Raw genomic sequence first — 144,179 nt, forward strand, 5'->3', positions numbered from 1 at the left:
TTTTTTTATTGGATTATTTGTTTTTGAGGTATTGAGTTGTATAAGTTCTTTATATATCATGGATACAAATCCTTTATTTGATATGACATTTGCAAATATCCTCTCCCACTCCGTAAGTTGCCTTTTGGTTTTCTTGATTGTTTTCTTCACTGTGCAGAAGCTTATTTTTATGTAATCCCTTTTGTGTCCCTTTGCCTCAGAAGGCAAGAGAAATGTTACTACAGCTGATGTCAAAGAGGCTACTGCCTTTATTCTCTAGGATTTTTATGGTTTCAGGTCTTACATTTAGGTCTTAAATCCATTTTGAATTTATTTTTGCATATGGTAGAAGAAAGTGGTCCAGTTTCCTTCTTTACCATGTTGCTGTCCAGTTTTCCCAACACCATTTGTTGAGGAGACTGTCTTTTTCTCACTGGATATTCTTGCCTGCTTTGTGGCAGATTAATTGAGTGTATAATAGGGGATTTATTCATGGGCTTTCTATTCTGTTCTACTGATACGTGTGTCTATTTTTGTTCTAGCAGCATACTGTTTTGATTACTACAGCATTGTAAAATAACTCAAAATCCAGAATTGTGATACCTCTGGCTTTGCTCCACTTTTCAAGATAGCTTAGGCTAATTGGGATCTTTTGTGGCTCCATACACATTTGAGGATTTTTTTGTTCTAGTTCTGTGAAAAATGCTCTTGGTATTTTGATAGAGATTGCATTAAATGTGTAGATTGTTTTGGGTAGCATAGACATTTTAACAATGTTTGTACTTCCAGTCCATGAGCATGGAATGACTTTTTTTAAAAAATTTATTTATTTATTAATGAGACACAGAGAGAAAGAGAGGCAGGCACATAGGCAGAGGGAGAAGCAGGCTCCGTGCAGGGAGCCCAATGTGGGACTTGATCCCAGGACCCTAGGATCGTGACCTGAGCTGAAGGCAGATGCTCAATCACTGAGCCATACAGGTGCCCCAGTGTCTTTCTATTTCTTTGTGTCATCTTCAATTTCTTTCATCAGCATTTTATAGTTTTCAGAGTACAGGTCTTTCACCTCTTTGCTTAGGTTTATTCCTAGGTATCTTATTGTTTGTGTGCAGTTGTAAACGGGATTATTTTCTAAATTGCCTTTCTGCTGTTTCACTATTAGTATATAAGAATGCAAGAGATTCCTGTACTCTCATTTTTATTCTGTGACTTAACTGAGTTCATGTATCAGTTCTACCATTTATTTGGTAGAGTCTTTCCGGTTTGTTTGTTTGTTTGTTTGTTTGCTTTGTTTTGTTTGTTTTTAAAGATTTCATTTATTTATTCAAGAGAGACAGAGAGAGGCAGAGACATAGGCAGAGGGAGAAGCAGGCTTCACGCAGGGAGACCAATGCAGGACTCAATCCCAGGGCCCCGAGATCATGACCTGAGCTGAAGGCACTCAACCACTGAGCCACCCAGGTTTTCTGTATATAGTATCACAAAAGTTGAACTTCTTCCTTGCCAATTTGGATGCCTTTTATTTCTTTTTGTTGTCTGCTTACTATGGCTAGGACTTCTAGTACTATATTGAATAAAAGTGGTGAGAGCAGACATCCTTATCTTTTTTTTCTGAACTTAAAGGAAAAGTTATCAGTTTTTCTCCATTAAAAAATGTTAGAAAAAAAAAATGATGTTAGTGGGGCAGCCCTGGTGGCTCAGCACTTTAGCGCTTCCTTAAGCCCAGGGTGTGATCCTGGAGACCCGGGTTCGAGTCCCACGTCGGCTCCCTCCATGGAGCCTGCTTCTCCCTCTGTCTCTGCCTCTCTCTCTCTCTCTCTCTCTCTCTCTCTCTCTCTCGTCTCTCATGAGTAAGTAAATAAAATCTTTTTAAAAAAATGATGTTAGTGGGACACCTGGGTGGCTCAGTGGTTGAGTGTCTGCCGTCAGCTCAGGACGTGACCCCGGGATCCAGGATCGAGTCCCACATTGGGATCCTCGCAGGGAGCCTGCTTCTCCTTCTGCCTATGTCTCTGCCTCTCTGTGACTCTCATGAATAAATAAAAAAGATCTTAAAAAAAAATTGTTAGCTGTGGGTTTTTCATATATTGCCATTATTATGTTACAGTGTGTTCCCTCTAAACCTATTTTGTTGAGGGTTTTTAATCATGAATGGATATTGTAGTTTGTTAAATGCTTTTCCTGTATCTATTGAAATGATCATATAGTTGTTACCCTTTCTCTTGTTGATGTGATGTACCACATTGATTTCCAAATGTTGAAATACTCTTGCAACACAGGAATAAATCTTACACCATCACAGGGAATGATTTTTTTAATGTATTGTTGGATTTGTTTTGCTAGTATTTTGTTTGTTTTGTTTTGCTAGTATTTTATTGAGTTCTGCTTCTATATTCATCAGGGATATTGACCAGAAGTTCTCTTTTTTAGTGGTGTCTTTATTTGGTTTTGGTATCAGGGTAATGCTGGCCTCATAGAATGAATTTGGAAGTTTTCCTTCTTCTTCATTGAATAATCTGAGAATAGTAATACCTATTCTTCATATAATTCACCTGGGAAGCCATGTGGCCCTGGGCTTTTGTTTGTTGGGAGTGTTTTGATTACTGATTCAATGTATTTTCTGGCTATTAGTCTGTTCAAATTTTCTATTTCTTCCTGTTTCAGTTTTGATAGTTTATATGTTTCCAGGAATTTGTCCATTTCTTCCAGGTTGTCCAATTTGTTGACATACAATCTTTCATAATATTCTCTTATCATTGTTTATATCTCTGTGGTGTTGGTTGTTAATTATCCTCTCTTGTTTGTGATTTTATTTGAGTCCTTTCTCTTTTTTTCCTGATTAGTCTGGCTAGACATTTATCAATTATACTGATTTTTTTTTTCAAAGAATCAGCTCCTGATTTCATTGACCTATTCTATTGATTTTTTTTTTTTTTTTAGTTTCTGTATCATTCACTTCTGCTCTAATCTTTATTATTTCTATTCTTGTGCTGGTACTAAGTTTTGTTTATTGTTTTCTTTCTAGCACCTTTAGGTTTAAGCTTAGGTTGTTTATTTGAGGTTTTTCTTGCTTTTTGAGCTAGGCCTAATATAGTTATATACTTCCCTCATATAGTGTGTCTTAAAGGTTTTGGACAGTCGTGTTTTCATTTTCATTTTTTTGATGTAGATTTTTTTATGTCTTCTTTTATTTTCCTGGTTGACCCATTCATTGTTTAGTAAGATGTTCTTTAACCATGTGTTTTGTGGTCTTTTTAGATTTTGTCTTGTGGTTGACTTCTAGTTTCATAGCATTGTGGTCAGAAAAGATGGATGGTATGACTAATCTTTTTTAATTTGTTGAGACTTGTTTTGTGGCCTAGTATGTGATCTAGTCTGGAGAATATTCCATGTGCCCTTGAGAAGAATTGTATTCTGCTGTTTTAGGGTGGAATGTTCTGCATATATCTAGTAAATCCATATGGTCCAGTGTGTCATTCAAAGCCATTGTTTCCTTGTTGATTTTCTATTTGGACGATTAGTCCATTTATGTAAGTGGGGTGTTAAAGTCCTCTACAATTATTGTATTATTACTGATTAGTTCCCTTATGTTTGTTATTGATTGTTTTATGTATTTGGGTTCCTATATTGGGTACATAAATATTTATAATTGTCATATCTTCTTATTGGATTATCCCCTTTATTTACATTGTGTCCTTGTTTGTCTCTTGTAATGGTCTTTGTTTTTTGTTTTGTTTTGTTTTTTACTATTTTATTTATTTATTCATGAGAGACACAGAGAGAGAGGCAGAGGCACAGGCAGAGGGAGAAGCAGGCCCCACGCAGGGAGCCTGACGTGGGACTCGATCCCGGGTCTCCAGGATCAGGCCCTGGGCTAAAGACGGCGCCAAACCGCTGCGCCACCCGGGCTGCCCTGATGTTTTAATGTCTAGCGTTTCCAATATAAGTATTGCTACTCTGGCTTCCTTTTAACATCCATTTGCATGATAGATGTTTCTCCATCCCCTCACTTTCAATCTGAAGATGTCCTTAGGTCCTGATGTTTTAATGTCTAGCGTTTCCAATATAAGTATTGCTACTCTGGCTTCCTTTTGACATCCATTTGCATGATAGATGTTTCTCCATCCCCTCACTTTCAATCTGAAGATGTCCTTAGGTCAAAAATGAGTCTCCTGTAAGCAGCATATAGATGGGTCTTGTTTTTTTTACCCATTCTGTCACCCTATGTCTTTTGATTGGAGCATTTAGTCCATTTACATTCAAAGTAATTATTGATAGACATGTATTTATTGTCATGTTATTGTTTGTTTTGTGGTTGTTTCTGAAGATTTTCTCTGATTTTTTTTGGTTTTCTCTCATTCATGGTTTGCTGGTTCTTTTTACTGATATATTTGGATTTCTTTATTCTTATTCTTTGCATATTTATTAATATGGTTACCAGTAGGTCTATGTATAATCTTTTCTGCATACAGTAGTCTGTGTTGATTGTGGTTTAAGTTTGAATTAATTCTTTATTCGTCTCCTCCCAACACATTAGGTATATGTTATATTTTATATCATTTTGTGAGTCCTTAATTTTTTACAGAAATATTCAAATTTACGGCTTTTGTGTTTTGTACCTTCATACTGTCTCTTTTGTTCTCTCCTTTCCACTTAAAGTGTCCCCTCTAATATTTCTTGCAGGGCTGGGTTAGTGGTCATAAACTCCTTTAGTTCTTGTTTGCCTGGGAAACTATTTATATCTACTTCTATTCTGAGTGATACCTTGCTGGATAGAGGATTCTTGGCTGAAGATTTTACCCATTCACTATTTTGAATATTTATAATGCCACTCCCTTTTGGCTTGGAAAGTTTCTACTAAAAGATATCCCCTGCTAGCCTTGTGGGTTTTCTCTTCTAAGTTAAAGGTCTTTTTTTGTCTTGATGTTTTCAGATCTTTTTCTTTATCCCTGTATTTTACCAATATAATTATATCTTTTTTAAAAAGTTTATTTATGCATTCATGAGACACACGGAGAGAATGGCAGAGACATAGGCAGAGGGAAAAGCAGGCTCCCCACAGGGAGCCTGACATGGGACTAGATCCCAGATCCTGGGATCATGACCTGAGCCAAAGGCAGATGCTCAACCGCTGAGCCACCAGGCATCCCATATAATTATATCTTGATTTGGGTCTACTTTTGTTGATTTTATTGGGGGTTCTCTGTACCTCCTGGATCTGGATATGTGTTTTCTTCTACAGATTTTGAAAGTTTTCAGCTATTATTTCTTCAAATAAAATTTTTGCCCCCTTTTTTCTCTTCTTCTGGGACTCCTATAATATGTATGTTATTATAACATTTGGTGGAGTCACTGAGTTCCCTAAATCTATTCTCATTTTGTATAATTCTTTTTTCTCTCTTTTGTTCAGCTTGATGACCTTCCATTACTCAGTCCTCTAGGCCATTAATTCATTCCTCTGATTCTTCTAGCCTGTTGTTCATTCCATTAAGTGTGTTTCTCATTTCATTTATTCAGCCCTTTGCCTCTGTTATGCTATTCTTTATTTCTGTGTTAAAGGTCTCATTCATGTCTTCCACCCTTTTCTCAAGTCCAATGAGTATATTTATGATCATTACTTTCAATATGCCATCAGGCATGTTACTTGTATCTCTTTCACTTAGATCTCTGGCTGTGGTCTTGTCCTATTCTTTCATTTGGGATAAATTTCTGTCTTCTAATTTTGTCTAAGTCTCTATACCTATTTCTGCATGTTAGCAAATTTAGCTACATCTCCTAGGTAACGGTCTTATGAAGAAGAGATCCTATAGTGCCCTGCCATGTAGTGTCCACTGCTCCCCAGGGCCAGGTGTTTCTGGGGTTGTCTCCAATGTGTGCTGTGTGTGCTCTTTTGTCCTGGTCCCTTTATCCTATGGGCCAGTTGTCTACAGAGGCTTTCTTTGCCTTTTGTGGGCAGTGTTTGGTTTCTGGCCTGAATGTGGTGCATTTTAACTAGGTGTGCTTTTGTCTGCTTATGAAATGAGACCTGTCACCATTGCCACTAGAACAGAGGCTTTGCAAAACTCCCAGGTTGGGAGATATGCTATGAGCAGGGGTTTGGGCTGGTCTTCTAGAGGGGGGAGCATGTAGCACTGGGACAGAGCCAAGAAAGACTGGGAAGGGCAGTTCCATCAGAGTGCAGGGAGGTAGGGCTTGGTGCAATCAAGTTAGGTAGTGACTGAATGCTGTGTTGGTTCCCATGGGTGGACCTGGGTTTATGCTGAAGAGTTGGGGAGGAAAATGATGCTCGCCAGTTCCTTTGTTACTGGAAGGGTCTTTCTATGAATGCTGCCTCTCTGGGACATGCTCCAAAATGAGCAAATAACCTCTCCAGTGGGTACCCTATGACTCTTAAGATCCTTATTTCCATGCTGTACGTCCATAGGTTGTTTGCCTGCCTTTTCTCCAAGAGTAGTGAAGTGCCCTCTGGGTTCTATCCCAGCCAAGCTTGCTGACCATTTAAACCAGGCTTGGAGCACCTGGGTGTCTCAGTCAGTTAAACATCTGCTTTCAGCTTTGGTCATGATCCCCAGATTCTGGGACTGAGCCCCGCACTGGGGTCCCAGCTCAGTGGAGAGAGGTTGCTTCTCCCTCTCTCTCTGCCCCCGCCCCACTTGTGTGCTCTCTCTCTCTCTCTTTCTCTCTGTATAGCTTGATCTCTGAAATAAATAAAATCTTAAAAAATAAAAACCCAGGCTTCAAGCCCCACTGGTTGCTAGAAGTCCTAAAATGTGGCCTTGCCTGCTTTCCAAGCCAGTTGCTATGGGGATTCATTTTTTCCATGCTCCCCTGTATGTTAGTCTGCCTCTCATCCTTCTCCATGAACACAGCTTCTCACTACCACAGTGATCATGATCCATTTCTCTCCCAAATCATGTCTCCACACTTCCTACCTTCTTCCATTTGGCCTCTTCTCTACCTTTAGTTGTGGAGTTGTTCTCAGTCTTTAGGTCAATTTCTGGGGTATTGAGGCAAATGGCAAATTTCATACAGTGTTGAGATTGCACATTGTGATAGAATATTTAAAGTTCATTTTGGAAAATACATATTTTACTAGAGGGGAGGTGGGTAGGGCAATGTGTGCAATAGGTGACAGGGATCAAGAGTACACTCATCTTGGGACGCCTGGGTGGCTCAGCGGTTGAGCGTCTGCCTTTGGCTTGGGGAGTGATCCTGGAGTCCTGGATGGAGTCCTGCATCAGGCTCCCTGTGTAGAGCCTGCTTATCCCTCTGCCTGTGTCTCTGCCTCTCCTGAGAGGAAGGAGAAGTTTACAAACAGACACAGAAGGAATGGCCATGTGAACATGGAGCAGAGAAAGACGTGTCCACAAGACAAGGAATGCTAAGAGCCACCAGAAACTATAGGAGGCAAGAAAGAAATTGTCTCCTAGAGCCTCCAGGGGGAGCATGGCCCTGCCAACACCTTGATTTTGGACTTTTGGCCTTTAAAATTGACATAAAAGACTTTGTTTTTAGAAGCCATCCTGCTGGGCAGCCAAGTGGCTCAGCAGTTTAGTGTTGCCTTCAGCACAGGGCGTGATCCTGGAGACCTGGGATAGAGTCCCACGTCAGGCTTCCTGCATGGAGCCTGCTTCTCCCTCTGCCTGTGTCTCTGCCTCTCTCTCTCTGTGTGTCTCTCATGAATAAATAAAAAAATATTAAAAAGAAGCTATCCTGTTTGTAGGTATTTATTATGGCTGCCTTAGGAAATTAATGCATTTATCCTTAGACCACTTTATTAATTCTCCTTTCCTTCCTTTCTTTTTTTTAAAATTTATTTATTCATGAGAGACACAGAGAGAGAGAGAGGCAGAGACACAGGCAGAGGGAGAAGCAGGCTCCATGCAGGGAGCCTGATGTGGGACTCTATCCCGGGTCTCCAGGATCACGCCCTGGGCTGAAGGCAGCACTAAACTGCTGAGCCACCTGGGCTGCCCTCTCCTTTCCTTTCTATATGAATTTTATATCTCTATGGAGATAGAGTTTCCAACTGAGATACTGTCTGATGGAGAAATATAAGATGATGAGCTCAGGAGGGATATCAAGAGTCAGTAGTCTTATTCTCTAACCTTATATTAATACCCACAGGTATGCAGTTTTCATTCATTGTTAACCAGAAGATGCTCAAGAACATTCTGCAGTCAAAGTTTTCCCTTTGATGAATTGATTCTTACAAAGGAGAGTCAAGTCATGCAGTTCAAGAATTAATGCATGGGGGACACCTGGGTGTCTCAGCGGTTGGGTGTGTGCCTTTGGCTCAGGGCATGATCCTGCGGTCCCAGAATCGAGTCCCACATCGGGCTCCCTGCGTGGAGCCTGCTTCTCCCTCTGCCTATATCTCTGCCTCTCTCTCTCTCTCTCTCTCTCTCTCTCATGAATGAATAAAAAAAATCTTTTTAAAAAAGAATTAATACTTGCATACTTTTATTTCTGCTTTATTCCATAAGAGACAGCAAGTGGTGATTTTGGAGAAGGAGGTCCTCCCACAAAGGTGATAGTGGTGGTGATGGTTTACCACTTATTCTAGGTAAAGAAGTTGGAGAAGGAGGAGCAACTCCTCTGAGTAGAGAGGGCGTGGGTAGAGATGGTGGTGGGCATGGCCCTCCATCTGCCTGTGAATGCGGTGAAAGAGCTCCTGAAATTTAAGGGCAACCTGTGGGCTCATGTTCCTGTAATATAAAGAATCCAGTGTTTAAATGCTGGCAATATTAAATGTAGCAAATAATTCATAACAGTAGATATTTATATTTTCTTATACATTCAAGGTGATTAAAGCATTTTATCATGTTTTTTGGTATTTACCACCACTCAAGGATTTAGTATATGTACAAGACTTTACAGATATTTGATCAGCATTTTAAGCTCTGCACAATGACTGCTTCTGCTAACACTAATACTAGAAGATTTGGCACTCTCATCAAAAGCTCTATGAAGCAGTACTCCCAAATAACGCAAACTTAGATTTCATGATGAATGAATATACAGAAGAATTAACCTACACAGCCTGGGCCTGTTAGACTAGTTGGTTCAAATATGGATTATTAGGGGCACCTGGGTGGCTCAGTAGTTGAGCGTCTGCCTTTGGCTTAGGTGGAGATCCTGGGGTCCTGGGATCGAGTTCTGCATCAGGTTTCCTATAGGGAGCCTGCCTCTCCCTCTGTATCTCTTATGAATAAATAAATATAATCTTTTAAAAATATATGGATAATTAATATAGGGTCTCAAAATATAGGTGATTCGTATAAGGTCATGGTTTGATCCCCTTGGGAGCCAATTAGCTTCAAACAGTCTGTCTCACAGTGCCAATGACCTAGCTGTCTTCTTTTTTTTTTTTAAGATTTTATTTATTTATTCATGAGAGACACACACACAGAGAGAGAGAGAGAGAGAGAGAGAGAGAGAGAGAGGCAGAGACACAGGCAGAGGGAGAAGCAGGCTCCATGCAGGGAGCCTGACGGTGGGACTGGATCCAGGATCTTGCCCTGGGCTAAAGGCAGCACTAAACTGCTGAGCCACCCGGGCTACCCTAGCTGTCTTCTAATAATGCAAGTAATATCCATTTGCATACTACTGTGCTTATCAAACTTTTTACATCGATTATCCCTCTTGATCCTCATTATAACTTTGTACCGTAGGTAGGACAAGTTTCCTCTCACTTCTTCTGGATGCAGAAACTGAGACTCCCAAGATTTAAGTGACTGAACAATGTTCATGCTGTTACTATGACACATGATTAGGACTTGAGTGCAGGTTTTCACACACCTAATTTAGCTCTCTTTCTTTTTTTTTTAAACGTTTATTTACCAGGACCCTGGGTGACTCAGCGGTTGAGCGTCTGCCTTAGGCTCAGGTCATAATCCTGGGATCCTGGGATCGAGTCCTGCATTAGGCTCCCCATAGGGAGCTGGCTTCTCCCTCTGCCTATTTCTCTGCCTCTCTCTGTCTCTCATGAATAAATAAATAAAATCTTTATAAAAATAAAGATTTAATTTTATAAAAAATAAAGATTTTATTTATCTGAGAGAGAGAATGGAGGGGGAGGGGCAGAGAGGGAGAGGATCTCAAGCAAACTCCCCACTGAGGTGCAGAGCCTGACCCAGGCTCCATCTCATGACCCATGAGATTACTACCTGAGCCCAAAGCAAGATTTGAAGGCTTAACTGACTGAGCAACCTAGGTGCCTGTCAGCTCCCTTCCTAGTACAGTAGCAGATTATCTCCTAAGAATGCATGTCATTTGTCAGGAGCTGAGGACAGAACCCTGGGGAACAGCCCCCTCGGGGTGAAAAAAGAGAGTAACTGACTTCTCAGAGATGTGAAAAAGGAAGAAGAGGGATAGGAAAAATAAATGTAGTGGAGAATTATAAAATATTACAATGAAGCAGAATAGAGCTGGGAAAAGGCCACTAGATTGGGTCATTTGGAGTTCGTTGGCAACTTTTGACATAAATTTTAGTAGAATGGTAACAAGAGACAAATTTAAAAAACAAACACCTAGTGAGCTTAGGAGTTTAGACACTCTTAGGAAGATGTTAAGTATACATAGAAGCTTTTGTCAAGGTGGGTAGATAAGTCCATGGGTTATTAATAAATGATGATCAAAAGGTCTAAAGAGGGCTTGGGTACTCATTAAATTGAGGATTTTCCTTTTGCAGGGAGTTCTTGTAGACCCAGTTATTCAAGTCATCATGAAAATTTCCTCCCGAAAGCAGTTTTGCTTGTGTAATATATTGTCACAAAACATTTAGTGTGGTTTAAGAAACTGATACCTGAGTCTTTTCCACACATGAACATGGTTCTTAGAAAATCAAACCTGTATAGTTATATAAATGAAAATGTTAATTCACCAGAAAGTCTGCTTCTGGTCACATGTTCCTTTCACCTAACAAAATAATCGCCTGCCATAGAACTCACTGACATGACACAATATTATCTACTTTTATTACCCAAGTTTACTGCTGCCAGAATTCTGTTCCAAGCTCTTTGATTTTTTTTTCCTTTTTTTGCATCTTGTCTTAAACTTGGGTTTAGGCTCTGAATTCTTCATTTACCTGGAATGATACCCAGCATAAATGTCCACTTGATAATATAGTTTCAAATAATATTATGTGTGAAATACAGCATTACATTTCAGATCGTTAGTCGTGATTATTTTCACGACATTAAGGACCAATATGGAAAAAAAAAAAAAGGACCAATATGGGGATGTGGTTAGTGCTGCTGCTCCTGGTGCCTGTAGTGGAAGTGATAAAGAAATAGGTCTCCGGGATCCCTGGGTGGCGCAGCGGTTTGGCGCCTGCCTTTGGCTCAGGGCGCGATCCTGGAGACCCAGGATCGAATCCCACGTCAGGCTCCCGGTGCACGGAGCCTGCTTCTCCCTCTGCCTATGTCTCTGCCTCTCTCTCTCTCTCTCTCTGACTATCATAAATAAATAAATTAAAAAAATGTCTAAAAAAAAAAAGAAATAGGTCTCCAAGAAAAGGCAAACAAACTCATTTTCACTTCTGGAAAAGAAAAGGAGTTTTGCATGATTTATCATGGATATCTTTACTGTTTTAATTGTATTATTCATCCCTACCTGACTCCTGGAAAATGTCCCACACTGGCTAATTCAAAACTTTTCTAGTCTATTTAAATTTCAAATCCACCCAAAGGCCTTCATGGACAGGAAATGAACTTCTCAGAAGGTGGAGGACTTCCAGTAGGATTTCTCTGAAAATCAGAGAGGGTGACAAAACATGAGAGACTCCTAACTCTGGGAAATGAACAAGGGGTAGTGGAAAGGGAGGTGGGCGGGGGGATGGGGTAACTGGGTGATGGGCACGGAGGGGGGCACTTGACAGGATGAGCACTGGGTGTTATGCAACATGTTGGCAAGTCGAACCCCAATAAAAAAATCTACAAAAAAAATAAGATTTCTCTGAATCCACACTCTCATCTCCCCTCAGAAGTTATCTTCTCCCCACCCTGTGTTTCTTTACCCCGCTAGCTGGGTGCCTATACACACACACACTGTCCACAAAATTTCCTTTTTTATGTAAATGATTCATTTGTACATTTTCGGAAAGGCACTGAATCTTTCTGCTTATAACTTATTATTACTATTATTTTAAAGATTTTATTTATTTATTCATGAGAGATGCATAGAGAGAGGCAGAGATAGACACAGGCAGAGGGAGAAAGAGGCTCCTCACAGGGAATCTGATATGGAACTTGATCACGGGACCAGGATCAGCCCTGAGCGGAAAGCAGATGCTCAACTGCTGAGCAACCAGGTGTCCTGTAATTTATTACTTTTTATTTTTTTAATTATTATTTTTTAAAACTAGTCTTTTTTTTAAGACTTATTTGTTTATTAATGAGAGAGAGAGAGAGAGAGAGGCAGAGACACAGGCAGAGGGAGAAGCAGGCTCCATGCAGGGAGCCCAATGTGGGACTAGATCCTGGGTCTCCAGGAGCAGGCCCTGGGCTGAAGGTGGCGCTAAACCGCTGAGCCACCCGGGCTGCCCAATTTATTATTTTTTAAGATTAATTAATTTATTTGAGAGAGAGAGAGAGAGAGCACAGCTGGGGCAGGGGCAGAAGGAGAGGAAGAAGCAGGGTCCCCACTGAGTGGAGAGGCTAATGGCTGGATCCTAGGACCCCCAGATCATGACCCTAGTGGAAGGCAGCCTTTTAACCAACTGAACCACTCAGGTGCCCCTCTGCTGGTAATGTAAATTGGCCAAACAATCTGGAACCACATAAAATTGGAATCCCGGGCAGCCCTGGTGGTGCAGCGGTTTAGTGCCGCCTGCAGCCTGGGGTGTGATCCTGGAGACCTGGGATCGAGTCCCACATGGGGCTTCCTGCATGGAGCCTGCTTCTCCCTCTGCCTGTGTCTCTGCCTCTCTGCCTGCCTCTCTCTCTCTCTGCCTCTGAATAAATTAAAAAAAAAAAAAAAGGAATCCCATAGATTTGAAATATATGAACTGGAAGAGGCCTTATTAGAGTTCACTAATCTTATCCTCTCCTGTTAATGATGACAAAACAAAAATCTGAGGAGTATAAGTGACTTACTTGAAGCCACAGCCAATGAATAACAAAGCTGAGACTTCTTATGACTTCTTGCAATTACTTTATATTGCCCACTTTAAATGACTCAGAACAAGCAGGAAGCCACTGGAAGAATATATATACTTTCATTTTAAATGTTGGTGATGAGAATAAATCATTGAATACTGACATCTCTTTTTCTAAAAATTATTTTTCAGTGCTGTTTTTCTGAAAATGTGTTTTTAAAAGCTATGACAGCTAGGGGCTCCTGGCTAGCTCAGTCCGTGGAGTGTGCAACTCTGTCTCATGGTTCTGAATCTGACCCCACTTTGGATGTAAAGATTACTTAAAAAAATAAAATCTTATTAAAAAGCTGTGCCAGGTAAATAATCATCATTTGCTTCATTCTTGTGGTACTTGGTGACAACGCCAGCTCAAAATTAAGTTGATTCTAAGATTCTCAAAAGGAATTTTGAATGTGCTTCTTCAAATAATAACATTAGATGCATAAAGTTCTTTTTTTAAGATTTTATTTATTTATTCATGAGAGACATAAAAAGAGAGAGGCAGAGACACTGGCAGAGGGAGGAGCAGGCTCAATGCAGGAGCCCAACGTGGGACTCCAGGATCACGCTCTGGGCCGAAGACAGGCGCTAAACCACTGAGCCACCCAGGTGTCCCAGATGCTAAAGTTCTAATAAAAAATCTAATTTCTTTCACCAATAGAACTTACAAATTCACTTTTTATACTCAAGCTCTTCAAATCTAGTCTTCCAGCAGAAAAGCAAAGAAATCTGGAAGTAACTTCAATGATACTTTAATTCCTGTTGATAGAAAACTTGATTACCTCCAAGGTAAGCCAAACTCTCAAAAGAGAGACCATCTAAGCCCTTTATGTTGCTATTAGAGGCTGAAAACTACAAACCTTTTATACCTTCCTCCTTTCTTACACCAACAAGAGAGAAATACTATACTGAAGTTTCATAGGATCTAGGAGAAAAAGAAATGAAATCTTTTTTGCCTGAAGATTTTATTTATTTATTTATTTATTTATTTATTTATTTATTTATTTATTTATTTATTTATTTATTTAAGAGAAAGCACGAGCAGGGGAAAAGGCAGAAGCTGACTCCCTGCTGAGCAGAGAGGACACAGGATGGATCCTAGGACCCCAAGATCATGACCTGAGCCAAAGGCAGACTCTTAATCAACTGAAAATCAAGATGTTTAATTTTATTTATTTGGGAGACAGAGTACAAGGGGAGTGGCAGGCAGAGGGAAAGGGAGAAGCAGGCTCCTGGGTGAGCAGAGAGCCTGACATGGGGCTCAATCCCAGGATTCTGGGATCATGACCTAAGCCGAAGGCAGATGCTTAACTGACTGAGCCACCCAGGCACTCCTAAAAAAGAGTTTTTTTAAAAAAAGATTTTATTTAGTTATTAATGTAAAGAGAGAGAATGTGAGCAAGGGGAGGAGGAGAAGAGAGGGAGAATGTCAAGTGTGGAGCCAGACACAGGGCTTGATCTCAGGACCCCAACATCATGACGTGAGCCAAAATCAAGAGTCAGTTGCTTAACCAATGGAGCCACCCAGATTCCCTAAATATACTTTTTAAGATTTTATTTATTTATTCATGAGAGACAGAGAGAGAGAGAGAGAGAGAGAGAGAGAGAGGCAGAGACACAGGCAGAGGGAGAAGCAGGCTCCCTGCAAGGAGCCCAATGCGGGACTCAATCCTGGATCCCGAATTGCACCCTGAGTCAAAGGCAGATGCCCAACTGCTGAGCCACCCAGGGGTTCCTAAAATTTTTTAATTAAATACTTCAAGAAAACCAAGTAAGGTCACTCCAAACACAGAGACAAAGGAGGAGAGATTATATTATTTTGTTGCTATCAAGAAGAGTGACATTAGAAACCATGGCAGACAGAACTAGATTACTATCTTATAGTTCTTTTTTTTTTTTTTAAGATTTTATTTGAGCAGCCCAGGTGGCTCAGCGATTTAGCACCACCTGCAGCCGGGGGTGTGATCCTGGAGACCCAGGATCGAGTCCCATGTCGGGCTCCCTGCATGGAGCCTACTTCTCCCTCTGCCTGTGTCTCTGCCTCTCTCTCTCTTTCTCTCTCATGAATAAATAGGTAAAATCTTAAAAAAAAAAAAAGATTGTATTTATTCATGAGAGACACACAGAGAGAAGCAGAGACAGGCCGAGGGAGAAGCAGGATCCATGCCAGGAGCTAGATGTGGGACTCCATCCCAGATCCCAGGATCACACCCTGGGCCAAAGGCAGATGCTCAACCACTGAGCCACCCAGGCATCCCATACTATCTTATAGTTCTATAAAGAACCACCTATTGAAAGGAAGTGAAACCTGCAGGAATGCAATGCAGTTTAGCCTCAACAGCAAGGCACACATAACACACATAGGTGACACCCCTGGAGTGCCCTTCTTCTGGTGAACAAGGGACATTGCACTATAAGGTATTACAGGACCTCTACTTCACAAGGCCATTACTTTCAAGATCAGGAGATGTAGCTGATTTTCCTCATACATAGAAACAGACAAAATGAGGAGACAGATGAGTATGTTCCAAATGAAAGAAAAGGACAGAATCATAGTAAAAGAGCTAAATGGAATGAGAAATTCAGATAAATAAAAGCTGATGGGAATTCACTACCACTAAATCTGCCCTGCAAGAAATACAAAAAGAAATCCTTTAGGCTGAAATAAAAGGATTCTAGACTGTAACTCAAACACACAAGATCTAAAAGTTCTCCCATACGGCTTTTCAGAAACTCTAAATTCTGGAAACAATTTGAATGTCCAGCAACAGGGGAATAAATAAAATATATCCATATGATGAAATAATGATAAAAATGAATGAATTCATTGATGAGAATACACCATGGATGAATCTGGAAAGCGTTGTGCTATGTGAAAGAAGACAGAAACAAAAGGATTATTGCTCTATGGTTCCATGTATATGACTTTAAAAGAAGACAGAACTATATGGACAGAAATTAGATCAGTAGTTGCCAAGGACTGGAAGTAAAATGATATCACAGATTACAGAGGAACCTGAGAAAACTTTCTGGAGTCATAGAAGGATTTCATATCTTGATTGTGATAGTGGGTACACGGTTATATACCTCTGTCAAAACTTGTACAATTTTGTACACTTTGAAAGTGAATTTTACAATAGATAAATTATGCCTCAATAGAAACAAAGGCATATGAAATGAAAGTTCACACAGAGACCTACATACATAGGTACCTAACTTTATTTATAATGGTCAAAAGCTGGGATCCCTGGGTGGCGCAGCGGTTTGGCGCCTGCCTTTGGCCCAGGGCGCGATCCTGGAGACCCAGGATCAAATCCCACGTCGGGCTCCCGGTGCATGGAGCCTGCTTCTCCCTCTGCCTGTGTCTCTGCCTCTCTCTCTCTCTCTCTCTCTCTCTCTCTCTCTCTCTGACTATCATAAATAAATAAAAAAAATATAATGGTCAAAAGCTGGAAACACTCCAAATGACCATCAACAGATGAATGGACATACTATGGCATATCCATACAATGGAACCCCCTGCAATTCAGCAACAAAAAGAATGAACCATTGATACAAAGAGTATGGATGAATTTCACAACAACTATTCTGAGTTTAAAAGGCCAAGAAAAGAAAAAAAGAGTATATACTCCATGATTTCATTTCTATAAAACTCCAGAAAATGTAAAATTTTGTATGGTGATATACAGCAGATCAATGACTTTTAGGAGATGGTAGGGACAGAGGTGTGTGAGGGAAAGATGACAAAGGGGAAAAGGTAATTTCAGAGGATAGTGACTATGTTCCTTATGTTGCTTTGGTCATGTTATCACAGATATGCATATACATCAAAATTCATTAAAGTATATATGTCATTTTCATGATTTATTAATATTTATAATTTCTAATTATAAAGCTATGTACAAATAACTTCATACTTCATGGTTGAGAAAATTGAATCATATATTTCTTTAATCACTTGTCAGTTGACAGGTATTTTACTTATTTACAGTGCTTCACTATCATGCTACCAAAAAAAAAAAATCAGTATCTGTGGTTGTGTTTGGGTGTTTTTTAAAGATTTAATCTATTCATTTGGGAGTGAGAGCACAAGCAGGGGGAGGGACAAGCAGACTCCCCGCTGAGCAGGGAGCCAGACTGGATCCCAGGACTCCAAGATCATGACCTGGGCTGAAGGCAGACACTTAAAGGACTGAGCCACGCAGGCGCACCCCACCACCACCACCACCTGGAGTTGTTTTAAATCCAGAAATCTTAAGCACTGTATGACTACAATAACATTTTAAAAGTGTCAGGGGATCCCTGGGTGGCTCAGCAGTTTACAGCCTGCCTTCGGCCTGGGGCGCGATCATGGAAACCAGGGATTGAGTCCCATGTTGGGCTCCCTGCATGGAGCCTGCTTCTCCCTCTGCCTGTGTCTCTGCCTCTCTGTGTGTGTGTGTCTCATGAATAAATAAATAATAAAATCTTTAAAAAAGACATTCTATTTTTTCTTTATTTATTTATGATAGTCACAGAGAGAGAGAGAGAGAGAGAGGCAGAGACATAGGCAGAGGGAGAAGCAGGCTCCATGCACCAGGAGCCCGACGTGGGATTTGATCCTGGGTCTCCAGGATCGCGCCCTGGGCCAAAGGCAGGCGCCAAACTGCTGCGCCACCCAGGGATCCCTAAAAAAGGCATTCTAAAACTGTCACAAAACAGAAAAGAGAGTATATGTAATATAGTTAAATTATTAAGTAAAACAATGATATCAAATATTTAGTAAGCCTTACCTTTTTGAAAATTTCCCCTGCTGTTGCTGATCACTTTCTTCAACTTTTGCCTAGTCCACAAAGAATCTATTAAGGTTAAACATAAGCTATTAGAAATTGTTGTATCAGAGCCCTTAGGCAAAAAGTGGCTGTCAGTGTATAGTTCTATTCAGACTGTCATTTATATGTCAATTGTCATTAAAGAGAAATTAACCTATACCATACATAACACAAAGCTACCACATACTGTTTCCTTAGCTAACTTACTGGGTTCAATACTAGGCTTCTCGAGGACCCTAACCAAGAATCCATGAACATAATTTGACCCCATTCTCACCATTTTTAAGGAATTCCAAATATTTTTAACTTTTATGAGTATAGAATTCTATAAACTTTCATAATTTCTTATAGTTGGAACTGTGCCAAAGACTCCATATTTACAATGATTAAGTCTCAAAATACCCTTAAACCAAAAGCAGTGATAGGACATACAATAACGCTCATTAATTCAGGATTCCTATGACAGATTTTACTTAAGTGGCATTTAATCTGGGAAGAAAGTATCAAATACATAAGAAATTTCTCAGGTACAAATACACCAGGTGCATATTTTAAAAATATATATTTAATTGCGTTAATGATAAATTATCACTAGTAAAGCAAGAAATAAGTATCTAAATAACCTCTTTAGAGCAACAACATAGTTCTCATTACTCTATGTTCCAAAGGATGATGAAACATGATGTAATGGATGTGTTCATTATTTTGATTGTGGTGATCATTTCTCAGGTATGACATATACTGATTTTATAAATTGTACACTTTAAGTGGGGAAGTTTGTGTTCTCAGTTATATTTCTATTGATAAAGCTTTTGAGAAAAACAAACCAAGGGACACCTGGGTGGCTCAGTGGATGAGCATCTATCTGCCTTTGGCTCAGGTCATGATTCTGGGGTCCTGGGATCAAGTCCTGCATGGAGCTCCCCACGGGGAACCTGCTTCTCCTTCTGCTTATGTCTCTGCCTCTCTGTGTCTCTCATGAATAGATAAAATCTTTTTTTTTTTTTTTTAAAGTTGTGTGTTTGGGCAAAGCAACCAAGGAAAAATGTGGTTAAATAATCAGGGCAAAGAGTGGGCCAATCCAGTGTTTTGCTGGCCATGCTTGGGAATTATTTTTATACTGATTCCTTTTATAAAAAAGATTTTATTTAGTTATTCATGAGAGACACAGAGAGAGCGGCAGAGACACAGGCAGAGGGAGAAGCAGGCTGCTTGTGGGGAGCCCGATGTGGGACTTGATCCCTGGACCCGGATCAGGCCCTGAGCCAAGGCTCAACCGCTGAGCCACCCAAGCATCCCTATGCTGATTCTAGTGGCAATTCATTTGAGAGTTTCAGGCAGGAGCCTATCTGATTTGAGTGATGGAAGCCACTAGAATCACAGATGAATGAAATTGGAAGAGCCATGGAGCTCCCTAAGTCCAGGTGCTCTTAAGAATGTCAAAGGTTGCACAGCCCGGGGTGGCTCAGCGGTTTAGCGCTGCCTTCAGCCCAGGGCCTGATCCTGGAGACCCAGGATCGAGTCCCACGTAGGGGGACTTGCATGGAGCCTGCTTCTCCCTCTGCCTGTGTCTCTGCCTCTCTCTCTGTGTCTCTCGTGAATAAATATATAAAATCTTTAAAAAAATAATGTCAAAGGTTTCCTTAAAGTTCCTGAAATATCTGCTAATTTGCTTTTTTTCTTTTAAAGATTTTATTTATTTGACACAGAGAGAGAGAGAATGAGCAGGGGGAGCAGCAGGCAGAGGGAGAGTGAGAAGCAGATTTCCCACTGAGCAGGGAGCCTGACAGGGGCTGGATCCTAGGACCCTGAGATCATGACCTGAGCAGAAGGCAGATGCTTAATAGACTGGGCCACCCAGGTGCCCCAACTAATTTGTGTATGTAAATGTACATGTGTATTTTAATTTTTTATTAAAGTATAATTGACATGATGTTATATTAGTTTCTGGTGTACAATATATTGATTGGACAATTCTATACGTTACTCAGTGCTTGTGATGATTAGTTACTGTCACTATACAACATTAATACAATATTATTTTTTAAAAGATTATTTATTCATGAGAGACACAGACAGAGAGAGAGGCAGAGACACAAGCAGAGGGAGAAGCAGGTCCCACGCAGGGAACCCAATGTGGGACTCGATCCCGGATCCTGGGATCATGACCTGAGCCGAAGGCAGGCGCCCAACTGCCAAGCCACCCAGGCATCCCTTAATATGATATTATTGACTACACTTTCTATGCTGTACTTTTTATCACTGTGCCTTATTTATTTAGTAACTGGAAGTCTGCAGCTTTTCATCCCCTTCTATTTTGCCTATCCCGTCAACCACCTCCCCTCTGGCAACCACCAGTTTATTGTCTCTGTATGTAAGTCTATCTTTTTGTTTATTCATTTTTTCCCTGGATTCCACATATAAGTAAAATCATACGGTATTTATCTTTCCCCACTAATTTCACTTAGCACAATACCTTTTAGGTCCGTCCAAGTTGTTGCAAATGGCAAGATCTCATTATTTTTTAAGAGTAATATTCCAGTGTTTGTGTGTGTACACACACAGACACCACATATTCTTTATCCATTCATCTATTGATGGATAATTGGGTTGCTTCCAAATCCTGGTTGTTGTAAATAAGGCTGAAATAAACATAGGGGTGCATATATCTTTTTTTTAAGATTTTATTTATTTATTCATGAGAGACACACACACACACAGAGAGAGAGAGAGAGAGAAGCAGAAACACAGGCAGAGGGAGAAGCAGGCTCCATGCAGGGAGCCCGATGTGGGACTCGATCCTGGGTCTCCAGGATCAGGCCCTGGGCCGAAGGCGGCACTAAACCACTGAGCCACCCAGGGATCCCCATATATCTTTTTTGAATTAGGGTTTCCATTTTTGGGGGTAAATACCCAGTAGTGGAGTGATTGGATCATATGGTATTTCTATTTTTAAGTTTTTGAGGAACCTCTATACTGTTTTCCATAGTTTTTATCAATTTATGATCCAACCAACAGTACAAGGGGTCCCTTTTCTCTACATCCTTGCTTACACTTGTTATTTGTTGTCTCTTTAGTCATTCTGACAGGCATGAGGCCATATCTCATTGCAGTTTTGATTTGCATTTCTCTCATGATTAGCACTGCTACATCAAAATAAAAAGCTATTGCACAGTAAAAGAACCCATCAACAAAACAAAAAAGCAACCTACTGAGCGAGAGAAGACATTTATAAATAAAATAGCCAATAAGGGCTTTATATCCAAAATATATAAAGAACTTATACAACTAAACACAGAAAAATGAATAATCTTGATCCCTGGGATCAAGCACTGCATCAGGTTCCTCACTCGGTGGGGAGTCTATTTCTCCCTATTCTTCTCCCCCTACTCAGGCTTTCTCTTTCTCTCAAATAAATAAATAAAAGAGAGAGGCAGAGACCTAGGCAGAGGGAGAGGCAGGCTCCCTCTGGGGAGCCTGATGTGGGACCTGAGCCAAAGGCAGGCGCTCAACCACTGAGCCACCCAGGTGCCCCGAATTAATAAAATCTTATTTTTTCTTAAATCACAAAAGAATAGATCATCAAAATAAGCTATTCGTCTTTCACTATTATTCTAAGCCTGCCCTGTGCCACAGACCAAAAGAATAACGTAGAATTGGCATTTGACAAGTGTAGTTTTCGTCTTACAAAGAAATGACAAGGGATCCCTGGGTGGCTCAGTGGTTTGGCGCCTGCCTTTGGCCCAGGGCACGATCCTGGAGACCTGGGATCGAATCCCACGTTGGGCTCCCGGTGCATGGAGCCTGTTTCTCCCTCTGCCTGTGTCTCTGCCTCTCTCTCTCTCTCTCTGTGACTATCATAAATAAATAAAAATTTATAAAAAAAAAAAAAAAGAAATGACAAGCAACTTCTTGCTTGATCCTCCCCAACAGAGATTCTGATTATGTATAAACAAAACAGCTAAGTAGAAGGCCCTCTAGCAGACTACATTTCACAAGGGAAGTTTCAGCATTATCCTTTAGATCCAACATACGGTAACAAGTTCTGTTCCTCAGCAGTCTAGGGAGACCAACAGGATCACCTCAAATCTTTCCTAGTTCTCAGGTTAATCAAACGATCAGGCTACTCTGACGGCTTTAAAAGGTCTCAAGTTACTGAAATAATACTGCCTTTCTTTGCTCAATCTTGAGCACTAATAACCTAGCTATACTATTACTGGAAGTCTAATGTACACGTGATTTCTAGAAAACCTCCACGGCACCAGTATAAACTGGATTAAAACATTGCAGAAAGTCATGCGTGTAAATATCAAGGGGATAAAACACAAGGTGCAACTTACATCGCACACCTACCAGACGCACGAAATCAACTCTAGTCAAATCATGGCCTTTTCTGGGCTTTGAGTTTGAAATTACCAGAAGGGATCATACTATTTCCAATCCCCGAGGCGGAGCTCTCATGATCATCATGATGAACCATTAGGGAGACCGAGCATACATGGCCACAGTGCTAACCAGATATATACAGAGGAAGTTCAGGGAGAGGCCTACTTTGAAAAAGGAGCCTATGGACAGAAGAGGGTAGCACAGAATCCAAGTACAACTGAGCTAACTTACCTATCAGAAGTATGAAATCAATGCCTGCCCTTTGTCTGTGCTTGAACTCTGCTTCTATGGTGCTTGGATGGAACCATCGCTCGTTCCCCGCCCCCGGCCGCCTGGAGCCAGCCCTCTGCCATCCCCATGCGGCGCTCTCGGACCGCTCCAGCGCCGCCGCGCAGCCGCCGCCCTGATGACCGCGTCCCCCTCGCAGGTGCGCCCCAACTACCACCAGGACTCAGAGGCCGCCATCCACCACCAGATCAACCCGGAGCTCTATTCGTCCTACGTCTACTTGTCCATGTATTATTACTTTGATCACAATGATGTGGCTTTGAAGAACTTTGCCAAGTATTTTCTTCACCAATCTCATGAGGAGAGGGAACATGCTGAGAAACTGATGAAGCTGCAGAACCAACGAGGTGGTTAAATCATCCTTCAGGATATTAAGAAACCAGGCCATGACGATTGGGCAAACGGGCTGAATGCAATGGAGTGTGCGTTACATTTGGAAAAGAGCGTGAATCAGTCACTACTGAAACTGCACAAACCGGCCACTGATAAAAATGACCCCCACTTGTGTGACTTCATTGAGACTTTTTACCTGAACGAGCAGGTGAAATCCATCAAAGCGTTGGGTGACCATGTAACCAACCTGCGCAAGATGGAGGCTCCCGAATCTGGAATGGCAGAGATCTCTTTGACAAGCACACCCTGGGAAACAGTGATAGTGAGAGCCAAGCCTTAGGCTGTCTTCACATAGCCACAAGGGGGACTTCCCTGGTCACCGAGGCAGTGGATGCATGTTGGGGTTACCTTTACCTTTTCTATAAGTTGTACCAAAACATCTACTTCTTTCATTTGTATCATTCCTTCAAATAAAGTAATTTGGTACTCAAAAAGAGAGAGAGAGAAAAAAAACTACATGTTTTACTAGCTCTGTAACAGAAATCCTTTCTGCCACCACACACCGTTAAGAGAAATAAGCCTAGGCCTAAAGATGGTCTGGGCTTTATATGCTGCAAACCCATTGTGATGTAATCAACTGTGACCATTTAGTGACTTTACACTAATTTGGTAGGATTCAGGCTTATGGACAAACATACTGATCAACCATTTCTGCTTACTTAAACTACTGTCCCTGCATTGAATTGAATCACTTACTAGCCGTATATCAATTAATGTAGAAATGTTTTCCCACTTGTAGCTTAATAATTCTAATGAGAGATGAGTATCCTAGCACTACGTGGCAAGGGACACTTTGGATTTTGTACAAGCACTGTGACTCAGGTAACACCTTACAAAAGTGGACTGAGCCTCTTAAGATGGTAAGCAAGGTTGGAGGACACCTGGCTGGCTCAGTCAGTAGAGCATGTGACTCAATATCAGGGTCGTGAGTTCAATACCTGCATTGCTCCTAGAACTTACTTAAAAAAAAAAAAGCCACAGATGTTAAGAAAGGAACAATTTTTATATGTATTCCAAAGTGATCCATTTTATAGAAGCATACACACTTAGCGTCTCTCACTAAAGCCTCAAATTATTAAAAGTGGAAAAGGTTTTCAACCATATCCTAATGATGTAAACCATCAGGGTAATCAATCCTGGCCCTAAACCTGACCACTTGCATCCTACCAAAGTATAACATAGCACCTGTTGCATCAAAAATGGAGGGAAAATGACTGTTGGTCAGTGGCTAAAAGATCTGACAGAATAACAGCAGGAAGAGGTACAGGATATTCCCTCTTGTTGCAGCTTTCATCCCCAGATCTCCACGGGGCTCTCCCCCTACTTCCTTCAGGTATTATGTCACCTTGTCAGTGAGGCCTTCACTGTACAACCTACCGAAAGTGCAGGTCCCCCAGCCTCCCTGTGGCTGACTCCTGTCCCCTGCCTTTGTGTGCTGCATAGGACAGATCATTATCCATTATGGTATATACCTGTCTCATCAATCTTATTTTTTTCAATTTCCCCCACCAGAATGTGAGCCCCATGTGAGCAGAGATAAATTTGTATCTTTAAAGGCTGTGTTTCCATTATTAAGAACAGTGTCGGGCAGCCCCGGTGGCTTAGCAGTTTAGCACCTTCAGCCCGGGATGTGATCCTGGAGACCCGGGATCGAGTCCCACATCAGGCTCCCTGCATGGAGCCTGCTTCTCCCTCTGCCTCTCTCTCTCTCTCTAATAAATAAATAAATCTTAAAAAAAAAAAAAGAACAGTGTCTGGCACACATTAGATTAGCAAATAATGATTCACTTATGACCAGGAGTCCTAAACTTCCTGCCATTCCCAGAGTTGACCCTGTTAATTGTGTAGTCTACGCCTTTCAGGATATCCTACTCTGTATTTGCAATCTCCTACAAAAAGTCCATTAAATATAGATACATTCACTTTAAGATTTTCAATATTTCTTGGGTGACTGGGTGGCTCAGTCAGTTAAGCATCTGCCTTAGGCTCAGGTCATGATCCCACAGTTCTGAGATCAGGCTCCCTGCTGAGCAGGGAGTCTGCTTCTCCCTCTGCCCCTCTCCCTGCTCATTCATTCTCTCTCTCTCTCTCTCTCTCTCTTTCTCTCTCTCTCACACACACACGCACACACACACGCTCTCTCTCAAATAAAGTCTTAAAAAAGATTCTGAATGTCTTCAACATGTTATACAAATAATTACCTGCTTCCAGTTCTAGCAACTACAGAACAACTACAGCTCTATAAATCTAACTATAATCAACTCTTGGTTATTGTATTTTCTCCCATATTTCTCAGATACTCAAACGTGATTTCTTTGGTCAGTTTTGGTTGGGAATCTCGATCAAGATGGTAGAGTAGGAAGATCCTGCACTTACTTCTTCCTGTGGATACACCACCAAGGCTACAACTACATATAGGGCATCTCTCTGAAAACAACCTGAATACTAGCAGAACTATTCAGACCTAAACATACATAGAAGAAGCCACATCAAGAAGGGTGGGAGAGGTGAAATGCAGTCTTTTCAGGACCTACGCTCCTTATCACTGAGTGGGAAATAACTGATGCACATGACCTTCCCTGAGGAACAAGGGTATTAAGGTCCACATCAGGCATGCCCCCAACCCTGGGGACCTGCACCAAAAAGATGAAACCCCATAGTGTCTGTATTTGAAATCAGCTGTGCGTAAGTCCAGGCATGGGACTTCACTCTGGGAGAGCCAGGGGGCGATGGGAAACCAAGAGTCTGCTTTTAAAAGGCAGATGCACAAACTCACTTGCTCTGAGACCCCAGCACTTTGAAAAGTGCCTGGGTCATATGTGAAGATTTTTTTAATATTTATTTTTATTTATTTATGATAGACATAGAGAGAGGCAGAGACAGGCAGAGGGAGAAGCAAGCTCCATGCTGGGAGCCCGACACAGGACTCGATCCCGGGACTCCAGGACCGCACCCTCGGCCAAAGGCAGGCACGAAACCGCTGAGCCACCCAGGGATCCCCCATATGTGATTTATTACATAATGTTAGGGTATATACAGAAGGGGTAGGGATCTATAGGAACTTTCTCCAGTAATGGGAGCATTGGTGGGTGCTATTTTTCTTGCCCCCCTGCCTAGCTGGCCTGACATGAGGGAACATCAGTTATGTCACTCTCCATCTACCTTGTTAAAACCACTCACTCTACCTAAAGCAGCCCTTCCAAGCAGCTCCTGCTCCATCAAACTTATCATTAGCCATGTCTGGGAGAAGCAGCCCCCTCAATGCAGCTGCCACTCCGACACATCTGGCGGGCAGCCTTAGCTAGGACTGGTAGCCCTCCAAAACACCTCCTATCTTTATAAGTCTGGCTAAAGGTCTATCAATTTTTTTTATCTTTTCAGAAGGTATCCGGGGGTTTTTATGAGATTTTCTGTGTTGACCTGAAATGGGAAAATTTCAATAGTCTGACCAGGAAAAACCTCTTAGGGTCCTAGTTGGCTTTCCCTGCTGCCCCAGAAATTCCCACCCAACTGTGCTCAAACAAGGGAATGGGTATAAAAAAGGGCTGTGAATCAGGACTAAAGGCAAGGCTGGGAGTAGCCCAATGTCACTGGTCAGGGTGGGGGTGCTGACCTGTACAGGTCCTCTGGAAGAGTGGTATGGAGGTAGGAGATTCAGGGATATTAGAAGTGGCCAAAAGGGCAGTTGTGTTGCCATGGGGTTGATGCCATCTGTGCATTCCTTTTTCTTTTAAATTGAAGTTTAATTAACATACCTCTTATTAGTTTTAGGTATACAATATATAATGATTCAGCAACTTTATACATTACTCAGTGATCATCAAGATAAATGTACTCTTAATCCCTTTTTTTTAGTTTTTAGGTTTCAGGTGTATAATACTATGATTCAACAATTCCATACAACACCCCATGTTCATCACAACAAATGCACTCCTTAATCAGCATCACCTATATATTTTTAAGATTTTATTTACTTATTCATGAGAGACACACAGAGAGAGGCAGAGACACAGGCAGAGGGAGAAGAAGGCTCCACGCAGGGAGTCCAACATGGGACACGATCCCGGGTCTCCAGGGTCACGCCCTGGGCTCAAGGCAGCGCTAAACCGCTGAGCCACCTGGGCAGCCCATCGCCTATTTCACCCAACCACTACCCACCTCCCCTCTGTTAACCATTAGTTTGTTCTCTACAGTTAAGTCTTTTGGGGCACCTGGGTGACTCAGCGGTTAAGCGTCTGCCTTTGGCTCAGGTCATGATCCTGGTCCTGGGATGGAGCCCTGGCATCTGGCTCCCTGTGGGGGGCCTGCTTCTCCCTCTGCCTGTGTCTCTGCCTCTCTCTGTGTCTCTCATGAATAAGTAAACTCTAAAAAAAAAAGGGGGGAATCCCTGGGTGGCGCGGTTTGGCGCCTGCCTTTGGCCCAGGGCGCGATCCTGGAGACCCGGGATCGAATCCCATGTCGGGCTCCTGGTGCATGGAGCCTGCTTCTCCCTCTGCCTGTGTCTCTGCCCCTCTCTCTCTCTCTGTGTGACTATCATAAATAAATTTTTTTTAAAAAGTGTGTTTCTTGGTTTCCCTTTCTTTTTTCCCCATCGCTCACTTGTTCTTTTTTTTTTTTTAAGATTTTATTTATTCATGAGACAGAGAGAAAGAGACACAGGCAGAGGGAGAAGCAGGCTCCATGCAGGGAGCCCGATGTGGGACTCCATTGAGGGACTCCAAGATCATGCCCTGGGTCAAAGGCAGGCATTAAACCACTGAGCAACCCAGGGAACCCCCAGCTCATTTGTTTTCTTAAATTATGTGAGTAAAATCATGTGGTATTTGTCTTTCTCTGTTTATTTCATTTAGCATAACACTCTCTAGCTCCATCCATGTCAATGCAAATGGAAAGATTTCATTAGTTTTCATGGCTGAGTAATATTCCATGATGTATATATACCACTTATTCTTTATTCACTCATCAGTCAGTGGACACTTGGGCTGTTTCCATAATTTGGCTCTTGTAGGTAATGCTGCTATAAATATTAGAATGTGTGTATACCTTTGAATTAGTATTTTTGTATTCGTTGGGTAAATACCTAGTAGTGCAACTGCTGGATCATAGGGTATTTCTATTTTTAACTTTTTGAGGAACCTCCATACTGTTTTCCAGAGTGGCTGCACCAGTTTGCAATCCTACCAACAGTGCAAGAGGGATCCCCTTTCTCCATATCCTTGCCAAAACCTGTTTTTTTTTAAGATTTTATTTATTCATGAGAGAGAGAGAGAGAGAGAGAGAGAGAGAGAGAGAGACAAAGAGAGAGAGAGGCAGAGACATAGGCAGAGGGAGAAGCAGGTTCCATGCAGGGAGCCTGATGCAGGATTCGATCCCAGGTCTCCAGGATCGTGCCCTGGGCTGAAGGCAATGCTAAACCGCTGAGCCACCCAGGCTGCCCGGTATTAACTCTTCTTTAAATGTTTCGTAGAATTTGCCTGTGAAGCTATCTGGCTCAGGACCTTTGTTTGTGGGGAGATTTTGATTACTAATTCAATTTCTTTGCTGGTTCTCAGTCTGTTTACATTTTCTACGTCTTCCTGTTTCAGTTTTGGTGATTTATGTATTTCTAGACATTTATCCATTTCTTTTAGGTGGTCCAATTTGTTGTCATACAGCTTTTCATAATATTCTTAGAATTTTGTATTTGTTTTCATTTTATTTTTCAAAATTTTATTAATTTTTTCAAAGAACCAGCTCCTGGTTTCATTGATCTGTTCCTATTGTTTTTTTTTTTCCGTATCATTTATTTCTGCTCTAATCTTTATTGTACATCCTTCCTTCTAGAGGCTTTAGGCTTCATTTGTTCTTTTTCTAGGTGTACAAACAGGTTGTTTGAGATTTTTCTTGCTTCTTGATGGAAGGCTTGTATTGCCATATACTCTCCTCTTAGGACGGCTTTTCCTGCATCTCCATAGTTTTGGTCCATTATGTTTTCATTTTCACTTATTTCTGTGTTTCATCATTTTTTTTCTTTGATTTCCTGGTTGACCAATTCATTGTTTAGTAGCATGTTGTTTAACCTGCATGTATTTTTGGTCTTTCCAGATTTTTTGTGGTTTATTTCTAGTTTTCATAGTGTTGTGGTCAGAAAAGGTGCATGGAATGATTTCAGTCTGTTTGTATTTGTTGAGACCTGTTTTGTGACCTAATATGTGATCTATTCTAGTGAATGTTCCATGTACACTTAAAAAGAATGTGTATTCTGAGGTTTTAGGATTTAATGGTCTAAATATATGTTAAGTCCATCTGATCCAGTGTGTTACTCAAAGGCATTGTTTCCTTGTAGATTTTCTGCTTAGATATGTCCATTGATGTAAGTGGGGTAGTAAGGTCCTCTATTATTATGGTATTATCACTGAGTTCTAAGTTCCTTTATGTTTATTATTGTTTTATATGTTTACAATTGTTGTATCTTCTAGGTGGACTGCCCCCCTTATTATATAATGCCCTTCCTGGTCTCTTGCTACAGTCTTTGTTTTAAAGTCTAGTTTATCCCATGTAAGCATTGCTACTCTGGATTTTTTTTTTTTTTGACATTTATTTGCATGACTCATGTTTCTCCATCCATCCCCTTTCAATCTACAGGTGTCTTTAGTTCTAAAATTAGTCTCTTGTAGGCAGCATATACATGGGTCTTGTTTATCTATTCTGACACCCATTGTCTTTTCACCCATTGTCTTTGATTGGAGTGTTTAATCCATTTACATTCAATATTATTGATATATATGTATTTATTGCCATTTTATTACTAGTTGTTTCTCAATATTTTCTGATCCTTTTTTGTGTTTTCTCTTTTGCTGATCTTCTGTAGTAATCTATTTTGATTTTTTTCTCTATTCTTTGCATGTCTTTTGGTAGTATTTGGTATATGGTTAACTTTAGGTTTGTATATAACCTTTTCTGCATATGGTAATCTATTAAGTTGATGATGGTTTAAGTTTGAACCCATTCTTTTCTCCTCTTCCCCATGTTTTAGGTATAAGTTATATTTTATATCCTTTTTTTTGTGGGTTCCTTGTCTTGATTTTTAACAGAAATGTTCATTTTTTACTGCATTTGTATTTCTTACATTTATACTGTCCTATTTGGTCTCCTTTCCACTCAAAGATTACCCTTTAAAATTTCTTGCAGGGCTAGCTTAGTGATCACAAACTCCTTTAGTTTGTATTTATCTGGGAAACTCTTTATCTGTCCCTTTATTCTCAATGATAGCTTTGTTGAGGTAGTATTCTTAGCTGCAGATTTTTCCCATTCAGCACTTTGAATATGTCATGGCACTGCTTTGTGGCTTGCAAAATTTGTTTTAAAAATCTCCTAATTGGGAACCGTCTTGCACTGTTGGTGGGAATGTGAACTGGTACAGCCACTCTGGAAAACTGTGTGGAGGTTCCTCAAAGAGTTAAAAATAGAACTACCCTATAACCCAGCAATCGCACTACTGGGGATTTACCCCAAAGATATAGATGCAGTGAAAAACCAAAATACCTGCACTCCAATGTTTATAGCAGCAATGCGCACAATAGCCAAACTGTGGAAGGAGCCTCGGTGCCCATCGAAAGACGAATGGATAAAGATGTGGTCTATATATACAATGGAATATTACTCAGCCTTTAGAAACGATGAATACCCACCAGTGGCTTCAACATGGATAGAACTGGAAGGGTATTAAGCTGAGTGAGGTAAGTCAATCAAAGAAGGCCAAACATTATATGGCTTGATCCATTTGGGGAATATAAAAAATTAGTGAAAGGGATTAAAGGGGAAAGGAGAGAAAAGGAGTGGGAAAAATCGGAGAGTTTGACAGAACATGAGAGACTCCACTGGGGAACGAATAAGGGGTAGTGGAAGGAGAGGTGCGCAGGGGGACGGGGTGACAGGGTGACTGGGTGACGGGCACTGAGGTGGCCACTTGACAGGATGAGCACTGGGTATTACACTATCTGTTGGCAAATTGAACTCCAATAAAAAAATGTACAAAAAGGGATCCCTGGGTGGCGCAGCGGTTTGGCGCCTGCCTTTGGCTCAGGGCGCGATCCTGGAGACCCAGGATCGAATCCCATATCGGGCTCCCGGTGCATGGAGCCTGCTTCTCCCTCTGCCTGTGTCTCTGTCTCTCTCTCTCTCTGTGTGTGTGTGAATATCATAAATAAATAAATAAATTTTAAAAAAAATGTACAAAAAAAAACAAAAACAAAATCTGCTAGCCTTATGGGTTTTCCCTTGTAAGTTATGGACTTATTTCATCTTCCTACTTTAATTTTTTTTTATTAAAAAAAGATTTTTTTTCTGTATCATTATATTTTGTGATTTAGTTACAATGTCTTGCTGTGGGCTTGCTCTTGTGGATTTTGATGGGAATTCTCTGTGCCTCCTGGATCTGAGTATCTGTTTCCTTCTCCAGGTTAGGGAAGTTTTCAGCTATTATTTCTTCAAATAAATTTTCTCCCTTCTTTTCTCTCTTCTGGGACTCCTACAGTACAAATGTTTTTATGTTTGATGGAGTCCCTGAGTTCCCTAAGTCTATTCTCATTTTGCATAATGCTTTTTTTCCCTCTTTTGTCCAGCTTCATTGCTTTCCCTTACATTGTCTTCTAGGTCATTGACCTGTTCATTGCATCAAGCCTGTTTCTTTTTTTTAATATAAATTTATTTTTTATTGGCGTTCAATTTTCCAACATATAGAATAACACCCAGTGCTCATCCCATCAAGTGCCCTCCTCAGTGCCTGTCACCCAGTCACCCCCACCCCCCGCCCACCTCCCCTTTCACCATCCCTAGTTCATTTCCCAGTTAGGAGTCTCTCATTTTGTCTCCCTTTCTGATATTTTCCACTCATCTTTTCTCCTTTCCCCTTTATTCCCTTTCACTATCCTTTATATTCCCCAAATGAATGAGACCATACAATGTTTGTCCTTCTCTTATTGACTTATTTCACTCAGCATAATACCCTCCAGTTCCATCCACGTTGAAGCAAATGGTGGGTATTTGTCATTTCCAAGCCTGTTTCTAATCTTGTTTACTGCACTCTTCATCTGTGACTGATTCTTAACTCCTTTGTCTATGGTAATGTCTTCCATTCTTTTCTCAAGTTCCTTATGATCATTGTTTTAAATTTTCCATGAGGGATCCCTGGGTGGCACAGCGGTTTGGCGCCTGCCTTTGGCCCAGGGCGCGATCCTGGAGACCCGGGATCGAATCCCACATCGGGCTCCCTGCATGGAGCCTGCTTCTCCCTCTGCCTGTGTCTCTGCCTCTCTCTCTCTCTCTGTGACTGTCGTAAATAAAAATTTAAAAAATAATAATAATAAATTCTCCATGAGGCATGTTACTTATATCTGTTTTGCTCAGATCTCTGGCCATGGCCTTATCTTGTTCTTTCATTGGGATAAATCCTTCTCTCTCTCTCTCTCTCTCTGCTTCCTTCTCTGTGTTAGAAAAGCCAGTCATGTCTTCTGCTTCTGAAAATAATGGCCTTATAAAGAAGAGGTCATGTAGTGCCTGGGGCCTGGTGCTTCAGGTAGTGTTTCCAGTATGTTTTGCATGTGCTCTGCTCTTGTGTTTTTTTTTTTTTAAGATTCTATTTATTTATTCATGAGAGACACAGAGAGAGGCAGAGACACAGGCAGAGGGAGAAGTAGGCTCCCTACAAGGAACCCACAAAAAAAGGATATAAAATATAACTTATACCTAAAACATGGGGAAGAGGAGAAAAGAATGGGTTCAAACTTAAACCATCATCAACTTAATAGATTACCATATGCAGAAAAGGTTATATACAAACCTAAAGTTAACCATATACCAAATACTACCAAAAGACATGCAAAGAATAGAGAAAAAAAATCAAAATAGATTACTACAGAAGATCAGCAAAAGAGAAAACACAAAAAAGTTGAGAAACAACTAGTAATAAATAAATGAGGCCTGCCTCTTCTCTGAGTGTGTCCCTGATAGTGTTCACAAAGACACCTCTCCTGGAACAAAGAAGCTGGCTGGTGCCATTTCCTTCCTCTGTATCTCAGCATAAACACAGAGCCTCAAGTGGGAAGCAGTGCAACAGGGACAGTGGCTGCCTAACAGGCTTACACTAAGCTCTACCTTCCTGCAGTCTGGCAGGACTGTCCCTCTCAGACATGTTTACCCAGCACGGCAGGCTCTTCCCACAAAAAATCTGGAAAGACCAAAAATACATGCAGGTTAAACAACATGCTACTAAACAATGAATTGGTCAACCAGGAAATGTTTTCATTTTCACTTATTTCTGTGTTTCATGGATTTATCTCTGGGCTCTCTATTCTGTTCCACTGATCAATTTTTATGCCAGTACCATAAATAAAATAAGAGCTTTGTATCATAGCTTCAAATATGGGACTGTGATACCTCCAGCTTTGTTTTCAATAATTCTTTCCTTCTTAGCTATGGATTACTTTGGAAAGAATATCTTTATTTTTTAAAAATAAAAAATTTATGTATTTATTTGAGAGAGAGAGAGAGCACAGGCAGGGTGAGGAGCAGAAGGAGAAGCAGACCCCTCACTGAGCGGGGAGCCCAATGTGGGCTCAGCGGTTTAGCATTGCCTTCAGCCCAGGGCACGATCCTGGAGACCTGGGATCGAATCCTGCATCAGGCTCCCTGCATGGAACCTGCTTCTCCCTCTGCCTATGTCTCTGCCTCTCTCTCTCTTTATCCAATTCTTTTAGAGGGTCCAATTTGTTGTCATACATTTCAGTCTTTTTGTATTTGTTGAGACCTGTTTTGTGACCTATGAAATCTTTCCATTTGCATTGACATGGATGGAGCTAGAGAGTGTTATGCTAAATGAAATAAATCAACAGAGAAAGATCCCCTTTCTCCATATCCTTGCCAAAACCTGCTTAGATATGTCCATTGATGTAAGTGGGGTAGTAAGGTCCTCTATTATTATTATGGTATTATCACTGAGTTCTAAGTTCCTTTAGAAAGGAGGTTATTTCATTGCACTGTTGGTAGGATTGCAAACTGGTGCAGCCACTCTGGAAAACAGTATGGCAGGAGACTGATGAGTGAATAAAGAATAAGTGGTATATATACATCATGGAATATTACTCAGCCATGAAAACTAGGTGTACAAACAGATTTTTTTTCTTGCTTCTTGATGGAAGGCTTGTATTGCCATATACTCTCCTCTCCATAGTTTTGGTCCATTATGTGTGCCACTGCCACACAATGTCTTTCAACCAGAGAGTTCTGCAGGGCCTCAGTTCTGGTGGGGGTAGTGCTTATATAGTCCATTAGCCTATGACCACGGAGGCAAGAATATACAGTGGCTAAAGCAGGCATCCTTGTCTTGTTCCTCATCTTAGGAGGAAAGCTTTTTGATCTATTCTAGTGAATGTTCCATGTACACTTAAAAAGAATGTGTATTCTGAGGTTTTAGGATTTAATGTTAAGTCCATCTGATCCAGTGTGTTACTCAAAGGTCATGTAGGTAATGCTGCTATAAATATTAGAATGTGTGTATACCTTTGAATTAGTATTTTTGTATTCGTTGGGTAAATACCTAGTAGTGCAACTGCTGGATCATAGGGTATTTCTTTTTTCTTTTTTTTTATAAATTAATTTTTATTGGTGTTCAATTTACCAACATACAGAATAACACCCAGTGCTCATCCCGTCAAGTGTACCCCTCAGTGCCCGTCACCCATTCACCCCCACCCCCCGCCCTCCTCCCCCTCCACCACCCCTAGTTCATTTCCCAGAGTTAGAAGTCTTTATGTTCTGTCTCCCTTTCTGATATTTCTCACACATTTCTTCTCCCTTCCCTTATATTCCCTTTCACTATTATTCATATTCCCCAAATGAATGAGAACATACACTGTTTGTCCTTCTCCGGTTACTGTGGCCAAGTTCAAAAAGGGTGTTGCCTGAGTTCTCCTCTGGGATTTTGATGGAATCTTGTCTCACATTTAGATCTTTCATCTATTTTGAGTTTATCTTTGTGTATGGTGCAAGAGAGTGGTCCAGTTTCATTCTTCTGCATGTGGATGTCCAATTTTCCCAGCACCATTTATTGAAGAGACTGTCTTTCTTCCAGTGGATCGTCTTTCCTCCTTTATCGTATATTAGTTGACCATAAAGTTCAGGGTCCACTTCTGGGTTCTCTGTTCTGTTCCATTGATCTATATGTCTGTTTTTGTGCCAGTACCACACTGTCTTGATGAACACAGCTTTGTAGTACAACCTGAAATCTGGCATTGTGATGCCCCCAGATATGGTTTTCTTTTTTAAAATTCCCCTGGCTGTTTGGGGTCTTTTCTGATTCCACACAAATCTTAAAATAATTTGTTCTAAGTCTCTGAAGAAAGTCCATGGTATTTTGATAGGGATTGCATTATACGTGTAAATTGCCCTGGGTAACATTGACATTTTCACAATATTAATTCTGCCAATCCATGAGCATGGAATATTTTTCCATCTCTTTGTGTCTTCCTCAATTTCTTTCAGAAGTGTTCTATAGTTTTTAGGGTATATTTTGAGAACCATTTGAATGGTAAATGGTTCTCCAACCTTTTATTTTCAGGTTGTAGGTGTCCTTCTGTCTAAAATGAGTCTCTTGTAGACAGCAAATAGATGGGTCCTGCTTTTTTATCCAGTCTGAAACCCTGCGCCTTTTGATGGGGTCATTAAGCCCATTCACGTTCAGAGTTACTATTGACAGATATGAGTTTAGTGTCATCATGATATCTATTTAGTCCTTGTTTTTGTGGATTGTTCCACTGAACTTCTTCTTAAAGGGGAGTTTTAAGAGTCCCCCTTAAAATTTCTTGCAGAGCTGGTTTGGAGGTCACATATTCTTTCAGTTCCTGCCTGTCTTGGAAGCTCTTTATCTCTCCTTCCATTTTGAATGAGAGCCTTGCTGGATAAAGTATTCTTGGTTGCATGTTCTTCTCATTTAGGACCCTGAATATATCCTGCCAGCCCTTTCTGGCCTGCCAGGTCTCTGTGGAGAGGTCTGCTGTTACCCTAATATTCCTCCCCATGAAAGTCAGGGACTTCTTGTCTCTTGCTGCTTTAAGGATCTTCTCTTTATCTTTGGAATTTGCAAGCTTCACTATTAGATGTCGAGGTGTTGAACGGTTTTTATTGATTTTAGGGGGGGATCTCTCTATTTCCTGGATCTGAATGCCTGTTTCCCTTCCCAGATTGGGAAAGTTTTCAGCTAGGATTTGTTCAAATACATATTCTGGCCCTCTGTCCCTTTCGGCGCCCTCGGGAACCCCAATTAAACGTAGGTTTTTCTTCCTTAGACTGTCATTTATTTGCCTTAATCTGTCTTCATGGTCCCTTAATTGATTGTCTCTTTTTTCCTCAGTTTCCCTCTTTGCCATTAACTTGTCTTCTATGTCACTCACTCGTTCTTCCACCTCGTTAACCCTCGTCGTTAGGACTTCTAGTTTGGATTGCATCTCATTCAATTGATTTTTAATTTCTGCCTGATTGGATCTAAATTCTGCAGTCATGAAGTCTCGTGAGTCCTTAATGCTTTTTTCTAGAGCCACCAGTAGCTGTAGAATAGTGCTTCTGAATTGGCTTTCTGACATTGAAGTGTAATCCAGATTTTGTAACTCTGTGGGAGAGAGGGCTGTTTCTGATTCTTTCTTTTGAGGTGAGGTTTTCCTTCTAGTCATTTTGCTCAGTGCAGAGTGGCCAAAAACAAGTTGTATTGGAACACGGGGGAGTATCACTGGTCCGTCCAGCTGGTCTTCTGGGGGAGGGGCCTGCTGTGCTGATTTTCAGGTGTTAGCACTTGGGGGAGCTGCTCTGCCCCTGCCTGCTGCCGGGCTCAGCGGGGGTTGTTTACCCCGTGGGGCCCCAGGAGGAACAGCCGCAGTTGCTATGGCAACTCTGGAAGCCTGGATTCAGCCTCCGCAGGAACTACGGGGCTCGGGGCTCTCGGTCTCTCCGTCCGCAGGGCCTGGAGGCTCCGGGGCGGGGCCGCTGATCTGCTCAGCTCGGGGCAGGAGCGTCCTCGCTGTCCTGGGCCCTCCCGGCCTCTGCCTGTCCCGGGGGAGGCCGGATCCTGGGCTGTGTCCCGGCGCCCTGTGCTCCGGGGCCTGCGCTGTTGGATTCGCGCTCCCGCCCCGCAGCCCCCTCCGCTGGAGCCGCCGCCCGAGCCCCTCCGAGCTGCTCCGGTCGGTCCCGCCGTGCGCGCTGCAGCCCTTAGGGAGCTCGGCGCACTCTCCTGGCTCGCAGGTGTCTGTTAGTGTCCCCGGGAGCCCGAGGGCATCCCCGCCCTCCTGGGTCCTGCTCCAACTCCCTGCGAGCCCCTTTCCCGCCCGGGAAGGTTGGTGCAGCTCCTGCTCCTCCGGGACGGGGCTCTCCTGTCCTGGGGACACTCGCCCCGGCCTCAGCCCGGCTCCTCGCGGGGCCCCTCCCCCTCGGAGGCCTTTTGTTCCTTTATTTCTTTTTCCCCGTCTTCCTACCTTGATAGAAGCGCGGACTCTTCTCACTGTAGCGTTCCAGCTGGTCTCTCTTTACATCTCAGGCCGAATTCGTAAATTTTCAGGATGGTTTGAAGGTTATCTAGGTAATTTGGTGGGGACAGGTGATTTGGGGACCCTGCTCTTCCGCCATCTTGCCCCTCCTCCGGATTCGGGTATTTCTAGAAATACATAAATCACCAAAACTGAAACAGGAAGACGTAGAAAATGTAAACAGACTGAGAACCAGCAAAGAAATTGAATTAGTAATCAAAATCTCCCCACAAACAAAGGTCCTGAGCCAGATAGCTTCACAGGCAAATTCTACGAAACATTTAAAGAAGAGTTAATACCGGGCAGCCTATTGTATTTTGTATTTGTTTTCATTTTATTTTTCATCTATGGAGATGCAGGAAAAGCCGTCTGTTCTGGTTTAATCCATTTACATTCAATATTAATGTGGGACACCAGGATCATGACCCGAGCCAAAGGCAGATGCTTAACCCAGGCACCTGAAAGAGCTGGTTCTTTGAAAAAATTAATAAAATTTCCTATGGATTCCTTTTAAAGAGTTTATTTTAGGGACACCAGCGTGGCTCAGCAGTTAAGCATCTGCCTTCAGCTCAGGGTGTGATCCTGGAGACCCGGGATCGAGTCCCACATCAAGCTCCCTGCATGGAGCCTGCTTCTTCCTCTGCCTGTGTCTCTGACTCTCTCTCTGTCTCTCATGAATAAATAAATAAAATCTGTAAAAAAAAATAAGTTTATTTTAAGGATAATTACACTGGGAGTGGATATGGCAGGGGTTACTTTAGTTTTCCCTTGAAACATTTCAGTATTTGTGAGGATTTGTTTTTCTTAAAAATAATGAAGTAAGGATTACACTTATCAATAGAATTAAAGAGGCAACAAACCTATCTTCACAGTCAATTGTTTAGTTACAATAGCTGGAAGTTACCCATGAACCTAGGAAGCTCCTTAAGCTATTGTTTTCATTTTTTAATTTTTAAAAAGATTTATTTATTTGAGAGAGAAAGAAACAAAGAGTGAGGAGGAGGGGCAGAGAAAGACAGAATCAAAGCAAACTCCTTATGTAGGGCTCTATCTCACGACCGGGAGATCACCAGGTAAACTGAAACCAAGGGTCAGGATGCTTACTGATCTGCACTATATCACCCAGGTACCCGAAGACTGTTGTTTTGAAAGGATCTTATCTGCATCTCTTTTAGGGAACAAAATGCATGAAGAATACATAACCTAAATTAACACTCTTCATCTCTGAGTGATAGAATAAGTGGTTGTCTTCCTTTCCTCTCTACACTACATTGCCTGTTTATGCACACCTTACTTTATAAAAACATGTTCTTTTTTTTCCTAATAAAGAAATATTTTAAATAAATTCACTGTGACTCAGCACATCCCTACTCACCTAGGCATTATGGATGCCACTTGCAGCAGCCCCAGGAAAGCCCTGGAAGAAGCACTGGTCCCGGAGCAGGTCCTTAGCAAAGTGCACAAGGAGATATGGTTCAAGAAGTGCCTGTTCTTGGAAACCTCTGTTCTCTCATCTGGGAAGGGAGCAACTAAGGCTATCATAACTTCACGCTTATGAATGATGCACACTTAATATTTTTGACACTATTTGTTTAAACAATTCATTCAATTGTAAAAAGTTTTGTAAATTGTCAATATTAAATTTCCCACTTTATTGTTCCATAACAGCCATTATTTGCCCACTATAAGGAAGGAAAATAATTTTCTTCTCACTGTTCTAAGTTCTTGCAAGGGCCACTGTACAAAAGACTGATTTTTATAAAAGATTTTATTTATTTATTCATGACACAGAGAGAGAGGCAGAGACACAGGCAGAGGGAAAAGCAGGCTCCCAAGGTGGAGCCCGATTCGGGACTTGATCCCGGGTCTCCAGGATCACACCCTGGGCTGAAGGCAGTGCTAAACCGCTGGGCCACTGGGACTGCCCACAAAAGACTGATTAACAGGAGTAAACAGAAGTTAACCTGTGTATCCTCGCTATGACACAGTAAGCAACACAAAAATTTGGTTTCAACTTTAGTTTATGTAGTATTTTAGCAGCGGAACAGTAAACTTTTAGAATAACTACATGACAAAAGAAAAACACCTGGAGTCTCCAGGGCAATAAATTGTGAGGAGGCAAATATATGGGAAACTAGTGGTAGATTCGGGTTAGCTAGTAAAATCTGTTATGTAGATCTCTCTAGTACCCTCTTCCAGGTTAGGGGACTAATGTTTTCTCCAGGGAATACCTTTTTCTCCTGATACAGATAGAGGACATCTTTTAAAATTTATGTCCTGCTTTTAGGCTGGGAGCTTTGCTTGTATAGGCTTCTATTTAATTGCATTCAACTCAATAGTCTTTATGCCAAACTGGCACATTTTGCGGCTGCATGTTCTGATGCCCTTGACTACAAATCCATTCTGTGTATATTTGGTTCTGTATGAGAAATCCCATGTTAACTTCAAACCCTGAACAAATCTGAAGAAAATACAGGTTACATCATTACATTTGTATGAATAAACAAAGGACAAAAGTCTACTATATATGCATATATTTCTTTCATACATGTATACCTGATACCTGTGTTCTGTTGTTCATTTACACATGATTTTTAAAAAAGCTTAAATGAGAGACTGCATTATGAATACTGTTGGACAATGGGATTTTGAGGAAGCTCTTGCAATCATCTCTGTATTAGAATACTTTGCTTTGGTAGACGGAGAATTTCAAACATGACTTTTTTTTTTAAGATTTATTTATTTATTTATTTATTTATGATAGACACACAGAGAGAGAGAGAGAGAGAGAGAGAGAGAGAGAGGCAGAGACAAAGGAGGAGGGAGAAGCAGGCTCCATGCCGGGAGCCTGACGTGGGACTCGATCCCGGGACTCCAGGACCACGCCCCGGGCCAAAGGCAGGCGCTAAACCGCTGAGCCACCCAGGGATCCCCCAAACATGACTTTTAAATGTAGTATTGTTTCAAAAGATTGATGGTTGCCTAATACCGTATAGCATAGAAATGAATATTTGATTAAAAATAATTATAGGGGCACCTAGGTGGCTCAGTGGTTGAGTGTCCCCCTTTGGCTCAGGTCCTGGATCCAATTCTGCATCAGGCCCCCTGCAGGGAACTTGCTTCCCCCTCTGCCTTGTCTCTGCATCTCTCTGTGTCTCTCATGAATAAATAAATAAAATCTTTTTTAAAAAAAGAAAAAGAAAAAAAATATTATAGCGAGGTACCTGTGTGGCTCAGTGGATTAAGCATCAGACTTCAGCTCAGGTCATGATCCTGGGGTCCTGGAATCAAGCACCACATTGGGTTCCCTGCTCAGTGGAAACCCTGCTTCTCCCTCTGCTCCTCCCCTGTTGTGCTCTCAAATAAATAAATAAAAATCTTTTAAAAATAAAATAATACTAATACTACTAATAATAATAATAGCTTCCTTCCCATGTGTAGCAACAACATATGAAAACCTTGGAGGGATCCCTGGGTGGCGCAGCGGTTTTGCGTCTGCCTTTGGCCCAGGGCGCGATCCTGGAGACCCGGGATCGAATCCCACATCGGGCTCCCGGTGCATGGAGCCTGCTTCTCCCTCTGCCTCTCTTTCTCTCTCTCTCTCTCTCTCTCTCTCTCTCTCTCTCTCTCTCTCTCTCTCTGACTATCGTAAATAAATAAAAAAATTTTTTTTAAAAAGAAAACCTTGGAATTCTCTGGGTCTTTCCACAAATAACGACAATAATAGTGGTTTATGTTTTCATCTTTTTACAGCTCTATGAAATAGGAGGATCTGAAATGAGGATGCCCTTTATAAATTAATGAAACAGTGAAGCTTGCTAAAGAAATTAAACGTTAAGCTAGGGTAGCCCTGGTGGCGCAGCGGTTTAGTGCCGCCTGCAGCCTGGGGTGTGATCCTGGAGACCCAGGATCGAGTCCCACATCAGGCTTCCTGCATGGAGCCTGCTTCTCCCTCTGCCTGTGTCTCTGCCTCTCTCTCGCTCTCTCTGAATGAATAAATAAATAAATAAATCTTAAAAAAAAACATTTAAACGTTAAGCTAAAGAAAGAATCTCTGAAGGAAATTATGAAGAGAATTCTATGTACAATACAATGAAAATGAATAAAACACTGATGAATAAACCTAACCAAGGAAGTGAAAACGCATAAACCAAAAACTAGAAAATATTGATGAAAACCAGGAAAGAATATACAGATGTATAGAAAGACATACCATGGTAAGATGTCAGCAGTACCCAAAGCTATCTTCAGGTTCAGTGCAAACCCTATTAAAATACCAATGATGTTTCTTGCAGAAGTAGAAAACATCATCCTAAAACTCAAAGGAATTTCAAAGTCCACCAAAAACTAAGAACAATCTGCAAAACAAAAAAAAGTGGAGAACTCACACCCTGATTTCAAAATTTGCTAGAAAATTGCTGTACACTCATCAGAACAGCATGGCATCAACATGAAGACAGATACATATACCAGTGGAGAAGACTAGAGAGCCAGAAACAAATCATCATGTATATGATGATCAAGTTATTTTCAACAAGGATGTCAATACCTCCCAATGGTGAAACATAGTCTCTTCAACAAATAGTGTTTGGCCAACTGGATATCCACATACAAAAGGAAGAAGTTGGACAGTTATATTACACCATATACAAAAATTAACACAAATTATGTTTAAGATCTAGATGAAAAATGCAAAACTATAAAATAGCTAGAAGAAAACATGGTTAAAATATTTTTGACACTGGATTTGGCAGTGATTTCTTGGATATGACATGAAAAACAAAAGGCAAAAAAACAAAAATAGACAAGTGAGACTACAATCTAAAAACCGTTTTGAGTAAAGAATATAAACAAGAGTGAAGATACAATGTACAGAATGGCAGAAAATACTTGCAGAACAAATACTTGATAAGGTGATAATACCTAAAATATGTAAAGAACTCCTACATTAAAACAAAAAAAACCCTGATGAACAAATGAGTAAAATTTTCAAAGTACATTTCTCTCAAGATGACATACAAATGGCCAACCAAAATATAAAAAGATGGTTAACATTACTAAACTTTTAGAGAATAAATTAAGGAATGGGACACCCTGGTGGCTCAGAGGTTGAGCATCTGCCTTTGGGTCACGGTGTGATCCTGGAGTCCCAGGATCCAGTCCCACATCAGGCTCCCTGCATCAGGGGCCTGCTTCTCCCTCTGCCTTTGTCTCTGCCTCTATCTGTGTGTCTCATGAATAAATAAATAACATCTTTAAAAAAAGAGAATAAATCAAAACCAAACTCAGATACTACCTTATACACATTAACATAGTTATTCTTAAAAATAAACAAAAAAATCATGCTGATTTCATATGTATATGGCAAATTAAAGTGGTTAACTTCACACACACACACAAAAAAAACAAAGCAGAATGGCAAATGGACATGGGAGAGGACAGAAAAGAGAGACATGTTGTAGGTAAACTAATGAGAATTCAGAAAAAGAGGGGCAGCCCCGGTGGCGCAGCGGTTTAGCGCCGCCTGCAGCCCAGGGCATGATACTGGAGCAGCTCAGGGCATGATCCCGGAGACTCTGGATCGAGTCCCACATCAGGTTCTCTGCATGGAGCCTGCTTCTCCCTCTGCCTGTGTCTCTGCCTCTCTCTCTCTCTCTGCATCTCTATAAATAAATAAATAAAATCTTAAAAAAAAAGAATTCAGAAAAAGAAACTCCAGAGATAAAAAAAAAACAATAATGATACTTAATGACAAGATTAAGGTTGTGTGGGTACAAGAATAATCCTTCTTTGAATTCACTAATGAAAAGTTTCATTTTTTCCCTAAAATTTAAAATTCAACTATCATTTTCTGTAGTGAAGATTTGATGGCATGTTCACCCAATGAAGTTATGAGTCTTATGAATTCTAAGGAAGCAAAACCAGCTATACTTACAGTATAATAGAAACCATTTTAGGGTGCCGAAGTGGCCCATACTTGGGGCAGGAAGCAAGAATAAATGATGAAGACTGAGTCTGGAGACCATCAAAGTAGGGAAGACATGTAGGCTACTAAACTGTACCAAATACAAGCCTGTGTTAAGAATGCATGGGACCAGGAGAGAAGATGAGTGGGAAATATCAGAGAGGATGACAGAACATGAGAGACACCTAATTCTGGGAAACGAACTAGGGGTGGTGGAAGGGGAGGTGGGCGGGGGGTTGGGGTGACTGGGTGATGGGCACTGAGGGGGGCACTTGACAGAATGAGCACTGGGTGATATGCTATATGCTGGCAAATCGAACTCCAATTAAAAAAATAAAAAAAATTTAAAAAAAGAATGGATGGGACCCTGGGGAAGAGTGATTGCACATGGCTCACCAGACTCTCCTGATGCTGACAGACTACCCTGAACCAAGCTGTGTGCATTACTTCATAGCCACCACAGAAGACTGGCCTGAATGAGGTGCACCCCCAGACATGAACCCCAGAAACTTTTACTACTTTTGTGACCGCATGGTTCACCTGTTACACAAACTGAGTGTTGAAGCAGCTACTGGCCTGAAGAACATTTGAAGGAAATTAAAAATCAAGAGTGAGATAACATCCCATTTCGATTAATAAAAATTAACCCTTCTTTTTCATTCCCAAAGATGTGTGAAAATTGGTAACCAGAAATGACCCTATTGTTTTTGTGATACGACCACATGACAAAGACAACGCGGACAATTCACAAAAGATGGTGTCCATGATCCATGAATAACCAATATTTCCCATTATGTTTGAGAGCTGACAAGACCATTTAAACTATAGATGGTAATTTAACACCAGAACCTTGTTCTGAAACACACACTATTCACATGGCACAACTTCAATTGCTTGACAAATCACTACTGGAAAATGGCATTACTTCAATAAGACTATCAGGTATTCAGGAAGAAATGCAGGAAATATCCTATTTCCTAATCCTATAAATGATGTCACAACAACACAAAATTTTGGAACTTTAAAGACCAAAAATATAAAAACCTTAGTTTTTTTAAAATGGATTAGTATACGCGTCCAAGCTACAAAAACCTGTTCAAAAAAACTACCCACACGCTGCACCCCACCCATACACTAGACCCAGAGACACGAGGCGGCCAGCGAAGCCCTCCTGTTCCTCGGCCTCGGGGCCAGGGTGACCCGGTTCCAACCCTCTGGGCAGGCACCAGAGACGGCAAGCGGGGCTGTCCACGGTACCGGGGGCCCGAAGGGCACGAGGACACCGCCTGGCTCTCGGGAAACGGGTGAGGGGACAAAGAGATCCGGGTGGTCAACACCTCAGTGACAAGGGCGAGGCGGGGGGGGGGGTGTTGGCCAAGAAGAAAGTGAGGGAGCTCAGGCGTCTTGCTCCACGACCCACGGACCCACCAACCCAGCACACCACCAGCCCAGGCTCCTCCCCAACGGGATCACAGGATCCCCACAGAGCTTTCTGGAGGCTGACTTGATGTGAGGACAAGGGGCAACTGGGTACCTTCAGCACTGGGATGGGGGCGTGGGTAGCGGTGTGTGCAGGGGTGGCAGAGGAGGGGAGGGGGGTGGAAATGAGGGACGGGAGCCTGGACGCTCGGGCACACGCGTGGAGGGGAAGGCTCAACCCAACCAGGACCTTCTTCCACCTGGGTGTGGGCTACAGAAACAGCCGGGGCCTCCACACTAAGGCGGGTCCCGGTGAGCCAGAACCTGAGCCTCCTTCGGGGCATCGGCACACGGACACCTGACTACTGGTGCATGGGGTCCAAGGGCGCTGGCCACGGGTCCAAGGGCGCTGGCCACGCTGCCGAGGGGCCACAACATATCAGGTGCCTGACCCTTCTGGCAGACTCTCCACACTAGTCTGTTGATGACCAGCTCCAAAGCAGCCGAGGCATTGGGACCCAGAGCCAAGAGCCATTCATTGACATTGCCCTGAACACACTGTTGGGATGTTAGAGAAGGTGCCCCAGAAAGTCAAGTGTGCAAACACAGAGGCCGCAGTGGAGGGACCACTCTGCCTACTAGACTTGTGTGGGGGAGTACTGGGGCCACGTGTCTGCCAGAAAGGGGGAAGCCCCCGTGAGATTGCACCCCGATACCATTGCCTGCACTGTTTTGTGGCAGGCCACCGATTCTTAGGCTGGTCCATGGTTGTGATGCTGGTAATAGGGTGGGGGGTGAGGGTGAGCAGCCTGGGGAGCTCGGAAGCAGCAGGAGCAGGAGGAGGAGGCAGAGGTGGCTGCTGCTACTGATGCTTCCACTATGGCTCGAACCAGGAGGGCACTGTCCCTTCTGGACTCGGCTCTGCACGCAGAAACGAGCCCCGCCGGCCCACCTTGCCCCTCCCCTCCTCCCCGACCACCTCAGGGCCACCTAGCCGAGTGGCCAAGGAGCGCACGGGACACAGGAACAACATTGGGGTCCCCCATCACACCCACAACTAAGGCAGCAGCTGGACCTCCGTGTGCCTCAGTCCCGACCCGCGCCGGTCTTAATCTGGGCTTCAGGACCGGGCCTGAGGTCAGCCCAGGCCTCCCATGCTTCTCTAGCTCCTACAGGAAGGAGCCCCAGGCCAAACGCCCAAGGGCCAACACCACGAGGCCTTCCAGAGCTCTAGTCCCGCCCAGACATGGTGGCCGACAGGGTGCGAGCCTGGGCTTCCCAAACCGAGCTGCAGGGCACCTGAGCGTCCCACTTAGTCCCACTAGCGGTTTCCGGAGGCTCCCACACCTACCCTGAGGGAGCGCCGCTCCTAAGGGAACTTGAGGGGGTCCGACTGCACTCCACTTGGTCTCCCACGGCCTACTCCCAGGGACAGCAAGCGCTAGGCTCAGGGGATCGCCAACGCATTCCGCTTGATGGCAGTGTTGCACCAGCAATGCCAACCGGCCCTTCCCCCAGGGCCTCTCCCTCCGCCCTTTGCCGAAGAAAAAAGGCCAAGCGCTGGCCACCCGGGCTCCAACATGGCGGCTCCCGTGTCTGGGCCGCTTTCGCTTTAGGGGAGCGCGCCGGCTTCTGAGGCTTCTGAGGCTTCTGAGGCTTCTGAGGCTCCTGAGGCTCCTGAGGCATCTGAGGCCCCCTGGAGCGGAGCCCAGCGGAGCCTCGGTGCCCTCGGCCTCCCCTCGGCCGGCTTTGGGGATCGCAACGGTCGGGCGGGGCCCGGCTGGGCCCGCCGTGGGCCTCCCTCGGCGGCGGCCCCGGGACCCTGCGAGGCGCCAGGCGCCCTCAGGACCCCCGCAGGCCCTCGGGCGCCCTCGGGAGACACACCGGTCTGGTGGTGGGGCCAGAGCCCTGCCCCCGGCCCGGCCTGGCCCCGGCTCAGCGGGCGCCCGATCCCGGGATCAGGACTCCCCCGAGAGGCCAGCCTCACCCCTCAGGCCTCCAGCGGCCGGACGAAAAGGTCGGCTCTGGCCGTGGGGTCGACAGTGAGGTCCACGTCCCGCGGCCAGGGGACGGAGGGGTCCCGAGGACTCGGCCCTTCGCCCATGATGCCCCCCCCCCCCCAGCCGCCACGGGAATTGAGGCGTGGATCCAGGCCCACTCGGGTCACTGTGGAGGGCAGCCCGGAGCCGCAGCACAGACGCCAAAGCGGCCCCGTGCCCGGTGCAGGCGCCCCCTCTGGACAGCTCCCAAGGGACGGGAGGAAGCCCAGCGAGGGGGGAACACACCCACGCGTGTGCCCGGGCTCCCGGGGACCCGTGCCCGTCACGGCCTAGCGGGCTCAGGCCAGCACACGCCGGACGCTGCTGCTCTTTGCCCCTTCTTGCCCATCAATCGGCCCAGATCCTACGGAGAACACCTCAGGGCCCTATCACGGGCGCACCCTGACAACCCGCCTCTTGTGCCAGGGCCCCAGTAGAAGCCAGAAGAACCACATACGCCCCCGCCACCCCCCCACCCTCCCCCACACACGGTCACACGGTCTCTCACTCACGGCCGCTCACGCTCATTCACGTGAACACACATATTCCAGGCAGATACACTCACTCTCCCCGCACCACCACCCCCCCAAAACCCAAACACTGGGAGACCACACTTGGAGGTCACCCTTCTCAAAACCTCAGGAGGTGGCCCACACACCCCACAGCAAGCACCCGAATGGGTGGATGACAGGTGTCCGTTTCGACCCCGATTCCGTCCCCAAGGGTGTAACGGTGCTCCCGTCACGCACGGGGAACCCTCTCCACGCTCCCGAATGGCTCGAGGCTCCTCCAACGTCAACCCTCGGGGAACAGGTGTGCTTTCTGCCCTCTGGCAAACGGGAGAGGCCGCTTCTCCCAAGAGGCCCACGACCTCATGCTTCCTAGGGCAGGGAGGGATGTCCCGGTCCCATCTGTGGCATGCAACTCCACCCCCACCCCCCAACACCTCCAGAGGGTCCCTCTGGTGGCGCTTCCCACGTTTCAGTTCTACGAAGCCTGGCTGAACGACGCCCCACTGGACACAAATCCCATTCACGACCCGAGAGCTGGGGCCGGCGGCAGACCAGACTGAGCAAGAAGACGCTGGGGGGTGGGTGGGAGTGGGGGTGGGGGGGTGGGGGGCGGGGGGCGTGATCTTTAAACCTGGAGCCAAGAGGCCCCGCAAAGGGACACGTTTCCCCCAAGACAGGCCCGCACGGGCAAAGTCCGAAGCACGGGTCCAGGCAACTCTTGTCGGGCCGTCCGCCTCCCGGGCCCACGGGAAGGGAGCTAGAAGCGGCGGGTGGTCGGCCTGAGGGTGAGGGTGACTTGCCTCCACTGCCGGTCTCGGGTCGCCTTCGCGCCGCCCCCCCCCCCCCCCCCCCCCCCCCGCCGCCTTCACTTAGCCTCTCCTGACCCCTGCAAGGAAGGCCCGGGCCTGACTCAGCTCCAAAGGGCCATCGCGGACGCCCTCGACTGCCCGGGCCTCCAAGCCACCCCCCCCACCCCCCCACCGAGTGTCCGTTCCCCGAGGCCTACCGGCCTCCCTGGGGCTTCCCTTCTGACCACGAAGCCCAGGTCCGAACACCCTCCACAAGCAGGCGGTCCTCCACCGAGGACCCCGAAGGGGGCGCGCGCCGCCCTGGCAAGGAAGGGTCCGGCTCCCACACAAGTCGACCGCCCCGACGGTCGATGGCGGGGCACGGGGCCGCGCCAAGGGAGGGTCACGCGGGCGTCCCCTAGCTCGGTGGTGCCGGGCTGGGCTTCGCGCCCGGCTCGCCAATCAGAGTCCGGGCACGGGCCCCACGGCACCCCAGGGCGGGACCGGTGACAGAGGCTGCGGGGGTACCCTGCCCGGGGACCGCTCGGCCCTGCAGGACCTCTCATCCCGCAGAGTCAGCGCAACGCCGCCCACCTTGCCCACCCCGCTTGTCAAGCAAGACTAGGCCAGCGAAGTCCTCCCTGCTCCTCGGTCTCGGTCTCGGGGCCAGGGAGACCCGGTTCCTCGCCCCTGGGCAGGTGCCCGAGCTCCGCGGGTGCCGCTGAGGGCGCCGGGACCCAAAGGGCGCCTGGACACCGCCTGGATCTCAGGCGTGGGGGGGGGGGGGGGATCGGAGGGAGACCGGGGACAGGAGATGCAGCCCGCCTCCTCGGTGCCCCGGGGCCAGGTTTGACCAAGGAAGGGGACAGCGTGCACAGCCCCTCGTGCCACCCCCGTCCCCCACAAACTAAGGGGCCTTCCGGGAAGCTGACGTGTGTGAGGGGAAGGGGCAACACGCTCACGCTGCCTTTGGCACGCGGCGGCGGCGCGGGGAGTCACCCGCGGACGCTCGGGGGCTGCTCGTGGACGCGTGTGGACGGGAAGGCACGACCCATCCCGGACCTTCTTCCACCCGTGTGTGGGCCACCGGGACAGCCGGGGCCTCCACGGAGGTCGGTCCGCGTGATCCAGAGCCAGAGCGGGAGCCTCCTTCGGGGCACTGGACTGGCAGATGCGTGCCTGACTATTGACTGGCCCACGGGGGCAAACGGAGCTGGGCCCCCCAGCCCAGGGGACGGGGCTCCGATCCCGGGAGCCTCAGAAGCGGGGGTGCTTGCTTGCTCGCCCGCGGGCCCGTTGGCCCGCGGCCGAACCCGCCACCCGCCACCCGCCACCCCTCCACCCTCACCCCGAGGGGCCCGGCCCTTGACACGAGCGCCGCCATGTTGGGGCGAGGGACAGCGGACACTGGCTTGGCTGCCGAGTTCTCTGGCGTGGCCTTTTTTTCTTCTGGCAGAGGGCGGAGGGAGAGGCCCTGGGGGAAGGGCCGGCTGGCATTCGCGGTGCAATACTGCCATCAAGCGGAAACTTCTCGAGGGGATCCGGGAGCCCGGCGCCGTGCTCTCTGTCCCGCGTGGAGGGGCCCCGGGAGTGACGTGGAGGGAGTCCAGTCCGGGGGCCTGGGGGCCTGGCCGGTCGGGCCCGGGAAGCCCCAAGCCACGTCTGGGCGGGACTGGAGCGGGGTGACTCAGACACCCGGGCCGGGCCAGGGGGTGCCGGGCCTGTGGCCGCGTGCCCCCTGCAGCCCCGCCAGGACGCGCACGGGAACCTGGAGGACTGCCGCCACTGCTGGTGCGGACGGAGGCGGGGACCCTGATGTCCCCGTGTCCGGATCCCGGGAAGGGGAACGGGTGTGGAGCCGGGCCACCCGGTGTCAAGGGGGGGGGGGGGGGCCTTGAGCCTGAGGCGCGGTCTTGGGAGGCGGCGGCGGAGGGGTAGGGGCGGGGGAGGAGGTGGTGGCGGAGCTCCCCAGGAGGAGCAGAGAGTCCGGGACGGACGGGCCCCGATGGGAGCCGGAGCAGCAGCAGCACCAGCGGGCGGCCGCCTCCTCCTCCTCCTCCTCCTCCTCCTCCTCCTCCTCCTCCTCCTCCTCCTCCTCCTCCTCAGCCGCCACCGCCGCCGCCGCCTGCCCCCGCGCCCCCCGCCCAAAACCCGGCCTGGGCCCACCAAGAGGCTGTTGCCTGACACGGGTACCGGGAAGCGGCACTGCCACGTCCCGCGGCTTTCCCTTCTCTGGCGGAGGCCTGGTCCCAGTGCCCCCATTTCCCTCAGCCAAGTCCAGGCCAAGCTGCCGCCGCTCCCGCCCGCTCCCGCCGGCTCCCGCCACCATCGCCACCACCACCACCACCACCGCCACCCCCGCCACGTCCCGTCCCGGGCCGGGCCAGGCCTCTGAGCTCGCCCCGTTTCCCTTTCTGGGCCACCTTCTCCAACGTCCCACCACAGCCCTCAGGGCAACGACAGTCAAGGAACGGCTGCCTGACTCCTGCCTCTGCGTCCCAATGCCAACGCTCGCTCCAGAGCTGGTCGTCAACGGACCAGCGTGGAGCGCCTGCCAAAAGGGCCAGGCGCCTGGCGATCGCCAACGGCCCCTTCTGACTTCACCCAGGGCCCAGTCGTCCCCCGGAAGCCACCGGGCGGCGGCTCAGGGGATCGCCAACGCATTCCGCTTGATGGCAGTGTTGCACCAGCAATGCCAACCGGCCCTTCCCCCAGGGCCTCTCCCTCCGCCCTTTGCCGAAGAAAAAAGGCCAAGCGCTGGCCACCCGGGCTCCAACATGGCGGCTCCCGTGTCTGGGCCGCTTTCGCTTTAGGGGAGCGCGCCGGCTTCTGAGGCTTCTGAGGCTTCTGAGGCTTCTGAGGCTTCTGAGGCTCCTGAGGCTCCTGAGGCATCTGAGGCCCCCTGGAGCGGAGCCCAGCGGAGCCTCGGTGCCCTCGGCCTCCCCTCGGCCGGCTTTGGGGATCGCAACGGTCGGGCGGGGCCCGGCTGGGCCCGCCGTGGGCCTCCCTCGGCGGCGGCCCCGGGACCCTGCGAGGCGCCAGGCGCCCTCAGGACCCCCGCAGGCCCTCGGGCGCCCTCGGGAGACACACCGGTCTGGTGGTGGGGCCAGAGCCCTGCCCCCGGCCCGGCCTGGCCCCGGCTCAGCGGGCGCCCGATCCCGCGATCAGGACTCCCCCGAGAGGCCAGCCTCACCCCTCAGGCCTCCAGCGGCCGGACGAAAAGGTCGGCTCTGGCCGTGGGGTCGACAGTGAGGTCCACGTCCCGCGGCCAGGGGACGGAGGGGTCCCGAGGACTCGGCCCTTCGCCCATGATGCCCCCCCCCCCCCAGCCGCCACGGGAATTGAGGCGTGGATCCAGGCCCACTCGGGTCACTGTGGAGGGCAGCCCGGAGCCGCAGCACAGACGCCAAAGCGGCCCCGTGCCCGGTGCAGGCGCCCCCTCTGGACAGCTCCCAAGGGACGGGAGGAAGCCCAGCGAGGGGGGAACACACCCACGCGTGTGCCCGGGCTCCCGGGGACCCGTGCCCGTCACGGCCTAGCGGGCTCAGGCCAGCACACGCCGGACGCTGCTGCTCTTTGCCCCTTCTTGCCCATCAATCGGCCCAGATCCTACGGAGAACACCTCAGGGCCCTATCACGGGCGCACCCTGACAACCCGCCTCTTGTGCCAGGGCCCCAGTAGAAGCCAGAAGAACCACATACGCCCCCGCCACCCCCCCACCCTCCCCCACACACGGTCACACGGTCTCTCACTCACGGCCGCTCACGCTCATTCACGTGAACACACATATTCCAGGCAGATACACTCACTCTCCCCGCACCACCACCCCCCCAAAACCCAAACACTGGGAGACCACACTTGGAGGTCACCCTTCTCAAAACCTCAGGAGGTGGCCCACACACCCCACAGCAAGCACCCGAATGGGTGGATGACAGGTGTCCGTTTCGACCCCGATTCCGTCCCCAAGGGTGTAACGGTGCTCCCGTCACGCACGGGGAACCCTCTCCACGCTCCCGAATGGCTCGAGGCTCCTCCAACGTCAACCCTCGGGGAACAGGTGTGCTTTCTGCCCTCTGGCAAACGGGAGAGGCCGCTTCTCCCAAGAGGCCCACGACCTCATGCTTCCTAGGGCAGGGAGGGATGTCCCGGTCCCATCTGTGGCATGCAACTCCACCCCCACCCCCCAACACCTCCAGAGGGTCCCTCTGGTGGCGCTTCCCACGTTTCAGTTCTACGAAGCCTGGCTGAACGACGCCCCACTGGACACAAATCCCATTCACGACCCGAGAGCTGGGGCCGGCGGCAGACCAGACTGAGCAAGAAGACGCTGGGGGGTGGGTGGGAGTGGGGGTGGGGGGGTGGGGGGCGGGGGGCGTGATCTTTAAACCTGGAGCCAAGAGGCCCCGCAAAGGGACACGTTTCCCCCAAGACAGGCCCGCACGGGCAAAGTCCGAAGCACGGGTCCAGGCAACTCTTGTCGGGCCGTCCGCCTCCCGGGCCCACGGGAAGGGAGCTAGAAGCGGCGGGTGGTCGGCCTGAGGGTGAGGGTGACTTGCCTCCACTGCCGGTCTCGGGTCGCCTTCGCGCCGCCCCCCCCCCCCCCCCCCCCCCCCGCCGCCTTCACTTAGCCTCTCCTGACCCCTGCAAGGAAGGCCCGGGCCTGACTCAGCTCCAAAGGGCCATCGCGGACGCCCTCGACTGCCCGGGCCTCCAAGCCACCCCCCCCACCCCCCCACCGAGTGTCCGTTCCCCGAGGCCTACCGGCCTCCCTGGGGCTTCCCTTCTGACCACGAAGCCCAGGTCCGAACACCCTCCACAAGCAGGCGGTCCTCCACCGAGGACCCCGAAGGGGGCGCGCGCCGCCCTGGCAAGGAAGGGTCCGGCTCCCACACAAGTCGACCGCCCCGACGGTCGATGGCGGGGCACGGGGCCGCGCCAAGGGAGGGTCACGCGGGCGTCCCCTAGCTCGGTGGTGCCGGGCTGGGCTTCGCGCCCGGCTCGCCAATCAGAGTCCGGGCACGGGCCCCACGGCACCCCAGGGCGGGACCGGTGACAGAGGCTGCGGGGGTACCCTGCCCGGGGACCGCTCGGCCCTGCAGGACCTCTCATCCCGCAGAGTCAGCGCAACGCCGCCCACCTTGCCCACCCCGCTTGTCAAGCAAGACTAGGCCAGCGAAGTCCTCCCTGCTCCTCGGTCTCGGTCTCGGGGCCAGGGAGACCCGGTTCCTCGCCCCTGGGCAGGTGCCCGAGCTCCGCGGGTGCCGCTGAGGGCGCCGGGACCCAAAGGGCGCCTGGACACCGCCTGGATCTCAGGCGTGGGGGGGGGGGGGGGATCGGAGGGAGACCGGGGACAGGAGATGCAGCCCGCCTCCTCGGTGCCCCGGGGCCAGGTTTGACCAAGGAAGGGGACAGCGTGCACAGCCCCTCGTGCCACCCCCGTCCCCCACAAACTAAGGGGCCTTCCGGGAAGCTGACGTGTGTGAGGGGAAGGGGCAACACGCTCACGCTGCCTTTGGCACGCGGCGGCGGCGCGGGGAGTCACCCGCGGACGCTCGGGGGCTGCTCGTGGACGCGTGTGGACGGGAAGGCACGACCCATCCCGGACCTTCTTCCACCCGTGTGTGGGCCACCGGGACAGCCGGGGCCTCCACGGAGGTCGGTCCGCGTGATCCAGAGCCAGAGCGGGAGCCTCCTTCGGGGCACTGGACTGGCAGATGCGTGCCTGACTATTGACTGGCCCACGGGGGCAAACGGAGCTGGGCCCCCCAGCCCAGGGGACGGGGCTCCGATCCCGGGAGCCTCAGAAGCGGGGGTGCTTGCTTGCTCGCCCGCGGGCCCGTTGGCCCGCGGCCGAACCCGCCACCCGCCACCCGCCACCCCTCCACCCTCACCCCGAGGGGCCCGGCCCTTGACACGAGCGCCGCCATGTTGGGGCGAGGGACAGCGGACACTGGCTTGGCTGCCGAGTTCTCTGGCGTGGCCTTTTTTTCTTCTGGCAGAGGGCGGAGGGAGAGGCCCTGGGGGAAGGGCCGGCTGGCATTCGCGGTGCAATACTGCCATCAAGCGGAAACTTCTCGAGGGGATCCGGGAGCCCGGCGCCGTGCTCTCTGTCCCGCGTGGAGGGGCCCCGGGAGTGACGTGGAGGGAGTCCAGTCCGGGGGCCTGGGGGCCTGGCCGGTCGGGCCCGGGAAGCCCCAAGCCACGTCTGGGCGGGACTGGAGCGGGGTGACTCAGACACCCGGGCCGGGCCAGGGGGTGCCGGGCCTGTGGCCGCGTGCCCCCTGCAGCCCCGCCAGGACGCGCACGGGAACCTGGAGGACTGCCGCCACTGCTGGTGCGGACGGAGGCGGGGACCCTGATGTCCCCGTGTCCGGATCCCGGGAAGGGGAACGGGTGTGGAGCCGGGCCACCCGGTGTCAAGGGGGGGGGGGGGGGGCCTTGAGCCTGAGGCGCGGTCTTGGGAGGCGGCGGCGGAGGGGTAGGGGCGGGGGAGGAGGTGGTGGCGGAGCTCCCCAGGAGGAGCAGAGAGTCCGGGACGGACGGGCCCCGATGGGAGCCGGAGCAGCAGCAGCACCAGCGGGCGGCCGCCTCCTCCTCCTCCTCCTCCTCCTCCTCCTCCTCCTCCTCCTCCTCCTCCTCCTCCTCCTCCTCAGCCGCCACCGCCGCCGCCGCCTGCCCCCGCGCCCCCCGCCCAAAACCCGGCCTGGGCCCACCAAGAGGCTGTTGCCTGACACGGGTACCGGGAAGCGGCACTGCCACGTCCCGCGGCTTTCCCTTCTCTGGCGGAGGCCTGGTCCCAGTGCCCCCATTTCCCTCAGCCAAGTCCAGGCCAAGCTGCCGCCGCTCCCGCCCGCTCCCGCCGGCTCCCGCCACCATCGCCACCACCACCACCACCACCGCCACCCCCGCCACGTCCCGTCCCGGGCCGGGCCAGGCCTCTGAGCTCGCCCCGTTTCCCTTTCTGGGCCACCTTCTCCAACGTCCCACCACAGCCCTCAGGGCAACGACAGTCAAGGAACGGCTGCCTGACTCCTGCCTCTGCGTCCCAATGCCAACGCTCGCTCCAGAGCTGGTCGTCAACGGACCAGCGTGGAGCGCCTGCCAAAAGGGCCAGGCGCCTGGCGATCGCCAACGGCCCCTTCTGACTTCACCCAGGGCCCAGTCGTCCCCCGGAAGCCACCGGGCGGCGGCTCAGGGGATCGCCAACGCATTCCGCTTGATGGCAGTGTTGCACCAGCAATGCCAACCGGCCCTTCCCCCAGGGCCTCTCCCTCCGCCCTTTGCCGAAGAAAAAAGGCCAAGCGCTGGCCACCCGGGCTCCAACATGGCGGCTCCCGTGTCTGGGCCGCTTTCGCTTTAGGGGAGCGCGCCGGCTTCTGAGGCTTCTGAGGCTTCTGAGGCTTCTGAGGCTTCTGAGGCTCCTGAGGCTCCTGAGGCATCTGAGGCCCCCTGGAGCGGAGCCCAGCGGAGCCTCGGTGCCCTCGGCCTCCCCTCGGCCGGCTTTGGGGATCGCAACGGTCGGGCGGGGCCCGGCTGGGCCCGCCGTGGGCCTCCCTCGGCGGCGGCCCCGGGACCCTGCGAGGCGCCAGGCGCCCTCAGGACCCCCGCAGGCCCTCGGGCGCCCTCGGGAGACACACCGGTCTGGTGGTGGGGCCAGAGCCCTGCCCCCGGCCCGGCCTGGCCCCGGCTCAGCGGGCGCCCGATCCCGCGATCAGGACTCCCCCGAGAGGCCAGCCTCACCCCTCAGGCCTCCAGCGGCCGGACGAAAAGGTCGGCTCTGGCCGTGGGGTCGACAGTGAGGTCCACGTCCCGCGGCCAGGGGACGGAGGGGTCCCGAGGACTCGGCCCTTCGCCCATGATGCCCCCCCCCCCCCAGCCGCCACGGGAATTGAGGCGTGGATCCAGGCCCACTCGGGTCACTGTGGAGGGCAGCCCGGAGCCGCAGCACAGACGCCAAAGCGGCCCCGTGCCCGGTGCAGGCGCCCCCTCTGGACAGCTCCCAAGGGACGGGAGGAAGCCCAGCGAGGGGGGAACACACCCACGCGTGTGCCCGGGCTCCCGGGGACCCGTGCCCGTCACGGCCTAGCGGGCTCAGGCCAGCACACGCCGGACGCTGCTGCTCTTTGCCCCTTCTTGCCCATCAATCGGCCCAGATCCTACGGAGAACACCTCAGGGCCCTATCACGGGCGCACCCTGACAACCCGCCTCTTGTGCCAGGGCCCCAGTAGAAGCCAGAAGAACCACATACGCCCCCGCCACCCCCCCACCCTCCCCCACACACGGTCACACGGTCTCTCACTCACGGCCGCTCACGCTCATTCACGTGAACACACATATTCCAGGCAGATACACTCACTCTCCCCGCACCACCACCCCCCCAAAACCCAAACACTGGGAGACCACACTTGGAGGTCACCCTTCTCAAAACCTCAGGAGGTGGCCCACACACCCCACAGCAAGCACCCGAATGGGTGGATGACAGGTGTCCGTTTCGACCCCGATTCCGTCCCCAAGGGTGTAACGGTGCTCCCGTCACGCACGGGGAACCCTCTCCACGCTCCCGAATGGCTCGAGGCTCCTCCAACGTCAACCCTCGGGGAACAGGTGTGCTTTCTGCCCTCTGGCAAACGGGAGAGGCCGCTTCTCCCAAGAGGCCCACGACCTCATGCTTCCTAGGGCAGGGAGGGATGTCCCGGTCCCATCTGTGGCATGCAACTCCACCCCCACCCCCCAACACCTCCAGAGGGTCCCTCTGGTGGCGCTTCCCACGTTTCAGTTCTACGAAGCCTGGCTGAACGACGCCCCACTGGACACAAATCCCATTCACGACCCGAGAGCTGGGGCCGGCGGCAGACCAGACTGAGCAAGAAGACGCTGGGGGGTGGGTGGGAGTGGGGGTGGGGGGGTGGGGGGCGGGGGGCGTGATCTTTAAACCTGGAGCCAAGAGGCCCCGCAAAGGGACACGTTTCCCCCAAGACAGGCCCGCACGGGCAAAGTCCGAAGCACGGGTCCAGGCAACTCTTGTCGGGCCGTCCGCCTCCCGGGCCCACGGGAAGGGAGCTAGAAGCGGCGGGTGGTCGGCCTGAGGGTGAGGGTGACTTGCCTCCACTGCCGGTCTCGGGTCGCCTTCGCGCCGCCCCCCCCCCCCCCCCCCCCCCCCCGCCGCCTTCACTTAGCCTCTCCTGACCCCTGCAAGGAAGGCCCGGGCCTGACTCAGCTCCAAAGGGCCATCGCGGACGCCCTCGACTGCCCGGGCCTCCAAGCCACCCCCCCCACCCCCCCACCGAGTGTCCGTTCCCCGAGGCCTACCGGCCTCCCTGGGGCTTCCCTTCTGACCACGAAGCCCAGGTCCGAACACCCTCCACAAGCAGGCGGTCCTCCACCGAGGACCCCGAAGGGGGCGCGCGCCGCCCTGGCAAGGAAGGGTCCGGCTCCCACACAAGTCGACCGCCCCGACGGTCGATGGCGGGGCACGGGGCCGCGCCAAGGGAGGGTCACGCGGGCGTCCCCTAGCTCGGTGGTGCCGGGCTGGGCTTCGCGCCCGGCTCGCCAATCAGAGTCCGGGCACGGGCCCCACGGCACCCCAGGGCGGGACCGGTGACAGAGGCTGCGGGGGTACCCTGCCCGGGGACCGCTCGGCCCTGCAGGACCTCTCATCCCGCAGAGTCAGCGCAACGCCGCCCACCTTGCCCACCCCGCTTGTCAAGCAAGACTAGGCCAGCGAAGTCCTCCCTGCTCCTCGGTCTCGGTCTCGGGGCCAGGGAGACCCGGTTCCTCGCCCCTGGGCAGGTGCCCGAGCTCCGCGGGTGCCGCTGAGGGCGCCGGGACCCAAAGGGCGCCTGGACACCGCCTGGATCTCAGGCGTGGGGGGGGGGGGGGGATCGGAGGGAGACCGGGGACAGGAGATGCAGCCCGCCTCCTCGGTGCCCCGGGGCCAGGTTTGACCAAGGAAGGGGACAGCGTGCACAGCCCCTCGTGCCACCCCCGTCCCCCACAAACTAAGGGGCCTTCCGGGAAGCTGACGTGTGTGAGGGGAAGGGGCAACACGCTCACGCTGCCTTTGGCACGCGGCGGCGGCGCGGGGAGTCACCCGCGGACGCTCGGGGGCTGCTCGTGGACGCGTGTGGACGGGAAGGCACGACCCATCCCGGACCTTCTTCCACCCGTGTGTGGGCCACCGGGACAGCCGGGGCCTCCACGGAGGTCGGTCCGCGTGATCCAGAGCCAGAGCGGGAGCCTCCTTCGGGGCACTGGACTGGCAGATGCGTGCCTGACTATTGACTGGCCCACGGGGGCAAACGGAGCTGGGCCCCCCAGCCCAGGGGACGGGGCTCCGATCCCGGGAGCCTCAGAAGCGGGGGTGCTTGCTTGCTCGCCCGCGGGCCCGTTGGCCCGCGGCCGAACCCGCCACCCGCCACCCGCCACCCCTCCACCCTCACCCCGAGGGGCCCGGCCCTTGACACGAGCGCCGCCATGTTGGGGCGAGGGACAGCGGACACTGGCTTGGCTGCCGAGTTCTCTGGCGTGGCCTTTTTTTCTTCTGGCAGAGGGCGGAGGGAGAGGCCCTGGGGGAAGGGCCGGCTGGCATTCGCGGTGCAATACTGCCATCAAGCGGAAACTTCTCGAGGGGATCCGGGAGCCCGGCGCCGTGCTCTCTGTCCCGCGTGGAGGGGCCCCGGGAGTGACGTGGAGGGAGTCCAGTCCGGGGGCCTGGGGGCCTGGCCGGTCGGGCCCGGGAAGCCCCAAGCCACGTCTGGGCGGGACTGGAGCGGGGTGACTCAGACACCCGGGCCGGGCCAGGGGGTGCCGGGCCTGTGGCCGCGTGCCCCCTGCAGCCCCGCCAGGACGCGCACGGGAACCTGGAGGACTGCCGCCACTGCTGGTGCGGACGGAGGCGGGGACCCTGATGTCCCCGTGTCCGGATCCCGGGAAGGGGAACGGGTGTGGAGCCGGGCCACCCGGTGTCAAGGGGGGGGGGGGGGGGCCTTGAGCCTGAGGCGCGGTCTTGGGAGGCGGCGGCGGAGGGGTAGGGGCGGGGGAGGAGGTGGTGGCGGAGCTCCCCAGGAGGAGCAGAGAGTCCGGGACGGACGGGCCCCGATGGGAGCCGGAGCAGCAGCAGCACCAGCGGGCGGCCGCCTCCTCCTCCTCCTCCTCCTCCTCCTCCTCCTCCTCCTCCTCCTCCTCCTCCTCCTCCTCCTCAGCCGCCACCGCCGCCGCCGCCTGCCCCCGCGCCCCCCGCCCAAAACCCGGCCTGGGCCCACCAAGAGGCTGTTGCCTGACACGGGTACCGGGAAGCGGCACTGCCACGTCCCGCGGCTTTCCCTTCTCTGGCGGAGGCCTGGTCCCAGTGCCCCCATTTCCCTCAGCCAAGTCCAGGCCAAGCTGCCGCCGCTCCCGCCCGCTCCCGCCGGCTCCCGCCACCATCGCCACCACCACCACCACCACCGCCACCCCCGCCACGTCCCGTCCCGGGCCGGGCCAGGCCTCTGAGCTCGCCCCGTTTCCCTTTCTGGGCCACCTTCTCCAACGTCCCACCACAGCCCTCAGGGCAACGACAGTCAAGGAACGGCTGCCTGACTCCTGCCTCTGCGTCCCAATGCCAACGCTCGCTCCAGAGCTGGTCGTCAACGGACCAGCGTGGAGCGCCTGCCAAAAGGGCCAGGCGCCTGGCGATCGCCAACGGCCCCTTCTGACTTCACCCAGGGCCCAGTCGTCCCCCGGAAGCCACCGGGCGGCGGCTCAGGGGATCGCCAACGCATTCCGCTTGATGGCAGTGTTGCACCAGCAATGCCAACCGGCCCTTCCCCCAGGGCCTCTCCCTCCGCCCTTTGCCGAAGAAAAAAGGCCAAGCGCTGGCCACCCGGGCTCCAACATGGCGGCTCCCGTGTCTGGGCCGCTTTCGCTTTAGGGGAGCGCGCCGGCTTCTGAGGCTTCTGAGGCTTCTGAGGCTTCTGAGGCTTCTGAGGCTCCTGAGGCTCCTGAGGCATCTGAGGCCCCCTGGAGCGGAGCCCAGCGGAGCCTCGGTGCCCTCGGCCTCCCCTCGGCCGGCTTTGGGGATCGCAACGGTCGGGCGGGGCCCGGCTGGGCCCGCCGTGGGCCTCCCTCGGCGGCGGCCCCGGGACCCTGCGAGGCGCCAGGCGCCCTCAGGACCCCCGCAGGCCCTCGGGCGCCCTCGGGAGACACACCGGTCTGGTGGTGGGGCCAGAGCCCTGCCCCCGGCCCGGCCTGGCCCCGGCTCAGCGGGCGCCCGATCCCGCGATCAGGACTCCCCCGAGAGGCCAGCCTCACCCCTCAGGCCTCCAGCGGCCGGACGAAAAGGTCGGCTCTGGCCGTGGGGTCGACAGTGAGGTCCACGTCCCGCGGCCAGGGGACGGAGGGGTCCCGAGGACTCGGCCCTTCGCCCATGATGCCCCCCCCCCCCCAGCCGCCACGGGAATTGAGGCGTGGATCCAGGCCCACTCGGGTCACTGTGGAGGGCAGCCCGGAGCCGCAGCACAGACGCCAAAGCGGCCCCGTGCCCGGTGCAGGCGCCCCCTCTGGACAGCTCCCAAGGGACGGGAGGAAGCCCAGCGAGGGGGGAACACACCCACGCGTGTGCCCGGGCTCCCGGGGACCCGTGCCCGTCACGGCCTAGCGGGCTCAGGCCAGCACACGCCGGACGCTGCTGCTCTTTGCCCCTTCTTGCCCATCAATCGGCCCAGATCCTACGGAGAACACCTCAGGGCCCTATCACGGGCGCACCCTGACAACCCGCCTCTTGTGCCAGGGCCCCAGTAGAAGCCAGAAGAACCACATACGCCCCCGCCACCCCCCCACCCTCCCCCACACACGGTCACACGGTCTCTCACTCACGGCCGCTCACGCTCATTCACGTGAACACACATATTCCAGGCAGATACACTCACTCTCCCCGCACCACCACCCCCCCAAAACCCAAACACTGGGAGACCACACTTGGAGGTCACCCTTCTCAAAACCTCAGGAGGTGGCCCACACACCCCACAGCAAGCACCCGAATGGGTGGATGACAGGTGTCCGTTTCGACCCCGATTCCGTCCCCAAGGGTGTAACGGTGCTCCCGTCACGCACGGGGAACCCTCTCCACGCTCCCGAATGGCTCGAGGCTCCTCCAACGTCAACCCTCGGGGAACAGGTGTGCTTTCTGCCCTCTGGCAAACGGGAGAGGCCGCTTCTCCCAAGAGGCCCACGACCTCATGCTTCCTAGGGCAGGGAGGGATGTCCCGGTCCCATCTGTGGCATGCAACTCCACCCCCACCCCCCAACACCTCCAGAGGGTCCCTCTGGTGGCGCTTCCCACGTTTCAGTTCTACGAAGCCTGGCTGAACGACGCCCCACTGGACACAAATCCCATTCACGACCCGAGAGCTGGGGCCGGCGGCAGACCAGACTGAGCAAGAAGACGCTGGGGGGTGGGTGGGAGTGGGGGTGGGGGGGTGGGGGGCGGGGGGCGTGATCTTTAAACCTGGAGCCAAGAGGCCCCGCAAAGGGACACGTTTCCCCCAAGACAGGCCCGCACGGGCAAAGTCCGAAGCACGGGTCCAGGCAACTCTTGTCGGGCCGTCCGCCTCCCGGGCCCACGGGAAGGGAGCTAGAAGCGGCGGGTGGTCGGCCTGAGGGTGAGGGTGACTTGCCTCCACTGCCGGTCTCGGGTCGCCTTCGCGCCGCCCCCCCCCCCCCCCCCCCCCCCCCGCCGCCTTCACTTAGCCTCTCCTGACCCCTGCAAGGAAGGCCCGGGCCTGACTCAGCTCCAAAGGGCCATCGCGGACGCCCTCGACTGCCCGGGCCTCCAAGCCACCCCCCCCACCCCCCCACCGAGTGTCCGTTCCCCGAGGCCTACCGGCCTCCCTGGGGCTTCCCTTCTGACCACGAAGCCCAGGTCCGAACACCCTCCACAAGCAGGCGGTCCTCCACCGAGGACCCCGAAGGGGGCGCGCGCCGCCCTGGCAAGGAAGGGTCCGGCTCCCACACAAGTCGACCGCCCCGACGGTCGATGGCGGGGCACGGGGCCGCGCCAAGGGAGGGTCACGCGGGCGTCCCCTAGCTCGGTGGTGCCGGGCTGGGCTTCGCGCCCGGCTCGCCAATCAGAGTCCGGGCACGGGCCCCACGGCACCCCAGGGCGGGACCGGTGACAGAGGCTGCGGGGGTACCCTGCCCGGGGACCGCTCGGCCCTGCAGGACCTCTCATCCCGCAGAGTCAGCGCAACGCCGCCCACCTTGCCCACCCCGCTTGTCAAGCAAGACTAGGCCAGCGAAGTCCTCCCTGCTCCTCGGTCTCGGTCTCGGGGCCAGGGAGACCCGGTTCCTCGCCCCTGGGCAGGTGCCCGAGCTCCGCGGGTGCCGCTGAGGGCGCCGGGACCCAAAGGGCGCCTGGACACCGCCTGGATCTCAGGCGTGGGGGGGGGGGGGGGATCGGAGGGAGACCGGGGACAGGAGATGCAGCCCGCCTCCTCGGTGCCCCGGGGCCAGGTTTGACCAAGGAAGGGGACAGCGTGCACAGCCCCTCGTGCCACCCCCGTCCCCCACAAACTAAGGGGCCTTCCGGGAAGCTGACGTGTGTGAGGGGAAGGGGCAACACGCTCACGCTGCCTTTGGCACGCGGCGGCGGCGCGGGGAGTCACCCGCGGACGCTCGGGGGCTGCTCGTGGACGCGTGTGGACGGGAAGGCACGACCCATCCCGGACCTTCTTCCACCCGTGTGTGGGCCACCGGGACAGCCGGGGCCTCCACGGAGGTCGGTCCGCGTGATCCAGAGCCAGAGCGGGAGCCTCCTTCGGGGCACTGGACTGGCAGATGCGTGCCTGACTATTGACTGGCCCACGGGGGCAAACGGAGCTGGGCCCCCCAGCCCAGGGGACGGGGCTCCGATCCCGGGAGCCTCAGAAGCGGGGGTGCTTGCTTGCTCGCCCGCGGGCCCGTTGGCCCGCGGCCGAACCCGCCACCCGCCACCCGCCACCCCTCCACCCTCACCCCGAGGGGCCCGGCCCTTGACACGAGCGCCGCCATGTTGGGGCGAGGGACAGCGGACACTGGCTTGGCTGCCGAGTTCTCTGGCGTGGCCTTTTTTTCTTCTGGCAGAGGGCGGAGGGAGAGGCCCTGGGGGAAGGGCCGGCTGGCATTCGCGGTGCAATACTGCCATCAAGCGGAAACTTCTCGAGGGGATCCGGGAGCCCGGCGCCGTGCTCTCTGTCCCGCGTGGAGGGGCCCCGGGAGTGACGTGGAGGGAGTCCAGTCCGGGGGCCTGGGGGCCTGGCCGGTCGGGCCCGGGAAGCCCCAAGCCACGTCTGGGCGGGACTGGAGCGGGGTGACTCAGACACCCGGGCCGGGCCAGGGGGTGCCGGGCCTGTGGCCGCGTGCCCCCTGCAGCCCCGCCAGGACGCGCACGGGAACCTGGAGGACTGCCGCCACTGCTGGTGCGGACGGAGGCGGGGACCCTGATGTCCCCGTGTCCGGATCCCGGGAAGGGGAACGGGTGTGGAGCCGGGCCACCCGGTGTCAAGGGGGGGGGGGGGGGGCCTTGAGCCTGAGGCGCGGTCTTGGGAGGCGGCGGCGGAGGGGTAGGGGCGGGGGAGGAGGTGGTGGCGGAGCTCCCCAGGAGGAGCAGAGAGTCCGGGACGGACGGGCCCCGATGGGAGCCGGAGCAGCAGCAGCACCAGCGGGCGGCCGCCTCCTCCTCCTCCTCCTCCTCCTCCTCCTCCTCCTCCTCCTCCTCCTCCTCCTCCTCCTCAGCCGCCACCGCCGCCGCCGCCTGCCCCCGCGCCCCCCGCCCAAAACCCGGCCTGGGCCCACCAAGAGGCTGTTGCCTGACACGGGTACCGGGAAGCGGCACTGCCACGTCCCGCGGCTTTCCCTTCTCTGGCGGAGGCCTGGTCCCAGTGCCCCCATTTCCCTCAGCCAAGTCCAGGCCAAGCTGCCGCCGCTCCCGCCCGCTCCCGCCGGCTCCCGCCACCATCGCCACCACCACCACCACCACCGCCACCCCCGCCACGTCCCGTCCCGGGCCGGGCCAGGCCTCTGAGCTCGCCCCGTTTCCCTTTCTGGGCCACCTTCTCCAACGTCCCACCACAGCCCTCAGGGCAACGACAGTCAAGGAACGGCTGCCTGACTCCTGCCTCTGCGTCCCAATGCCAACGCTCGCTCCAGAGCTGGTCGTCAACGGACCAGCGTGGAGCGCCTGCCAAAAGGGCCAGGCGCCTGGCGATCGCCAACGGCCCCTTCTGACTTCACCCAGGGCCCAGTCGTCCCCCGGAAGCCACCGGGCGGCGGCTCAGGGGATCGCCAACGCATTCCGCTTGATGGCAGTGTTGCACCAGCAATGCCAACCGGCCCTTCCCCCAGGGCCTCTCCCTCCGCCCTTTGCCGAAGAAAAAAGGCCAAGCGCTGGCCACCCGGGCTCCAACATGGCGGCTCCCGTGTCTGGGCCGCTTTCGCTTTAGGGGAGCGCGCCGGCTTCTGAGGCTTCTGAGGCTTCTGAGGCTTCTGAGGCTTCTGAGGCTCCTGAGGCTCCTGAGGCATCTGAGGCCCCCTGGAGCGGAGCCCAGCGGAGCCTCGGTGCCCTCGGCCTCCCCTCGGCCGGCTTTGGGGATCGCAACGGTCGGGCGGGGCCCGGCTGGGCCCGCCGTGGGCCTCCCTCGGCGGCGGCCCCGGGACCCTGCGAGGCGCCAGGCGCCCTCAGGACCCCCGCAGGCCCTCGGGCGCCCTCGGGAGACACACCGGTCTGGTGGTGGGGCCAGAGCCCTGCCCCCGGCCCGGCCTGGCCCCGGCTCAGCGGGCGCCCGATCCCGGGATCAGGACTCCCCCGAGAGGCCAGCCTCACCCCTCAGGCCTCCAGCGGCCGGACGAAAAGGTCGGCTCTGGCCGTGGGGTCGACAGTGAGGTCCACGTCCCGCGGCCAGGGGACGGAGGGGTCCCGAGGACTCGGCCCTTCGCCCATGATGCCCCCCCCCCCCCCAGCCGCCACGGGAATTGAGGCGTGGATCCAGGCCCACTCGGGTCACTGTGGAGGGCAGCCCGGAGCCGCAGCACAGACGCCAAAGCGGCCCCGTGCCCGGTGCAGGCGCCCCCTCTGGACAGCTCCCAAGGGACGGGAGGAAGCCCAGCGAGGGGGGAACACACCCACGCGTGTGCCCGGGCTCCCGGGGACCCGTGCCCGTCACGGCCTAGCGGGCTCAGGCCAGCACACGCCGGACGCTGCTGCTCTTTGCCCCTTCTTGCCCATCAATCGGCCCAGATCCTACGGAGAACACCTCAGGGCCCTATCACGGGCGCACCCTGACAACCCGCCTCTTGTGCCAGGGCCCCAGTAGAAGCCAGAAGAACCACATACGCCCCCGCCACCCCCCCACCCTCCCCCACACACGGTCACACGGTCTCTCACTCACGGCCGCTCACGCTCATTCACGTGAACACACATATTCCAGGCAGATACACTCACTCTCCCCGCACCACCACCCCCCCAAAACCCAAACACTGGGAGACCACACTTGGAGGTCACCCTTCTCAAAACCTCAGGAGGTGGCCCACACACCCCACAGCAAGCACCCGAATGGGTGGATGACAGGTGTCCGTTTCGACCCCGATTCCGTCCCCAAGGGTGTAACGGTGCTCCCGTCACGCACGGGGAACCCTCTCCACGCTCCCGAATGGCTCGAGGCTCCTCCAACGTCAACCCTCGGGGAACAGGTGTGCTTTCTGCCCTCTGGCAAACGGGAGAGGCCGCTTCTCCCAAGAGGCCCACGACCTCATGCTTCCTAGGGCAGGGAGGGATGTCCCGGTCCCATCTGTGGCATGCAACTCCACCCCCACCCCCCAACACCTCCAGAGGGTCCCTCTGGTGGCGCTTCCCACGTTTCAGTTCTACGAAGCCTGGCTGAACGACGCCCCACTGGACACAAATCCCATTCACGACCCGAGAGCTGGGGCCGGCGGCAGACCAGACTGAGCAAGAAGACGCTGGGGGGTGGGTGGGAGTGGGGGTGGGGGGGTGGGGGGCGGGGGGCGTGATCTTTAAACCTGGAGCCAAGAGGCCCCGCAAAGGGACACGTTTCCCCCAAGACAGGCCCGCACGGGCAAAGTCCGAAGCACGGGTCCAGGCAACTCTTGTCGGGCCGTCCGCCTCCCGGGCCCACGGGAAGGGAGCTAGAAGCGGCGGGTGGTCGGCCTGAGGGTGAGGGTGACTTGCCTCCACTGCCGGTCTCGGGTCGCCTTCGCGCCGCCCCCCCCCCCCCCCCCCCCCCCCGCCGCCTTCACTTAGCCTCTCCTGACCCCTGCAAGGAAGGCCCGGGCCTGACTCAGCTCCAAAGGGCCATCGCGGACGCCCTCGACTGCCCGGGCCTCCAAGCCACCCCCCCCACCCCCCCACCGAGTGTCCGTTCCCCGAGGCCTACCGGCCTCCCTGGGGCTTCCCTTCTGACCACGAAGCCCAGGTCCGAACACCCTCCACAAGCAGGCGGTCCTCCACCGAGGACCCCGAAGGGGGCGCGCGCCGCCCTGGCAAGGAAGGGTCCGGCTCCCACACAAGTCGACCGCCCCGACGGTCGATGGCGGGGCACGGGGCCGCGCCAAGGGAGGGTCACGCGGGCGTCCCCTAGCTCGGTGGTGCCGGGCTGGGCTTCGCGCCCGGCTCGCCAATCAGAGTCCGGGCACGGGCCCCACGGCACCCCAGGGCGGGACCGGTGACAGAGGCTGCGGGGGTACCCTGCCCGGGGACCGCTCGGCCCTGCAGGACCTCTCATCCCGCAGAGTCAGCGCAACGCCGCCCACCTTGCCCACCCCGCTTGTCAAGCAAGACTAGGCCAGCGAAGTCCTCCCTGCTCCTCGGTCTCGGTCTCGGGGCCAGGGAGACCCGGTTCCTCGCCCCTGGGCAGGTGCCCGAGCTCCGCGGGTGCCGCTGAGGGCGCCGGGACCCAAAGGGCGCCTGGACACCGCCTGGATCTCAGGCGTGGGGGGGGGGGGGGGATCGGAGGGAGACCGGGGACAGGAGATGCAGCCCGCCTCCTCGGTGCCCCGGGGCCAGGTTTGACCAAGGAAGGGGACAGCGTGCACAGCCCCTCGTGCCACCCCCGTCCCCCACAAACTAAGGGGCCTTCCGGGAAGCTGACGTGTGTGAGGGGAAGGGGCAACACGCTCACGCTGCCTTTGGCACGCGGCGGCGGCGCGGGGAGTCACCCGCGGACGCTCGGGGGCTGCTCGTGGACGCGTGTGGACGGGAAGGCACGACCCATCCCGGACCTTCTTCCACCCGTGTGTGGGCCACCGGGACAGCCGGGGCCTCCACGGAGGTCGGTCCGCGTGATCCAGAGCCAGAGCGGGAGCCTCCTTCGGGGCACTGGACTGGCAGATGCGTGCCTGACTATTGACTGGCCCACGGGGGCAAACGGAGCTGGGCCCCCCAGCCCAGGGGACGGGGCTCCGATCCCGGGAGCCTCAGAAGCGGGGGTGCTTGCTTGCTCGCCCGCGGGCCCGTTGGCCCGCGGCCGAACCCGCCACCCGCCACCCGCCACCCCTCCACCCTCACCCCGAGGGGCCCGGCCCTTGACACGAGCGCCGCCATGTTGGGGCGAGGGACAGCGGACACTGGCTTGGCTGCCGAGTTCTCTGGCGTGGCCTTTTTTTCTTCTGGCAGAGGGCGGAGGGAGAGGCCCTGGGGGAAGGGCCGGCTGGCATTCGCGGTGCAATACTGCCATCAAGCGGAAACTTCTCGAGGGGATCCGGGAGCCCGGCGCCGTGCTCTCTGTCCCGCGTGGAGGGGCCCCGGGAGTGACGTGGAGGGAGTCCAGTCCGGGGGCCTGGGGGCCTGGCCGGTCGGGCCCGGGAAGCCCCAAGCCACGTCTGGGCGGGACTGGAGCGGGGTGACTCAGACACCCGGGCCGGGCCAGGGGGTGCCGGGCCTGTGGCCGCGTGCCCCCTGCAGCCCCGCCAGGACGCGCACGGGAACCTGGAGGACTGCCGCCACTGCTGGTGCGGACGGAGGCGGGGACCCTGATGTCCCCGTGTCCGGATCCCGGGAAGGGGAACGGGTGTGGAGCCGGGCCACCCGGTGTCAAGGGGGGGGGGGGGGGGCCTTGAGCCTGAGGCGCGGTCTTGGGAGGCGGCGGCGGAGGGGTAGGGGCGGGGGAGGAGGTGGTGGCGGAGCTCCCCAGGAGGAGCAGAGAGTCCGGGACGGACGGGCCCCGATGGGAGCCGGAGCAGCAGCAGCACCAGCGGGCGGCCTCCTCCTCCTCCTCCTCCTCCTCCTCCTCCTCCTCCTCCTCCTCCTCCTCCTCCTCCTCCTCAGCCGCCACCGCCGCCGCCGCCTGCCCCCGCGCCCCCCGCCCAAAACCCGGCCTGGGCCCACCAAGAGGCTGTTGCCTGACACGGGTACCGGGAAGCGGCACTGCCACGTCCCGCGGCTTTCCCTTCTCTGGCGGAGGCCTGGTCCCAGTGCCCCCATTTCCCTCAGCCAAGTCCAGGCCAAGCTGCCGCCGCTCCCGCCCGCTCCCGCCGGCTCCCGCCACCATCGCCACCACCACCACCACCACCGCCACCCCCGCCACGTCCCGTCCCGGGCCGGGCCAGGCCTCTGAGCTCGCCCCGTTTCCCTTTCTGGGCCACCTTCTCCAACGTCCCACCACAGCCCTCAGGGCAACGACAGTCAAGGAACGGCTGCCTGACTCCTGCCTCTGCGTCCCAATGCCAACGCTCGCTCCAGAGCTGGTCGTCAACGGACCAGCGTGGAGCGCCTGCCAAAAGGGCCAGGCGCCTGGCGATCGCCAACGGCCCCTTCTGACTTCACCCAGGGCCCAGTCGTCCCCCGGAAGCCACCGGGCGGCGGCTCAGGGGATCGCCAACGCATTCCGCTTGATGGCAGTGTTGCACCAGCAATGCCAACCGGCCCTTCCCCCAGGGCCTCTCCCTCCGCCCTTTGCCGAAGAAAAAAGGCCAAGCGCTGGCCACCCGGGCTCCAACATGGCGGCTCCCGTGTCTGGGCCGCTTTCGCTTTAGGGGAGCGCGCCGGCTTCTGAGGCTTCTGAGGCTTCTGAGGCTTCTGAGGCTTCTGAGGCTCCTGAGGCTCCTGAGGCATCTGAGGCCCCCTGGAGCGGAGCCCAGCGGAGCCTCGGTGCCCTCGGCCTCCCCTCGGCCGGCTTTGGGGATCGCAACGGTCGGGCGGGGCCCGGCTGGGCCCGCCGTGGGCCTCCCTCGGCGGCGGCCCCGGGACCCTGCGAGGCGCCAGGCGCCCTCAGGACCCCCGCAGGCCCTCGGGCGCCCTCGGGAGACACACCGGTCTGGTGGTGGGGCCAGAGCCCTGCCCCCGGCCCGGCCTGGCCCCGGCTCAGCGGGCGCCCGATCCCGGGATCAGGACTCCCCCGAGAGGCCAGCCTCACCCCTCAGGCCTCCAGCGGCCGGACGAAAAGGTCGGCTCTGGCCGTGGGGTCGACAGTGAGGTCCACGTCCCGCGGCCAGGGGACGGAGGGGTCCCGAGGACTCGGCCCTTCGCCCATGATGCCCCCCCCCCCCCAGCCGCCACGGGAATTGAGGCGTGGATCCAGGCCCACTCGGGTCACTGTGGAGGGCAGCCCGGAGCCGCAGCACAGACGCCAAAGCGGCCCCGTGCCCGGTGCAGGCGCCCCCTCTGGACAGCTCCCAAGGGACGGGAGGAAGCCCAGCGAGGGGGGAACACACCCACGCGTGTGCCCGGGCTCCCGGGGACCCGTGCCCGTCACGGCCTAGCGGGCTCAGGCCAGCACACGCCGGACGCTGCTGCTCTTTGCCCCTTCTTGCCCATCAATCGGCCCAGATCCTACGGAGAACACCTCAGGGCCCTATCACGGGCGCACCCTGACAACCCGCCTCTTGTGCCAGGGCCCCAGTAGAAGCCAGAAGAACCACATACGCCCCCGCCACCCCCCCACCCTCCCCCACACACGGTCACACGGTCTCTCACTCACGGCCGCTCACGCTCATTCACGTGAACACACATATTCCAGGCAGATACACTCACTCTCCCCGCACCACCACCCCCCCAAAACCCAAACACTGGGAGACCACACTTGGAGGTCACCCTTCTCAAAACCTCAGGAGGTGGCCCACACACCCCACAGCAAGCACCCGAATGGGTGGATGACAGGTGTCCGTTTCGACCCCGATTCCGTCCCCAAGGGTGTAACGGTGCTCCCGTCACGCACGGGGAACCCTCTCCACGCTCCCGAATGGCTCGAGGCTCCTCCAACGTCAACCCTCGGGGAACAGGTGTGCTTTCTGCCCTCTGGCAAACGGGAGAGGCCGCTTCTCCCAAGAGGCCCACGACCTCATGCTTCCTAGGGCAGGGAGGGATGTCCCGGTCCCATCTGTGGCATGCAACTCCACCCCCACCCCCCAACACCTCCAGAGGGTCCCTCTGGTGGCGCTTCCCACGTTTCAGTTCTACGAAGCCTGGCTGAACGACGCCCCACTGGACACAAATCCCATTCACGACCCGAGAGCTGGGGCCGGCGGCAGACCAGACTGAGCAAGAAGACGCTGGGGGGTGGGTGGGAGTGGGGGTGGGGGGGTGGGGGGCGGGGGGCGTGATCTTTAAACCTGGAGCCAAGAGGCCCCGCAAAGGGACACGTTTCCCCCAAGACAGGCCCGCACGGGCAAAGTCCGAAGCACGGGTCCAGGCAACTCTTGTCGGGCCGTCCGCCTCCCGGGCCCACGGGAAGGGAGCTAGAAGCGGCGGGTGGTCGGCCTGAGGGTGAGGGTGACTTGCCTCCACTGCCGGTCTCGGGTCGCCTTCGCGCCGCCCCCCCCCCCCCCCCCCCCCGCCGCCTTCACTTAGCCTCTCCTGACCCCTGCAAGGAAGGCCCGGGCCTGACTCAGCTCCAAAGGGCCATCGCGGACGCCCTCGACTGCCCGGGCCTCCAAGCCACCCCCCCCACCCCCCCACCGAGTGTCCGTTCCCCGAGGCCTACCGGCCTCCCTGGGGCTTCCCTTCTGACCACGAAGCCCAGGTCCGAACACCCTCCACAAGCAGGCGGTCCTCCACCGAGGACCCCGAAGGGGGCGCGCGCCGCCCTGGCAAGGAAGGGTCCGGCTCCCACACAAGTCGACCGCCCCGACGGTCGATGGCGGGGCACGGGGCCGCGCCAAGGGAGGGTCACGCGGGCGTCCCCTAGCTCGGTGGTGCCGGGCTGGGCTTCGCGCCCGGCTCGCCAATCAGAGTCCGGGCACGGGCCCCACGGCACCCCAGGGCGGGACCGGTGACAGAGGCTGCGGGGGTACCCTGCCCGGGGACCGCTCGGCCCTGCAGGACCTCTCATCCCGCAGAGTCAGCGCAACGCCGCCCACCTTGCCCACCCCGCTTGTCAAGCAAGACTAGGCCAGCGAAGTCCTCCCTGCTCCTCGGTCTCGGTCTCGGGGCCAGGGAGACCCGGTTCCTCGCCCCTGGGCAGGTGCCCGAGCTCCGCGGGTGCCGCTGAGGGCGCCGGGACCCAAAGGGCGCCTGGACACCGCCTGGATCTCAGGCGTGGGGGGGGGGGGGGATCGGAGGGAGACCGGGGACAGGAGATGCAGCCCGCCTCCTCGGTGCCCCGGGGCCAGGTTTGACCAAGGAAGGGGACAGCGTGCACAGCCCCTCGTGCCACCCCCGTCCCCCACAAACTAAGGGGCCTTCCGGGAAGCTGACGTGTGTGAGGGGAAGGGGCAACACGCTCACGCTGCCTTTGGCACGCGGCGGCGGCGCGGGGAGTCACCCGCGGACGCTCGGGGGCTGCTCGTGGACGCGTGTGGACGGGAAGGCACGACCCATCCCGGACCTTCTTCCACCCGTGTGTGGGCCACCGGGACAGCCGGGGCCTCCACGGAGGTCGGTCCGCGTGATCCAGAGCCAGAGCGGGAGCCTCCTTCGGGGCACTGGACTGGCAGATGCGTGCCTGACTATTGACTGGCCCACGGGGGCAAACGGAGCTGGGCCCCCCAGCCCAGGGGACGGGGCTCCGATCCCGGGAGCCTCAGAAGCGGGGGTGCTTGCTTGCTCGCCCGCGGGCCCGTTGGCCCGCGGCCGAACCCGCCACCCGCCACCCGCCACCCCTCCACCCTCACCCCGAGGGGCCCGGCCCTTGACACGAGCGCCGCCATGTTGGGGCGAGGGACAGCGGACACTGGCTTGGCTGCCGAGTTCTCTGGCGTGGCCTTTTTTTCTTCTGGCAGAGGGCGGAGGGAGAGGCCCTGGGGGAAGGGCCGGCTGGCATTCGCGGTGCAATACTGCCATCAAGCGGAAACTTCTCGAGGGGATCCGGGAGCCCGGCGCCGTGCTCTCTGTCCCGCGTGGAGGGGCCCCGGGAGTGACGTGGAGGGAGTCCAGTCCGGGGGCCTGGGGGCCTGGCCGGTCGGGCCCGGGAAGCCCCAAGCCACGTCTGGGCGGGACTGGAGCGGGGTGACTCAGACACCCGGGCCGGGCCAGGGGGTGCCGGGCCTGTGGCCGCGTGCCCCCTGCAGCCCCGCCAGGACGCGCACGGGAACCTGGAGGACTGCCGCCACTGCTGGTGCGGACGGAGGCGGGGACCCTGATGTCCCCGTGTCCGGATCCCGGGAAGGGGAACGGGTGTGGAGCCGGGCCACCCGGTGTCAAGGGGGGGGGGGGGGGGCCTTGAGCCTGAGGCGCGGTCTTGGGAGGCGGCGGCGGAGGGGTAGGGGCGGGGGAGGAGGTGGTGGCGGAGCTCCCCAGGAGGAGCAGAGAGTCCGGGACGGACGGGCCCCGATGGGAGCCGGAGCAGCAGCAGCACCAGCGGGCGGCCTCCTCCTCCTCCTCCTCCTCCTCCTCCTCCTCCTCCTCCTCCTCCTCCTCCTCCTCCTCCTCCTCAGCCGCCACCGCCGCCGCCGCCTGCCCCCGCGCCCCCCGCCCAAAACCCGGCCTGGGCCCACCAAGAGGCTGTTGCCTGACACGGGTACCGGGAAGCGGCACTGCCACGTCCCGCGGCTTTCCCTTCTCTGGCGGAGGCCTGGTCCCAGTGCCCCCATTTCCCTCAGCCAAGTCCAGGCCAAGCTGCCGCCGCTCCCGCCCGCTCCCGCCGGCTCCCGCCACCATCGCCACCACCACCACCACCACCGCCACCCCCGCCACGTCCCGTCCCGGGCCGGGCCAGGCCTCTGAGCTCGCCCCGTTTCCCTTTCTGGGCCACCTTCTCCAACGTCCCACCACAGCCCTCAGGGCAACGACAGTCAAGGAACGGCTGCCTGACTCCTGCCTCTGCGTCCCAATGCCAACGCTCGCTCCAGAGCTGGTCGTCAACGGACCAGCGTGGAGCGCCTGCCAAAAGGGCCAGGCGCCTGGCGATCGCCAACGGCCCCTTCTGACTTCACCCAGGGCCCAGTCGTCCCCCGGAAGCCACCGGGCGGCGGCTCAGGGGATCGCCAACGCATTCCGCTTGATGGCAGTGTTGCACCAGCAATGCCAACCGGCCCTTCCCCCAGGGCCTCTCCCTCCGCCCTTTGCCGAAGAAAAAAGGCCAAGCGCTGGCCACCCGGGCTCCAACATGGCGGGCTCCAACATGGCGGCTCCCGAGTCTGGGCTGCTTTCGCTTTAGGGGTACACTTGTCTACTATTAGCAGAGTTGAGCTGTTCCTCCTTCCCTCTTGTAACTGTGAGCCTACTTCGCATTTGGAGTGTATGGTATGTTGTGGAATAACATGGAAGCTTATTAACCTGCTCTGTTTGGTTAATACTGACTGATGGTTATAGGACACATCAGGAGATATACTGGTGTGATCTTGAGCTTTGAGCCACAGTTACCCCAAGCTGATAATTTACCTTTCAGGCACATTCCACTAGGGCTCCCTAATTCAGGTGCCTTTGACCAGGGTGGTTACATGGTGACTTGTGGAAAAGAGATCGTTTTCTGCAAATCCATGGGCTGTGTTTATTTGTCAATCATAAGTTGCGCATATGTCACTAGCGGATGGAAGGTTTCAAAGTTTATGTGTCTGTGTCCCAGGTATTTCTCTAGGATTCAGGAGTCAATGGTGGCACGTATATTTTAGCATGGATCCCTCCGTATGCTGCTTGTGAGATGGCAATCCACCTCATCCTTGCCCTACGTTAATCTTTGATTGTCTGTAGATTCGCATGCAAGCATCTCCTTTTTTCCTGTTCCACAATCATGAACTGCTTTGAGAGCCTTTTCTACCACAGGTGAAATTCTGGTACAGTACACAAGAGTCCTGGTGTTAGGAATCTGCCTAGGGATTCTTTCCTTCTTGAACTTTGCTGAAATAATACCACAATCTGTGTTCTTCCTACAGTAAAATAAACTCTCTTGTTAAAGGAAAAAGAAGAAAATAAAGAGCACTCACTCACCCAGAACATCAGCACTGGCCTCTTCATTTTCACTTCTTTCTTTCCTTTCATTCTGTCTCCCCTGCAGTGAGAGAGAGAGAGCTTGGTATGGGACCATCATAGTGCTGCATAAGAGGGTTTTGTATGCATCCCACTTAGGCCACCTTGAGTGTTTCAGGTCAGTATTCCTTTTTTTTTTTTTTAGTTTATTTTTTTTAACAAATTTATTTTTTTATTGGTGTTCAATGAACCAACATACAAAATAACACCCAGTGCTCATCCCATCAAGTGCCCCACTCAGTGCCCGTCACCCATTCACCCCCACCCCCGCCCTCCTCCCCTTCCACCACCCCTAGTTCAGGTCAGTATTCCTAACACCTCTGGGGTCAACCAAAACTTCTGAATACAGCATGATGTGCACATCAACTTCACTCATCCTTCAAAAATTCCAAGGATTTTCATTCAGGGGTTTCAGAAAGCAGCTCATGTAGAATGTACCAGGTGAAACCTGAAGATATCTCCCATGATCTCTTTTCTGAGCCACAGCCATCACCTTGGCATTTATACTCATAGCTTTCCCCCTCAGTTCTGGCCCTGAATGACCATGGAAGGATATCAATAGGTATCTTGTCAGGCCTGCAACCTTCTCTGGAATTGAGCGACAGACCCTCTACTAAGAAGCAGCTCATCTGACTCAAGGAGGTACCAGGTATCTCCTCTCTGGCTGCACTGAGATATTCACCACATTTACTTTCCTGGGATGTGGACATTTTCTTTTTCTTTTTTTTTTTTTTGACATTTTCTTTTAAAGATGTGGCAAGTTATGATTTACCAGCCTCTTTCTTCTGCATAGACACTGACACAAAAGTATGTATCCTGGTCACACGCACCCATATTTCAGTAACCATGACTCAGTATGCTGGTTGAAGACGGAAGTAGAGAGGAAGAAAAGAGAAACCCACTGTCTGAAGAGAAGGGACAAGTAAAATGACCTATGTTCTAAGCCCCTTGGCAGAGATGAAGGTACCCTACACTGGGTAGCTATGAGAAAAGAAATGGAGAGGATCAAGCAGGTCAGGACATTTACTCTGCACAGATGTGCCAAAACCAGGATACTTATATATGCTGGGAGTAGCCAAATGTGAAAGAGTGTATGGAGTATTATGCAGGATGTGTGGGGTCAGAGAACGGAATGTAGCATGCCCTCTGTGTCTGTTAGTTTTCATTTGCATGCAATCCCTGCAGCATACATGAGGAAAAATTTCATGTGGTTGCCACCGCAGGTAGGGAGTTCAAAGGCAGAGACACCCCTTGGGAGCCGTCACCATGCAATGCTAAGGGTTTTTCTCTGATTGGGCAAAATTTCTATCCAATGTGGCATCTCCAAAGCAGTTATGGGGGGGAAAAAAGAGGGGAAATTTATATATATATATATATATATATATATATATATATACACACATATGTGACACATAAACATATCTGTGTGTCTATTATTAATGAAAAAGTGAATGCTGAATGATTGAGTGGGTCTTTTAAGGACAGACTATAAAGACACTCTCAAAGACAACTTCCCAGGAGGGGCTGCTGAACAATGGTCCTCACTCAGGTCATCTGACTGTGTGGATGAAGCCACTGGGCTCTCCATCTGTCCTACGGACTCCACCACTCTTACCCCCAATCCCCACAACTCACCTGGGGCACTCTGTGGTAGAGTGACTGAGGCTCCCGGAGGTGAGCATGGGCAATCTACCTCCCTGTCTTCTTACATAACAGAGCCCCTGTCACTTCCTCCACAATGGCCTACTCTTGAGCCCTTAAGCTAGATGAAGTAGCTGGGTAAATGCAAAAAGGAGCCAATAACTCAAGGAGAAGACATGAAATCCAGGTCCTGGTGTCAGCTATTGTTATGGAATCAATGTCCTCAGAAAGCAAGGATTCTGCCCTAGAACCATATGGGTATCCATACAAAAGTGTGCCAAGAAAAGAGGGTCCCAGTTGCCAGGATATCCACATTTAAAACTCTTAAGAGAGATGTGGGATGAATCCACAGATGTATGTATTATTTCAGATGTTACTATAGGTATATTCTCATTGCCATCAAGAAGTCCAAATATATGAGATACCACTTCCCACAACACCACAGGACAGTCAACCCCATTTGGGGGCTTCAGTGTCCTCAGGCACCTTTTTTGATCCTCAAAGGGCAGAGGCAGAAACCTCACAAACAAGCAGGGATGGCATTTCTGGAGCAACAGTTCCATCAAGCAGATACTTTTTAAGCAAAGCCTGCAGCACCTTCGGGTCTTCTGAGGAAGGTTTGTGAGGGGATGAAGGGTGGGAGTGGGGCACCCACAAGATTCTCTGGGCCAGACCCAAAACACACCCAGGATCAGTGGAGAATTAACACAGGGTGGATAGAGACAGACTCAGCCATCAAGTAGGGGATGCAGGCCTCCCCAGGCAGTGGGGGCGTGGCCTTGGCTGCTGCCTTGTTAAAAAACAAAGAGCTGAAGTTCCAATTCCAGGGAATCTGGCCTGTGGATCCTTGCCCTTGGTGCAATAACAAGCTCAGCCAGTGAGGCCCCTAGGGTTTCAGGGCCCTGGGGAACCCAGGACCAGAAGCTCCAGGGTCAACTGCCATCCCTCAATGGGGGTAGCATCTTGCAGACAGGATGGAAAATTTCCTGATTATTTGGTACTAGACCCAGACAAGGAAGAGTAAGGCAGGTACACTGCAGGTTTGAGTTAGAGCTGTGTTTTGATTACTTTGGCTCCCTCTACAAAGAGAATCTGGGTCTTAGGCCCCAAAGTATCCCAGAAAGCCCTCCTTGTCCCATATGAGAAAGGTTGTAGGTATGGGATAGAACAGAACAGGATCAGTATACTGAAAGGAACATCGTCCTCCAGAATGAAGGGATCCAGGTCTGTTTTCTGCACTACTTGTTGAAAACGTCACAGCTCAAATGCAACCTATTCCTCAACCTCCCTTTCAGTGTATGGGCATATGACCTGAGTCCTCTTGTTTGGGGACTCTCCTGGGATTTCTTGTAAGGGTCCATGTTCTATACATGGCCAGAGGGGTGCACTGAGACCATCCTGGTCTAGGAACCAGTCAAACCATGTCAGTCAGAACCCGGCACTGGGAACTAAGCAAAAGATTGTTCAACACCAATAGGCTATGCTTATATAAGGCCAGAAGTATAAAATGAAGGGGCAGGGAGTGGGTTTCCACACTCTTCCAGGAGGGGTGAAATCAAGGAGCGTGTGTGGAGGGAAGAGTTGAACATGGAAACCTGCTCGTAAAAGCTAGGCAAAGAGCATGAGCTACCCCAGAGGTTCTTCTGGAAGCAGACTATCACAACAGCTGAAGTCTAAAATGAATTGCTGTGTTCCCAGCAGTATGTGCCTTGTTCCTATCTTAGAGAGACATGCTTGATCTGTGGAGGATATGGGTGGAGGGCGGTGTCTCTCAACCCAAGAGCTATGTGGTATTCTAAAGACACCTGTCCTTGTATCTGGCCTATATTCATTTTGGCTAGGGTATATCCAGCCAAATCATGTTTCCTTTTTTTTTGGGGGGGGGGGTTCTCTTGGTCTACAAATTAATGTATTGCTCCAGAGGCCTGATGCGACTGAAGGCTGTTAGAAATCTTTTAAATCAATTGAGAAAATCAAGCAAAATTTTAAAGAGCCTCTACTGCATGCCATAGACCCCCAAAGAAAGGCAAGTCACAATCTTAGGTTATCCTTTTCATCCTCAAAACACTGTCCCATGCAGGATAGCAAACAACGGTTTAGGTGGAAGGTAAGATGTCTATTTTTATGTCAATCTACACGTGCACTGACATAGAGGTTTACCCGTCTCCACCCAGGTATTTTGTTCTGGTTTTATATTAAAGGAGACTCACCAAACTTTGACCCTGCAGGAACCTTTCTGCTTTTCTCCCCTCAAGAGAGAACACACTTCTCCCAAGTGTTCAGGTCCACAAGGACCACATTCTCATTCTTTTTATGGTAGGCAGTGTATATTCCCTCTCATGGCTGAATAACAGGACATCCCACTCTACCTCCAGAGGGTCCTTTTGGTCCCTTTCTACTTCTCAATTCTACAAATCCTGGGTGAAAGACACTCTCTTGGATGCACTCCTCTGCTCATTTATATGTGAATGTAATTCTCCCCTATTTTCAGAGAAGCAACAGAATGAACCAAAATTCTCATATACTTTCATTTTTTGATCAATGTTGCCAAATGGTTTTCCAAGAGGAGTACCTAAAATGCATCCTGCCCAGTATTAGATGTTCCAATTCCAACAGAACTGACTAGTCGTCTTCACTGAGGTCAATATAAAAGGTAAGAGGGATCCCTGGGTGGCGCAGCGGTTTAGCGCCTGCCTTTGGCCCAGGGCACGATCCTGGAGACCCGGGATCGAATCCCACGTCGGGCTCCCGGTGCATGGAGCCTGCTTCTCCCTCTGCCTGTGTCTCTGCCTCTCTCTCTCTCTCTCTCTCTCTCTCTCTCTGTGTGTGTGTGACTATCATAAATAAATAAAAATTAAAAAAAATTTAAAAAAAATATAAAAGGTAAGAGGTATATCCTGATGAATATGCAAATACCTGCCTCCACTCCATGTGTTTCCTTCTATCTCCTTGACTAAAGTAGGTTTACACTGATATGGAGTCTAAGGCTTCATGGACGCTTGGGCATCAACCAGTTTTGGAAAGCCCCCTTTCATGCCATGCTTTGAACTAGATTCTCCAATTTTCAGATATTTTACTTTGGCTCTCATCAGCAAATAAGGGCCTACGTACATTCAAAGCACAAATAGGAACAATGGAAGATCCTAAAGAACATGACTAAGCATTGTGTATTCCCTATGTTTGAAGGGAACCACTGTATGCCATATTTAACTAGGCCTTGAAAAGAAAAGCAATGCAATATTTAGAACTGTTTTATTCTGATCCTCTTAAATTCTGGTTTATGGGGGTACCTGGGTGGTTCAGTGGGTTAAGCACCTGCCTTTGGCTCAGGTCATGATCTGGGATGGAGCCCTGCATCTGGGCTGTTCAGTGGGGAGTCTGCTTCTCTCTCTCCCTCTGCCCCTTCCCCTGCTCATTCTCTCTCTCTCTCTCATTCTCTTATTATAAACAAACAAACAAATAAATAAATTCTTTTTAAAAACCTGATTTATAGGCTCCACAGTACTCTAAACTTAGCCTATCTTGTTAGGTACACTAGGGTGTCAATACCCTTTTCAAATTAATCAATTGAGAGCTATATCATCTTCTGGAATCACTGGATTAATGTCTGTTGCCCATGCTTCTTATCTGCAATGGTCTAGCCAGGCTGTGCTCCTTGGCTTCCAGTAAGATTACCAAGATCCTCTTGTTTGGAAATATACTTGAGACCTCAAGTAAGAGGTTCACTCTATCTTCAAGTCAGCATGAACCCTTGTCAAAAGGGTACACTGAGATCACCATGCTCACAGTACTGGGGTAGAGACCACATGAGACTGTTTGTTTGGGTCTTGGCCTGTGCTCAGCAAATAAGGTCTCAGTCAGCATCTTCCCCACATAACATTAACTTCCAAAATCTTTGGATTTTCAGCAAATGTGTTAAAGGAGAAATCCAAAGGTTTTAGCACCTTCCAATGAGATACTAAAAAAAAGCAGTAACATTTGAATTCTGTTTGCAACACTACACTTAAGAGAGAAAACAAAATATTTCAGAGAATTGATTTGTAACTTTTCACACAACTTTTACCCCCCCCCCAGTGCTGGAAAAACCAAAACTCAGAAGCTATGCTTTAAATTTTTTTCACCTTTCCTAGAGATGGTAAGAACAAATATGGAAAATATTTATAACCTTCACTGAGGTTAACAAAATTCTTAACAATCAAGGACCTTACCAATTTTTTTTCAGCCTGATTCCATGGACAAATATTCCATTACTAAAGAGATTTATATTACCAACAATTAAAGATCATATACCTAGGAATAATCTAACAAAAATATGAAAAACTTACATGAGATAAACTTTAAAGTGTCCTGAAAGACAGAAAAACACACTTAAGAGTAAAAATGTATTATATTCTTGAATAAAAAGATTCAACCTCTTAAGTATGTTCATCATCAGTTAATTTTTTTTTTTAATTTTTTTTTTAACTTTTTTATTTATTTATGATAGTCACAGAGAGAGAGAGAGAGAGAGAGAGGCAGAGACACAGGCAGAGGGAGAAGCAGGCTCCATGCACCGGGAGCCCGACGTGGGATTCGATCCCGGGTCTCCAGGATCGCGCCCTGGGCCAAAGGCAGGCGCCAAACCGCTGCGCCACCCAGGGATCCCCATCATCAGTTAATTAATCTATTCTAATCCCAAGAAAAATCCAAAAGGCTTTAGAAGGTCCTGTTGTTTTCCATTATTCATAAGGGACAACAAAATAAACAGGCAGGAATATCAGGAGAGTTCTGATAATGAATAGCCATGTGGTGGGATGACTAGCTCTACCATATATAGAACAAAAAGGCCAAGAATAGACACCAAAATGGGCTACTTTCTTACACCATACACAAAAATAAACTCAAAATGGATTAAAGACCTAAATGTAAGAACTGAAACCAAAACTCCTAAAACACACATACACAGAGGCAGTAAACTCTTAAGTCATCAGCCCAGGCAATATTTTTCTGGATATGTATCCCAAGGCAAGGGCAACAAAAGCAAAAATAAACAATTGGCAGAATGGCAAACTAAAAAACTTTTGCACAGCAAAGGAGACCATCAAAAAAATGAGAAAGCACCCTACTGAACGGGAGAAGATATTTGCTAATCATATATTCAATAACAGGTTAATACTCAAAATATATTAAAAAAACTCCTACAACTCAGTAACAAAAAATAATCCCATTAAAAAATGGCCAGAGGACCCAAACAACTATTTTTCCAAAGACATACAGACGGCCAACAGACGTATGAAAAGATAACTGACATCACCTAACATCAGAGAAATGCAAATTAAAACTACAGTGAGATATATCACCTCACACCAGTTGGACTGGCCAGTATCAAAAAGACAAGAAATAACAAGTGTTTGTGAGGATGTGGAAAAAGGGGAACTCGTGCACTACTGACGGGAATGTAAACTGGTGCAGCCACTATGGAAAACAAGGAGATACCTCCAAAAATTGTAAGTAGAAATACCATACAATCCAATAATTCTACTATTGAGTACCTGAAGAAAACAAAAACACTAATTCAGAAAAAAACATATGCACCCTATGTTTACTGCAGCTTTACCTACAATATCCAAGATATGGAAGCATCCATATGGAAATGCCACTGATAGATCAACGGATAAAAATGTGGTACATATGTACACGATGGAGTATTACTCAGCCATTAAAAATGAAATCTTGCCGTTTGCAGCAACATGAATGGACTTAGACAGTATTAACTAAGTGAAGTCAGAGGAAGATGAATACCATGATTTCACTTACATGTGGAATCTAAAAAAACAAAGCAAACAAGACAAAAAACAGAAATATTCTCAGAAATACAGATAACAAACATATTGCTGCCAGAATGGAGGAGGGTGAGGTGATGGGTAAAATAGGTGAAGAGAATTAACAAGTACAAATTTATAGTTATAAAATAAGTAAGTTATGAGAATGAAAAGTAGAGCATAGGGTATATAGTCAATAATACTGTAGTACAGATGGCAACTACACTTATTGTGGTGAGCATGTCATAATGTTATGTAATTGAATCACTATGTTACACAGCTGAAGCTATTTTTTTAAAGATAATTTATTTTTAGTAATTTCTACACCCAGTGTAGGGCTCAACTCACAACTCCAAGATCAAGAGTCACATGCTCTTCTGACTGAGCCAACCAAGGTATTCCCACCTGAAACTAACTTAATACTGTATGTCAAAGACACTTCAATTAAAAAAAAAAAAAAGAATAGACCCAAAGGCATAAAAGAATTTAGCATAGGGGGTGCCTGGGTGGCTCAGCTAGTTAAGCATTTGACTTCAGCTTAAGGTCATGATCTCAGGGCCTAGGATCAAGCCTGCATTGGACTCCACACTAGGCTGGGAGGCTGCTGCTTGTCCCTTTCCAACCACCCCCCTCCCGCCCCCACACTTGTGCCCTCTCTCTCTCAAATAAATAAAACCTTGGGAAAAAAGGGGATTTAGCATACAAAAGCCTCCTAGATCAGTGGAAGTAAAGACAGATTTGGGGCCAAAGAGTACCTACCTAGAAAAGGTTCTTGGGGGACGCCTGGGAGGCTCAGCCGTTTCAGCATCTGCCTTTGGTTCAGGGTGTGATCCCGTGGTCCCAGGATTGAATCCCACGTCGGGCTCCCTGCATGGAGCCTGCTTCTTCTCCCTCTGCCTATGTGTCTTTGCTTCTCTCTGTGTCAGTCATGAATAAATAAACAAAATCTTTAAAAAAAAAAAAAGGTTCTTGGTTCTACACACAATAAGCCAGGATAAACTCTACATGGATCCAAGAATTGAATGTGCAATGAAGAGAATCATATAACTATTAAAAGAAAGCATGGGCTGATTCTGTTGTAACTGTACAGTAGGAAAAACCTTTCTACCTTTCACTCAAAACCCATCAAACAGGATACATATGAACAGATAAAATTCACCATATTAAAACAAAAACTCATAAAGTCAGAAGAGCAATGATAAATAGGAAAAAATACTTCCAACTCACAGTAGGCTTACTAAAACAGAGGAAGCTTTAGAAATAATTTCAGTACCACCCAGAGTAAAATATTAACAGTCCACAGAGAAACACAAAACTACCCTAAATATACAAAAAGGTTCCTTACCAACTCAAGGAAAATCCAAACAAAAATTGCACTGTTAGACAATTTCTTACACATCAAGAGTTTCTACTCGTGACCTGCCCCTCTGAGGGGCTTGTATTACCAGTTTATTGTATTAACTTTTTATGTATTAACTATATTCTTGACCCTGTGTTGAATCTGGCTCATCTTTTTTTTTTTTTTAAAGATTTATTTAGGGGTGCCTGCGTGGCTCGGTTAAGCATCTGCCTTTGGCTCACGTCATGATCTCAAGGTCCTGGAATCAAGCCTGCTACACTGGGCTCCCTGCTCAGTGGAGACCCTACTTCTCCCTCTCCCTCTGCTGCTCCCCCTGGCTTGTACTTGCTTGCTCTCTCTCTTAAATATATAAATATTTAAAAATAAAGTAATTGAAATAAATTTCAAAAGACTTATTTGAGAACACAAGCAGGAGGGGGAGAGGGAAAGAGAAGCTCAAGCAGACTCTGCACTGAGCATGGAGCCCAACATGGGGTTCAATCTGACCACAAGATCATGACCTCAGCTGAAACCAAGGGTTGGATGCTTAACTGATTGTGCGACTCAGGGGCTCCAAATCTGGCTCATCTTACATGGTCTCAAGTCATCACTTGTTATTTTCTTGCAAGGATTTGTCCTACACGTGCAGAGAGTCAAATGCCTTCTCACAGGATGATGTTTTTACACAAAGTGTGGAGCCAATCTCTTTGAATACTTAAAATGCGTGCCATCCCTTATGTGAAAGTCCCTAACTCTTAAATTTCAATTGCTATTTCATGCCATCAAATCTTCTTTGCAGAACTTATGTGAGGTGTTAAATTTTGGAAATAAGACCAAACATTTGCCTCAATATCAGTAATAAGAAACACAAGCACACACTATCATCCAGAAATATCCAACATAAATGTGTTTTCTTTCCTTCTAAACTTTTCTGTCTATATCTAATTGGTTCACTTCATACGTATTTTTTTTTTTTCCCCCGGGTGTCCCCTGCTTCTCAAAAGTTTGGGTTACACCATTTCACTTTTATGAAAGACCAACATCAGTACGGTAACAGCTTTCTTTGCAAAAGTAACAAATCTTGGATTTTCTTCAATTAGCAAAACCAGGTACTACTATTGTTCTTAAAAGGGATGTGGCCTAACAGTAACTGTCAAACTTTTGAAAGTGTGGGACCCTCTTAGCTTTATGCCATTTCAGCTTAAGATAGGTTTCACAGGAATTTCTTTAATTTCTGATAGGAAAAACCTGTATTGCCATTAGTCTTCATTACCTTTGATAACCTGAAATTGCTTAAGAAGCTTGTTTCTTTCAGATCCTCCTATTGCACAGAAAACTGTAAAAAGATGAAAATGTAAACCACCAGTAATCGTATTGCTTGAGGAAAGCCCCTGAAAATTTGGGGGCCTAGTTAAATGCATTTGTGGAAATAGCTATTATTTTAGGTCAAAAATTCATTACTAACATCTGTGCTGTTTGATAATCATCAACTTTTCCAAAAAATAGTGTTTAAAAATCATAACTTAGGGATGCCTGGGTGGCTCAGGGGTTGAGCATCTGCCTTTGGCTGAAGTCGTTGATCCCGGGGTCCTGGGATCGAGTCCCACATCCGGTTCACTGCAGGGAGCCTGCTTCTCCCTCTGCCTAGGTCTCTGCCTGCCTCTCTGTCTCATGAATAAATAAAATCCTTAAAAAAAGACATAACTTAAATTTCTATTTTGTCTTTAAAAAGAATAGAGATATGGTTAGAAAATGGTCTGAAAGAGCCTCCTCAAAATTCTACTCCCTTGGAGAAAACACAATCAACAGCATGGCTCTTCCACCTGCTTTATTTTTGTTCATGAATGGCCAATGAGATACGTGTATCTGGATAGGTATGTGACACATAAACACATGTGTATAAAGCAAACTTTGTCCTTAGTTCATTTCTATAAATATAATTATGTAACCTTTTTGTTTTTCAGATTTCACCAGGGTCTGAATAAGGTGTGACATCTGTCATAAATAAACATGGACAGAATGGATTTGTGGGAGTTCTGATACTACAGAGTAGGAATCATTTAATGAATGAAATACAGTAAGGTCATAGAACTAACAGAAAGCTATTAAAAGTTTTAAATATACAGGAATATAAGAGGCTGGATTCCGCTCAAAAATTACTAGAACTGATACAGGAATTCAGCAAGTCGCAGGATATAAAAATCAATGCACGGAAGTCAGTTGCATTTCTATACACTAACAATGAGGCAGAAGAAAGAGAAATCAAGGAATCTATCCCATTTACAATTGCACCAAAAACCAGAAGATACCTAGGAATAAACCTAACCAAAGACGTTAAAGATCTGTACTCTGAAAACTATAGCATACTTATGAAAGAAATCGGAGAAGACATAGAGAAATGGAAAAATATTCTATGCTCATGGATTCAAAGAACAAATATTGTTAAAATGTCTATGCTACCCAAAGCAACCTACACATTCAATGCAATCCTTATCAAAATACCATCAATGTTTTTCACAGAGCTGGAACAATCCTATAATCTATATGGAACCACAAAAGACCCCGAATAGCCAAAGGAATCTTAAGAAAGAAAATCATCAAGCTATATTACAAAGCTGTGATCATCAAGACAGTATGGTACTGGCCCCAAATCAGACACATTGATCAATGGAACAGAATAGAGAATCCAGAAATGGACCCTCAACTCTCTGGTCAACTAATCTGACAAAGCAGTAAAGACTATCCAATGGAAAAAGGACAATCCCTTCAACAACTGGTGTTGGAAAAATTGGACAGTCACATTCAGAAGAATGAAACTGGGCCAATTTCTTATGCCATACACAAAAATAAATTCAAAATGGATGAAAGACCTAAATGTGAGACAGGAATCCATCGAAATCCTGGAAGAGAACACAGGCAGAAACTTCTTTGACCTTGGCCTCAGCAACTTCTCACTAGACTCATTTTCTTTTTTTTTTTTTTTTATAAATTAATTTTTATTGGTGTTCAATTTACCAACATACAGAATAACACCCAGTGCTCATCCCGTCAAGTGTCCCCCTCCGTGCCCGTCACCCATTCACCCCCACCCCCCGCCCTCCTCCCCTTCCACCACCCCTAGTTCATTTCCCAGAGTTAGAAGTCTTTATGTTCTGTCTCCCTTTCTGATATTTCTCACACATTTCTTCTCCCTTCCCTTATATTCCCCTTCACTATTATTCATATTCCCCAAATGAATGAGAACATACACTGTTTGTCCTTCTCCGATTGACTTACTTCACTCAGCATAATACCTTCCAGTTCCATCCACGTTGAAGCAAATGGTGGGTATTTGTCGTTTCTAATGGCTGAGTAATATTCCATTGTATACATAAACCACATCTTCTTTATCCATTCATCTTTCGATGGGCACTGAGGCTCCTTCCACAGTTTGGCTATTGTGGACATGGCTGCTAGAAACATCGGGGTGCAGGTGCCCCGGCGTTTCATTGCATCTGAATCTTCGGGGTAAATCCCTAACAGTGCAATTGCTGGGTCGTAGGGCAGGTCTATTTTTAATTCTTTGAGGAACCTCCACACAGTTTTCCAGAGTGGCTGCACCAGTTCACATTCCCACCAACAGTGTAAGGCAAGGGAAACCAAAGCAAAAATGAACTACGGGGACTTCACCAAAATAAAAGCTTCCGCTCAGTGAAGAAATCAACAAAACTAAAAAGCAAACTACAGAATGGGAGAAGATATTTACAAATGTCTTATTAGATAAAGGGTTAGTATCCAAAATCTATAAAGAACTTATCAAACGCAACACTCCAAAACAAATAATCTAGTTAAGAAATGGGCAGAAAACACGAATAGACATTTTTCCAAAGAAAACATCCAGATTGTTAACAGACACATGAGAAGATGTTCAACATCATTCATCATCCAGAAATTACAAATCAGGTGCCTGGGTGGCTCAGATTAAGCATCTGCCTTTGGCTCAAGTCATGATCCCAGGGTCCTGGGATAGAGTGCTGCACAGGGCTCCCTGCTCAGCGGGGAGCCTGCTTCGCCCCCTGGGGCTCCCCCTGCTTGTGTTCTCTCGATCTCTGTCAAATAAATAAATAATTTTTTTTTATAAAAAAGGAAAATACAAAACAAAACTACAATGATACCACCTCCCATCTGTCAGAATGGCTAAAATTAACAAGACAGGGAACAACATATGTTGGAGAGGATGCAGAGAAAGGGGAACCTTCTTTAACTGTTGGTGGGAATGCAAACTGGTGCAGCCACTCTGGAAAACAGTATGGAGGTTCCCCAAGAAGTTAAAAATAGTGCTACCCTACAACCCAACAATTGCACTACCAGGTATTTACCCAAAGGATACAAACATAGTGATTCGAAGGGGCCCCTCACCCTAATGTTTATAGCAGCAATGCCCACAATAGGCAAACTGTGGAAAGAGCTCAGATGTCTTTTGACAGATGAATAAAGAAAATGGAATATTGCTCAGCCATCAAAAGGGATGAAATCTTGCCATCTGCAACATGGATGGGACTAGAGGGTACACTTAATAAATCAGAGGAGGACAAATACCATATAATTTCACTCATGTGGAATTTAAGAAACAAAACATATAAACATAGGGGAAGGGAAGGAAAAATAAAAGAAGACAAAAATAGGGAGACAAACCATAAGAGGATCTTAACTATAGTAAACTAAGGGTTGCTTGGAGGGGAGGTGAGTGGGGATCTAGGGTAACTGGGTGATGGGCATTAGGAGGGCATGAGATTGAATGAGTACTGGATGTTATATAGAACTCAAGAATCACTAAAATCACCTCTGAAACTAATAATACACTATGTCAGTGAAATTGAATTTAAATTAAAAGAGACTAGATTCTTTCACTTAGGTCATTTTACCTCTTCAAATTTAGCCCCCCTGCTAAGTTATACATCAGGAGGAGCACAAACTACTTGTGAAAATTAACCCTGGTCTCACCAAGTCCCATCATGGATGACATCTCCTCATATTCTCTTGCGACCTATTATGTGAACCTAATGGTTTTACTTAAACTATTTACTTTTTTTAATTTAAATTCAATTAACACACAGTATATTTTTAGTTTCAAAAGTAGAGGTCAGTGATTCATCAGTACCACGTAATACCCAGTGCTTGTTACCTCACCCAATTATCCCATCCCCCTTCGCTCCAGCAACCCTCAGTTTGTTTCCTATGACTATACTATATGTTGGCAAATCGAACTCCAATAAAAAAATTTAAAAAAAAACAAGAGTCTCTTATAGTTTGTCTCCCTCCCTGATTTAAACAACTTACAGGACGCAATAGTTTCCCAGGCCAGTCACTGGCACCGGGTTTCTCGCAAGATTTTCAGGAAAGTTTGTCAGAAATGAGTAGAGAGGATTGAGTCCAACACGGCCAACAAGGACATCTATTCGTCTCTCATTCCCTAGAAGCAGCATGTTTCTTAATACGATTTTTATGTTTTTTTTTTTTTTAATCAGAGTTCGACTTGCCAACATAGAGTATAACACGAGAAGTTACTTCTCTCAAGATACGTTCCGAGGAGCCCTCCATCCAAACCGACCAAGCCGAACCTCCCGCGGCCACGCAAATGGAGAGGAAGGACAGGGGAGAGAGAAGGGATCCAGGGGACCCCCCCGCAGCCACAGGGAATCGCTCCCGGGCCCTCGGCCGGCCGGGGGGGGGGGGCGTCCGTCCGGGAGAGCTGCTACCGGGCTCTCCCGCGGCCGCGCCAGGGCGCACAACTTAGAACTTAGGCGGCGGTCCGTTCCCGGCGCCCACACCCGACCGGCCTCGCCGAAATGCCAGTCCCCGCGGCCGCCAGCACCGGCCGAGGTCGCGCGCCGGGCACAGGCTGCCAGCACGCTGGGGGACCGGGAAGGCCCCCGGGCTCGGAAGGGCCGCCCAAGCCCGGCCCCCAGCCCCGGGGCCCCTCGCGGCCGAGGAAGGGAAAGGAAAGGCAGCGGGACAGAGGCCGAAGGACCCACCTGGCAGAGGCCGCGCGCCGGAGGGACAGAGCCCGGGAGTTGGGACGCTCGCGCGGGGTCGCACGGTCTGATTGGGCCCCGGGCCACCTCTGCCGCAAAGCAGCGCCCTGGTCGCTCGGGCAGGCCACAGCCCCCCCCCCAGCGCCAGCGGCTCCCACTCCCCGGAGCGGGTAGGGGATGAAGGTCCGGGGGGAGGGGTAAGAATCCGGGTTCCTCGGCGTTGGCCCCGCCCAAGGGAGTGGAGGGGCAGGCTTAGGAAGGTTCCCGGGCGCTTGGAAGGGGCGGAGAGAGGTGGGCGTGGGAAGGTAAGAGCCAAAAGCCGTTTTTTGCATTTGCTCTGGAAAATCAATTTGTCCTTCTTGTAGGGTCCGTGCCGGCAAAATGATGAATGTGCTGAAACAAAATTTACCGTTCAACGGTCCCAAAACCATTTAGAGGGAAAAGAAGTTTAAACAAATACACTTCCAAACGTTGTTACAAGTTTGCATCATTCATATGCATGAAGTTATCAAAACTTTTATTGCTTCCTCCCCAGATGAGTGTTGGGATCCGAAAAAATGCAGGCACTCCTTCCTCCCCATCGCCTCCCTCCCGCTCTTTGCCGAGGACCTGCTAGGGAGTCGGCGCTCTTGCATAACTACTGCACACTGCCTAGGTGGATAGGGATGTCCTGGGTCCGAAGGAATCACAGCGACTGGCAGGTTTCTCCTGCCTGGCCGGTATATTTATCGATTTCTTCCTAACTGTTGAAAGAGGAACATGTTGGTCTGGCAAAATAATGCTCCCATAATGGAGACGCGTGTAGATTATGAGAGGAAAAGGAACCTAACAGGTGACGCTGCCACTCGAGATGAGGGGTATTAATTAGTCCTGTATCCTCCCAGCAAGTTCTAATCTAAGGAGAGAGAGAAATGCAAATAAAAACAACTGTCTAGTGGCATCTGCGTGGCACGATGGGTTAAGCATCTGCCTTGGGCTCAGGTCTTGATGCCAGAGTTCTGAGATCAAGACCCCCTAGGGCTCCCTGCTCAGTTGGGAGCCTGCTTCTCCTCTCCTTTTTTGCTCCCCCCCCCCCTTGAGCACACGTGCTCTCTCTCTCTCAAATAACATCTTAAAATAAGAAAAACCCAACAATTGTCTTAGGAGCTCCCTAGGCCTATGGGTAACCACCAGCTATTTGGTTACTCAACAGTTGACTGAAGATATTTTTGTTAACTCTTCTTATTTCCATTGACAAATGCAGCCTTTTCTTATTATTTTTTTTAAATCTTCACAAATACAGGAATACAGACATACTTTAAGGGAGAGCTGAAGTCACCCCTGCCCACACCTGTATTGTCCCTTCAAAGATCACCTGCTGTCCTGCTACTCCCAGCCTGGCTCAGGCTCTGACTCCCAGACCCTTTTTCTCACCCATTTCCCAGTTGTTGGGGCAGAAGTGGTGGGAATTTCTAAGGCAGAAGGAAGGAAGACAATGAAGACCCTGAGGGTCTTTGTCCTGGTGGGGCAGCTGCCTTTTTGCATTTCAGGTCAACAGGAAATCTCATAAAACCCAGCTGCCTTCCACTCCCAGGGGGTGCAGGGAGGAGTTAATTCCCTGCCACTCCTTCCCACCAGGTAGAGTGGAAGGTGAAAGAGCTTCCACTTCCTCCCCCGGTGGAATTACCTGACCTACCCCTGGGCTCTGGATCTCAGCTGCAGCTCCGGATTCCTCCCTGTGTTTCTTGTCCTTCACTTTAGGGAGTGGTGGCCATTTCCTCACTCAGATGCACAAGTCAAAGCGTTTTCTTCTCTCCCCATTCCCTGGACAGACACAGATTCAGTAACTATTACCTACTCATTGTACCAGGGAACCGAGGTCTAAATGGCTTTGCCATTGTGAACCAGTGTTGCAGAGGATGTATTCACACACGGGGCTCTCATGCTGCATATCTATTGGTCCCTCCATGCTAATGGCCAAATAAGCACAAGAAAAGATGTCCAATATCATTTAGTCATTAGGGAAATAAAACTGAAAACCACACGGTGATACCACTTCCTACTTACCAAGACGGCTATATTAAAGACGAAATGGAGGGGATCCCTGGGTGGCTCAGCGATTTAGCGCCTGCCTTCAGCCCAGGGCATGATCCTGTTGACCCGGGATCAAGTCCCACATCCGGCTCCCTGCATGGAGCCTGCTCCTCCCTCTGCCTGGGTCTCTGCCTCTCTCTCTCTCTCTCTCTCTCCCTCCCTCCCTCTCTGTCTCTATGAATAAATAAAATATTTAAAAATAAATAAATAAAGATAAAAATAAACACCTTCTTGGCTTTGTTTTGCTCATGCTATAAAATGTTGTAAAACCTTGAATAAAGCTGGCACTGCTTGGACATCATCTACTGTGTCCCTCCTGTTCCCATCTCTTTACTTTTATTTTCCTCATCCCCTTATCCTCAGGACCCTGATCGTGTTGCCGCAGCCCATGCAACAATAAACAAAATATTGTAAAAACTGTAAAAAAAAAAAAAAAAGAGAGAAACGTTTATTGGAGATCCCTGGGTGGCTCAGCGGTTTAGCGCCCACCTTCGGCCCAGGGCGTGATCCTGGAGTCCAGGTATTGGGTTCCACGTAGGGCTCCCTGCATGGAGCCTGCTTCTCCCTCTTTTAAATATTTAAATAAAATATTTAAAAAAGAAACGTTTATTTACTATGTGGGAGCTTTTAGATGAAGAGGCTCCCTAAAGAATTTGAGATAAGGGTTTATATGCCAACTTCACAAGGGAGGGGTGCACTTCAAAAGATGGAAAATTCTTTTTTTTTTTAATTTATTTATGATAGTCACAGAGAGAGAGAGAGAGAGAGGCAGAGACACAGGCAGAGGGAGAAGCAGGCTCCACGCACCGGGAGCCCGACGTGGGATTCGATCCCGGGTCTCCAGGATCGCGCCCTGGGCCAAAGGCAGGCGCCAAACCGCTGCGCCACCCAGGGATCCAAGATGGAAAATTCTTATGAGGTTTGCTTATGCAATCTTTTGGAAGGTTCTAATGCTCCAGATCAGGCCTCCCTAATTAGAGAACCCCATGAATGGGGGAGGGGAGGTTGTGGCAGCTATCCCTTATAAAACTCTGCTTTAGCCAGATAAGATGAATTTATTTATTTATTCAGATAAGAGGAATTTTTTAAGACTTTATTTATGCACAAGAGACATAGAGACAGAGACAGGCAGAGAGAGAAGCAGGCTCCATGCAGGGAGCCCGATGTGGGACTTGATCCCCTGGTCTCCAGGGTCAGGCCCTAGGCTGAAGGCGGCACTAAACCGCTGAGCCACCCAGATATGAGGAATTATATAAGGCTTCTGCAACTCTTGTATCTCAGGTGTTTTCACTTTGAAGCTATCTTTATACCATTCAGGTGGGTTATCAGTCCCATCAAGAGAATGAGGAATGACTGCTACTAAGTATGGACTTTCCTTTTGGGGTGATGAAAATGTCCTAAAATTTATTATGATGATTGCTGCACAATTTTCTGTGTATTCTAAAAAACAGTGACTGGTACACTTTAATGTGGCAAATTACATGTTATGCAAATGGCATATCAATAAAAAAAATGTAAACCAGGGGATCCCTGGGTGGCTCAGCGGTTGAGCATCTGCCTTTGGCCCAGGGTGTGATCCTGGAGTTTCAGGATCCAGTCCCACATCGGGCTCGCTGCATGGAGCCTGCTTCTCCCTCTGCCTGAGTCTCTGCCTCTCTCTGTGTGTCTCTCATGAATAAATAAATAAAATCTTTTTAAAAAATGTAAACCAGCACATAAACTCAATAAGATATAGGTGAAAGATTGGTGGAAAATTTTACAGTGTGGGTGAATTAAGATAAGAATACTGCAATCCTGAACTTTATGGTCAACTAATATTCGACAAAGGAGGAAAGACTATCCACTGGAAGAAAGACAGTCTCTTCAATAAATGGTGCTGGGAAAATTGGTCATCCACATGCAGAAGAATGAAACTAGACCACTCTCTTGCACCATACACAAAGATAAACTCAAAATGGATGAAAGATTTAAATGTGAGACAAGACACCATCAAAATCCTAGAGGAGAACACAGGCAACACCCTTTTTGAACTTGGCCACAGTAACTTCTTGCAAGATACATCCACGAAGGCAAAAGAAACAAAAGCAAAAATGAACTATTGGGACTTCATCAAGATAAGAAGCTTTTGCACAGCAAAGGATACAGTCAACAAAACTCAAAGACAACCTACAGAATGGGAGAAGATATTTGCAAATAACATATCAGATAAAGGGCTAGTTTCCAAAATCTATAAAGAACTTATTAAACTCAACACCAAAGAAACAAACAATCCAATCATGAAATGGGCAAAAGACATGAAGAGAAATCTCACAGAGGAAGACATAGACATGGCCAACATGCACATGAGAAAATGCTCTGCATCACTTGCCATCAGGGAAATACAAATCAAAACCACAATGAGATACCACCTCACACCAGTGAGAATGGGGAAAATTAACAAGGCAGGAAACAACAAATGTTGGAGAGGATGCGGAGAAAAGGGAACCCTCTTACACTGTTGGTGGGAATGTGAACTGGTGCAGCCACTCTGGAAAACTGTGTGGAGGTTCCTCAAAGAATTAAAAATAGACCTGCCCTACGACCCAGCAATTGCACTGTTAGGGATTTACCCCGAAGATTCAGATGCAATGAAACGCCGGGGCACCTGCACCCCGATGTTTCTAGCAGCCATGTCCACAATAGCCAAACTGTGGAAGGAGCCTCGGTGCCCATCGAAAGATGAATGGATAAAGAAGATGTGGTTTATGTATACAATGGAATATTACTCAGCCATTAGAAACAACAAATACCCACCATTTGCTTCAACGTGGATGGAACTGGAGGGTATTATGCTGAGTGAAGTAAGTCAATCGGAGAAGGACAAACAGTGTATGTTCTCACTTATTTGGGGAATATGAATAATAGTGAAGGGGAATATAAGGGAAGGGAGAAGAAATGTGTGGGAGATATCAGAAAGGGACACAGAACATAAAGACTTCTAACTCTGGGAAATGAACTAGGGGTGGTGGAAGGGGAGGAGGGCGGGGGGTGGGGGTGAATGGGTGACGGGCACGGAGGGGGACACTTGACGGGATGAGCACTGGGTGTTATTCTGTATGTTGGTAAATTGAACACCAATAAAAATTAATTTATAAAAAAAAAAAAGAATACTGCAATCCACTGATCAGTGTTCACATCACCAAAAATGTGAGCAACAGATATCATGTGTGTTGTGATATAATGTAGTAGTAGTACAAAGTGTTGACTATAATAAAATGTTCTTGCTAAAGTAATTGACCCTAAATCTAACCAAGTTCATAGATGTCACTACAGGAAATTCTATTTCTCATGGAACATGGCCAGCACAAAAATGTATACAGAAAAATCTAGAATATGAGTAATTCTATAGGACAAATAATTCAGTCTTTTCATCAAACACATGGCAAAAAAACAAAGGGGTGGGGGTGGTTATCCATTTAAAAAGAGGATTAAACCATATTTCAGCTAATGCCATGTATGACCGTTGTTTGCATCCCAGTAAGAACAAATCAAATTTAAAAGACACATTCAGGTCCAACGGGTTCATTGCAGATGGATGTTTTCATGTAGCATCAGAGAGTAACTGTAATTTTTGTTAGATATAATGATGGTATTTTGATTATGTTTTTATAAAGCCCTATTTGTTAGAGTTTGTGGTCAGAGGAAATACCTTCCTTGAATTTATGCATGAAGACATATGAATCTGGAATATGCTTTAAAATATGTGAGCAAAAAATTAAATAAAACATAATTGGCAAAATATTGGTGTTTGTTGAAGCTGGTTGATACGTACAATATTTGTTGTATTGTTATATCTGCTTTGTTTGAAATGATCCATTTTTTTAAAAGATTTTATTTATTTGGGGGATGCCTGGGTGGCTCAGTTATTGAGTGTCTGCCTTTGGCTCAGGGCCTGATCCCAGGGTCCCAGGATGGAGTCCCCGCAACGGGATCTCTGCATGGAGCCTGCTTCTCCCTCTACCTGTGTCTCTTCCTCTCTCTCTGTGTCTCTCATGAATAAATAAATAAAATATTTAAAAATAAATCTAAAAAGGTATACAAAAACAACTATACCAACCAAAACTGCTGAATTATCATATTTTGAGTATGTCATTGAGATATATGGATAAAATACCGAAATGAAAGTGTTGATTATGGTTATATTTACAGATCTGTAATTGGTTACATTTCTAATTAGGACTGAAGACAGGGGGCAGCCTGGGTGGCTCAGTGGTTCAGCGCCGCCTTTGGCCCAGGTCGTGGTCCTGAAGACCCCGGATCCAGTCCCACGTCAGGCACCCTGCATGGAGCCTGCTTCTCTCTCTGCCTGTGTCTCTACCTCTCTCTTTCTCTCTCTCTCTCTCTCTGTATCTCTCATGAATAAATAAATGAATTTAAAAAAAAAAAGGATTGAAGACAGGTGATTTTTTTAAATTTGTTTTTAAGTTTTAAGTAAACTCCACTCTACACATGGGACTTGAACTCACAACCTCAAGATCAAGAGTCACATGGTCCACTGAGCCAGTCAGGCACCCCCAGATGATTTTAAGTACAGTAGTCCCTTATTATCAACAATTTCATTTTCCACAGTTTGTTACCCACAGACAATTGTAGTTCAGAAGCAGATGTTCCTTCTGACATAGTGTAAGAAGATCAATAGTAGCCTAACGCTATGTCACAATGCCTACTGTCATTCCTCACACTTCATCTTATCAGGTAGGCATTTTATCATCTCACAACATCATAGGAAGAGGAAGAATGAGTATAGTACAATAAGGTATTTTGAGAGAGACCACATTCACATAACTTTTATTACAGTACATTTTTATAATGGTTCTATTTAATTCTTTTCTGTTTTGTTTTTCTTTTTTCTTTTTAATTTTTATTTATCCATGATAGTCACAAAGAGAGAAAGAGAGAGAGAGAGAGGCAGAGACACAGGCAGAGGGAGAAGCAGGCTCCATGCACCGGGAGCCCGACGTGGGATTCGATCCAGGGTCTCCAAGATCGCGCCCTGGGCCAAAGGCAGGTGCCAAACCGCTGCGCCACCCAGGGATCCCATGCTTTTTTTGTTCTATTTAATTCTTATTGTTAATCATCTCCTACTGTAACTAGTTTATAAATTAAACTTTCTCATAGATATGTATGTCCAGGAAAAAAACATGGCATATACAGGATTTGGTACTATCCATGGTTTCAAGCATCGACTGGGGGTCCTGGATCATGTCTCCTGCAGATAAGGGAGGGGGGACTACTCTATTATGGAAATATTCAAGGGCTTAATTGAAGTGAATGGTATCTAATGGGTCCTTGTATTAAAATGTAAATATATGGAAGGAAATTCTGAAGAACACACACTATATTGTTAACAGTTCACCACTAGGAATGGCATGAACATTAGGGCAGAAGGTCAAGATGACTCATTTTTGCTGAGCATATACTATGTGCCAGACACTGTTCTTAACGCTTGAAATACAGCCATGAAAGAGACAAGGAAAAAAGTTCCAGCTCACATGGGGCTCACATTCTAGTGGGAGAGAATGAAAAAATAAGATTGATGAGACTCATATATATATATACTATGACGGATAATGATCCGTCCTATGCAGCACACAAAGGCAGGGGACGGGAGTCAGCCACAGGGAGGCTGGGGGACCTGCACTTTCGGTAGGTTGTACAGTGAAGGCCTCACTGACAAGGTGACATAATACCTGAAGGAAGTAGGGGGAGAGCCCCGTGGAGATCTGGGGATGAAAGTTGCAACAAGAGGGAATATCCTGTACCTCTTTCTACTGTTACTCTGTTAAATCTTTTCAGCCACTGGCCCACAGTCATTTTCCCACCAGTTTTGACGCAACAGGTGCCGTGTTGTACTTTGGCAGGATGCAAGCAGTCAGGTTTAGGGCCAGGATTACCTTGATGGTTTACATAATCAAGATATGGTTCAAGACCTTTGCCACTTTGAATAAATGGAGGCTCTAGCCACGTGTACTAAGCATGTATGCTTCCATAAATTGGATCTTGAATACATGTATAAATTGTTCCTTGCTTAGCATCTTAAGGGACTCAGTCCACTTTTATACAGGCTGTTCACAGCTGCTTGAGTGACAGTGCTGTACAAAATCCAAACTGTCCCTTGCCACCTAGCTCCAGGATACTCATCCCTCATTGGAATCATTAAGTAGTGAGTGGGGAACATTTCTATATCCGTGGATGTAGAGCTAACAGGATATTTCTTTCATTAACCTCAGGGACAGTAGCTTAAGTAAGCAGAAAGGCTGATCAGTATCTTTGGCCACTGAATCCCAGCAAATCACAGTGTGAAGTCACTAAATGGTCACAGTTGATTACATCACAATGGGTTTGCAGCATATAAAGCCCAGACCATCTTTAGGCCTAGGCCTCATTTCTCCTAAGGGTATGTAGTGGCAGGAAGGATTTCTGTTACAGAGCTAGTAAAACACGTGTAGTTTTCTCTTTTTCATGCAGAATCTTTACTTAGAGAAATTGATTTGTATCCAAGGCAAGGATAATAAAAAATACTTTCTTTCCTTCTCAAGTCACAGTTTTATTTTTCTTAATTTAATTTAATTTTTAAAGATTTTATTCATCCATTCATGAGAGACACATACAGAGAGAGAGGTGCAGAGACACAGGCAGAGGGAGAAGCAGGCTCCATGCAGCGAGCCCAATGTGGGACTCAATCCCGGGTCTCCAGGATCAGGCCCTGGGCCCAAGGCAGTGCTAAACCGCTGAGCCACCAGGGCTGCCCCTCAAGTCACAGTTTTAGAAGAAAACCAAAGAATGTGATCTACGGTGCATGCTGCGCTTGCCAGGGGTGTGGACGCAGAGTTCAAGCACAAAGAGCAGGCATTGATTTCATACTTCTGATAGGTAAGTTAGCTCAGTTGTACTTGGATTCTGTGCTACCCTCTTCTTTCCATAGGCTCCTTTTTCAAAGTAGGCCTCTCCCTGAACTTCCTCTATATATATCCGGTTAGCACTGTGGCCATGTATGCTCAGTCTCCCTAATGGTTCATCATGATGATCATGAGAATTTCACCTGGCAAACTAGAACTCTTAACCTATCTGGTAAGTTTTAACACCCATGAACTCATCTGTAGAATGATAAGCAATAAGATGAGATCTCAGCTTTGCTCCTAATTGGCTATAGCGTTAAGTAAGTCATACTCCTTGGGTCTTGGCTTCTTCATTTTTAGAAGCGAAGGATAAGATTAGTGTACTTCTTTTCTTTCTTTTTATCATTTTCTTTTTTTTGTATTTTTTTATTGGAGTTCGATTTGCCAACATATAGTATAGCACCCAGTGCTCATCCCATCAGGTGCCCCCCTCAATGCCCATCACCCAGTCACCCCATCCCCCCGCCTACCTCCCCTTCCACTACCCCTTCTTCATTTCCCAGAGTTAGGAGTCTCTCATGTTCCATCACCATCTCTGATATTTCCCACTCATTGTCTCTCCTTTCCCCTTTATTCCCTTTCACTATTTTTTATATATTCCCCGAATGAATGAAACCATATAATGTTTGTCCTTCTCCAATTGTCTTACTTCACTCAGCATAATACCCTCCAGTTTATCCAAGTCGAAGCAAATGGTGGGTATTTGTCGTTTCTAATGGCTGAGTTATAGTCCATTGTATATATAGACCACATCTTTATCCATTCATATCTTTCGATGGACACCGAGGCTCCTTCCACAGTTTAGCTATTGTGGACAGTGCTGCTATAAACATTGAGGTCCAGGTGTCTCTGCTTTTCACTGCATCTGTATCTTTGGGGTAAATCCCCAGCAGGGCAATTGCTGGGTCGTAGGGCAGATCTATTTTTAACTCTTTGAGGAACCTCCACACAGTTTTCCAGAGTTGCTGTACCAGTTCACATTCCCACCAACAGTGCAAGAGGGTTCCCCTTTCTCCACATCCTCTCCAACATTTGTTTCTTGTCTTGTTAATTTTCACCATTCTCACTGGTATGAAGTGGTATCTCATTGTGGTTTTCATTTGTATTTTCCTGATGGGCAGTGATGCAGAGCATTTTCTCATGCGCTTGTTGGCCATGTCTATGTCTTCTTTGGTGGGCTTCTAAGAAGGCACTTACCTGCTCACACACTTTAAACTTGTGTGATTTGAATTCTACAAGTGGTTAATTTTAAATTACAAGTAGAGAGATCACATACCTCTCCGCAAATGTAGTAATGAACCATTTGCAGAAGGAAATTATGGATGTTGTCTTGTGTGGGCACATGCTCAGAAGCACACAAGGAGAAGCTGATTTTAGGAGAGGGTATGGGAGTGTGGATTCAGAAAAGTCTTAAAGTTTATTTTTTTTTAGTAATCTCTATTCTCCAACATAGGGCTTGAACTCCCATGCTCTTCAGACTGAGACAACCAGGTATGCCTGGATTCAAAGAAACCTTAACATAGATAGTAGTGAAGTCAAACAAGCTCATATCTTTCAACAAAACAAGATATCAGATCCAGGGGCCTGGCTGGCTCAGTTGGTAGAGCATGTAACTCTTGATCTCAAAGTTGAGAGTTTAAGCCCCATGCTGGATATAGAGATTACTTAAAAATATAGAGTTATCAGATGATTGATTGATCAAAGTCTTTGGGGAGGGATTGAAATTTAAAGATACTAGAGATTTAGATTAGCTACTGTGGGACGTTTTCTAGGACTCAGATATCAATGGAGAGAACAACTATTAAGTAGTATTTTAGGTTTGACCCTAACCATTATTATTGTCCATAATGCTCGCCCACTCTTCCTTCAGACTTGGATCTGAATGCCTTTTATAATTTTTAAAGGTCAAATATACTCTGAGAATGCATATTGATTAACAGTAAAAGTGTTTATTGTTCCATTTAAGCTAAAGACAATTCCAGACAAGAAGATATATCACTTCGAGAAACAGGAGTAGCATTGTTTATAGCCTTCTAAAATGACTTGAAGTGACATTGCAACAAAGGTGAAATAAGATGTAAATATGGTCTCTCTTTAGCTGGACCAAGCAACATCCACACTAAATAGGTTTGTTTGGTCTTGTTTAGAGGCAAGTAAGAGCTGTGGCAAGGACACAGCAGAATGTCCACCATTTAGATGGTCTGTCTGGCTTAGCACTGTATTTTAACCTCTCACATTCCCTCGTAACATTTTATACAAGTGTTTTGATTTACTGTCTCAAGGAGAATGCCTTTATGACATGTATCATTCTACTGTCTGATTTTGTGGAACACATCTCTTAGAATGCCAAGCAATTAAAGATGCAATAGAAAGATTCTCATTTGTATTAATGTGAATCAACTTGAATGTTCTAGAAGTGTGATCTCATTTCAAGATGAAATATATTTAAGAAGTAGAACTATCTGACAGCTTGTTTTTTTTTTAAAAGATTTTATTTATGAGAGAGAGAGAGAGAGAGAGGCAGAGACACAGAGTGTGAAGCAGGCTCCATGCGGGAGCCCAATGTGGGACTGGGTCCCGGGATGCCAGGATCACACCCTGGGCTGAAGGCAGGCACTAAACCGCTGAGCCACCCAGGTGTCCTTCTGACAGCTTGTTTTTATACTTCATTTTCTAATTTATTAAACTTCAATAAATTAAAACTCAGCTTAAAAACAGTATAAATTATTTTTGCTTTTCTTTCCCAAGGGAAAGCAAGCTTCAGGAGTCATACCCAGAAAGAAGTTGCTATGGCCAATATCAAAGAGTTTTCTGCGTGTGTTCTCTTCCAGGATTTCAGTGGATTCCTGTCTCACATTTAGGTCTTTCATCCATTTTGAATTTGAATTTATATTTGTGTATGGTGTAAGAAATTGGTCCAGTTTCATTCTTTTGCACACAGTTGTCCAGTTTTCCCAACACCATTTATTGAAGAGACTGTCCTTTTCCCATGGCATATACTTGCCTCCTTTGTTGAACATTATTTGACCGTATAATTGTGGGTTCATTTCTGTGTTTTCTATTCTGTTCTATTGATCTATGTGTCTATTTTTGTGCTAGTACCATGCTGTTTTGATTACTACAGCTTTATAATATAACTTAAAGTCTGCAATTGTGATGCCTCCAGCTTTGCTTTTCTTTATCATGATTGCTTTGGCTACTTGAGGTCTTTTATAGTTCTGTACAAATTTTAGGATTGTTTTTTCTGTCTTTGTGAAAAACGCTGGTGGTGTTTTGATGGGGATTGCATTAAATGTATAAATTGCTTTGCAGTATAGACATTTTAACAACATTTGTTCTTTGAATCCATGAGCATGGAGGTCTTTCCATTTCTTTGGGTCATCTTTAATTTCTTTCATCAGTGTTTTAGTTTCCAGAGTACAGATCTTTCACTTCTTTGGTTAGGTTTATTCCTAGGAATCTCCTAGTTTTTGGTACAATTGTAAATGAGATTGTTTTCTTAATTTCTCTTTCTGCTGCTTCATTATTGATGTATAGAAGTGCAACAGATTTCTGTACCTTGATTTTGTATCCTGTGACTTTACTGAATTTGCTTATCAATTCTAGCAGTTTTTTTGGCAATCTTTTGGGTTTTCTATATAGAGTATCATGTCATCCACAAATAGTGAAAGTTTTACTTCTTCCTGGCCAATTTGGATGCCTTTTACTTCTTTTTGTTGTCCGATTGTCATGGCTAGGACTTCCAGTGCTATGTTGAATAAAAGTGGGGAGAGTCAACACCCCTGTCTTCTTCCTAACTGTATAGGAAAAAAGCTCTCAGTTTTCCCCCCTTGAGGTTGAAATTATAAAGATCTAATTTTGAATAGCAAAACAAAAAAATGCCCATGATGTATGAAGAAAAATGTGGCTCACACATTTAAAGAAATGTTTATAGTATTTTATTTCTGGAGTAAAAATGCTTTTGTTTGCTTAATTTGAGAGCATAGTTCTTCATTACCACCTCTACCACCACCAACACCAGCCCAACCCCCCACATAGGGGTATTTAATTGTCATGAAAATAGTCATGAGTGAAGACCCTGGAATTAAAGAAGTAAAAGGTATTCCACTTCTTTAATACATAATATTGTTTAAAAGCTTTCTGGAAGCTATATTATTAAGTGTGCATTTATGGTGATAATCATTGTAGATAAATGAAGAATTCAGAGCCTGAACCCAAGCTCAAAACAAGATGCCGGAAGAAAAGATCAAAGAGCTTAGAACAGAATTCCAGCAAATTGAACACAGGTAATGAAACTACATATATATTGTATAATGTCAAGATGAGTTCCAATTTGGAAAATATCTAGTTTAACAGAAGGAAAATATGAACAGAAACAGACTTTCTCATAAATTAAAATTTTAGTTTAAATAACTCTACAAATTTGATTTCCCAAGACAAATCATTTCCATGTGTGGAAAAGATTCAAACATTAGTTTCTTATGCTTTTCTACATATTTTGTGATAGCATATATTATACAAGCAAAAACTATTTTTGATAGAAAATTTTCATTCTTATTTGAAGAATTGGGTCCACTTTTATATGACTCTGGGTTCTGGAGAAATAAAACCAACAGAACAGGGTTTTTATATTTATATTATGTGTGTGTGTATACATACACGTATACACATTTGTATGTATTTTATATATGTGTGTAACATTCATATGTAAATATGCATATATTTCATATGTATGCATATATTTTATATTTAACATATATAATATATAACTTAATATAATATACATAATATAAAGAAATAGCTCATATGATCATGGCAGCAGCAAGTTCCAAGATCTGCAGGGTGAGTTGGCAAGCTGCAGGCATAGGAGAACCATTGGTTTAGATCTAGTCTGAGTAGAGAAGCCTTAGAATCATGAAAACCAATGGTGTAGTTCTGGTTGGAAGGCCAGCATGATTGAAACCTAGGAAGAGCCAATGTTTGAGTTTGAATTCTAATACAGGAAAAATGCTAGTGTCCCAGTTCAAAGGCAATTAGGCAGTAAGAATTCTTTCCTACTAGTTGGAAGATCAGCATTTTTGTTATATTTAGGCCTTTAGTTGATTAGATTAGGTCTGCTCACATTAGGGAAGGCAATCTGTGTTATTCAATTTACCAGTTCAAATGTCAATTTCATCTAACAACACCCTCACAGAAACATACAGAATAATGTTTAACCAGATATCTAGGTACCCGGTTGCCCAGTCATGTTGACACATAACATTAACCATCAGGACCACATTTCCTTTCATGAAGAAAATCTTCAATTATTTTAACGATCTCCAAACCTTTTGGAGACCTCTATAATCTTGACTACCATCATTTCAAAATCTGTCAACTTTATATTCCCACCTATATTATCTTTGAGGAAAATTCTCATGATACTTGAAATCTTTATTAGGTGATCTGCACTTTACAACTGATTGAGTACTCTCCTCAAGACAACTCATATTTGGAGGGAATATTCAGGATGTGAAGATTGTATCTTAACAGCCAATCCTCAATAGGTGTTTGTTGTTTGAATTGGTCTCTTTCTACCATTCTACTGAAAATTTACCAAAAAACTCAACAGTGAACTCCAAGTGACCCAATCTGGTGGCCTTTTCTTTGTCTCACTTTGCTTTACTGTACCTGTAATATTTGACTTTTTTTTTCTATCCTACTTTGCTTTTTTGGGGTTGGTTACTCTTCCTTTTTTCACTCCCCAAATTAGGGCATTTGCCTAGGTTCTGTCTTCAGCTCATGACAAATGACTTGCAGGCATGAGGAGGTAATCTGTTATAATAGAAAAGGAACTTAATTAGGTGTGTGAAGAACTACATTTAAGTCCTAATCATGTTTCACGCTAAATTTGTGATCTTTGACCAATCACTTAAGCTTTTGGAGTCTCAGTATCTCATCTATAAACAGTGAGATAAAACTACTTGCCCTACCTATATTACAGGGTTATAACAAGGCTCAAAAGAGATAATAGATGTAAAAACTTTGATAAGCATATATTACTATACAAATAGATGTTGCTTATCTTATTATAAGCTAGCAAGATCGTTGGCACTCTAAGACTCTTTGTGTATAGCTAATTAGCTCCCAAGGAGATCAAACCATAACCTTGCATTATCCATATTTGAACAAACTGGTTTAGTAGGCCCAAGCCAGATAGAATACTTCTTTGCGTATGTTCATCATGAAATCTAATTTTTCATTATTTTGGAGTACTGTTTCACAAAGTTTTTGATGAGGATGCCAACTCTTCTAGCATTAGAGTGTTAGCAAAAGTACACTCATTGTGTAGAGTTAAAAAATGCTTATTAAATATCTGTACAAGTCTCTTGCATGTACTAAGTCTTTGAAGATTGATAAATTAATAAATAGCATATAATCTCTAAAAAACCCACAGATGTCTACTGCAAGCATTTGAACATTAGATTATTTATATTACAGGAACGCTGGTCGTCAAGTTACTCATAAATTTCAGGACCTCTTCCACTGCATCTACTGGCAGATAGAGGGCCATGCCCACCATCATCTCTACCAGTGCCACCTCTACCCAAAGGAGTTTTTCCTCCTCTTCCACTTCCTTTACCTGGAATAAATGGTAAACCATCATCACCACCACAATCATTTTTGTTCAAGGCCCTCCTCCTCCATCACTACCTTTGTTGAGGGACCTTTCGCTCCAGGATCATCACTTGCTCTAACTTAAAGAATGAAGCAGAAATAAATGTATAAAACTAAACCTCATGGATCAATTCTCTTTTTTTTGATAGATTTTATTTATTTATTCATGAGAGACAGAGAGAGAGAGGCAGAGACATAGGCAGAGGGAGAAACAGGCTCCATGCAGGAAGCCCGATGTGCGACTTGATCCCGGGACTCAGGGATCATGCCCTGAGCCAAAGGCAGATGCTCAACTGCTGAGCCACCCAGGTGTACCTCATGGATCAATTCTTAACCCTATGACTCAATTCTTCATGAAGAGAATCAAATGGTCAAGGGCAAAACTTTGACTAATGTTTATGGCATCTTCTAGCCACTGGCGATCATTAACATGCAAATACTGCATAGCTGTAGCTGAGTAAGGTACAATGTTAGTGAACAAGACTGCTGGCTCTTATGCTTTCCTTTGTGAGCTCACCATTATATGCTCCTTCTTCAGACAGTATCTCCATAATTGGAAACTCCATAGAGAATATGAAATTCATGTAGAAGGCAAAGAGAAAACAAAGTTGTGTAAGGATAATTGTATTAGTTTCCTAGGGCTACCATAAGAAATTACCATAAACTAGGTGTCTTAAAGCAACAAAAACTTCTCCCTCAGAGTTCTGGAGTACAAAAAGTCTAAAAGCAAAGCGTTGGCAGAGCCAACCCTCAGAAGGCTCTAGGAGACAATCTCTTCTTTGACTCTTCCAGCTTCTAATATTGGCTATTTGGCATTCTTCAGCAGTATCTCCCTCAGTTACATTTTTATGTTGTCTTCCCCGCTTTGTGTCTGTAAACTCCTTCTGTGTCTCTTTCGCAAAGTAATTGCATTCAGAGCTCACCTAGATAATCCAGAATAAGTACCTCCTCTTAAGAACTTTAACTTAGGGGATCCCTGAGTGGCTCAGCAGTTTAGCGCCTGCCTTCGGCCCAGGGCGTGATCCTGGGGTCCTGGGGTCCCGGTCCCGGGATTGAGTCCCACATTGGGCTCCCTGCATGGACCCTGCTTCTATATCTGCCTATGTTTCTGCCTCTCTCCCTCTGTGTCTCTCATGAATAAATAAATAAAATCTTTTAAAAAAAGATCTTTAACTTAATCCCATTTTTTGCTATATAAAGTAGTCATAGATTCTGGGGATTATGACATGGGCACATGTTTTTTTTTTAATTTTTTAATTTTTATTATTTATTTATTTATTAATAAATTAATTTTTATTGGTTTTCAATTTACCAACATACAGAATAACACCCAGTGCTCATCCCGTCAAGTGTCCCCCTCAGTGATGGGCACATGTTTTTGTCTCACTACAGTAATATAGTAAACACAATCTTTTTTTTAAGATTTTATTTATTTATTCATGAGAGACACACAGAGAGAGAAGCAGAGACATAGGCAGAGGGAGAAGCAGGGTCTATGCAGGGAGCCGGATGCAGGACTCGATCCCAGGATCATACCCTGAGCCAAAGGCATATGCTCAACCACTGAGCCACCCAGGCGTCCCTAGGAAACACATTCTTAAATGAAAAGCAATTTTGAATCTTTTATCATCTTTAAGTATGATAACTCTCCTAAATATAAACATAAGTGCTTTTAAAAAATTATTGACCTGGGTAGCCTGGGTGGCTCAGCGGTTTAGCGCCGTCTTCAGCCCAGAGCGTGATCCTGGAGACCCGGGATCGAGTCCCACATTGGGCTCCCTGCATGGAGCCTGCTTCTCCCTCTGCCTGTGTCTCTGTCTCTCTCTCTCTCTCTCTCTCTCTGTCTGTGTGTCTCTCATGAATAAATAAATAAAATATTTAAAGAAATTATTGACCCAGGTTATCTTAGTTATTTTTGTTAAGACAATGTTTTCTATTGAGATTTAAATTTTTTTTTATCATGTGGAATAGGTAGCAACATTCAGCGGTGATAATAACCTCATTTGTGTGTGTGTGTGTGTGTGTGTGTGTTATAGGAAAGTGCCTTTTTCCTGACTATTGTTTTGTTTAATCATCATCAAACAATGTATTTATCTTAAAGATTTTATTTATTTGATAGAGAGCACAAGCAGGGGGAGCAGCAAACAGAGGGAGAGGGAGAAGCAGGCTGAGCAGGGAGCCAGATGTGGGGCTCCATCCCAGGACCCTGGGATTGTGACATGAGCCGAAGGCAGATGCTAAACTGACTGAGCCACCCAGGTGCCCCCAAACAATGTATTTTTTAAAAAACTTATCACATGGGGTACCTGGGTGGCTCAGTTAAGTGTCTGCCTTTGGCTCAGGTCATGATCCCAGGGCTTGGCGGGGAGCCTACTTCTCCTTCTGCCCATCCCCCTGCTCATGCTCTCTCTGTCTCTCAAATAAATAAGTAAAATCCAAAAAATAAAAATAAAAATAAATAAAAAGTGTATCACAAAAATTAGGGCAGCCCAGGTGGCTCAGCGGTTTAGCACCGCCTTCAGCCCAGGGTGTGGTCCTGGAGACCCGGGATCGAGTCCTGCATCGGACTCCCTGCATGGCCCCTGCTTCTCCCTCTGCCTGTGTCTGTGCCTTTCTTTCTCTGTGTCTCTCATGAATAAATAAATAAAATCTTTAAAAAAAAACAAAAATTACACAACACCCATGAATTAGGAACAAATTTTCATTTTTTAAAAGCATATATTTATTTGAGAGAGGGAGAATGAGCAGGGGAAAGGGCAGAGGCAGAGGGACAAGCAGACTTCCCACTGAGTGGGGATCCTGAGACGGGGCTTGATCTCAGGATCCTGAGATCATGACCTAAGCTGAAGGCAGATGCTTATCAACTGAGCCACCCAGGTGCCCCAAGAATGAAGTTTTTAATGAAAATGCACTTACCCAGAGCACTATATGGGGAAATAACTCATCTATGTGTATAAAAAAATCATGTCATTATTTTTTGAATTTAGTTTATTTATTGAATATTTACTCAGCAAAAAGGAGATCTTGTGAATGAATGTCACATATGCTGACGTCTCAGTTTATTTAACTTTATTGTATAATCAGAAGTAGGAACAGATTCCTTTTCTTTGCCATCATTCTTCATTGATTTTGGTTCTGTACATAGCCTTTCTGGTCTCTGTTCTAATAAAGCATAGATCTCAGGATATTCTTCTTACTTACACATTTCTGCCTTCCTGCTCAGATTCCACTCAATAAATCTATCTTAGCTGGATTTTTTGGTGTTTTTTGCTAAGATGCTGAATGAATATCTGTGTCTTTTTCCTACTAGAGAATCACAGAGAGTGAAAGTTTTTCAACATTAAATTCCTTGGCATTTAAAAATTACTAGTATACCTTGCCTTGGTTGGTAGTTGGGAGGCAGCATTCCCCTTCCACTAATGAGGTGATATTTAGGAGAGAGAGCTGGGCAAGCTTGATGAGGTGATGTTTCTCCTCCTCCAAACTAGAAAGTCAAGGAAGGAGTTGGAGAAAGGAATTTTTAAATATATATCACATTCTGGGCAAAACCCCCCAAATAACCTGTATAAGAAATTGAAATCCTGCCTAGATTTTTGGGTTGGCCTGTGAGTAGCACATAAATAAAGCAGAGCAGAATAGCTTTTCAAGGCCTCTGAAAACCAAATTGTTATTCAAAACACAGACCACAAAGATACACCATGACCTACCTGAGGGGTAAATCTAAACTGCTTGCTAAAGTATAAGATGTAAGTATGATCCAGATACTTAGAACATAATACCCACATGTCCAGGATACAATCATAAATGACTTGTCCTACAAAGAACCAGAAAAATCTCAAGTGAAAAATACTATTAACATAGCACAAGTGAATTGCAATGTCTGATCAAGCGTCTTCTATTCAAATGTCATCCCAAAGAAGCCTTAAGATTTTGTTTTTTAAGTAGTCTCTATATCCAATGTGGGGCTTGAACTTACAACCCCAAGATCAGGAATCACATACTCTACCCATTGAAGCAGCCAGGTGCCCCAAGAGTAGAAGAAGAATTGCTAAAGGCAGGCCAAGGACTTATATATCAAAGGTAGAGGATGATGAAGTTTATCAGGGTGGGGGATTTTATCTCAGCTGTTTTAGCAGGATTCTTTTAAAATTGGGCTAGGGAGGCCAAAGGTAGGACTGGGGCCAAGGTCAAGGCCTAGGTGAAAGAGGGCTCAGGGCAGCCTGTTTGGTCAAGGAGAGAAAGTCTTTTATCAGTCACTACCTTTGTTTTGAAAGCCTGCTGAAGTCAGTCCTTGGGTCATGGGAAAATGGTCAAATATATGAACCATATAAAAGCAGAAGATAAAGTATTCCTCTGTTCACCTGTACACAGTGGTGAGTGCACATGGGAAAACACAGGGTAATGAACACTATGATTAGGAATAAACTGAGAGACATGGTAAATAAACAAGGTGTTGACCTGCATATGAAGAAAGCCTTCCTTGGTAAAAGAGGCAGCAATGGAAGGTATGTATGAAAGAGGATGGGAAAGCAAATGTGAGGCAAATAATAAATTACAGGTGATCAAAACATCTGATATGATGTCTTACCATAGGGAAGCAGGCTTGAGTAAGTCAGAAATGAAAACAATTGTGGCAATGCCTATGATAGGTGGAATCACTGGTCCCAATTCACTACACTCTGGTCTATAGTCATAATACTTAGATCTAGGGATTAAGGAGGTTTAATTGAAGTTATGGCCCAGCATTAATCCCTCCCCCAGTTGAAGGCTTGGCTTTTGTAAGATATCCTGTGTTGACCTGAAATGCCAAAAGGCAGCTGCCTGGCCAGGACCAAGCACCTCAGAGTCCTCATGTCCTCCTTTCACTTGTTCATGGTATATGATCCTTTCAGCATATTGTTGAATTTGGTTTGCTAATATTTTGTTGAGGATTTTTACATGTTGAGGATTTTTACATCAGGGATATTGGCCTGTAATTTTCTTTGCTTGTGGTATCCTTGTCTGGTTTTGTTATCAGGATAATGTTGGCTTTGTAAAACGAGTTTATTTATTTATTTATTTATTTTATTTTTTTAGTTTTTTTATTGGAGTTCAATTTGCCAACATTTAGCATAACACCCAGTGCTCATCCCGCCAAGTGCCCCCCTCAGTGCCTATCACCCAGTCACCCCAACCCCCAGCTCACCTCCCTTTCCACTACCCCTTGTTCATTTCCCAGAGTTAGGTATCTCTCATGTTTTGTCCCCCTCACTAATACTTTCACTCATTTTTTCTCCTTTCCCTTTATTCCCTTTCACTAATTTTTATATTCCCCAAATGAATGAGACCATATAATGTTTGTCCTTTTCCGATTGACTTATTTCACTCAGCATAATACCCCCCAGTTCCATCCATGTCGAAGCAAATGGTGGGTATTTGTCGTTTTTAATGGCTGAGTAATATTCCATTGTATACATAGACCACATCTTCCTTATCCATTTATCTGTCGATGGACACCGAGGCTCCTTCCACAGTTTGGCTATTGTGGACATTGCTGCTAGAAACATCAGGGTGCAGGTGTCCCGGCGTGTAAAACGAGTTTAAAAGTGTTCCCTCCTCTATCGTTATTTGGAAGAGTTTGAGAAGAATTGGTATTAACTCTTTAAATGTTTAGTAGATTTCACCTGTGGAGCCATCTGATCCTGGACTTTTGTTTGTTGGAAGGTTTTTGATTACTGATTCAATTTCTTCATTAGTCATCAGTATGTTCAGATTTTTTAATTTCTTCATGATTTACTCTTGGTAGATTGTATGTTTCTATGAATTCATCCATTTTTTCTAGGTTATCCAATTTGTTGGTATTTAAATTTCCATTGTAGTCTTCTATGGTCTTTTGTACTTCTGTGGTATCAGTTGTAACATCTCTTTCATTTCTGATTTTACTTATTTGAGTCTTTTGTGCTTGGTGAGTTTGGCTAAAGGTTTGTTAATTTTGTTTATCTTTTTATTTTTTTTTTTAAAGATTTTATTTATTTATTCATGAGAATACACAGAGAGGAGAGAGAGAGGCAGAGACACAGGCAGAGGGAGAAGCAGGCTCCATGTACCGGGAGCCCGACGTGGGACTCGAACCCGGGTCTCCAGGATCGTGCCCTGGGCCAAAGGCAGGCGCCAAACCGCTGCGCCACCCAGGGATCCCTGTTTATCTTTTTAAAAACCAGCTCTTGAGAGAGAGGAGGGGCAAGATGGCAGAAGAGTAGGGTCCCCAAATCACCTGTCCCCACCAAATTACCTAGATAACCTTCAAATCATCCTGAAAATCTACGAATTCGGCCTGAAATTTAAAGAGAGACCAGCTGGAATGCTACAGTGAGAAGAGTTCATGCTTCTATCAAGGTAGGAAGACGGGGAAAAAGAAATAAAGAAACAAAAGGCCTCCGAGGGGGAGGGGCCCCGCGAGGAGCCGGGCTGAGGCCGGGGCGAGGGTCCCCAGGACAGGAGAGCCCCGTCCCGGAGAAGCAGGAGCTGCACCAACCTTCCCGGGCGGGCGGAAAGGGGCTCGCAGGGAGTTAGAGCAGGACCCAGGAGGGCGGGGATGCCCTCGGGCTCCCTGGGACACTAACAGACAACTGCGCGCCCAGGAGAGTGCGCCGAGCTCCCTAAGGGCTGCAGCGCGCACGGCGGGGCCGGAGCAGCTCGGAGGGGCTCGGGCGGCGGCTCCGCGGAGGGGGCTGCGGGGCGGGAGCAGGTCGGAGGGCTCGGGCGGCGGCTCCGCGGAGGCGGCTGCGCGGCCGGGAGCGCGAATCAAACAGCGCAGGCTCCGGAGCACAGGGCGCCGGGACACAGCCCAGGATCCGGCCTCCCCCGGGACAGGCAGAGGCCGGGAGGGCCCAGGACAGCAAGGACACTCCTGCCCCGAGCTGAGCAGATCAGGGGCCCCGCCCCGGAGCCTCCAGGCCCTGCAGACGGAGAGCCCCGTAGTTCCTGCGGAGGCTGAATCCAGGTTTCCAGAGCTGCCATAGCCACTGTGGTTGTTACTCCTGGGGCCTCATGGGGTAAACAACCCCCACTGAGCCCTGCAGCAGGCAGGGGCAGAGCAGCTCCCCCAAGTGCTAACACCTGAGAATCAGCACAGCAGGCCCCTCCCCCAGAAGACCAGCTAGACTGACCAGTGATACTCCCCCGTGTTCCAATACAACTTGTTTTTGGCCACTCTGCACTGAGCAAAATGACTAGAAGGAAAACCTCACCTCAAAAGAAAGAATCAGAAACAGTCCTCTCTCCCACAGAGTTACAAAATCTGGATTACAATTCAATGCAAGAAAGCCAATTCAGAAGCACTATTATACAGCTACTGGTGGCTCTAGAAAAAAGCATAAAGGACTCAAGAGACTTCATGACTGCAGAATTTAGACCCAATCAGGCAGAAATTAAAAATCAATTGAATGGGATGCAATCCAAACTAGAAGTCCTAACGACGAGGGTTAACGAGGTGGAAGAACGAGTGAGTGACATAGAAGACAAGTTGATGGCAAAGAGGGAAACTGAGGAAAAAAGAGACAAACAATTAAAAGACGATGAGGGTAGATTAAGGGAAATAAACGACAGCCTGAGGAAGAAAAACCTACGTTTAATTGGGGTTCCCGAGGGCGCCGAAAGGGACAGAGGGCCAGAATATGTATTTGAACAAATCCTAGCTGAAAACTTTCCTAATCTGGGAAGGGAAACAGGCATTCAGATCCAGGAAATAGAGAGATCCCCCCCTCAAATCAATAAAAACCGTTCAACACCTTGACATCTAATAGTGAAGCTTGCAAATTCCAAAGATAAAGAGAAGATCCTTAAAGCAGCAAGAGACAAGAAATCCCTGACTTTTATGGGGAGGAGTATTAGGGTAACAGCAGACCTCTCCACAGAGACCTGGCAGGCCAGAAAGGGCTGGCAGGATATATTCAGGGTCCTAAATGAGAAGAACATGCAACCAAGAATACTTTATCCAGCAAGGCTCTCATTCAAAATGGAAGGAGAGATAAAGAGCTTCCAAGACAGGCAGGAACTGAAAGAATATGTGACCTCCAAACCAGCTCTGCAAGACATTTTAAGGGGGACTCTTAAAATTCCCCTTTAAGAAGAAGTTCAGTGGAACAATCCACAAAAACAAGGACTAAATAGACATCATGATGACACTAAACTCATATCTGTCAATAGTAACTCTGAACGTGAACGGGCTTAATGACCCCATCAAAAGGCACAGGGTTTCAGACTGGATAAAAAAGCAGGACCCATCTATTTGCTGTCTACAAGAGACTCATTTTAGACAGAAGGACACCTACAGCCTGAAAATAAAAGGTTGGAGAACCATTTACCATTCAAATGGTCCTCAAAAGAAAGCAAGGGTAGCCATCCTCATATCAGATAAACTAAAATTTACCCCGAAGACTGTAGTGAGAGATGAAGAGGGACACTATATCATACTTAAAGGATCTATCCAACAAGAGGACTTAACAATCCTCAATATACATGCCCCGAATGTGGGAGCTCCCAAATATTTAAATCAATTAATAACCAAAGTGAAGAAATACTTAGATAATAATACACTTATACTTGGTGACTTCAATGTGGCTCTTTCTATACTCGATAGGTCTTCTAAGCACAACATCTCCAAAGAAACGAGAGCTTTAAATGATACATTGGACCAGATGGATTTCACAGATATCTACAGAACTTTACATCCAAACTCAACTGAATACACATTCTTCTCAAGTGCACATGGAACTTTCTCCAGAATAGACCACATACTGGGTCACAAATCGGGTCCGAACCAATACCAAAAGATTTGGATCGTCCCCTGCATATTCTCAGACCATAATGCCTTGAAATTAGAACTCAATCACAACAAGAATTGCGGAAGGACCTCAAACACATGGAGGTTAAGGACCATCCTGCTCAAAGACGAAAGGGTCAACCAGGAAATTAAGGAAGAATTAAAAAGATTCATGGAAACTAATGAGAATGAAGATACAACCGTTCAAAATCTTTGGGACGCAGCAAAAGCAGTCCTAAGGGGGAAATACATTGCAATACAAGCATCCATTCAAAAACTGGAAGGAACTCAAATACAAAAGCTAACCTTACACATAAAGGAGCTAGAGAAAAAACAGCAGAGGGACCCTACACCCAGCAGAAGAAGAGAGTTAATTAAGATTCGAGCAGAACTCAACGAAATCGAGACCAGAAGAACTCTGGAACAGATCAACAAAACCAGGAGTTTGTTCTTTGAAAGAATTAATAAGATAGATAAACCATTAGCCAGCCTTATTAAAAAGAGGAGAGAGAAGACTCAGATTAATAAAATCATGAATGAGAAAGGAGAGATCACTACCAACACCAAGGAAATACAAACGATTTTAAAAACATATTATGAACAGCTCTACGCCAATAAATTAGGCAATCTAGAAGAAATGGACACATTCCTGGAAAGCCACAAACTACCAAAACTGGAGCAGGAAGAAATAGAAAACCTGACCAGGCCAATAACCAGGGAGGAAATTGAAGCAGTCATCAAAAGGAGTCATCACCTCCCAAGACACAAAATTCCAGGGCCAGATGGCTTCCCAGGGGAATTGTATCAAACGTTTAAAGAAGAAACCATACCTATTCTACTAAAGCTGTTTGGAAAGATAGAAAGAGATGGAGTACTTCCAAATTCGTTCTATGAGGCCAGCATCACCTTAATTCCAAAACCAGACAAAGACCCCACCAAAAAGGAGAATTACAGACCAATATCCCTGATGAACATGGATGCAAAAATTCTCAACAAGATACTAGCCAATAGGATCCAACAGTACTTTAAGAAAATTATTCATCATGACCAAGTAGGATTTATCCCTGGGACACAAGGCTGGTTCAACACTGGTAAAACAATCAATGTGATTCATCATATCAGCAAGAGAAAAACCAAGAACCATATGATCCTCTCATTAGATGCAGAGAAAGCATTTGACAAAATACGGCATCCATTCCTGATCAAAACTCTTCAGAGTGTAGGGATAGAGGGAATATTCCTCGACATCTTAAAAGCCATCTATGAAAAGCCCTCAGCAAATATCATCCTCAATGGGGAAGCACTGGGAGCCTTTACCCTAAGATCAGGAACAAGACAGGGATGTCCACTCTCACCACTGCTATTCAACATAGTACTGGAAGTCCTAGCCTCAGCAATCAGACAACAAAAAGACATTAAAGGCATTCAAATGGGCAAAGAAGAAGTCAAACTCTCCCTCTTTGCTGATGACATGATACTCTACATAGAAAACCCAAAAGCCTCCACCCCAAGATTGCTAGAACTCATACAGCAATTTGGTAGCGTGGCAGGATTCAAAATCAATGCCCAGAAATCAATGGCATTTCTATACACTAACAATGAGGCTGAAGAAAGAGAAATTAAGGAGTCCCATTTACAATTGCACCCAAAAGCATAAGATATCTAGGAGTAAACCTAACCAAAGAGGTAAAGGATCTATACCCTAAAAACTATAGAACACTTCTGAAAGAAATTGAGGAAGACACAAAGAGATGGAAAAATATTCCATGCTCATGGATTGGCAGAATTAATATTGTGAAAATGTCAATGTTACCCAGGGCAATTTACACGTTTAATGCAATCCCTATCAAAATAGCATGGACTTTCTTCAGAGAGTTAGAACAAATTATTTTAAGATTTGTGTGGAATCAGAAAAGACCCCGAATAGCCAAGGGAAATTTAAAAAAGAAAACCATATCTGGGGGCATCACAATGCCAGATTTCAGGTTGTACTACAAAGCTGTGGTCATCAAGACAGTGTGGTACTGGCACAAAAACAGACACATAGATCAATGGAACAGAATAGAGAACCCAGAAGTAGGCCCTGAACTTTATGGTCAACTAATATTTGATAAAGCAGGAAAGACTATCCCCTGGAAGAAAAACAGTCTCTTCAATAAATGGTGCTGGGAAAATTGGACATCCACATGCAGAAGAATGAAACTAGACCACTCTCTTGCACCATACACAAAGATAAACTCAAAATGGATGAAAGATCTAAATGTGAGACAAGATTCCATCAATATCCTAGAGGAGAACACAGGCAACACCCTTTTTGAATTTGGCCACAGTAACTTCTTGCAAGATACTTCCACGAAGGCAAAAGAAACAAAAGCAAAAATGAACTATTGGGACTTCATCAAGATAAGAAACTTTTGCACAGCAAAGGATACAGTCAGCAAAACTAAAAGACAACCTACAGAATGGGAGAAGATATTTGCAAATGACCTATCAGATAAAGGGCTAGTTTCCAAGATCTATAAAGAACTTATTAAACTCAACACCAAAGAAACAAACAATCCAATCATGAAATGGGCAAAAGACATGAAGAGAAACCTCACAGAGGAAGACATAGACATGGCCAACATGCACATGAGAAAATGCTCTGCATCACTTGCCATCAGGGAAATACAAATCAAAACCACAATGAGATACCACCTCACACCAGTGAGAATGGGGAACATTAACCAGACAGGAAACCACAAATGTTGGAGAGGATGCGGAGAAAGGGGTACCCTCTTGCACTGTTGGTGGGAATGTGAACTGGTGCAGCCACTCTGGAAAACTGTGTGGAGGTTCCTCAAAGAGTTAAAAATAGACCTGCCCTACGACCCAGCAATTGCACTGCTAGGGATTTACCCCAAAGATTCAGATGCAATGAAACGCTGGGACACCTGCACCCCAATGTTTATAGCAGCAATGTCCACAATAGCCAAACTGTGGAAGGAGCCTCGGTGTCCATCGAAAGATGAATGGATAAAGAAGATGTGGTCTATGTATACAATGGAATATTACTCAGCCATTAGAAATGACAAATACCCACCATGTGCTTCAACGTGGATGGAACTGGAAGGTATTATGCTGAGTGAAGTAAGTCAATCGGAGAAGGACAAACATTGTATGTTCTCATTCATTTGGGGAACATAAATAATAGTGAAAGGGAATAGAAGGGAAGGGAGAAGAAATGTGTGGGAAATATCAGAAAGGGAGACAGAACATAAAGACTTCTAATTCTGGGAAACGAACTAGGGGTGATGGAAAGGGAGGAGGGCAGGGGGTGGGGGTGAATAGGTGACGGGCACTGAGGGGGACACTTGACGGGATGAACACTGGGTGTTATTCTGTATGTTGGCAAATTGAACACCAATAAAAAATAAATTTATTATTAAAAAATTAAAAAAACCCAGCTCTTTGTTTCTTTTTTTTTCAATATTGGTGGACAGACTATTTTTTTATTTTTATTTATTTATGATAGTCACACAGAGAGAGAGAGAGAGAGGCAGAGACACAGGCAGAGGGAGAAGCAGGCTCCATGCACCGGGAGCCCGATGTGGGATTCGATCCTGGGTCTCCAGGATCGCGCCTTGGGCCAAAGGCAGGCGCCAAACCGCTGCGCCACCCAGGGATCCCTTTTTTTTTTTAATTTTTATTTATGGACAGACTATTTTTATTAAGACTATGTTTTAAGCCTTTAGCATCTTTATTTTCCTTTCTAGGCATTACTGTATTTCTTTGTTTTTAAACAAAGTTGCTGCAATAGACACTTTACACAGAGGATTTCACACCAGCATTGACCTTGAACCCAGTAGGGCACACCTCCTGGGCTTCACTGTGAACTCACTTTTCTACTTTCCAAGACAATGACTCATATCTTTTCGCCTTATCTTCCCACTGACACACCTACCTCCTTCCTGTGGCTGTATCACTTTTGCACCTCCCTCCTTCCAATGATCACATAGGGACACGCTGTGATAGCCACAAAAGACACCCCTTGTCTTGTGCATAGTGTCCTATCTCCTCTTACCTGTCCAGGAGATAGAAATGCTCCCTTTTGCTACTTTATCATTCATTTTAGTTCGGAATGTCACGTAGATTTTTGTTACAGCACAAGTTTAGCCACAAAAGTGCCTGCTTTTCCTCTCTCTTTTTTTGTTTTGCAGAAGTACCCAACTTTAATAACGATAGATGAACGGAAACAAGACGGATATAACACAGTAGGACAGGGGTGAGGTAGGGATGGAAGGGACAGAGGGACACTGAATATGATTACAGCAACCAACGGGTGATTCTTCTGATGCCCTGAGCTATGAGACACGACTCATGTCACCAATAACTGCATCAGTGCAGTTGGTACTCACCAATAACTGAGTAAACCATCAACTATGGAAGGCAAGTAGTGGCACTATTGCTGAGCTTAGAACTGGGGTAGGGGTCCTCTCTGTCACAGAGTGTTAATACTCAAGGACATCTGGGCTCTTGAGTGTTAGGTCAGCATTGTAATATCAGGAGATGGCCTCTTCAGCACATGTTCCCTAATACGAGGTGGAGAAACAGGTCCCCCCACTCAGAGTAACCAGGTCCCATTATAGTAGGTCTTTTGATACATAGCACCACTGCACATCACTGCACCCCATAGCGAGCTCCACTCTGTTTACCAAGCATGCTCCCTGCAGATGGACTTCAAGCAGAGAGTGAGCAAATGCAGAGGAGGTGGGAGGAACCACAATTGTGGGACTTGAGGGATAGGAGTTGGCTGGAGGAGCCAATGTGCGCTATGTTAAGTCCCTCCTAGGCATCACTGAGGTTGTTGTTGCTCAGGAGCACCTGCTCCCCAGGCTTGAAGGCTGGCATGCCAAGGTAGGGGCAGCTGGCACAGCGGAAAGCATCGCCCAGGTAGCAATTTCCACAAGCCGACTTGGGCTGGGAGCTCGCCTGTTCCCTTGACTTCCCTTTTTCCAGTTCTTCCGCGAGGCCACAGGTGCAATTCTTGCAGGCTTTCCTCTTTTTCCCTTCTCCACATGAAGGAGCCCGCAGGGAAGCTGGATCTGGCTTCTTAAAATCTTCTGGATCTAGCAGCTCATCTGAGTCAATGAGATCCACACTCTTGTCCTCCATGTCATTGGCTGACAGGGTCCAGAGCTTGGCCGCTGCAGGGTCTACAGCAGGCTTCACCGGGGGAGAAGACTTCTTGGCCAGAGAAAGCTTCAGTTGACTAGAAGAACCCACTTCAAAGTTGGATTTTTTGCCTGTGATGTGCACAGAGAGCAAGTTGTCACTTTGGTAACCCAGGTGTTCTTGGACAGACTGGATCTCCTTGGGGCTCAAGGACTCCTGCTGCAGCTCTTTCACTTCCACGAGACCAGAAAGAGTCAGGGCCGAACACAGCTTAGATGTCGTCCTCACTTTGCTGTTGTTAACTACAGCTGTCTCTACTGGCTCTCTCAGAAAAAGACGTCCACCAGGCCGCAGGATCCGGGCCATCTCAGCCAAAATCTCAGTGCTGTGCAGAGTGGTGCTTCCAGGAATTACACCCGACAAAATAATATCAAAGCTAGATTCTTTGTGGACAGATTTCAACAGCTGGTTGATGTTTTCCACAAACACTTGGCCCTCATCACCTGTTAACTTTTGAAGCTTGTCAACCAGATCTTTCAGAGCCTCCAGGGGGGATGACTGATCCCAGACCACGGCCACAAACTGGCCAGCTGAGATGCCATAATCTGCCATTCCTGCCATGCTGATGGACCTGCCTCCCGGGCTCGCTCCCCTGCTTTTCCTCTCTTGAAAGGGAATACAAACAAGCTGCAAAGGGAAACCTCTTGTCAGGTTTTCTCATCAAATCAGAAGTCCTCTGAAAATGATGTGGGCTGCAACTGTCCTGTCCTGAAGGATTTGCCTGTGGGACAAACCTGCTGCTGCCCACACTGCAGATTGTCCCAGACAAGCTGCGAATTTTTAACTGCTCAGGGCTCCTGTATTACCAGCCCCCAGAGCTGTTGGTGGAATGACATTCAGGATCCCTAGCACGCATGCCATGAGCCGAGCAGACTAACTGGAAAATTTGAAATTCTTGAGCTCTTTATCCAGTACAGTTACAGCTTTTCCCAGTTAAAGAAATATGCAGAACTCCAAGTTAGGTTGATGGGCAGGGGGAGTGTCCCTTCTTTGGAACTTCCATTCATTTGTTCTACAAATATGTATTGCATGTCTCCTCTGTGCCAGGCACCAATTTGGGGGCTTGGAATACACAAGTAAATAAAACAGAGATATCAATATTCATGAAGCTTACATTCTAGGAGAGGAGTTAAGATGATACATATAATAGATGATAGAATGTGATAGAAGATGATATTCACATTATGTAATAACAAAACAAAAACAGTAGCTCTTTGTTTCATTGATCTATTCAGTTGTACTTTTAGTCTCTATATCATTTATTTCCACTCTGATCTTATTTCCTTCTATTTACTAACTTTGGGCTTCATTCACTTTTCTTTTTCTAGGTCTTGAGGTATAAAGTTAGATTGTTTACATCTTTCTTGTTTTTGATGTAGGCATTTATTCCTATGAACTTTTCTCTTAGAACCACTTTTACCTCATCCAATAAGTTTTGGTATGTTTTATTTCCATTTTCATTTGTCTCAAGATATTTTTTATTTCTCTTGATTTCTTCTTTGACCTATTAGTTGTTCAATAGCATGTGGTTTAATCTCCATGTATTTGTGAATTTTCCAGTTTTCTTCTTTTAATTGATTTCTAGTTCCATACTGTTGTGGTCACAGAACATGCTTTTTTAAAAAAAATAGATTTTACTTATTTATTCATGAGAGACACACAGAGAGAGGCAGAGACATAGGCAGAGGGAGAATCAGACCCCTCACAAGGAGTCTGATGCAGGACTCCGTCCCAGGACCCCGGGATCACGCCCTAAGCAAAAAGCAGACACTCAACTGCTGAGCCACCCAGGCATCCCACAAAACATGCTTGATATAATTTCAATCTTCTTATATTTATTAAGACTTGTTTAAAAAAAAAGACTTGTTTTGTGGCCTAACATATAATCTATCCTGGGGCATGTTCCATGTCTGCTTGAGAAAAATGCATATTGTGTATTCTGTTGCTTTAGGATGGATTGTCTATATATGTCAAGTCCATCTGACCTAATGTGTCATTCAAAGCCACTGCTTCCTCATTGATTTTCTGTCTGGATGATCTATCCATTGATGAAAGAGTATTAAAGTCCCCTACTATGGTTATATTGCTCTCTATTTCTCCCTTTAGGTCTGTTAATATTTTTTTTAATATTTGTTTTAAATATTTAAGTGCTCTTATGTTGGGTATATCAGCCATTCTTTCTTTTCTTGAATATTTTATTTATTTATTTATTTATTTGAGAGAGAGAGAGAGAGAGAGAGAGAGAAAACGCACTAATGGGGGGAGGGGCAGAGGGAGAGGGAGAGCGAGAGGGAGAGGGAGAGAATCAGACCCCTGCTGAGCAGGGAGCCTGAGATGCTTGATCCCAGGACCCTGAGATCATGACCTGAGCTGAAGGCAGATGCTTAACCAACTGAGTCACCCAGGTGCCCCAGCCATTATTTCTTTAAATAAGCTTTCTATCCCTTTCCCCCTCTCTTCTCCTTCTGGGGACTTCAGTGATGTGTATAATATTTCTGTATATGGTATTCTATAAGTCCCATAGACTTTCTTCTTGTGTTTTCATTCTTTTTTATTTTTGTTCCTCTAAGTGGATGAATTCAATTAATTTGTCTTCTAGCTCAGTGATTCTTCTGCTCATTCAGGTCTGTTGTTGAAGCTCTCTTTTGAATTCTTCAGTCTAGCTATTGTATTCTTCAGTTCATAAATGTGTTTCCTTTTTATGTTTTCTTTTTGTTGAACTTCTTATTTTATTCCTGTACTGTTTTCCTGATATCATTGTTTGTTTGTGTTCTCTTATACATCTTTGAGCATCTTTAGAACAATTATTTTGAATTTTTTACAGGGCAATTGCTGGATCTCCAGTTGTTGGGGGGTGGGTTTAGTTACTGGAGGTTTACTGTGTTCCTTTGGTGGAGACGTGTTTCCCTGATCCTTTGTCATCCCTGTGGCTTTGTATAGGTGTCTGTGCATTTGAGTAAGCAGTTACCTCTTCCAGACTTTATGGACTGACTTCTATAAGTGAAGCCTTTTGCCTTTGGATGGGATATGCTGGAATATACTGTGACCCCTGGTCTAGTGGTGTGGAGCACTTAGTGCAGGGGCATGTGGCAGCACCAGGTCTAATCAAGTATGATGTCTCTTTAGCTCAGAATGCTGTGGAATATAGCATCAACAACTGAATGGTCCTTTGAAGGACCACGGGGCCTGCAGTGGCCGCAAGGGCTGTTGCTTCAGCAGCACCTCCATTTCTGGTGGCCAGGGACCAGAACAGGCAGCAGTGGTGGCTGGAGCCAATGGCATGTGCACATTCAGCTGCAGGGGCCAGCTGCAAATGCCTGTGTAGTGGCAGGGTCCAGTTGCAGACACCCATGTGGTAATGGGGCTGAGGGCAGGCAGCAGTAGCCATGGCCAACTATGAGCTCACTGGCAGCTGTGGAGACCCTGGCTTTTGGCATGCGCTCCTATTGCTACACACTTTCCCTGGGCATGCATAGAGCAGGGGAGGCTAGTACTTGGGGCTGGACATACACAGGTGCATAGCCTGGAGCGTTTGGGGGGAGGGTCTTGGATGACAGGCATCTGGAATGCAAAAAAAAAAGGTGGCAAAATGTCTTCAGGATATCTGTGGTGTCTGTGCCAGCTGTTGGCACATCATCAGTGATGAAATCTGCTGACTTTGTACTGTAGTTTTCTGTACAGCAGTGGATATTTGAAGATAAATGTTTGTGTGCCTCAAGACTTGGCCCTATGTCCACATTATGTCTTATCCCAGATTACACCTCAGAAAGTCCCTTATCATCCATGCAGTTAGAAAAGCAGATATGATAAAAGGGACATGATCTGAGAGTAATTGAGAACTTGGATAAATATGAACAGTAGTTTTACTGGTTACTTGGAAAAAGGCAAACAAAGAAGGTGTTAAGCTGATGAATGTCAACATAGGAAAGCAGACTAGAGTTCTATATAGTTTACATTTTTCTTGTCAATGTGAAAAAAAACCTCAGGCTTGAGGCACCTGGATGGCTTAGTCAGTTAAGTGTCTGACTCTTGATTTCAGCTGAAATTGTGATCCCAATGTCGTGGGATTGAGCCCTCTGTTGGGCTCTGTGCTCAGCGTGGAGTTTGCTTGTCCCTCTCCCTCCTTCTCTGCCTCTCCTCCTGCTCACACAGAGTCTCTCTAATAAATGAATAAACCTAAATTTAAAAAAAAAAAAACCCATGTTGGGATCCCTGGGTGGCGCAGCGGTTCGGCGCCTGCCTTTGGCCCAGGGCGCGATCCTGGAGACCCGGGATCGAATCCCACATCGGGCTCCCGGTGCATGGAGCCTGCTTCTCCCTCTGCCTATGTCTCTGCCTCTCTCTCTCTCTCTCTCTCTGTGACTATCATAAATAAATAAAATTAAATTAAAAAAATAAAAAAATATAAAATAAAAATAAAAATAAAACCCCCATGCCTTCCTAGTTGGATCAGTAGCAAAGGTGATGTCATTGAGAAGCTACCCAGACACCCAGGTAATGCACATTCCTTTCTTGCTCATGTCATCTTTTCCCCGGAACCCAGAATTAGAGTGTTTTCAGTTTACAACCATGTGCATGGTGTTGTGCACTGTCTACTTCCTAGAATTCTGCAATTGGTAGCTGCATGGAATCTTGCTATCAGAAGGCTGTTCATGTGCTCTAGTAAACACTTTGGAGTCTGGAAGATCGCATCCAGTGTTAATGGTGACAAGGGAAGATGTTTATTGTCACCCCACAAGTATGAAAGAATTAAGGACTTTGGAGACCCATCAAGAAGGGTTGATAATGATCGCACATGAAGCCTTTCCATTAAAGGTAAGCCAGCAGAGGTTGCAGTAGTGGCAAAAGAGGATGGGTGAGTCCCCCATTGATTTAAAGTGATTTGCAGACATTTTCTCTATGTTTATAGGCCTGGATCTGAGGGCAGATCAAATTCACCCTCTGGTCCTAATCACCTTTGTCTTGGCTCTTTGCTATTCTCTAAATTCATATTGGGGAAAATGCTATAGTTAGGCAAGGGCAGACTTACTCAAATCTTAGCTGCAGCTACTCAATTTTGGTAAATTCCAGAGAAGACAAAGAAAAAAAATGAAGAAAATTAAAAAACTACTGTGTTAGTTGCTCAGTTAGAACTATTTACTAAAGGGAATAACTCTTACTCTGAACAACCTATGAAAGGAACAGAAGAGGAAGGGAAACAGTATGTCAATATTGCCAGAAGTCAGGATATTAGAAGGGGGATTGTAGAAAGAGATTCTAGAGGATGCAGGTGTTACATAAGTAGAAAAGCCCAGAAAGCTAGGGAATAATTGATAAATGACTTAAAATGGACAGATTTATGGAATCTGAGTTGGGAACTGGAGATACTGGTGCTACTTATTCTGCAATTTTCTCAGGAATTTCTCATATTCCATTTGGTGATAGATATAGGATGTTGGTAGGTTGGATCAGCCTTTCACTTTTACCTTTTCTTACTTGTTCCATTTCATCCATGTTCCCATATTGACAGGTCCTCTGGCTGGGGAATGTTTTCTCACTTTCTCCTGATTCTTCTGTACACCTATTGGTAAGAGTCCAGCTGTGCAACTTAAAGGCTGCCATATCTGTACTCCAAATGGAGTGTCTGTGGAGCTCCTCTGAAGGCAGTATCAGAATTGGTTACTATGTACCCACCAAAAGAAAGGAGATATGTGGTAGAGTGGCAGTCTTTTTTTTTTTTTTAAATATTTTTTTCTTTATTTATTTGTGATAGTCACACAGAGACAGAGAGAGAGAGAGAGGCAGAGACACAGGCAGAGGGAGAAGCAGGCTCCATCCACCGGGAGCCTGACGTGGGATTCGATCCTGGGTCTCCAGGATCGCGCCCTGGGCTAAAGGCAGGCGCCAAACCGCTGCGCCACCCAGGGATCCCCGGTAGAGTGGCAGTCTTACAACATGGTAGAAAAGCATTGTAAGTTGAAACAAATCAATGCATTGTTTTGGTCCTTAGGGAGTAATGATATTTGTTATAACCAAACTACAGAGCCAATAAAAATATTTTACCAAAAGGATAAGCCATAGCCATGTGTAAAATAATATCCCTTGTCAAGAGCTCAATCGGAAGGAATAAAATAATTATAAAAGAATTAGAATAAGGGACACCTGGGTGGCTCAGTGGTTGAGTGTCTGCCTTTGGCTCAGAGCGTGATCCCAGGGTTCTAGGATCAAGTCCCACATCTGGCTCCCTGCATGGAGCCTGCTTCTCCCTCTGCCTGTATCTCTGCCTCTTTCTGTGTGTCTCTCATGAATAAATAAATAAAATCTTTAAAAAACGAATTAGAATAAAAGAAGAGATAACTTTCAAAAGGCACTTACCATGCAATACTCCTATGTTTCCAATAAAGAAGGAAATTAAATTTGATAAAGATGGTTGCCAACTACATAGATTTGTACAAGATCTTAAAGAACGAAGAAAAATTTGTTCTATTAACCTATGCAACTACTCTGACTTTGGTACCTTCGTCTGCCAAGTTTTCCTCTGTATTTGATTTATCTTCTGCGTATCTGGTAATGATAAAGATTATAGTGAGGATTATGGTGGTGATTATGATGGGATGAAAATGGTGAAGTTGATGCTGCTGCTGGTGGTAATAATGGGGACTGCAATGAATATTAATGAATATGCTGACAAGGCTGTTAAGGATGATGAGAGTGATAATGGTGATGATGAAGGTGATGATAATAATGGATATGGTAATGATGGAGATAATCACAATGATAGTGTTGACAATGATAATGCTAATTGTGGTAAAGGTGGTGCTGGTGGCAATATGATACTGAAGATGATGATGATGATGATGATAATATATATGAGGATGATGGATATGATGGTGATGATAATGGTAAAGAAAAGGGTAAAAGAAGGATGATGGTGAAGATGAGGATGATGGTAATGTTAATTGTAATGATAATGAAAATAATGATGGTGAGAATAATGACATAATGATGATGATGATGATAGAAATAATTAAGATGATGGTGACAATCATGATGGTGATGATGTAGAGAATACTAAGAATGATGATGATGATGATGATGATGATGATGAATGCAAAGCTGCCTGAAGACAATGGTAGTGATGAAAATGAGAACAATGATGAGAATGAAGATGATACTGTGAAGAAGATGATGTGATAACAGTAGTGATGTGGATAGTGGATGATAACTGTAATAACAATTATTATAATGGTCATGAGATGGTGATGATGATTGTGGTGATAATGGTGATGATAATGTAGATAATGATGGTGATGAAGAAGATACTAGAAATAAGGGTACTGATGAAGAATGTGAATGATGATGACATGTTCATGATAAAGATGATGATGATAGTGTTTTCAATGGTAAAGATAATATAATGAAAATGATGACTATGATGAAGAAGATAAAGATGGTAGAAATGATGATGATGTTCATAATGGCGATGATGGTAATGACAATGGTAAAGCTAATGGTCATGAGAACTTTGAAAATGATCGTGGTAGTAATAAAAATGATTATTATAATGATTATGAGAGGGGAATCCCTGGGTGGCTCAGCATTGTAGTGCCTGCCTTCAGCCCAGGGCAAGATCTTGGAGTCCCGGGATTGAGTCCCACATCAGGCTCCCTGCATGGAGCCTGCTTCTCCCTCTGCCTGTGTCTCTGCCTCTCTCTCTCTCTGGGTCTCTCATGAATAAATAAATAAAATCTTTTAAAAAATATATGATTGTGAGTTTGATGGTGATGATAATCGTGACAATTATGATGATAACAGCAATGATTGTGATGGCCATAGTTATGAAGATAGTGCAAATGATAATTAAGAGGATGATGAAGATAAAGCTGATGATCACGGTCAGATAAAGATAATGATTTGTATTCTATTATGATGATGGGGATGATTACAAAGATGATTAAAATGATGGCAGTGCTGAATAGGAAAATAATCATGATGATTATGTGAAGAATATGGAAATGATGAAAGTGATGATGATTTTCATTATCCTGGTGATGAGGACAACAACAATGATGATGAAGATATTATAGATGATGATGATGATGGTGTGGATAATTGTGATGAGAATGGTGATAATGAGGATGATAATGACATTGAGGGTGGTAATGTTAATGGTGAGGATGATGATGATGATGATCACATTGATGGTTAATGTTATGATGATGGTGATGAGGAAGATGATAATGGCAATGATGTTGAACACGGTGATGGTGGTGGGCATGGTAATATTCATAGTGATAGGGGTGCCTGAGTGGCTCAGTGGTTGAGCATCTGCCTTTGGCTCAGGTTGAGATCCCAGGGTCCTGTGATCAAGTCCCACATCAGGTTCCCATAGAGAACCTGCTTCTCCCTCTGCCTATGTCTCTGCCTCTCTCTGTGTCTCTCATGAATAAATAAATAAAATCTTTAAAAAAATAATCACAGTGATAGAGATAATGCTGTTGTTGATGATAGTGATTTTATTGGTAATGATGATAAGGACAGTGAAGATAATGAGGATGATGGCAAAGATGATGAAATGATGGCAATGTACACATTGGTGGTGATGATAGCCATGATGGTAAGAAATGGGGAAAATAATTTTGGTGATTATGGTAAAGATCATAATATTGATGATTATTTTGATGATGATAAGAATCTGATGATGTTGAATCTTATGATCAGTATGAAGATGGTGATGTGATGATGATGGTAATGATGATGATTTTGATGATATTGGTGATAATGGTGATGATGGTGATAATTATGGAGATGAAAATAATGCTAATTGTAATAATGACGATACTAATAATGGTGAGGGTGAGGATGGTGATGAAGATGAATATGACGATGATGGTAACTGATAATGATGATGTTGAAAATAGTATTAACACAGATGAAAAATATGGTCATAATTCCAGTGATGAAGATGATGGTGATGAGGATGATGGTGAGGGGTGATGATGCGAAGGGTGATTGATGATGGGGTGATTTTGATTATGGTGAAGGTAAAAACAGTGATGGTGCTGATGATGAAAGTGACAATTGTGGTGCTTTAGATGATAAAGATGGTTATGATTGTGTATTAGTTTGCTTGGGCTGCCATAACAAAATACTACACACTGAGTGGCTTAAATACAGAAATTTATTTTCTAACAGTTCTGGACACTGGTAGTCTAAAATGAAAGTGCCAGCAGGGTTGGTTTTTGGCAAGATCTCACTCCTTAGCTTGCAGATGGATATCTCATTATGTCCTCACATGAACTTTTCTTTTTGGATGAGCAGAGAACAGTGAGCTCGTTTGTCTCTTTCTCTTCTTATAAAGACACAAGTCCAATAGGAATAGAGCCTTACCTTTATGACCTCACTTAACTTTACCTCCTCAAGGCCCTATCTCCAAATACAGTCACATTTGAGGTTAGGGTTTCAACACATGAATTGGGGGGCATAATTTAGTTCATAACAGAAGGTGACAATGATAATGAAGATGATGGTGAGGGGTGATGATGATGAGGAAGACCATGGTTATAATGAAGATAACAATGATGTTGATGATCATGACAATGATGGTGAGGTTGATGATGTGAATAATGATGGCAATCTGCTGCTGCTGGTGATAAAGATGATAATTTTGATTATTTTGAAGATTATTTTGATTATGTAGATGGATGTTCATAATTGTGTAGGTAATGGTAATAATGATGAAGATGATGTTTATGGTGATGATGATGGTGATGCTGGTAAGGATGATGATATTGATAATCATGGTGACAGTGATGATGATGGCAATGGGGAGAGGGAAAGAGGGAAGAATAGGTGGAGGACTGGGGATTTTTAGGGCAGTAAAACTATTCTGTACAGTACTGTAATGGTGGATAATATCCAAACCCATAGAATGTTTAAGACAAGTGAACCCTAATGTAAACTGTGAACTTGAGCTAATAATAATGTATCAATATTGCCTCATCACTTATAACACATGTAAAACACTATTGCGAGATATTAATAGTAGGGGAAACTGTGTGTGTGCGCGCACACGTATATATTTGTGGGTGGGTGAGTGAGGGTGTTGAGATATATGAGAACTCTGTACATCTTGCTCAATTTTTGACAAACTGTTCTTAAAAGTAAAGTGTACTTATTTTTTTAAAAAAGTCAACCAGGGATCCCTGGGTGGCGCAGCGGTTTGGCGCCTGCCTTTGGTCCTGGAGACTCGGGATCGAATCCCACATCGGGCTCCCAGTGCATGGAGCCTGCTTCTCCCTCTGCCTCTCTCTCTCTCTCTCTCTCTCTCTCTCTCTCTCTCTCTCTCTCTCATAAATAAATAAATTAAAAAAAAATAAAAAAGTCAACCAGCCTAAAAATGAGCCAGAAACAAAGACCAACAATAAAAGAATCAAGGTTAAAAATGAGCCAGAAAGAAAGAATAAGTCAACAGTAAAAGAATCGGGACGCCTGGCTGGCTCAGTGGTTGAGCGTCTGCCTTTGGTTCAAGGTGGGATCCTGAGGTCCCAGGATTAAGTCCCACATCGGGCTCCCTGCATGGAGTCTACTTCTCCCTCTGCCTATGTCTCTGCCTCTCTCTCTGTGTCTCTCATGAATAAATAAATAAAATCTTTAAAAAAAAACAATAAAAGAATCAAGGTTAGATTGATATCTAACTTTTCAGTAGTATTCTGGACTCAAGAAAGCAATGGAGCCATTATTTTTTTTTAAATATTGAAGAAAAGAATGTTGAGACTAGACTTTTTATCTAGCTAAATTGTTATTCAAATGTGAGGGAATAACAAAAATAGTTTTTGTGATACTAGGCCTTAGGGGGTTTGTTACACAAGCCCCCTTTTGAAACTAGAACAGAAGAACTCAAATGAAAATAGAAACAAATCTAAATGATAGTTCTAGAAATATAGCAAGTTAGGATAACCAAATTTCTTTGCTAAGTTTTTGATGCCTTAAAAATAAAATAAAAATAATTCAGGACTAAAGAAAAGCAACAGTGAATATATATTCATCAAAATCCATAGCTAAGGGCAGCCCAGGTGTCTCAGTGGTTTAGTGCTGCCTTCAGCCCAGGGCCTGATCCTGGAGACCCAGGATCAAGTCCCACGTCAGGCTCCCCGCATGGAGCCTGCTTCTCCCTCTGCCTGTCTCTGCCTCTCTCTCTCTCTCTCTCATGAATAAGTAAAATCTTTCAAAAAATTCATAGCTAAAATTACAGAACATATTAAAATAATGGGGATGACAGGTGACCAAATTAATTTAGGAGCATGCTGAACTTCTTGTTTTATTAGGGAGACGCTACAGATATTAATATCTTGAAGAAATTAAGAACAGTAAATACACAGGAATATGATTCTTGTGTATTTACATATTCATTTATTTATTTAATTAGTTTCAGAGGTAGAATTTAGTGATTCATCAGTTGCATATAATGCCCAGTGCTCATCCCATCAAGTGCCTGTCTTTCTTTCTTTCTTTCTTTCTTTCTTTCTTTCTTTCTTTCTTTCTTTCTTTCTTTCTTTTTCTTTCATTTTAATTTTTTTAAATTTTTAGGTGCCCTCCTTAATGCCCATCACCCAGTTACTCCATCCCTCCACTAACCTCCCCTCCAGCAAACCTCACTTTGTTTCCTAGAGTTAAGAGTCTCTAATGGCTTACCTCCCTCTCAAATTTCATCTTATTTTATTTTTCCTTCTCTTCCCCTATGTTCATTTGTTTTGTTTCCACATGAGTGAAATCATATGGTATTTGTCTTTCTCTGACTGACTTATTTTGCTTGGTATAATACCCTCTAGTTCTATCCATGTTGTTGCAAATGGCAAGATTTCCTTCTTTTTGATGGCTGAGTAATATTCCATGATATATATCAATTACTATTGATGGACATCTGGGCTCTTTCCAGACTTTGACTATTGTAGACATTGCTGCTATAAACATTGGGGTGCATGTGCCCCTTTGAATCACTAGGTTTGTATCCTCTGGATAAATACCTAGTAGTGCAATTGCTGGGTTATAAGGTAGCTCTATTTTTAACTTCTTCTTTTTTAAAAAAAGATTTTATTTATTTGACAGAAAGAACAAGAGAGCACAAGCAGGGAGAACACAAGCACAGGAAGAGGGAGAAGCAGACTCCCTGCTGAGCAGGGACCCCCCCCCAATGAGGGGTTTCATCCCAGGACCCTGTGATCATGACCTGAGCCAAAGGCAGTCGCTTAAGTGAATGAGCCACCCAGGTGCCCCTGTAGGTTGCCTTTATTTTTTATTTTTTTTTAAATTTTTATTTATTTATGATAGTCACACAGAGAGAGAGGGAGAGAGAGGCAGAGACACAGGCAGAGGGAGAAGCAGGCTCCATGCACCGGGAGCCCGACGTGGGACTCGATCCCGGGGCTCCAGGATCGCGCCCTGGGCCAAAGGCAGGCGCCAAACCGCTGCGCCACCCAGGGATCCCTGTAGGTTGCCTTTAAAAAAAAAATTTATTTATTTATTCATGAGAGACACAGAGAGAGAAAGAGAGGCAGAGACACAGACAGGGAGAAGCAGGCTCCATGCAGGGAGCCCGATGTGGGACTTGATCCCTGGTCTCCAGGATCATGCCCTGGACTGAAGGCAGCGCTAAACCACTGAGCCACCCAGGCTGCCTGTAGGTTGCCTTTTAATCTTGTAGACTGTTTCTTTTGCTGTGCAAAAGTGTCTTTTTTTGTTGAGGTTTCAAAAGTTCATTTTTGCTTTTATTTCACTTGCTTTTGGAGATGTATCTAGCTAGAAGTTGCTGCAAGCCAAGGTCAAAGAAGTTTCTGCCTGTGTTCTCTTCCAGGATTTCGATGGATTCCTGCCTCACATTTAAGTTTTTCATCCATTTTGAGTTTATTTTCATGTATGGTGTAAGAAATTGGTCCAGTTTCATTCTTCTGAATGTGACTGTCCAATTTTTCCAACACCAGTTGTTGAAGGGATTGTCCTTTTCCCATTGAATAGTCTTTCCTGCTTTGTCCATGATTAGTTGACCAGAGAGTTGAGGGTCCATTTCTGGATTCTCTATTCTGTTCCATTGATCAATGTGTCTGATTTGGGGCCAGTACCATACTGTCTTGATGATCACAGCTTTGTAATATAGCTTGATGATTTTCTTTCTTAAGATTCCTTTGGCTATTCGGGGTCTTTTGTGGTTCCATATAGATTATAGGATTGTTCCAGCTCTGTGAAAAACATTGATGGTATTTTGATAAGGATTGCATTGAATGTGTAGGTTGCTTTGGGTAGCATAGACATTTTAACAATATTTGTTCTTTGAAACCATGAGCAAGGAATATTTTTCCATTTCTTTGTGTCTTCTCCGATTTCTTTCATAAGTATTCTATAGTTTTCAGAGTACAGATCTTTAACGTCTTTGGTTAGGTTTATTCCTAGGTATCTTCTGGTTTTTGGTGCAATTGTAAATGGGATAGATTCCTTGATTTCTCTTTCTTCTGCCTCATTGTTAGTGTATAGAAATGCAACTGACTTCTGTGCATTGATTTTATATCCTGCGACTTTGCTGAATTCCTATATCAGTTCTAGCAACTTTGGGGTGGAATATTTTGGGTTTTCTATTTGGAGTATCATGTCATCTGCAAAGAGTGAGAGTTTGACTTCTTTGCCAGTTTGGATGCCTTTTATTTCTATTTGTTGTGTGGTTGCCGAGGCTAGGACTTCCAGTACTATGTTGAAGAACAGTGGTGAGAGTGAACATCCCTGTCGTGTTCCTGACCTTAGGGGAAAAGCGGTCAGTTTTTCCCCATTGAGGATGATATTTGCTGTGGGGTTTTTGTATATGGCTTTCATGATATGGAAGTATGTTCCTTTTATCTCTACACTTCAGAGATTTGTTTTTATTTTGTTTATTTATTCATGATAGAGAGAGAGAGAGAGAGAGGCAGAGACACAGGCAGAGGGAGACGCAGGCCCCATGCCAGGAGCCTGACGTGGAACTCGATCCTGGGACTCCAGGACTGTGCCCTGGGCCAAAGGCAGGCTCTAAACCACTGAGCCACCCAGGGATCCCCTCTTGTCATTTCTTTTATTAATGTGGTGTATCACATTGAATTTATTTGTGGATATTGAACCACCCTTGCAGCCCAGGAATAAATCCCACTTGGTTGTGGTAAATAATCCTTTTAATGTATTGTTGAGTCCTATTGGCTAGTATCTTGGTGAGAATTTTTGCTTCCATTTTCACCGGGGATATTGATCTGTGATTCTCCTTTTTGGTGGGGTCTTTGTTTGGTTTTGGGATCAAGGTAATGCTGGCCATGAGTGTGATTCTTAAGTTAAGGGCAAATACCTCAGAACACTAAAAACATCACAAATTTTAGAACAATACAGAGAAGAAAACACTGTTATAGAAAGCACTTAGTGGATACAGGAGAAATGAAAAGGAAATCTGTGATATAATCTGATTCTAGTCATTTCATAAAAGCTTATTCATCAATGTAAATTCATTTAGTCCAACCTTAAGAAAGTGAAGTTTCCTCTTTTTTCAGACACCAGTTTATTAAACATGAAGTTTTCTTTTTTTTAAACAATGTTATTTATTAATTCATAAGAGACACAGAAAGAGAGGTAGAGACACTGGCAGAGGGAGAGGCAGATTCTCCGCGGGGAGCCTGATGCGGGACCCCATCCCAGGACCCCAGAGTCATGATCTGAGCCAAAGGCAGATGCTCAACCACTGAGTCACCCAGGTGTCCCTAAACATGAAGTTTTCTAGTCCCCAAGATTTTAATATTTTATGAGGTTGCTATGCTTATCTATAAAGCAATTAGTGCATATGTAGTTGGTAACCAAATAATCCACAATTTGTGTTCTGATCCTTGCTCTAAGCAGTCTTATGCTCTGGTCATAATATATGTATATATATATAATATATATGTATATATACATATATACATAATAATGTATATATATACATAATATATGTATACATATATATCTGTGTGTGTGTATGTTTAATTGCTAAAGGTAAATATGAACATTTTATACTTAATAACAGCCTGTTGAAAAGAAAAAAAAACCTCAGGGGATGCCTGGATGGCTCCGTGGTTGAGCATCTGCTTTCAGCTCAGGACATGATCCCAGGGTCTGGGATCGAGTCCCACATCGGGCTCCTTGCATGGAGCCTGCTTCTCCCTCTGCTTGTGTCTCTGCCTCTCTCTCTCTCTGTGTTGCTTATGAAAAAATAAAGTCTTTTTTTTTCTATTTATGATAGTCACAGAGAGAGAAAGAGACATAGGGAGAAGTAGGCTCCATGCACCGGGAGCCCGATGTGGGACTCGATCCCAGGTCTACCAGGATCACACCCTGGGCCAAAGGCAGGCACTAAACCACTGTGCTACCCAGGGATCTCAAAAAATAGTCTTATTTTAAAAAAAGGAACTCAAGGAGATAGTCTTGTGGCTACTCTCCTTTTGATCACTAGAGGGAGATCACGATTCATTTTTACCCGATTGAACATACATAATTGCAACTTCTTAAAGAAATGAACCTGTTTTTTCCCTTCTTCCTACTCTAAGCCAATATTTTCTTTCCAGGGAATCCCTGTCCTTCTACTTGGTCCAGGGGCTCTGGAAGTCTAGACATATTTAAGAGGATTAATCTGCACCCCAGGACGTAATGGAAGCTAACAAAGTTTACATATCTTCCTAGATTGTTGAGTCACCAGAGATGCTAAATGACTTTGCTGTAGCTAGAGTCCTGCTAAGCTTGTAGTAATGGAAGTGCTATCTGGATGGCTATCTGAGCTGCAGAGGCCCCTTCTGCTGCCCCCAAACCCCCACTATTATTTCTGTAGCTTGGATTTAGTGAGGCAGCCAGCAGTGAAGGAAAATTTGTTTTTTCCAGTTACTGCCCCAAAAATGCTGTTTCAGTTCAACATCTGCCAGAGTTCAGTAGTCTTCTAAATGCAATGTGAAAGCAAAGACCAATTCCTTTTTTAAATAAGGATTTTATAATTGTGATATTTGAGGGTATTATTTGATTATCTAAATGTAGGCATGTCTAGAAAGTAAGGAGAATAGGAAGATCCAAAAGAAATATTCACAACCTTTAGATTAAGAATATAAATTACAATTCAGTAACGGGACAGTATTTTACATAGAGAACTGGTCTGAGACTCAGGAAGTGCAGGGACCTTTGATCTTTTTACCAATGAGAAACCTTGGGACACAAACAGGTTTAACTTACACTTAGGTGAAACTAGAATCTGAGACATCTGGAATGGGCCAGGTGCTGGAGGGAAGACCCAACTTCAGGTGATAAAAATAAGCCTGGCTGGGAAGGAGGAGGTACAGAGGACTGCTTTATATTTAACCTGAGAGCGAGGAAGCCAAAGGGTGGGTGGACTTGTATGATTGTGGCTATGGTATTGGCTGGTAGAAGATTTCGCACGTTTTTAATTTTTATTATTTTTACTTTATTTTTTATTTTAAAGATTTTATTTATTCATTCATGAGAGACACACAGAGAGAGGCAGAGACAAGGCAGAGGGAGAAGCAGGCTCCCCATGGGGAGCCTGATGTGGGACTCGATTCCAGAACCCTGGGATCATGCCCTGAGCCATAGGCAGCCACTCAACCAGAGTCATCCAGGCATCCTCCCTTCTTTTTAAAAGACCCTTATTGACTACTTTCCCTGTACCTCAAGTATTAAAAAGAGTCATGTCAATACAGCAACTTAAACATTTTGAAAAAGCATCACTTTCAGAGAATGCTTTTCTCTTATTCTTTCCTTAGCTGAGTTTCTAAGAGTGTGATTTGCAGAATAGACAGTGACAGATATGTGTAATCGAGGCAGGCTGTTGACACAGAAAGCATGGGTTCAGCAAAAGAGGTCCCAAAAGGGTGGACCAAAAAAAACCTAACAGGGAGTCTTAGAGCAGCTGTTAATTACTGGGGCACAGAGTCAGAGTTAGAATGTGTAGTTAGGACAACTAGATATTTATTTACTGATGAAATCACCTAGAGCTCTTTGTATCATTCTTGACAAAATTAGTTCCAAAACCTGAGGGAGAAGCTGCTGATTAGGGAAGGTGGTGGTGACCAAGGGATATGAGAGACAGAATCTAACTGACCTGAATATTCAGACTGGTGATACTGTTTGTTTGCCTACCATGAACTGTGGAGCAGAATGGTTTGTTTTCAGCCCTGGGTATACATTGAGTAGTCTCTGGTACTTTTAAAAATATAACCATTCTGGAAAAGTCTTTGGCAGTATATATAAAGTTGAATGTACATGTACACTGCAATCTCACTCCTTAGATATAAATCAGTCTTTCTCAACCCTTTTTTGGTTATCATCCCCCGGGAGCCTTTTCAGACATTTTGCTCCTTATCATGCTCACCCCTCCATGAATACGATGTTATTCTTCCCTGCTCCCACTCCTCCTTCTCTATCTCACTGCCATCCTGTTTTCTAACCTCTGCCCCATGATGAAAGCAGGAAAGGACGAATATCAAACAGTAATAGCAAGCTGGTCAGATCTAGGTCAGAAGTACTCATCCATAGTAGCTTATCTCCTCTTGCCCCTTCCACGTTAGACCAAGCGACCTCTGCCCTCTAGACTCTCCATGGACTCTGAGCACATAGTTTTGTTTCTCGGAACATTTGGCATTGTTTTAGTTTGCATTTAAGCTGCTTTTTTAAACATCACTCCCATGATCTGATAAGTTGGAACTTAGTATTATTTCTACTTCTGGGAATAGGATTTCTGTCTTTTCCCAGAGCTAGAGATAATATGATCTTAGACTTGAAATTGTCCTAAAGATCACCTAGTTTAACTTCCCCGTGTGGTGTTTGAAGTCCCACTACAATATTCCTGCTCACGATTTATTGAGTTTCCGCTGGAATGCCTTCAGTGATGGGCAGTTTACTATCTCCCAGAGGTGGTCCACACCATTTTTTTGCCTGACTTTGACTGTTGGAAATGATTTGATAGTCTCTAGGGGCCTTCCAGCCCTAGGATTCTATGATGATGATAGTTTTATTATTCTCTGAGGCAGTGCTACTTAAAGAATGGCCTGTGGACCCCTACATGTGGATCATCTAGAATCTGTGACAGATGAAGATTTCTAAGCCTCCCCCCCAAAGTCCTGAGGCTACCAGTCATTAGAGGCTTTCTCCATATTTCTATAGGGTATAGATTGTGATAGTGCCTTTCCTTTGAGTTGGCCTTGGTGTTTAACTGTCCAATCTCACTTGGAGGCACATGGAAGTAGGAGTGTGGGGGCGGGAGGACAGAATATGATTTGCTCTAACTAAACTCAGAGCCTGTAAGATGACCATGCCTTTTCCTTTTTTCTAGGAGTAATAGTAATATACTGCCCTACATTCAGTGGCTGTGTTCAGTGCCAAGCCCCAATTTTTCTTGGCTCTGGTTCTGCTCTTCTCAGAGTGTTTCTAGCCTTCCTTCCTGGGATCTTATGAAGGCAGTATATGCTCTCAATGCCTCTCTGGAAGTTCTCATTTTTATAACTGACTAGGGAGAAATGCCTCTTTTAACTAATGATTTATGCAATTACTCAAGCTCTGGTATTTTGTAGCACAAAAATGGACCATGGGTTAAATTATATACCGTCTGCTTTGGGTCCATTCAAATACATTCTGTTGCAGATATGAATATTGTGTGATACAACTGAATCTTGGAAGCCAACATTTATAAAGAGTTCCTAAATTACTCACAGATAGTTTTCAAATAGTTTAAGTTTCCTTACCCAAGAAAGCATCTAATTATAAAAATAGAATTCTGGAGGGAGGGGGCAGTGGTGGTATTTTCCTAGTGATTTCTTAAAGAAATATAGAAATTATAAAATATTTGTCACTCAACTGAAGTTGGTCATCTGCATGCAGGAGATAGCTTGTCATATCTCAGCCCTAATACCAAATATGCCAGTTGAAGGCATTAATAAATAATCTGTCAGCAGCAGCAGGTAGAATGGAAGCCATGGCTGTGTAGATGTCCTCCTATTCATCTTAATTTGCCAGTTGGAAAGGCAGCAAGGTGCCGATAAAGTCCTGAGCCAGACCCAGTGGTTGACATGGAACAGCTCAGGACAATCCCTTTCCTATGCCTGTCTTCCAGTGACACAGCCCAGCCAATGTACAGACATAGTTACAGGAACTGGAGCTTTCAAAAGCTTTGCTTAGGTAAACTTGGGGGTCAGATGACTTGGGCAGCCACTTTAGTTACTTCTGCCTAAAGAGGAGACACGTGATTTTTATAACATGGAAAAACATAAAATGGAGTTTTCAGAACTAATATTTCTGATCAGATTTAAATTTCTCACATCAATCAAATTGTTAAAAAGGGAACGGATTCTGACAATTTAGTTAGCATTAAGATTTGAACTCTCTAGCTTTTTAAAGATTTTTTAATAATAAATTTATTTTTTATTGGTGTTCAATTTGCCAACATACAGATCAAATCACAGTAAAATCTAATTAGCAAGCTTGGTGATTTGGTCATGGCCTAAATTTAACATGAAAAGCATTGAGCTTTAATAGACTGCATGTTTCAGTTTGAATTATCTAGATCTAAATATATTCAGGAACATTTGAGAGAATATTTACAGATAGTCGTAAAAAAAAAAGTTTCCCCATGGCTTCAATGTAATTGATTGGCTTTGTGAAGACACTGGTGATATTTGAGAATTTTGAAGACTCAGGGGAATGTATAATATCTGAGTAGAGATTAATTCAAAAGTTTTGAGAAACAGATTTGAAAATGTAAAAAGAAAGATTTCATGATTACCAGAGTAATTAATTTGATTTGTTTAAAAAGATCATTTAAAGTATTAATATGATGGTACGTCAACAGGGATGTTTTGCTCAGATGCAACTCTTGACATCTTGAAGGCATTATATAATCCAGAGTAAAAGAATATCAACACAGTGTGGTCTAACCAAAGATTATAAAGGGGCGTTAGATGGAAGAATGTACTGGCAAAAAAAAAGTACAGGCAAAAGTGTTAATGAGATTAATGGAAATAGTAGATATGACTAATAGGACAGCAGGATTCCTAACTTTTTTTTAATGAGAGAGCAATACCTTCTAAAAATGCTTGTGTTACAGTTAAAGACACATAAATAAATGTAGGAAGGTATCACATCCAAGGTAATGCAGAAATGATAAGCCAAGATAGTTTGAAGGGTTGAGTCACTAGACTGGGGACATGTAGCTTGTGCCTATTGCGGGCTGATGAGGCTCACCTGTGTCACAAGGGATAGCTCAGAGGAGTAGTCCAAGGCTCCTTTATTATTGTCCTTACTGGCTGCATAGTAGTGGTAAGCTTCCCTCCCTAGACAGATACCATATTCTTGCACATTCTCATCCTATGGAGGGCCCATGGCATAATTAGACAGGGCATGCCAGCCTTGTAACAGGCAGGAAGGGAACAGAGTATACCTCCTGACCCATTCATTGAAAAGGAAAGAGAGGTCTGAATTAGGCTATTCATTGGCAAGAAGGTGTTGATTTTGGAGGTGGAGTATGAGGGGAGCTTGTAGTAAAGGGAGCAAAAGCACAACTATTTAAATTTGTTCTAGGCACAAAAGGAGGCTTTGAATGAGGTTAGAAGCAATTTGGATCCACAAAGCCTGTGATTTAACAATTATTTTGCTCTTCTGGGAAATTTTTCTCACCTTGCTAGGGGAGCCTGGTTGGCTTATTCTATTAAAGTAGCAGTGTTAAACAGCAGCAAGTATGAGGCAAGGCAGGCAGAACTGTGGCAGAAGAGTCCCAGGGGCATAGTGGCTGGGGCACGGTTTGCATAGACATTCTTTGTAAGACACTAGAGGTTTGGCAAGTAAAAGAAAACTCCTTGGTGACATAATATATAGCCTATTTACCCTAACAGGACCCACCAGCATCTAGCCAGGTAGCACTTCAATCATGCAAAGTACAGTCTAACTTACTCATGATAAAGTAACACAAAGGTGACCAGAAGTATGTATTCTTACAAATCCTGAATTCTCTCCCATAAATACATAACTGAAATGAAAGCCCCTAATTTAAATATAAATTTGAATTTGGTGTTAAAAAGGAAATCATAGCAGCATGGATTTTTAGTCTCTTGTGTTCCCTAATTAACTTTCCATTCATTTGTTCCTTCATTGGTTTTTTTTTTAATTTTTATTTATTTATGATAGTCACACACACACAGAGAGAGAGAGAGGCAGAGACACAGGCAGAGGGAGAAGCAGGCTCCATGCACCGGGAGCCCGACGTGGGATTCGATCCCGGGTCTCCAGGATCGTGCCCTGGGCCAAAGGCAGGTGCCAAACCGCTGCGCCACCCAGGGATCCCCCTTCATTGGTTTTTAAATCAAATATTAATTTAGCATATACTACACACTAAACAATGTATCATGTAATAGAGAGACAGAATAATAAATACATAATCAATCAATCCCTGCTTTTGGGACTTTATTGCTTGATGGAAAATTACACAAGTAAATAGGTATGCATGTCAGTGTGATAAGGTGCTACGATAAAGATACACATTGAATACTGGGGGTGCAGGAAAGGATTGTGTAGGGGAGGAAAAGTAATTTTCCCCTTAACTTTCTAGGTTTTTGGCTGAGACCTCTCTGTAATAAGATTAACAGGAGAATAACAAACAGAAGTTCAACAAGATGTATACCTCCTATGTAAATGGGCATAGCCAGGAAAACTGAGTAACTCCTCCAAATAGCTCAAGCCATCACCTTATATACCATCTCAAGCTAAAGACAAAAAAAATAATGATGGGGGCCATTTATGGGAAGTTTCCAGGAAAAGCACAGTAAACAAGGGTATAGCTGTTATGCAGATTTAGGTTATTGTCTTTGTCTTCTTCATGGATAAGAGTTTCTAGAGATTTAGAGCCATCCTCCTCTTTCTGGTACAGTCAGGAAGGCACCCTTCCAAATGGTGATTTCCCTTGTAAATGTTCATTTCTCTTACAAAATGGTAACTTCTACTCAGTTTTCAGAGGCTTTTACTGTGTCTGCTGTTTCTTAAAAATAATCAGCCTAAAATAATCCTTATGCCAAAGAGGCATATTTTGGTGTGGCAAATTCTGCTCCTACTCAAGAGTCAGGGAAAGCTTCCTGAAGAAATTTATGTTTAAGTTAAGTTTTGAAGGAAAGGTTAAAGCGAGCTAAGCAGACAAGGAAAAAAAGAGAAAGATTAGAAATGTGGGCTAATTCTAGGCAGAGGGAATAGCATGAATAAAAGACTGATATGAAATTGTGTAATACATTCAGGAAAGTGCAAGCAGTTCAGTGTGGCTAATGCATAGGGCAGATGGAGGAGAGGCAGGAAATGAGACTAGCAAGGTTGATAAGGATTGGTTCAGGAAGGGCCTGTGCTCTAAATTAGTGCATTACCTTTATTCTGAAATCTGTGGGAATCATTGAAGGGAAGTGATATTATCAGATTTGTATTTCAGCAATTTCAAATAGGAGCTCTATGGAAGGACAAATTCCCCAGGTCCAAACTATAATCGGGTCTCATGGGATTGATTATCTTGTTTCTCTTATTATCAAGATGGTGTCTTCACTGTTTCTCCTTTGTACTGCTTACCTTTAAAATATGTCATTATGGGGCACCTGGGTGGCTCAGTCAGTTGAGGGTCTGGTTCTTGATTTTGGTTCAGGTCATGATCTCAGGGTCATAGGATTGAGCCCTGTGTAGGGCTTCATGCTCAGCATGAGTCTGCTTGGGTTTCTCTCCCTCTCCCTCTGCCCTTCTTCCTGTTCATGCTCTCTCTTTCTAAAATGAATAAATAAATATTTAAAGAAAACATTTAAAATCTATAATTATAGGTGTTGGATGAAAAAGAGGGGGATGGATTTCTGAAAGAAATTTTTGGCTTGAGATACTGGGTAGATATTAATGTCATTAATAGAGAAGGAAATCAGGAGAGGGAGAAGTTCAGTTTGAGACATGTGGAATTCACAGTACCTTTAGATGATCCAAATAGAAATATTCAGGATATACTTGGATGTGTGGGTTTTGAGTTTGAGAGAAGTGACTGGACTGGATGCTGCAGCTGACAGATACTAGTTGAAGTTTTATGTAAGCACATGGGATCACAAGGGAGAGTATACATAACATGGGAGAGCATAGAGCTGAGATCTAAGTCCGGGTAAAGACAACATTTAGCTGAGAAGCAAAAGCAGCACTTTCAAAAGTGTTATAGGACATAGCCATTCAGGTAGCAGCAAAATCATCAATGGCAAGGAGAAAGAGTTTGGAGGTAGAGGGAACAGTTAACACTGGGGAAGTGCTTCAGACATCAAACAAAATAAGGGCAAAAAAATCCTTACTCGATTTGGAAGTATGGAGGTTACTGGTGACCTTTAAAAAAGGTTCAATGAAGAGGTAATGATATAAACCAAAAATCAGTAGATAGAGGAGTAATGGAAAGCAAGGAGAAGTAGAGATTGCTCTTCAAGAAATTTGGTGGGAAAAGAGAAGCAGTAAACAGGACTACAGCTAGAAGGGTAGTTGAGGTTGAGGGAGAATTGTTTTTGTGATGGGAAACACTTGAGCACATTCATATTTTGAGAGGAAAGAGTAAGTCAGCAAAGAGAATTATCAAAGATAAGAGAGAGAAGGGGTAAAATAATGGAATAAAGTCAGGCCCTCAGGAATAGGAGAATGGGCTAATGTCAAGGAGATGGGCAGAAGAATCAGCTTCAAATGGAGGAGGAACATGTACATGTCTGTCCCTGAGACATGAGGTCAGAATGCATGGAAGCTCAAGTAATTTCGCAGGTGGTAGAGGAGCAAGCGGAGGAACCTCTCATTGGATAGCCTTGATTTTCTCAGAGAGTAGAAAGCAAAAGTTGCCTCTGAAAGTGAGTCAAGAGGAAGCAGTTTTATAGTTTGAGGGAACTGGCAGCTATGACATAGCCATTGATGAGACTAGGAGAGGATGATATTTAGGGATATAAGATTCACTGAGACCAGAGATAATGACTTTGTAGTGTGATTTTTATCCAGCAGCCTTCATCATCCTGGAGAAGCTGAGTGGTGGGATGGATTCAGGGATGTGGTTTGATGAGCAAGTTTAAGAGAACAACAAAGGAACAGAAAAAACATGAAAATAATTTCAAGAGAGGAAGTGACAGGATGGGCCACAGAAACAAAGTAGGCCAGAAAGGGACTGATAGACATGGAAAATATGGGAAAGGTAAAGGGACTAAATATTTGGCTGAGACTGGGTGTTCTGCTCTATGTTGGCAAATCGAACTCCAATAAAAACATAAACAAAAAAAAATCTGGCTGAGAAGTGATGGTAGATTTCTTGAAATAAAGGTAGAAACATCTGTACACAAGGGGTAGTGGAAGGGGAAGTAGGCAGGGGGTTGGGGTGACTGGGTGATGGGCAATGAGGGGGGCACTTGGGATGAGCACTGGGTGTATGCTATATGTTGGCAAATTGAACTCCAATAAAAAAAAGAAACATCTGTACAAATATGAGCGTATGGTAAAGCAAAACATGATAACAAAAAGCAGAATACTGGCACTGCAATTTTATTTTATTTATTTTTTAAGTCTATTTATTTGAGAGAGAGAGAGAGCACAAACAGGGGGTGGGTGGGGAGGAATGGAGGCAGAGGGAGAAGCAGACTCCCCATAAGCTGGGAGCCTGTTGTGGGGCTCGATCCCAGGACCTGGAGATCATGACCTGAGCCAAAGGCAGATGCATAACCACAAGCCACCCAGGCGTCCCCCACCTCTTATTTTATTTTTTAATGTAATCTCTACCTCCAATGTGGGGCTTGAACTCAACCCTGAGATCAAGAGGCGTGTGTTCTACTAACTGAGCCAGCCAGGAACCACCCCCCCTCCAAATTTTTGGAGGTAGAATATTTCTGTTTCTGGGGAGTGGGTTGCCAAGATGCAGGTGAGACATCTTGCGGCTGAGCAAGTCCAGCAACTGTGAGCCCAAGGAGAGTCATTCTGGTTTCATGACAGAATTGAAGTAAAAAAGGCAACAGTGAACCTCCAAGTTCTCATTAAGGA

At 47.1% G+C, this 144,179-nt stretch overlaps 1 protein-coding gene, 1 long non-coding RNA gene and 1 pseudogene across 4 annotated transcripts; 1 reads left to right on the forward strand and 2 right to left on the reverse strand.

Moving 5' to 3' along the window:
- Nucleotides 1–8,477: 8,477 nt before the first annotated feature.
- On the reverse strand, nt 8,478–89,643 carry LOC129518680 (uncharacterized). Of its 3 annotated transcripts, XR_008666226.1 has the most exons (6): nt 89,433–89,643; nt 82,839–82,996; nt 74,599–74,659; nt 17,890–17,955; nt 10,964–11,068; nt 8,478–8,687 (listed from the first exon to the last, which is right to left on the reverse strand). It is a non-coding gene; the product is annotated as an uncharacterized LOC129518680 (long non-coding RNA). The 3 variants fall into 3 exon arrangements; XR_008666225.1 differs by lacking the exon at nt 10,964–11,068; XR_008666227.1 differs by lacking the exons at nt 8,478–8,687; nt 10,964–11,068; nt 17,890–17,955 and adding an exon at nt 37,557–37,672.
- Nucleotides 22,672–23,302, forward strand: LOC129518679 (ferritin heavy chain-like; annotated as a pseudogene).
- Nucleotides 89,644–118,098: 28,455 nt separating the features above from the next.
- LOC129518339 (anamorsin-like) lies at nt 118,099–119,703 on the reverse strand. The gene has a single exon (XM_055338446.1). It carries the CDS (start codon nt 119,676–119,678, stop codon nt 118,731–118,733), a length of 948 nt encoding a protein of 315 aa, XP_055194421.1. The 5' UTR covers nt 119,679–119,703; the 3' UTR covers nt 118,099–118,730.
- Nucleotides 119,704–144,179: the final 24,476 nt, after the last annotated feature.

This window comes from Nyctereutes procyonoides, unplaced genomic scaffold (assembly GCF_905146905.1).
Source record: "Nyctereutes procyonoides isolate TBG_1078 unplaced genomic scaffold, NYPRO_anot_genome, whole genome shotgun sequence".
Lineage (NCBI taxonomy): Eukaryota > Metazoa > Chordata > Mammalia > Carnivora > Canidae > Nyctereutes > Nyctereutes procyonoides.

Coding starts and splice junctions, on each gene's coding strand:
- LOC129518339 (XM_055338446.1), bottom strand. CDS start 119,678: ATGGCAGGAATGGCAGATTATGGCATCTCAGCTGGCCAGTTTGTGGCC.